This window comes from Lolium rigidum, chromosome 7 (genome assembly GCF_022539505.1).
Source record: "Lolium rigidum isolate FL_2022 chromosome 7, APGP_CSIRO_Lrig_0.1, whole genome shotgun sequence".
NCBI classification, from domain to species: Eukaryota; Viridiplantae; Streptophyta; class Magnoliopsida; order Poales; family Poaceae; genus Lolium; species Lolium rigidum.
The window spans coordinates 319,812,303-319,956,481 of record NC_061514.1 but is presented as its reverse complement, the minus strand read 5'-3'; the positions used below and the strand labels follow the sequence as shown (position 1 = coordinate 319,956,481).

At 45.9% G+C, this 144,179-nt stretch overlaps 1 protein-coding gene across 1 annotated transcript; it reads right to left on the bottom strand.

The window, feature by feature from the left end:
- Positions 1-16,182: 16,182 nt before the first annotated feature.
- On the bottom strand, positions 16,183-18,246 carry LOC124676591 (vegetative cell wall protein gp1-like). The gene has a single exon (XM_047212629.1). It carries the CDS (start codon positions 18,187-18,189, stop codon positions 16,495-16,497), a length of 1,695 nt encoding a protein of 564 aa, XP_047068585.1. The 5' UTR covers positions 18,190-18,246; the 3' UTR covers positions 16,183-16,494.
- Positions 18,247-144,179: the final 125,933 nt, after the last annotated feature.

Below are 144,179 nucleotides of genomic sequence, written 5' to 3'. Positions count from 1 at the left end.
ACTTGCAACTTGTAAGATATAACTTTCATAACTCATATGCTTTATTACTACCGTTGACAAAATTGTTTCATGTTTTCAAAATAAAAGCTCTAGCACAAATATAGCAATCGATGCTTTCCTCTTTGAAGGACCATTCTCTTTACTTTTATGTTGAGTCAGTTCACCTATTTCTCTTCACCTCAAGAAGCAAACACTTGTGTGAACCGTGCATTGATTCCTACATACTTGCATATTGTACTTGTTATATTACTCTATGTTGACTATTATCCATGAGATATACATGTTACAAGTTGAAAGCAACCGCTGAAACTTAATCTTCCTTTGTGTTGCTTCAATGCCTTTACTTTGATTTATTGCTTTATGAGTTAACTCTTATGCAAGACTTATTAATACTTGTCTTGAAGTACTATTCATGAAAAGTCTTTGCTTTATGATTCACCTGTTTACTCATGTCATCACCATTGTTTTGATCGCTGCATCCACTACATATGTTTACAAATAGTATGATCAAGGTTATGATGGCATATCACTTCGAAATTATCTTTGTTATCGTTTTACTCGCTCGGGACGAGCAGTAACTAAGCTTGGGGATGCTTGATACGTCTCCGACGTATCGATAATTTCTTATGTTCTATGCCATATTATTGATGATACCTACATGTTTTATGCACACTTTATGTCATATTCGTGCATTTTCCGGAACTAACCTATTAACAAGATGCCGAAGTGCCGCTTCTCGTTTCTCGCTGTTTTTGGTTTCGGAAATCCTAGTAACGAAATATTCTCGGAATTGGACGAAACGAAGACCCGGGGCCCTATTTTTCCACGGAGCTTCCGGAAGACCGAAGAACACACGAAGTGGGGCCACGAGGTGGCCAAGCTATAGGGCGGCGCGGCCCAAGCCCCGGTCGCGCCGACCTATAGCGTGGGCCCCTCGTGACGCCCTTGACCTGCCCTTCCGCCTACTTAAAGCCTCCGTCGCGAAACCCCCGATGCGAAAAACCACGATACGGAAAACCTTACCGAGACGCCGTCGCCGCCGATCCCATCTCGGGGATTCCGGAGATCTCCTCCGCACCCTCGCCGGAGAAGGGATTCATCTCCCGGAGGACTCTACACCGCCATGGTCGCCTCCGGAGTGATGAGTGAGTAGTTCACCCATGGACTATGGGTCCATAGCAGTAGCTAGATGGTTGTCTTCTCCTCATTGTGCTTCATTGTTGGATCTTGTGAGCTGCCTAACATGATCAAGATCATCTATCCGTAATACTCTATGTTGTGTTTGTCGGGATCCGATGGATAGAGAATACCATGTCATGTTAATTATCAAGTTATTATACATGTGTTGTTTATGATCTTGCATGCTCTCCGTTTCTAGTAGAGGCTCTGGCCAAGTTTTTACTTTTAACTCCAAGAGGGAGTACTTATGCTCGATAGTGGGTTCATGCCCGCATTGACACTCGGGGGAGTGACTGAAACCCCTAAGGTTGTGTTGTGTCGTTGCCACTAGGGATAAAACATTGGCGCTATGTCCGAGGATGTAGTTGTTGATTACATTACGCACCATACTTAATGCAATTGTCTCGTTGCTAGCAACTTAATACCGGAGGGGGTTCGGATGATAACCCGAAGGTGGACTTTTTAGGCATAGATGCGATTGGATGGCGGTCTATGTACTTTGTCGTAATGCCCAATTAAATCTCACTATACTTATCATGTCATGTATGTGCATTGTTATGCCCTCTCTATTTGTCAATTGCCCGACCGTAATTTGTTCACCCAACATGCTTTTATCTTATGGGAGAGACACCTCTAGTGAACCGTGGACCCCGGTCCATTCTTTAATACCGAAATACAAATCTGTCGCAATACTTGTTTTTACTATTTTCTCTCGCAAACAATCATCTTCCACACAATACGGTTAATCCTTTGTTACGAAGAAGTCGTGTGAGATTGACAACCTCACTGTTTCGTTGGGGCAAAGTACTTTGGTTGTGTTGTGCAGGTTCCACGTTGGCGCCGGAATCTCCGGTGTTGCGCCGCACTACATCCCGCCGCCATCAACCTTCAACGTGCTTCTTGGCTCCTCCCGGTTCGATAAACCTTGGTTTCTTTCTCGAGGGAAAACTTGTCGCTGTGCGCATCATACCTTCCTCTTGGGGTTGCCCAACGAACGTGTGAAATACACGCCATCGGTAGCCATCATAACTTCATCTTGCTCGGTCGTTGTTACAAAATTTATAGCCTCGCTACTATGTTGTTCATGCCAATTTTGTACTCCCCGAACATGTTGGTTTGCATGGGACTCGACAGTGAGTAAGTCTGTCGTTTCATTCTAACATGCTCGTTATATTGGTCTGTTGGTATGCGGCATGCACTCTTTGTTTGCTTATTGTGCGCATTACAATGATCTTGTTATAACGACGAAATGATGAGTTCCAAATTCTTTGGCAAACAATATTGTAGTGTCTTTGCCTTTCCATTGTTCGTTGTCTTAACTTGTAATGTCTTTGTTTCGGATATAGGTGCTGCATGGACAACTTAAAAGATTTCCGGATCCCTTCATTGTATTGCTAGGTTTAATTACCATTCAATTTCTCTGGGTTCTGTAATATTTTTTCAATGCCTTGTACTGATGTAATATTTAGTTAGTTTTTATAGTTCTTTCGCGCATTTTTTCTTTGGTGCTTGTGGTAAGTGAGGCTATCCGACGTAAATCAATGCTCGCGTAAATATTCTCGGTATCTAAATCACGAATTCCCATCCCTTAAACGGCCCAATTAAGCGAAATCACATATGTGCCGGCCCGCAAAATCCTAAAGCGCCTATTACACCGGCATATAAACAGCAACTAAACGGGCTGGCCCACTTACTTATTGGGCCAGCCCACTTGATTTACTGTGGACATTGGGCCGGCCCACTTGCTTTAAGGTGGACCCCACCCACAACTGGGCCGGCCCACTAACTAGTTGGGCCAGCCCAATTGCTTTTGTCGTGGACCCCACATAATAAATGGGCCGGCCCTTCAAGACGAAAGTGGGACCCACCTGTGTTTTTGGCCCGGCCCACTACCATGTTGGGCCGACCCACTTGCTCTATGGTGGACCCCACGTACAAAATGGGCCGGCCCTTTAACAGGAAAGTGGGACCCACCTGTGTTTTTGGCCCGGCCCACTAGCATGTTGGGCCGGCCCACTTGCTATATGGTGGACCCCACATACTAAATGGGCCGGCCCTTTAACAGGAAAGTGGGACCCACCATTGTTTTGGCCCGGCCCACTATCTTGTTGGGCCGGCCCACTTGCTATATGGTGGACCCCACATACTAAATGGGCCGGCCCTTTAACTGGAAAGTGGGACCCACCTGTGTTTTTGGCCCGGCCCACTATCTTGTTGGGCCGGCCCACTTGCTATATGGTGGACCCCACATACTAAATGGGCTGGCCTTTTAACAGGAAAGTGGGACCCACCGGTGCTTTAGGCCCGGCCCACTGGCTTGTTGGGCCAGCCCATTTGATCTAATGTGGACCCCACGTACTAAATGGGCCGGCCCGATAGCAGGAGAGTGGGACCCACATGCTAATTGGGCCGGCCCACTAACTTCTTGGGCCGGCCCAGTTGCTTTAATGTGGACCCCACTTTGTAAATGGGCCGGCCCGATAACAAGAAAGTGGGTCCCACATGTCTTGTGGGCCGGCCCTTTTGCCTGTTGACCGGTCAAACGAGTGCATTCGGCCCGCCCACATGCTTAGTGGGCCGGCCCATTAAAGTTTTGACCGACCAACCTTAGAGGTTAGGCCCGCCCACGTAACTAATGGACCAGCACGGCTATATAGTTGACCGGTCAAATTAAGTCGACTGGCCCGGCCCGCAAACTTAATGGGCCGGCCCGCTTAAGACGTGGCGGGCCTCGTGTGGGCCTACCATCTACCACGGGGTTTCGGCCGGTTAACGCCGTTAGCCGCGCTAACGGCGTCCGCCACGTGTCGGCTTGCATGACGTCGGCAGATCAACGGGCTCCCGGAAACACTTGCGCAACGGTCCGATTTTCCGTGGCGGAAGGGCGCCCAAGCGCGACGGACCGAAAAAACGTCGTTGGACTTTGCCTGACGCAGTTTCCACAACAGAACCCATATCGTCGGGTTAGGCCCATAGGCGACGAAAATACCCCTTAGCGGACGATTTTGAGACGTTGTCTATCAGAACTTTTCTTGTAGTGTAACTCAAGTGGGAACATTAGTGTCATTCCCACAACTCTGTTGTGATTCAATTCAAATTCACCATCTCAAGTTCAAATCACAAGTCACCCTTCACATGTCACATTTTTGAAAGTGGTCTGATGACGGAACAGTATGGCCTTTCCAACCGTCCATAACCGTGGACGCGGCTATTCGAATAGTTCTACACTCTGCAGAGGTCGTACACTTGTGCCACAACATTTGCAATAATCCGTCGGGGTTAAGCGGCCCCGATTTATCACACTCCGTGTGCGGACTACCAACCATAACGTTTCACTTACATACCCTAGTATAGGCACCTCTCCCCATGAGCTTGGCCTCCCAGTGAAGACAGACAGTCAGCCTGGGAACTGCACAGGGCTTGGGCCGGACATTCACCTCATTCACGTCATTTCACATCATTTCACATTTCAATTGGAGGCAGCCTCGGCATAACCCCGATGACGCTTGTTTAGAGGGAACCCATACTAAGATACATAAACTTCTAGTTAAGCCCTACCCATATCAGGTATTGTGGGGGTACTTGTAAAATTGGAATGGTATCGCATCCGAACCCAACCATAAGTTTTTGTAAAGTTCACCATGTCATTCACAAGTCACATTCACCTTCAAAATCTTTCAATAGAATGACTCATCATTCCAAGGTTTTCAAAGTTATTTCATTTCACAAGTTCCCATCTAGAGTAGTCAATTTTATTTGTTAGCACTAGCAACTAATCATGAGGGGTGCTATCTAGCTTTCATTGCTCTAGGCTAGATTTGATGATCTTGTTCTACTCTATACCAAGTGAATCATGAATCAAAAAGTAAACTTTGATAAACCAAAAGCAATAAAGCTTGTAAAGTAAAACTTGGGATGGGATCATTAAGCATAAAGTAAAATGTGGTGGTGCCTTGCTCTTGTAGAGCTTTGCACTTAGCAAGAATATTAGCTTGCCTTGGTTGGTGGTGTGATCAAAGTTCTCTTCTTCTTCTTCTTGGTAGAAAACCTCCTCCTCTTGATAGTCTCCGGTACTAGCGTCTATAAACGGATACGAGGATACAATCACCAAACGATACTTAAGGGCTAGACTAATCACACAAAAGGTTCACACAAGCTATTCTAGCATCACCATATTATTATCATGTTGGTTGACTTTATTTTCTTTTTAAAGAAAAATAATTTTCTCTCATTACAAATATTGATTAGGGTTTCTATTTAATTCTTTGGAGAAATAATTTCCTCTCATTGAATCTTGTTAAGATTTAATTTCCTCCAATAATAATGTATGGCCTAGGTTGACCAAGGTCAACCTCTTCATACTCATAATTTGGGAAAATGATTTAAATGAGGTGAAGCACCTCATACAATTTAATCCTAACATGGTAATGATCTAATATCATCAAACAAATAATATGAGAACCTAGGGACCAGGGTCTCTATCTCATTGTGAAATGTTCATGACAAGATTTAAAAGAGAGAAAAACTCCCATGTGATTTTTAAATAGTTTTGGACAATATCTTCGACTAGAAATAGCCATATAGTCCTTTAATTAATCTAGGCCATGATCATTCAAAGTAAGCATGCCATATTTTTGCAGAAACAATTAGTACAAGTGAAATTTGATTTATAGGAGTTGGAATCAACTCAAAAGCATTTCTGGTTAATTTTTAATAATTATTATAAGTCACAAAAATCCCTGTTTTGTTTATTTTACTACTTTAACTCTACAACAGATTTAGGCTTCAAACCATTGGCATTGTGTAGATAAAACTCTAAGCTTTCCAACAATATCAAGTTTGTAAAATGTGGCCAAGTGGATTTGTCCCTATTGATTTTTGAAGTTGTCATCAGATTGCAATATTTATCTATTCTGGAAATTTCAATTCAAATAGTTGGGCTGGCGGGAAACGAGGTGGGCTGCACAGCGGGAGAGAGAGATGGGCCGGCCCAGTATCGCTACGGGCTGCCTGACAGTGCCCCCGCTTGTCAGCGGGTGCTAACACGCGAAGCGGTACGCAAAGCGGTGGCCGTCGGATTAAAACGAGGATCTACGGCTGAGGGTCGTCCTCATCATCGACGAGGCTCGCCGGAGAACTAACCCTACCGGCGGCCTGACTAGGGGGTCGGGGAGCTACCTGGAGGCGGGCGAGCGTCGGCGAGGCGGGCAGAGGTCGTGGAAGAGGGCGGTGAGGCTCCTGGCACCAACAGCGGCTCCAATCGCCGACGAGGTCGCAGGTGTACTGGCGGAGCTCCGGCAAGCAATTTGTGGGCTACGACTTAAATTGGTGGGCGGCGCTGCTCGAGGAGAGGTTGTGAGATGAGGGAGGAAGATTGGCGTGCTCAGATCGATCGGAGGATGCCTCTATTTATAGGGCGAGGGGGTGGCCGTGGCGGAGCTGGCAGGTCGTCGATGGCGTCGTCGTTCCAGGGCGGCGAATGGGCAAGGGATGGGCTCGGAGTGTTGGCGACGTCTAGGCGAGGCTGACGAGCGTCGTGGCGAGGCCAGAGGAGGGACAGGCGCTTCGTCACCGTCCTCGCATCCTTGCAGTACGGTGGCGGACGGTCGCTGACGAGGGCGTCGTCTACAGCTGGTCCGCGACCAATGGGGCTTGTCTGGGAGATTTCAGGGTCCACGGCGAGGCGACGGGTGCTTGGAGAGAGCGTGGGGAGGCGTGAGGCGACGGGGCACGGCGGCGTCCTGTCGCGTCCAGGGACATGTCCTGGCGCGCTCTGGGCGTCGTGGGCGCGTCGGGGCGTGCGGGTTCCTGGCCAGTGCCAGCGTCTCCTGGGGTCAGCGCGTGTATGGTCGCGATCAGCAGGGTGAGGGCAAGCTCAGGGACATGATGGAGTGACTTGGATGGGAGAGGAGAGGAGGTGAGCATGGTGGTTGACATGGTGGCCGGCATGGTCTTGTTCTGGTCAAGTTGGTCCAAGGCAAGGGATGGCAGTGCTTGGCACTGATGCAGAGGGGTACAGGGATGCAGAGGGAGTGCAGGGTTGGACTTGGTCCAACTCAAAAATCCAGCATGGGCATCATTTTCAGTTCTGCCCACAAGGTGTTTGTAAGAATGGCCGCAAGAGAATTTTTGTAAAATGTTGGAAAGATTTTTGGTGGATTGCATTCATATATTATTTGAAGTAGAAAGGTGGTGGTGGTCAATTTGGTGAAGGTTTGCAAGATTTCAAATATGAGGTGATCTTCTCTTTGATTCAAATGTCTCCACTTGTCTCATCTATTCTGGTCAACCTGGTCAAAGTCAGCTCTGGTGGTCAACAGCAAAGTGGTCTACCTTGACATGGTCTTGGATGACATGGCAAGTGTTGACCAAGTTTGGTTTAAGAAAAGTAAAAACCAGGGGTGCAAAGTGGGTAAGATGTTATAAATGGGCAAGGTGACCATTATCACATGTTAGTTGAATTTGAATTCTTCTTTGATTTGAATTGGGTTTCTTTGATGCAAAAGGGTTTGTTTTTTATATATAAGGGTTTTACAAGCAATGGCACAAGCAATGGTGGCCTTGGTTGAAGATTTGAAAAGTGGGCCAAAGTGTATGTGAGTGAAAATGGAATTTTCTCACTATTTCATTTCTCTCCATTTGATTTGATTTTTCTTGACTTAAAAGTGATTCTTATTAGTTTAGGAACATTTCCAAACCATTGAAACCATTCCAAAAGGTCTAATTCAAAGAGTTGCAAAAATGACCATAACACATAAGAGGTGATATGTCAATTTTCCTTATTCTTGTAATTTGTTCCCCTTGATTTACTTGGGCAAGATTGAGGGTCAATTTAGTGTTAGATTAGGTTTAGAGATGGTGTCACACCATTTGGGTAAGGTATAAAGGCATAGGTCAAGGTTTGGGTAAAATGGCTATGTGTCACATGCTTCTATACATATGTTGCATTTGATTTTTAATTTGACTTGGCTTGCCCCAATTGATGTTGTTGAGTGTTGAAATGGTATAGAGGAGTGATCCAACCATTCACAACAAGTCCTAGGGTCAAGATCCTCAAATTCACAAATTTGCTATTTACTCTCATATGCCTCTATGGCATTTTTAGTTTCTTTTTATTTTCTTTTGTTTCAACTTGGATTGGGTTTGAGAAGTACTAGATAGGTTTTATGAAGGTTTTCCAATCCTCTAAATAAAGTGGATAGGCCTAGGGTAAAGTTTTACAAAAATAGCCATAGGCACATATGCCTTTTCTTATTTAAATTCTTTTTATTTTATTTTAACTTGGATGGTAAAAAGGAATGTGAGGTTTATGGTTTAAGAGTATTTCAAATACTAGTTAAACAAGCAATCATGGCAATAGCACAAGATTTAAACAAGATCTATATGTATCAATCTTATTTTAATAAAAGTTTTTGTTGGTTCCAAAATTTGGAACTAGGGAAATTCATTTTGTTTGTTTTGAAATTTTTGGGATGTTACAGAAGGGTAGGGTTGGAGGCGGCGCGGGGGCCCCACACCATAGGGCGGCGCGGGCCCCACCCAGGCTGCGCGGCCCTGTGGTGTCGGCGCCCCGTCGCCCCACTTCGTTTCCCTTTCGGTCTTCTGGAAGCTTCGTGGAAAAATAAGACCCTGGGCGTTGATTTCGTCCAATTCCGAGAATATTTCCTTTGTAGGATTTCTGAAACCAAAAACAGCAGAAAACAACAACTGGCCCTTCGGCATCTCGTCAATAGGTTAGTGCCGGAAAATGCATAATAATGACATAAAGTGTGTATAAAACATGTGAGTATCATCATAAAAGTAGCATGGAACATAAGAAATTATAGATACGTTTGGGACGTATCAAATAGCTCTCCGGACATTTACTTGTTTTTCATATATGAGAGTTGTTTGGTTTCATTTGGTTGGCATTGGAAGCATGAAAAATGTTTTATGTGTATGTGATGCAAATGGAAGCATTTTTAGACTGTGGCATAGTTATTTTTGCATATATTGCTAGATGTTCTTCTCATGATGAGCTTTTTAATTATGTTTTCATTATGATTAGTCTCAAATACTGAGAGTGTTTAGTGTGCCATTGAAGGTTTCATGCATTGTTTTTAGCATACAATAGAAAAGCATAATATTGTGGTATATATTCTCCTAAGAATGTTTTTATTTGGGTCGACTTGGCACATGTTTTGCAATATGTTATGACTACATTCCAGTCAATTCTTGCCTCTATGATCATTTTTGCAACTTGTGTATCACTTTATGCTTTGATTAATATATTTTGTCGCCGTGCATGATTATGGCCATTATGCTCTCTTAGTTGGTCGCACCCGGTCTTTTTCTAGCCTCCATTTGTGTGAGTATTTTATTCATGCATCCAACCACCAAAAACCAAATATGCCAAAGTGTCCACCATATCTACCTATATGTGGTATTTCATTGCCATTCCATAGTAGTTTGCTCGTGTGCTACCTTTAAAACATTCAAACAGTTCCTCGTTTTGTGAAATTGTTTTTAGCTCATGAGGAAGTAAATTAAAATTGTGGTTGTCGTCTTCCATACTAGTTAAATAACTCAAAGACTCGCGAGCTTCATCTTGCTTGTCACATAAAAAAGGTATATAAAAAAGAGCTGGTTTGACCACAACTTCCAATAGGGGAAGAAAATAGGAAAATTATAAGAAAAAAGCACTCCTCCATGGTTTGTGATTGCTTGGTCGGCACACGAGGATTAGGTTAGCCATGGTATGTGTAAGCAAAGGTTGGGAGGAGTGTCACAATTTTATAAGTAGTATAAATGAAAAGAGGCTTCGCCCAAATATTTCGGAACCGCTCTCAAACTTGCTTAGTATGGAAGATGATAATAGTTTTTTTTTACTACTCATTGACATGAACAACCACCTCTCAAAAGTGCATTTTATACTTGTTGTTTCAATAAAAAGCTCTAGCATATGAGTGATCTTACTTGCCTCTCAAAGAAAGACCTTCTTTTACTTTTATGTTGAGTCTCCACCTTCTAGTTTATGCACCACTTATGAGAGCATAGTTGTCATTGTTAGTTTTATGTGCATGGTCCCAAGATTTTATTGATTGATTCATAATTATGCTATTGTTTGTTCAAACTTTTTGTTTTTAGTCATCCTTATAATATTTTAAAGGTGTCCAAGCATTTATGTTTTGCTTCCACTTATGGGACAAGCTGAGTACCACTTTATTATGTATCTATGCTATGCTCTTGACAATCACTTTGCTTTCCATGCACGTTATACATTTTCTTTTGTTTGATTAATATTCATGTTTTAGCATGGTTATTAAGTTTCATTGTTTGATTATATCTATCATGCTTATGTTAGGATTCTATGATTCCAGCTATGCTTGCTTTTACACTTAGATTGATCAAAGTAGTGTGACAGCATGTCACCATAAAAAATTATTTGTTTGTTATCACTTACCTATTCGAGGATGAGCAGGAGTTAAGCTTGGGGATGTTGATACGTCCCAAACGTATCTATAATTTTTGATGCTCCATGCTTGTTTTGTTACAATTCTTATATGTTTTATGTGCACTTTTCCACACTTTTTAGCATTTTCTGAAACTAACCTATTAACGTAGTGCCGCAGTGCCAGTTCCTGTTTTCTGCTGTTTTTGTGTTTCAGAAAAGTTGTACATGAAAGTTTCTTGGAATTGGACGAAAGAAATGCCTAGAGTCTTATTTTTCCGAGACGGAGACGGAGCCATAAGGACACGCGCAGGAGAGCTGCCACGTGGCAGTACATAGGGCAGGCGCGTGCCCTTCCACTTATTTATTCCTCGTATCGGGAAAACCCTAGGGACCAGAGCCTCCATCCACGAAAAGTTCCCTAGTTCGGGAGGGTTCTGTAGTCCATCCCGGCACCCTGCCGGAGAGGAAAATCACCGCTGGAGGCCTCTACATCGCCATCTCTTCATCCGAGGTGATGCGTGAGTAGTCCTCCACGGGACTATGGATCCATAGCAGTAACTAGATGGTTAGATGGTTGTCCTCTCCTTATTGTGCTTCATGTATAGATCTTGTGAGCTGCCTAACATGATCAAAATCATATATTTGTAATTGCTACATGTTGGTTTGATGTGGATCCGATTTATAGAGAGATTGCTTTGGTTGAGATTATGTATTATGTTATTATGATCTTGCATGCTCTCTGTTTCTAGTAGATGCTCTGGCCAAGTAGATGCTAGCGACTCCAAGAGGGAGTATTTATGCTCGATAGTGAGTTCATGCCTCTATTTAACCATGGGAAGTGACCTTGTTCTCTACGGTTGAAGATATGATGTTGCTACTAGGGAGAAAACAGCGGTGTTCTATTCAAGGGTAGTTTCATCGTTTACTTTACACACATTTCTTAAAGCGATAGTCTGTTGCTTGCAACTTAATACTGGAGGGTGTCGCGGATGAAATCCTGAAGGTGGATTATTAGTCATAGATGCAGTTGGATTACGGTCTATGTATATTGTTGTAATGCCCGCATACTTTCATAGCATGTATTCTGCACCAACCATTAGCGTAGAATCTATGTTTGTCAATTGCCCATCTGTAATTTGTTTACCTAGTACATTTATTTTATTAGGGAGGCGCCTCTAGTGAACTGTGGACCCCGGTCCTTCTTCTTTTAATTGCAATCTTCTACAGTATTTTCCTGTTTTGTTCTGTGCAAACAATTCTTCTTCCACATGGTTCATTTAATCCTTTGTTTTCAGCAAAACCAGTGAGCTTGACAACCTCCCTGAAAGTTGGGGACAAAGTACTTGGTTGTTTGTGTGCAGGTCTCCACGTTGCTGCTGACGCCGGCAGTGCGCCCTGCCACGAGTTGGTTCGCAACACCTCGGGAGAGAACGTTTTTCTCCTACTGGTCGATAAACCTTGGTTTCTTACTGAGGGAAAACTTCCTGCTGTTCTCATCATACCTTCCTCTTGGGGTTCCACTCAACGTTGCGCATAAATTCTCCTTCATCAACTCTGTGCTCAGCAGCTATTTATAATATCATTAAAGGTTTACAAAAAGTTTTTTTTTATAAAACATAGGATAAAACTGGCTTTATACAATTTATCCCAAGACACCACAAGCCAAATATCATGTAGCTAATCTTTTCATAATTGCCACCAAATGAGTGTCATTTGCTAGTACATCATTGTACTGACCTCCATTCGTGGGGTGCATATTCAAACGTACATGTTTTTCTGAGGAATAAATGGTAGGAAATCGAGTCTACATTCCAAGATGAATGCATATGGCACATGAAGATGATGAAGGCTCGTTGATTATTTACTTTCCGCTTTGTTTGTTCTGAACAATTTATTTGAGCTAGTCCATGCGACTATGCAATTTGTAAGGTTTTATATTTATCCTTTGGATCAACATGTAGTAATTTGAAAATATTGCAATGATTACTATATTTTGTAATGTCTGTGCTATTAGTGATCCCGGGAATAGCACGTTACACATGTGCCTTACCTTTATTAAAAGTTAGGGCGCTACAAAGGGTTCTAGAAATCTACAACTCATGGAGGATCTGCCATGACCAAGTCAGTGTCTACTCCAACAACAGCTACAGAGGGTATGAAACATTGAAGGAGGCACAACAAGTGTACCAGAGCTTCTTGGATGATGAGGTCATGGTAGTTGAGGCCATCAACCAGCCAGTGCCCTTAGCACAGCTACCGCCGAAGGAAGTGCATGCTGTACAAGAAGCACCGAAGGTACGTGACAGAAGGGTCAAACATTACATCATCGTCTTCCTGCTCGTCGTGATCGTGAGAGGAAATATCATCTAACACCACATGTTGGTGAATTTTTTGCAAGGAACTACAACATGCGTTTATTTTTGCATAGAACACCATATTTTGTTGTGATCATTTGCATAAAACACATACCAACCACTAAAAGCTATAATAGCCAGTTAGCCAGTCTAGCCCGTTGTCACAAAGCGTAATGTGGTATTTTCTCTCCTTATTCAACTGAATTGGTATGTACATATCAACTCGTCATGATACCAGGAGGAGGCAGCCAGCCTCACCAAGTTCACGGCGACCTGAAGACCTTAGCCTTGCTCGCACATTGGTCAAGGCGAGAGAGCGCTCATGGATCGCCTGTCGCATTGTCCTTCGGCGAGCCTTGCCCGCACACATGTCGACCCAAACGCTGCCATGTTGGCCCATGGAGGCAGAGGGTGAATTGGCATGGTCCTTAGGCGCATCACCCGTGGCGGGAGCGAGCTTGTCATGCTCTACCGGCTTCATCCGTGTCGCGCCAAGGTGTGTCAGTTGTGCTGCGTTGTCCTCGACTCACCCATCCCTATCAAAGAGATCTCCATCTTGAGGTCATTGCTGCTATGTATTGTTAGCATGCAGACAAGCACGACAAGGCAGCTCCCCGCGCCTTGCCGCCTCGGCGGTACTACAGTCGATGCGGACATGTCGTGCTTTGACTGCTCGAGACGTCCTCTCATAGTCCTACTACGACCTAGACAGGAAGCATCCTGTTGACAACACGGCATGGTTTGGCGCGCTACATCGGCGCCTGACCGGACATGGTCTCTCGTTCATCGAGTTCGTTGCAGGGGTGAGCATCTACTCCACCATCGCGGACGAGCAACCGCTGCACATGACGGTGGCACGACAGTAGAGCAGCAGGACGCCGACCATGGATTCCCATGGTCCCGCTGTCGGTCTCATCCCCACCGCTAGCACAACACCTCTTGTGCTGTTGTTGCCGATCACACCGGGGACCATGGTGAAGGGTAGCCACCTTCACTTCATTGTTGGACGAACCGGTCCGAACATACCAGTTCAAACGTCAATGGAGATTAATTGTCCATTAAAAAAATTTAATAATGGATTATGTGTTTTGTGCAAGTGATTACAACAAAATGTGGTGTTCTTCTGTGCAAAAATGTCACCAACATGTGGTGCTATCTCCTATTTCCTCTTATCGTGAGGATTTTGTTCTTCTGAATGGTGTGTAACATGCTATGGCATGGAATTCTCACCCAATTGAATTGTGGTATGACTATGAAATTGTGATTTGTAAAACCAAACCAGTTTTTTTGCCGGTGTATCTAATTTGGATTGGAAGCAGGCAATCAAACAATGGAGGCTGGCTTCCCTATCAGGTGCACAAAATGGCTTCACGGGCTACCAAAAAACAGGCAGTTTCTGGCCCGTGGTCCGTCTAGAACGCGCAGGGAGTAGTCATGCAGAAAATCGGCCCGGGCTACCAAACTTGCTCTATGTGGTCCGTGCTCAGTTGGTCTGTTTGGATCTTTTTTTTAACTAGGTCTGTTTGGACTTTAAAAAAGCGGGAACACAAACAAATCATTGGCCGCTCTTCTCTCCTCGTTTCTATCTTGTTTTTAAGACAACCAACAAGCTTTTGATAACAAAGCCAGCTTACAACCATGATGAATATAAAGAGTTAGGAAATGTCGAATTCCATGTACACTCCAATTGTTGAGTTGAGGCTTTTAGTATACGTAGTAATATGAGTTGTCATGTTCACCTCTCTTAAAATAAACAAGCTTATAACAGAAAACAATGGAACATAGCACAATTATCTGTTTAAGGAATTGAGTAATGCCTGCTCTGCAACAACTCTTGAGTTCCACAATAACGTTAGGATTACGAATAAAAAATAATTTCAAAGATGACTTATTCAGGACTACATGGTGTGCCAGCTGAACCTTGTCTCTCCAAGCCGTCACCTCCATTTGATAGCATTTTGAGATACAATGTGCTCACGGGTAGATTTGTTCTCATCGACTCAAATGGTTCGAAAAGGAAAGAAAATTCTGAATTCTTGGTAAAGAAATGCAGAAGCTTGGCGATAAGATGGAAAAAAATTCAATGAAATCAAACTCAAGTCGCAATGAAAGAGTAAGGAAAAACATGGTGAAAACTACTACATCAAATATATATACAGAATAATTCGCAAAAAAAATAATATATATATACAGAATGCACAACACAGTGGCACCAGGCCTAAAACGAAACAAAAAAACAGAAACCTGAAGTGAAAAGAACAAGAAATAAGATGTCCCATGTCTAATCATATCCTTCAGATAACCACACAACTGCCATCCACAAAACAACAACTATGTTGTACAAACTTGGATTCAAACTCATCAACACTAAACATATACTATGAAAATGTAAGTTTTCTGAAAATTCTTACAGAAGTGTACAAATTCATTACAAAATCAGGGTAGCATCTGTGCTTATCAATTTTGAAAAGATAAAAAAATAGCGACAATGCTGCATGGTCTTAATTCTTGTCAAGATAAGAGGGGAGAAAAATTAAGGGGAATCAGTGTTGGGTTTTCCTGATGGGCTCAACATGTTAAGATACATGGAACTGACTATATTGTTATGTGCCACTATTGGTTGACCTGTCAGTTTTAACAGAAAACAAAGGATAGAAACGAGTCAGTCAAAATAATGTTAAGGAGGAGGCCCACGAACCAACGTTCGTGACCACCTCGTACGTATCTGACGCGCCCTGATCGGGGGCACCAAAACCAACTCGATGGTTTTGTCCCCTGTCGTCTACGCTATATAAAAGGGGAAGCCTAGCAGCGATTGTTTTTTCACCTGGTTTACGATCAGATCATATGTTTCCCCACAAATCCAGAAGCCCTACCGATCTAGGGGAGCGCAGCAGCGACGGGAAGACCGGCCTACACTCCGGCGGTACCAGGACAGTGCCGCTGGAAACCTGAGGGGATCAGGAGGATCCCCAGATCGTCCACAACATCTCTACTTCACGCCTGTAACAAGCAGGCGATGATGGCATCTCCAGGAATTCGTAATAACAATCTCTATCCTCTCTGTCATTGCACACTAGGTGTTCTAGATGTCTATCAAGTAGATCTTGTGTTGTTCTTGAATGTTTTAGACCTAACAACAACAACCTGCCACATTATTGTCTGTCTTACATAAATTTTGAATAAGCTGTGATTTTGAGCAAATCCAACCCCAATGTAGGTTCGTTTATTATGCAATTTACAGTTGACACCTATATGAAACTTCATTAGCAGCGTACAAGTTTAGTCCAGAAATACATACATGTACCAAGATCTTCATTCATGATCTAGCTAGCTACAAACTCGCGCATAGTCGCATATACCAACACACGTAAGACAATGCCTCCAGTCCTTGCATTGTACACGTTTGTACGACGCGCGCATATCCAGAAACTCTGGTAGTGTGTGGTACATACTACTTACTTAGCTATTACATTACTCAGCGTGCAAACATCTCTTCCGGACCCCTTCAACCCAGAAAGTCCACGGCTACGGCCGAACGGAACGACTTCCGGTGAATACACGGTCATTTCTACTCTTACCGCCGGCCAGCATCCCGCTGATCGCGCCGCTGACCAGCCCGGCGCCCAGCCCCCACCCAAACTCCATGTTGCTGGAATTATTTGCCGTCGCCGGCAAGTTGGCAGCTACGAGCCCGTTAGATTTCGGAGGCGGTGCCGGTGACACAGCCTCATGGAGAGCCGGTTTTGGAGAATGTGGCATGGATATGTGCCCGCTGTAGAGCACTGGAGATGGCGGGAATGACACATGTCCGGCGGCTGGCTCTGGAGACGGCGGCACAGATACATGCCCACCGGCTGGTTTTGGAGACGACGGCATTGCATGACCGGATGGGTGTGAAGTCAAAAATGGCACGGTGACATGTCCGGCGGGTTTTGCAGATGACGGCATGGAAACATGTTGCCCTGCTGGTTTTGGGGGAGGCATGGACACCCCACGCCCCACTGGATTTGTTGACGGCGGCATGGATACCACAGGTCTCGCTGGTGTCTGTGGCGGGGGCATGGAGACTGCCCGTTCGACTTGTTTTGGAGAAGGCGGCATGTACAGTGCCTGCCCTGCTGGTTGAGGGGATGGTGGCATGGAGACCACAGGCCTGGCGGGTGTCTGAGGCGGAGGCATGGACACCACCCGTTTGACATGTTTGGGAGAAGACGGCATGGACACCGCCTGCCCGGATGGTTTCGGAGACGGTGGCATGGACATAACATGCCTGGCTTGTGTGGCTGGTGTCTGAGGCGACGGCATGGACGCCACCCGTTCGACTTGTTTTGGAGAAGGCGGTATGGACACCGCCTGCCCGGATGGTTTCGGAGAAGGCGGCATGGACAGCGCCTGACCGGATTGCTTGGGAGACGGCGGCACGGCGGCATGTCCGACTGGCTTCGGAGACGGTGGCACGGCCGCGTAACCCGGATGTTTCGGAGACGGCACTCCCACATCAACATGCCCGGGTAGTTTTACACTCGAAGACAGGACATCCACATAGCCGGCAGGTTTTGTTGGCGGCGGTGAGAGCACATGCCCGGTCGGTTTTGCTGTCGACAGCGGCACAGCCACATAGCCCGCTGGTTTCGTAGGCGGATGCGCGGCTACCTGCCCGGGCCAGAAAGCCTGAGGGGCAGCCAGCGGCCGCATCAGTTTCTCCGGCACCGGGTACGCCACGACAGGCAGCTCGTCGCCCCTTACCCACATGGGTACCTGCTGCTGCGTCCCGACGACGGGGCCGAGACGGTACGTCAGGTAAAGCTCGCCGCACGTCTCAGTGCGGTGCACCTTGTGGATCTGGTACGAGGCGAACTGCGGCAGTGTAGGGCCGCTGAGGTCGTCGCCGCCGTGATCACCGACGCCGGCGAGGATGTCGGTCAGGGGCACGATGACCTCGCCGACGTCACGGTCGGTGCCAAACATGCGCTGGACACGGAGGAGGATGTGTAGGCAGCCGCCGCCCGTGGTTGCGTCCACGGTGGGCGGGACTGAGAACCGGAGCGTGGCGTTCCAGGTCGGGTTGCGGCCGCCGTGGGGGTCCGGCGGGGTGCACTGCCGCGTGATCGGGTCGCCGGAGATGGTGGCAACGGCGTACACCTCCATGCGCGTGATCAGGTTCACGTTCTTCAGGTCCTTGGCCGACAGGAGGGTGACCTCCAGCACTCTGTACGCCATGGTTGAGTAAGCAAGCTAGACTTTGCAGCGAAGGCTTCCAAGCCGGTGATCGCGGTGATGGTGGTTTCAAGTTGGGAGGTTTCGCTAGGAATGTGACATATGTATATGTATAGGAAGCGCTTGTGCGCAATAAGATTCCCATTTCAACGCAAAACCGGGTGATAGTTGAAATGTGTGGTCATCTTTATCGCCACCTATCTGATTCTGAAGCATATGGTTGCATTATTATCTTTCAGCTTTTGAGGGTTGTACTTGTGTGCACTAAGCGCCAAATAATTAAAAGTTACTACCGCAATTTTCATAAATCATGTAAAGGTCGCGCGGAAAAATTATAATACAAATGTACAATTATCATGCCGCAAACTTTTGAATTCAAATCCATCTACAAGACCACTTAGTGAACAATACCAAACTCGATAGTATAGATTGAAAAGTATCCGTCGGTTTTGTTTGTATTTTTGTTTTGTTTCATGAGGTGTGGGTTATGTTTGGATTTCAAATTTTGTCACATGTTGTACTTATGTTGCTATTTATTTATGATTACTTAGCAGTAACTTTTTGTTATCTGTGGCTTGGACCACTATATTATTATAGCACAAATAGGTGCATGTGCATAAGGAACAGCTAGCATGCTATAAAATTTAGTCTGATTCTCAGTATGATAAATCAACACACTATACTATCACACAAAAACAAATATGGAGTGGGTTATCACTATTTTAAAGGCAGGACAAGTTATGAACTAGTAAGAGAACTTCGAGAGAAAAACAATGCGATCTTAGCTAGGAAGCTAGGGTTTCCGTCCCCTCCACCGGCGCCACCGCTGGTCTATTCCACCTTCGATGGTCTTTAAGTACTTGAAAGTGTGGCGGACCTCGGTTTCCACCGGTACCAGGGTTCCCATTTTTGTTTTAGAATTTTTTTTAGTGTCTTCTCGGGATGGTGAGGCGGTGGCGAAATCCTGGAGTCATAATAAGGTCCTCCCGCCCCTATCGCTGCTCAAGTGGTGCACCTAGCATCAGCGGAGGGCACACTGAGTTGTTTTTCCAGCAGATCTCGTGGGTCATTTCTGGTGTTCGTTGGTGTCGTATCTAGTTAGGTTCTTCTGATCTATAGTTCTCATCATTGACGATGGTTACTACACCGATACGCTGGTCCGTTGGAACAGCTTATTATATTTAGATGGTAGGACAATACGAACTTAGTATCAGTTTTGAAACTCCCACTATAAATATTGGTATATTTTGAAATGTGTGGCCAGCTTATTATACCAAACGACAAGCCAAACAGGCCCCTAGTTTCCATAGAAGTGTAGGACAATACGTCACGTGTACCTCATAGCATAATAAGAAGGAGAAGAAGAGAAACATCACAAACACCTAGAAGAATCTGTGGCACCAGAATATATTTGTTGGCTGATCGAAGCCATTCGAATGGAGAGAAGACATCTTCACAAAGCATATAGTACACCAATCAGTCCCTGATTGGCAAGCAGCATCGACTATTAATCCAACTTTCTCCCGGTAGGCAGAAGATATGGTGGCATCTGATGCTCGCGACACCTCAAGGGATTCTGACAATTGCGTTTCAGCAGATTACTCAAACGATCGATACCACGATCTTGGTCTGCCATCGCTTCCAACTTTCTATCTGCGGTTTATTCGTTCGGCTTTCTTGCTGCCGAAAGATGCGAGGTTTGGATATCTCTACCATTTCTTTCAAGATCTTTATTGTTGTACCTTCGAATGTGCTGTTTGATGGAGTGCAAGGACAAACCTGCATTGTGGTGTCTATGCGTGTCTCGGTTTAATCCAGAGTTTTCTTCAGAAATATCTCTTGGGGCATACCGTGCTTTCTTGTAGTGCAGGTACTTAATTTGTTGTTAATCGCTTGAGTGATGGTTCTTGAGGAGCACATCCGGGATATTTTTAAATTGTTCTGATTCTCTCTTGCTAGTTATTCGTACCGACTCTCTACGACTGTAAAATTACTGATTAATTTACGGGACGCCTGCATGATCCAAAAGGTACACACATATTTAGATCGACCTGTAAATTTACTTGATAATCTACTTAGTTCACAATGACCAGTACTGTACCTAGCTAGTACTACCTCTATTCCAATGAATATATATTTTTGAAGTCAAAGTATGTATAGTTTAACCAAGTCTTGAGAAAAAAATCATTAACATGTATATTACAAAATCAATATCGTTAGGTATGTTATAAAATATATTTGCATATACACTACAGGAATGGAGCTATATGCCGAGGGCCGGGAACCCTCGGCGTAGCATGCTTTGGCCCTCGGCGTAGGCTATGCCGAGGGCCGCCCTCGGCATAGCTCCTCGGCGTGTAAGTCCCTCGGCAAAGGCACTATCGACGTCGGCGTAGCCCGGCCCTCGGCGTAGCACGCTACGCCGACGGCAAAACCCTCGGCATAGACTTTTAAAAAATTCAAATTTTCCGTTTCCAAAAAAATTCAAAAAAAAAATTCGAAAAAAAAATATTTTTTTCTATATGCCGACGGCAAAACCCTAGGCATAGACATTTTAAAATTTTAAAATTTTAATTTCTTTTACACAATTTTTTTTTCTTTTTTTTTACTTGTTTATCTTTCACCCAATACACTTTTAATTCTAACTACACTTAATCTTATGTCAAATTACAATCATGGTTAAACTTCCCAGTCGGTCACCCATCCTCACACTACTCTAGCCTCAGCACGCTTAACTTCTTGGTTCCATTCGGATGAGCTTCCATTATAGAATTGACACCTCTTGCTGATAATAATAGCATATCAATCCTATTAACCCTTGAACCGTGATGCACACTTCTTTATTTTTGAATCCCAAACAATTACTTAAGTAGACAACAATGAATATATATAAGTAATAATAATATTGAATTCAAATAAAAATAAAATGATTTTATTTTTTGGTCTTTTTTTCTATTTAATATTGAATAATTAATATCTTTAAATCGGAAAATCAAAATTCCACAAATAATATGTCTAAATCGATCAGAAAAATGAGAGGAATCGAAATATAATATACATATCATCATTTGAACCTAAAAATTAGAGGAATCCAAATATGACGCCCAATTTGCCATGTGGCCAAAACAGCCCCCTCGCGAGATGCGAAATGGCCGTATCGGGCGGGCTGGTGCACCGTTCGCCAACACGCTAAACGGACAAAAATTAGCACATAAAGTGATGTGTTATAGACATAAAACATTTTTTGCGGAATTTATTGAGTGACGGAAAGTGTACCCCTAGTTCAAATCCGGTCAGTTTCCAGCGGATTCGGCGGGACACCGCGAGAAGCTGCATGGATTCCCGAGATAGCTAGCGCGCACATATGGCATGTGATATGTGGTGCGAAGGCGGTGTCCTACCACTACGCGGAGGTCTCGCGTCATACTAAAATACGCCCCATGTAGCTGCTTCACAAAATAAACCCGTTTTGGCACCCTCGGATTGGAAATCCGCTCCCGAGGCCTTGCTTCCCATCCCAGGGACCACGCACATGCCAAATATGGCCTCGTTCCGACAAACTATGCGGTGTCACGGGCCGTTTCCTACTCATTTGCCCTAAAAGGCATAGAACTCCGGACGTGATAGCCCTGTTTGTGAAGGGTTTTCCAAAATAATTGCCGTATCCTAATTCCGACTTTTGGAGTGGTTACTAGGACACATAAAATGACGCCACGCGGCTCCGCGGGATTTTCTGACTTTGTTTAAATTGTCATTTGGCCAAAACGGGCCCCCACGGAGATGCGGTATGTCCGTACCGGGCGCGCTGGTGCACCCGTTTACCATCGCGCTAAACGGACAAAAATTGGCACATAAACTGATATGTCATAGACCTAAAAACATTTTTTGCGGAATTTATTGAGCGACGGAAAGTGTAGCCCTAGTTCAAATCCGGTCACTTTCCAGTGGATTCGGCGGGACACCGCAGGAAGCCGCATGGATTCCCGAATAGCTAGCGCGCACATATGGCATGTGATATGTGGTGCGAAGGCGGTGTCCTACCACTACGCAGAGGTCTCGCGCAATACTAAAATGCGCCTTATGTAGTTTCTTCACAAAATAAAACCCGTTTTGGCACCCCGAAAATGAAAAAACCATCGCCCATGGGTCGGATTGGAAATCCGCTCCCGGGGCCTTGCTTCCCATCCCAGGGACCACGCACGTGCCAAATATGGCCTCGTTCCGACAAACTATACGGTGTCACGGGCCGTTTCCTACTCATTTGCCCTAAAAGCCATAGAACTCCGGACGTGATAGCCCTGTTTATGAAGGGTTTTCCAAAATAATTGCCGTATCCTAATTCCGACTTTTGGAGTGGTTACTAGGACACATAAAATGACGCCATGCGGCTCCGCGGGATTTTCTGACTTTGTTTAAATTGTCATTTGGCCAAAAGGGGCCCCCACGGAGATGCGGTATGGCCGTACCGGGCGCGCTGGTGCACCCATTTACCATCGCGCTAAAAGGACAAAAATTAGCACATAAACTGATATGTCATAAACCTAAAAACAATTTTTGCGGAATTTATTGAGCGAAGGAAAGTGTAGTCCTAGTTCAAATCCAGTCACTTTCCAGCGGATTCGGCGGGACACCGCAGGAAGCCGCATGGGTTCCCAGATAGCTAGCGCGCACATATGGCATGTGATATGGGGTGCGAAGGCGGTGTCCTACCACTACGCAGAGGTCTCGCGCAATACTAAAATACGTCCCATGTAGTTCCTTCACAAAAAAAACCTGTTTTGGCACCCCGAAAATGAAAAAACCATCGCCCATGGGTCGGATTGGAAATTCGCTCCCGGGGCCTTGCTTCCCATCCCAGGGACCACGCACGTGCCAAATATGGTCTCGTTCCGACAAACTATGCGGTGTCACGGGCCGTTTCCTACTCATTGCCCTAAAAGCCATAGAAATCCGGACTTGATAGCCCTGTTCGTGAAGGGTTTTCCAAAATAATTGTCATATCCCAATTCCATCTTTTGGAGTGGTTACTAGGACACATAAAATGATGTCATGCGGCTCCGCGAGATATTCTGACTTCGTTTAAATTGCCATCTGGCTAAAACGGGAACCTGAGAACATATAAGAAAGTGATTGAATTGTTTCTATGTTAACATGTTATTCTACATGATTCAAATATGCATGATTTTGACATAAACGGATAGAGGATGTTTTTCTGAACATTTTGATACCTCATACGCATTTTTCTGACATCCTATGAATTAGTTATGATTTTTACAAAATTAGACAAATTTGAAAAATAGCCTACGCCGAGGGTGGCCGTCGGCGTAGCCCTGTCTACGCCTAGGGCCAAAGATATGCCGAGGGCTGCCCTCGGCGTAGAGGTCGCTACGCCGATGGCCACGTTTCGCCGAGTGTTGAAAGGGCAGGCTGGCCTGGCCGGGCCATACGCCGACGGCCCCGACTTTTGGCCGTCGGCGTATAGCCTGGCCCTCGGCATAGCCTCCCATTCCTGTAGTGATAGTATATCTATAATATTACACATGTAGATAGTTTTTTCTAAAAATTTGGTCAAACTTTACTTAGATTGATTTTTCAAAAAATATACGCTTGATTCATGGAAATGGAGGGAGTATATATACAACTATATTCAAATAATCTCTACTACTTAAAAAGACTAAAGTGGTTCCTTATTCTGCCCAATACGTCATCCCTTTGGTCGTCCGTTTGGTCGCCCTTCTATCTGATTCGCTCGCACCCGCACGGATGGGCCAAGCCCAGTCTCTTCCGTCTCTCGACTCCGCGGCATCTCCTCTCCCTTTCTCCTCCGCCTCCCACGCTCGTCCGACCGAAGAATGGGGGAGAGGTGTTCGGCGCCGCCTCCCACGTTGTACATCCCCGTCTCATGGCTGTGTCATGGTGTTGCGCCCTTTTGCCATTCGTCTGGTGGAGCACCTTGACGTTTTGGAGAAACGTGTGGGTCTGCATCTAGGTCCTGTTTCTCATCGCCGTCGTCGGTTTCGTCGACGATCGCGACGCGGCCGGATCTCGTCCTCCACTCCTAAATAATCTCCAGGTGACTAGATTGCGTCATGCTCTTCATTCCCCAACATAGGGTTGGTCTGGATATACTGCAGCATATAGTAGGAGATGATATACAGTGTTCCGTGATTGCTCACCATGGCCGCGTTCTTTTGATCCGTGTTGATTAGATTCATTCTTAGGGCGAGCAATCACGGAAAGGGCAGCTTGTCATCGGCTTGCCTTCTGCTGTTGTAAAGGTTAGGGCATTGCTCTGTAATTAATGTCTAGGATTATCACATTGTTCACTGCCATTTACTGGTTATACCAATTAAATTGAAAAGTTTGGTGCGTTAGTAGATATTTCAGTAAATAGCATTCCCTTTGAGCAGCCATATGTACCAGGGGCCTGCCGATTATGCCTAATTTACTTAACTTCTTTAGTGCAAGCTACAATCTCTTCTGATCTTTGTACTAAGTAAACTGAATTATTAAGCATGCATTTTTGAGTCTTAGATTTTCAGTTTCTGCCTTCCCACGGATTAATAACATTGATGTGGATAACGTGTGATAATTAAGTAAACATTTTGATTTTCCACAAGTTGAGCGGTAAATACATAGTTTGACTCAGTCTCTCATATATGTTGCTGGAACAAGCATCATATTATTGATTTATGCCTTGTTTGCTTCAGGCTTCAGCTTAGCCACATATAGCTTCAGGCTCAAGTTGGGACTGGACCAATACTCGTTTCAATACCATGGTGAACAGCCTGTGTTATTTTGTATTATCTACTAGGTTTACTCATGAAGTGTACATGTACAAATCTGAGCTGACCAATTTTGCTGAACTCCATCAGGTTGCCTACGGGGATTGGATTTTATGATTCAAACAAATATTTATGGTTAGCCGTTTAGAATTTTTTGTTGTTGGCTACCTGTAACATTCCAAAAATTCAAAACAAAATAAATGAATTTCCCTAGTTCTAAATTTTGGAACCAACAAAAACTTTTATTAAAATAAGTTTGAGGCATAGTGATCTTGCTTAATTCTTGTGCAATTGCCAGGATTGCTTGTTATAGTAGTTTGAAATAATCTTAAACCCTAAACCTCACCCATCTTTTCACCATCCTAGTTAAAATAAAATAAAAGGAAATTAAATAAGAAAAAGGCATATGTGCCTATGGCTATATTTATAAATCCTTACCCTAAGCTCTTCTACTTTGTTTAGAGATTTGGAAAACCATCATATACCCTACCTAGTGCTTATCAAACCTAATTCAAGTTGTTTCCAAAGAAAATAAAAAGAAACTAAAAATGTCATAGAGGCATATGTGAGTAAAATAGCAAATTTGTGGATTTGGGAATCTTGACCCTAAGACTTGTTGTGAATGGTCGGATCACTCCTATATACCATTTCAACACTCAAGAACACCAATTAGGTCAATCCAAGTCAAATTAAAATTCAAATGCAACATATGCATAGAGGCATATGTGACACATAGCCATTTCACCAAACCTTGACCTATGACTTTAAACCTTGACCAAATGGTGTGAAACCATCTCTAAACCTAATATAACACTAAATTGACCCTAAGCCATGCCTAAGTAAAGCAAGGGGGACAATTTACAAGAATAATAAAATTTGACACCTCACCTCTTATGTGTTATGGCCTTTTTTGCAAATCTTTGAACAAGACCATTTGAAATGGTTTCAATGGTTTGAAAATGTTTCTAAACTAATAAGAATCACATTGGAGTCAAGAAAAGTCAAATCAAATGGAGAGAAATCAAATAGTGAGAAAATCTCAATTTCACTCACATACACATAAGGCCAATTTTGCAAATCTTCACCAAAGGCCACCATTGCTTGATCTCTTGCTTGTAGAATGCTTATATATGATAAACAAACACAATTGCATCAAAGAAACAAGAATCAAACCAATGCAAATCTCAAAACCTTCACACATATGATAATGGTCATATGTGCACTTTTTAACATCTTCCTCACTTTACCCCTCTGGTTTAATCTTTTCTTAAACTAAACTTGGTCAACTCTTGCCATGTCATCCAAGACCTTGTCAAAGTGAACAACTTTCATGTTGACCACCATACCTAATGTTGACCAGGTTGACCAGAATGAATTTGACAAGTGAGGATGTTGAAACAAAGTGAAGATGAACCCAAATTTGAAACTTTGCAATTCAACTCCAAAATGAACACCACCACCACCAATCTTTCACTTTAATTATATGTTTGAGCTCCACCAAAAAGATTTCCAAAATTCCAACTTTTTCTTCATGCGGCCATTTACTCAAACACTTGGCAGGCATCATTTCAGATTTCACACACACCCATTTACACACTGGTTCTTAGCCTAAACCACTTTGATCCTTGATCATTGCTGCTCCTGTACCTCCCCTTCATCAAGCCATGTACTGGTTTGGTCGACTAAAGCAATGGCATGATCACAAAAACCCCATGTCGGCCATGAAGGACACACACATGCACTCAATCTCTCCACCCCTCTCTGGCCAGCCTCACCTTGTCAGCAAGCATTCCCACACTCTATCACGCACGCCAGTACCATCCCTGAGCAAAGGAGAGCACCACCCTGACCAGAACGCGCACGCCCAGTACCATGCCGTGGCATGCCAGGCACGCGGTGAGCGCGCCCTGGCACGACACTGGACGCCGCAGTACAACCACTCGCCAGCACGCTCTCGTCCTCCCCTATCCCTCTAGTTCTGCATCAAGCGTCACCGCACCCCCAGCTACGCCGTAGACATGCTCAATCGCCTGCGGAGGAACCATCACCGTCGCCATCATCAAAACCTTCCGCCACGGTACTGCGAGGACGCCACCATCGCTAGCACGCCACAGACCATCATTTGACGTGCCATCACGCGCGCTAGCTCCGCCTAGCCGTCGCCTACACGATGCGCCCCCTATATTGCCCCTTGGAGCACCGGAGACGCCACGCCGTCGACGACCTCCCACGGGCACCCGCAGCACCTCGACCCCCTATAAAAGGAAGCATTCCCTGGACGAATTCCTCACCCCATCCGCTTCCCCTCTTCCTTCTGAGCCTCCTCGATCCCTCGCTCATCCACATTGCGCAGTAGAAAGCTCCAATCGCGTCCACGATCGCCGGAGCCAGTAGCTGACGCCGTCGTCGATTTAGGCAACCCCCGGAGCTGCCGCGACTGCCATTCAACTCCTCGTCGTCGACAACCCCGTCTAGCGTCCGCGCCGCCCCTCGCCGGAGCTTCCTCACGCCGCCGACCCCCTACCGCCGCTGCTCCAGCAAGGTCTTCTCCCCGACGGAGACGACGCCTCCCCACCGGACGATCTACTTCTAATCGGACGGCGCACGTTGCCAGGTACCGATTCGGCTGAGTAGAGTCACTTACACCCGGACCCCACCATGTCAGCTGGCCCGCGGCTGTGAAACGCTGCTGGGCTGGGTTTTCTCTTTTCAAACCAAATCGGCCCAGTTACTTTCCCGCCTAGCCCACTTAGCCATTTCAAATTAATTCATTTCTGTTGAATTTCAATACTGGTCCCTTGCTATAAATTGAATAGTTTAAACTCTACAAACCCAAATTGAGTGATTCGAAATGTTTTGGAAAGCTTAGAGTTTTATCTAAACAATGCCACTGGACTCACTTTCAAATTATTTGTAGAATTTAAAAGATAAAAATAACAAGGCAAAGCCTTTTCCAACTTCAAATAAATATTAAAAATTATCTATAAGTGATTTTAAGTTGTTTCCAACTCTCATAAATCACATTTGATATACTCTAATTGTTTCTGTAAAAATACAACATAGTGTTTTGTATGATCATGGGCTAGAAGCAAAATACTGGCTATGTAGTCAATACTAGTCCATTTAAACTAGTTCAAATTTTAGGAATTTAAATCTATGAGGTGTAGTACCTCATTTAAATCATTTTTCTCAAGTATTATGAAGTAATATGATGCCCTATACTGCATAGGCTCAAACTTTCTCACTGGTAGAATTTAAATCAAAATAGTATTTAATTTGCAATGGTTATTTAAATCACATGAGATGATGAATCTCAATTAAATCACTTTTCTCAAATAATAAATGTGAAGTGTTGACCTTGGTCAACATGTGATCATCCCTGGTTATTTGAGAAGATTAAATCTTAAGAAGAATTCAATGAGAGGAAATTATTTCTCCCAAACCAAAGAGAAACCCTAATTCCAATTTTTAAAGAGAGGAAATTATTTTCCTAATATTAAATAAGGAAAACCTAGAATAATTTTTGGATAAATGTTAAGTAGTGATGCTAGATCAATTATGTGAGCCATTAAGGCTAATTAAGAATACTTAAGTGTTGTTTGGTGATTGTATCCTCGTATTCGTTTATAGACGCTAGTACGGAGACTATCAAGAGGAAGAGGTCTTCTACCAAGAGGAAGAGCAAGAGAACTTTGATCATATCACCAATCAAGGCAAGCTAGACTAATGCAAGCTATTTTTCTTTGCAAGCTAATATTCTTGCAAAGTGCAAAGCTCTACAAGAGCAAGGCATCCCCACCTTTTTATTTTATGCTTAATGCTCCTATCCCAAGTTTTTACTTTACAAGCTTTACTAAATTTTGTTTATCAAAGTATCTTTTTGATTCCTGATTCACTTAGTTTAGTTATGGAGTAGTGCAAGAGTATCAAACTTAGCCTAGAGCAATCCAAGTTACTTAGCACCCCTCATAACTAGTTGCTAGTGCTAAAGATTAAAATTGACTACTATAGATGGGAACTTGTGAAAACCAATGACTTTGTAAACCTTGGAATGATGAGTCATTCTATTGAAAGATTTTGAAGGTGAATATGACTTGTGAATGACTTGGTGAATTTTACAAAACTGATGGTTGGGTTCGGATACGATACCATTCCAATTTTACAAGTACCCCCACAATACCTGAATCTGGGTAAGGCTTAGGCTGGAAATTTATGTGTCTTAGTATGGGTTCCCTCTAAAACAAGCGTCATCGGGGTTATGCCGGAGGCTGCCTCTACAACAAAAGGAATGATGTGAAATGACGTGAAATGAGGTGAATGTCCGGCCCAAGCTCATGGGGAGAGGTGCCTATACTAGGGTATGTAAATGAAAGGTTAGGATTGATAGTTCGCGTACTGCATACGATAAATCAGGGCCAGTTACCCCTGACGAACTATTGCAATTATTGTGGCACAAGTGTACAACCTCTGCAGAGTTTAACCTATTCGAATAGCCGCGTCCGCGGTCATGGACGGTTGGAAAGGCCATACTGTTCCGTCATCAGAATTTTTCTAAAAAAATATGAATGGTGACTTGTGAATTGAATTGAAAGGTGACTTTGACTTTGAATCACAACTGAGTTGTGGGAATGACACTAATGTTCCCACTTGAGTTAAGATAGGCAAATGAGGAGTTTTTGTTTATAAATGCTTATGAAATAAAACTGGCTTTATGCAAATGAAACTAGAGCTTAGCACCCCCTTACTATAGTTGATAGTATTTACCTTAGTATTAGTTTGCGAGTACTTTAAAGTACTCATGGCTGTGTCCCTGGCTATTCAAATGGCCAGACTATGAAGAGGAGTATCGGAACCGGAAGAAGGACAGCGGGACGTCTACGACAACTAGGATCACTCTGACGTCAACAGTTGCCTGTGGAATAAATGGACTACTACTACGCTATTTCGCTTCCGCTATGTGTTATGTAATGGATTAATAGAACTTCTATTATTGTAATGAGACTGGATCATGTGATCCTTTATTTGTAAGACGGTTATGGGTTGTAATGAATGATGTGTTGTGATATCAATCTATTATGTCTCGCAAAAACAATATTCCTGGGATTGCGAGGAATGGCATAATAGGCATCTGGACTTAAAAATCCGGGTGTTGACAAGTTGGTATCGGAGCCATTGTTTGACCTTAGGAGACCCTAGTTAGAATGGACGTCCGAAAAACTTAGTTTCAAAACAAAGGAAGTAAAAATTTCTGAAAACTTATTTCCCCTCTTACCGTTGAGATCTTTTTCAAGTGAGAAATTCATGCTCTACTTATCCTTGAAATTTCTACATAAAAGTTTGCACACTTGATCACTTCTCTAACTTACTCATCCTCATTGCTCACAGATGAAGTACCAATGGGAGTTTTATCAGCTTGGTCCCGGAGGCGACCTAAGGTTCGAAAAGGATTTGAAGCAACTAGTGGAATATCTAGGACACCCGTATCCCGAGTTCTTCGGAATACCCCTCAACAACCACTCCGAAGAACCACCTCGGTGGGAAGTTTCCACTGATCTACGAAGAAAGCTTGGAGCCCCGGTATGGGAAACCATATGGTTTTCTGTAACGGGAAACACTTGGAAGGAAGGACTAGTCAAAGCTATGCAAGAAGCAATTTTCCGTCTGTGCGGACAAAATGAGAACAAGATCAAGAACACTCGCTTCATCTACTACCCAAGACAGGATTTCATGGGAAGACCGATGACCATGCCCCCGCACACGGAGATGAACCCCTATGTAGCACACCAGGACTTCAGGATGTACAAGACCCGCAGGGATTTGGACAACGCCCTCGCCTCTCGCCAAGCACATTACCCGTGAAGACGAAGAATCCCCCCCTGAAGAGTAGTATCACCCCAGCACTTAAGTAGGTGTGAGTTGTATCAGGATCCCCTTGTATCGTAGAGCGAATGAATGGTTCTTCAAACCAACGGTGTGTTAGCTTTGTAATATGTGATGTTTGGTATGAATGAAAAAGTGTTGTTGGTTTTTACCTCCGCAACACTACTCAAGTTTTCAATTTATGAACTTTTTAAACTTTAACAAAACAAACCCTAGAAATTTCCCTCTTATCTTATCATCTACCTCAATGTTCAAATGGACCCACCAACCCGCAACGCCACCCAGGATGCCATGATGCAACTGCTGCAGACGATGATGGCAGACCGAGAAGCCGAAAGAGCTGAACGCCAAGCAAACCTTGCCGCACTACAACAGATAGCTCAGAACAATCAAGGCCATGGAAACCACGATCACCCCGGATCGAAGCTGAAGAATTTTCAGATTACCAACCCTCCAATGTTCAACAAGACTGAAGAGCCACTGGACGCAGATGACTGGCTCCAAACAATGGAGAACAACCTCGAAGTTGCGGGAGTTGAAGCCGCAGAGAAAGTACTGTTCGCCACCCACTACCTTTCAGGACCTGCCAGAGCCTGGTGGACAAGTGCCCGCGCAATGAATGCAGGACAGATGATGACCTGGGAAGACTTCAAGCTGAAGTTTAGCAAGTACCATGTGCCCCAAGGACTGATTAAGAAGATGAGTGACGAGTTTCGGGAACTCAAGCAAGGAAGAATTTCCGTGGTGGAATACCGCGACAGGTTTCTCACTCTGTCAAGGTACGCCCCGAATGAGACCGACACCAATGAGAAAAGGAAGGAGAGATTTCTGAACGGACTGCACGACGAGATGCAAACTGTGTTAGTGAACATTCTGTTCGCTGACTTGGAAGCTCTCGTAGACTCCGCCATACAGATGGAAGGAAAGCTGCACCAGGCCAATGAGAACCGCAAGCGCAGGATGATGAACCAGAGTGGACCCCACCATACCCAGAAGTACCGCAACAACTCCTCTGGAGGATTCACCCCAAGATACAACAAGCCCCCTGCTCAGAGTTATCGCCCCAACAACAACAACAACAACGGAGGACCCCCGAAGCCCGGAGGTAACAACAACAACAACCCCAACAGCAACAACAACAATGGGAACAACAACAACACCAACACTGGCCCAAGGACTGGAAGCAATGCCATCCCCGTCACCCCGAAGGACAAGTCCACTGTGAACTGCTATGAATGTGGAGTCATGGGCCACTACTCCAATGAGTGCCCCAAGAAGCTTGCCAAGATTGCCGCCAACACCGCTGCACCTGCCCAGCAACAGCGCCGCTTCGCCGGTAGAAGGAACCAGAACAACAACAACGGCCGCCTCTACCAGATGAATGCCACTGAAGCTCAGGAAGCACCCCAGACCATGCCAAGTATGTCTCCATGTTAATAAAATGCTCAATCTCTCTTAGGAACCTAACTTTTCTTAAAATCTCGGGACGAGATTTGTTTAAGGGGGAAGGGTTTGTAACATCCCAAAAATTCAAAACAAAATAAATGAATTTCCCTAGTTCCAAATTTTGGAACCAACAAAAACTTTTATTAAAATAAGTTTGAGGCATAGTGATCTTGCTTAATTCTTGTGCAATTGCCATGATTGCTTGTTATAGTAGTTTGAAATAATCTTAAACCCTAAACCTCATCCCTCTTTTCACCATCCTAGTTAAAATAAAATAAAAGGAAATTAAATAAGAAAAAGGCATATGTGCCTATGGCTATATTTATAAATCCTTACCCTAAGCTCTTCTACTTTGTTTAGAGATTTGGAAAACCATCATATACCCTACCTAGTGCTTATCAAACCTAATTCAAGTTGTTTCCAAAGAAAATAAAAAGAAACTAAAAGTGCCATAGAGGCATATGTGAGTAAAATAGCAAATTTGTGGATTTGGGAATCTTGACCCTAAGACTTGTTGTGAATGGTGGGATCACTCCTATATACCATTTCAACACTCAACAACACCAATTGGGTCAATCCAAGTCAAATTAAAATTCAAATGCAACATATGCATAGAGGCATATGTGACACATAGCCATTTCACCAAACCTTGACCTATGACTTTAAACCTTGACCAAATGGTGTGAAACCATCTCTAAACCTAATATAACACCAAATTGACCCTAACCCATGCCTAAGTAAAGCAAGGGGGACAATTTACAAGAATAATAAAATTTGACACCTCACCTCTTATGTGTTATGGACATTTTTGCAAATCTTTGAACAAGACCATTTGAAATGGTTTCAATGGTTTGAAAATGTTTCTAAACTAATAAGAATCACATTGGAGTCAAGAAAAGTCAAATCAAATGGAGAGAAATCAAATAGTGAGAAAATCCCAATTTCACTCACATACACATAAGGCCAATTTTGCAAATCTTCACCAAAGGCCACCATTGCTTGATCTCTTGCTTGTAGAATGCTTATATATGATAAACAAACACAATTGTATCAAAGAAACAAGAATCAAACCAATGCAAATCTCAAAAACTTCACACATATGATAATGGTCATATGTGCACTTTTTAACATCTTCCTCACTTTACCCCTCTGGTTTAATCTTTTCTTAAACTAAACTTGGTCAACTCTTGCCATGTCATCCAAGACCTTGTCAAAGTGAACAACTTTCATGTTGACCACCATACCTAATGTTGACCAGGTTGACCAGAATGAATTTGACAAGTGAGGATGTTGAAACAAAGTGAAGATGAACCCAAATTTGAAACTTTGCAATTCAACTCCAAAATGAACACCACCACCACCAATCTTTCACTTTAATTATATGTTTGAGCTCCACCAAAAATATTTCCAAAATTCCAACTTTTTCTTCATGCGGCCATTTACTCAAACACTTGGCAGGCATCATTTCAGATTTCACACACACCCATTTACACACTGGTTCTTAGCCTAAACCACTTTGATCCTTGATCATTGCTACTCCTGTACCTCCCCTGCATCAAGCCATGTACTGGTTTGGTCGACTAAAGCAATGGCATGATCACAAAAACCCCATGCCGGCCATGAAGGACACACACATGCACTCAATCTCTCCACCCCTCTCTGGCCAGCCTCACCTTGTCAGCAAGCATTCCCACACTCTATCACGCACGCCAGTACCAGCCCTGAGCAAAGGAGAGCACCACCCTGACCAGAACGCGCACGCCCGGTACCATGCCGTGGCATGCCGGGCACGCGGTGAGCGCGCCACTGGCACGACACTCGGACGCCGCGAGTACAACCACTCGCCGGCACGCTCTCGTCCTCCCCTATCCCTCTAGTTACGCATCAAGCGTCACCGCACCCCAGCCTACGCCGTAGACATGCTCAATTGCCTGCGGAGGAACCATCACCGTCGCCATCATCAAAACCTTCCGCCACGGTACTGCGAGGACGCCACCATCGCTAGCACGCCACAGACCATCATTTGACGTGCCATCACGCGCGCTAGCTTGCCTAGCCGTCGCCTACACGATGCGCCCCTATATTGCCCCTTGGAGCACCGGAGACGCCACGCCGTCGACGACCTCCCACGGGCACCCGCAGCACCTCGACCCCCTATAAAAGGAAGCATTCCCTGGACGAATTCCTCACCCCATCCGCTTCCCCTCTTCCTTCCGAGCCTCCTCGATCCCTCGCTCATCCACATTGCGCGAGTAGAAAGCTCCAATCGCGTCCACGATCGCCGGAGCCGATGGCCGACGCCGTCGTCGATTTAGGCAACCCCCGGAGCTGCCGCGACTGCCATTCAACTCCTCGTCGTCGACAACCCCATCTAGCGTCCGCGCCGCCCCTCGCCGGAGCTTCCTCACGCTGCCGACCCCCTACCGCCGCCGCTCCAGCAAGGTCTTCTCCCCGACGGAGACGACGCCTCCCCATCGCACGATCTACTTCTAATCGGACGGCGCACGTTGCCAGGTACCGATTCGGCTGAGTAGAGTCACTTACACCCGGACCCCACCATGTCGGCTGGCCGCGCGGGCTGTGAAACGCTGCTGGGCTGGGTTTTCTCTTTTCAAACGAAATTGGCCCAGTTACTTTCCCGCCTAGCCCACTTAGCCTTTTCAAATTAATTCATTTCTGTTGAATTTCAATACTGGTCCCTTGCTATAAATTGAATAGTTTAAACTCTACAAACCCAAATTGAGTGATTCGAAATGTTTAGGAAAGCTTAGAGTTTTATCTAAACAATGCCACTGGACTCACTTGCAAATTATTTGTAGAATTTAAAAGATAAAAATAACAAGGCAAAGCCTTTTCCAACTTCAAATAAATATTAAAAATTATCTATAAGTGATTTTAAGTTGTTTCCAACTCTCATAAATCACATTTGATATACTCTAATTGTTTCTGTAAAAATATAACATAGTGTTTTGTATGATCATGGGCTAGAAGCAAAATACTGGCTATGTAGTCAATACTAGTCCATTTAAACTAGTTCAAATTTTAGGAATTTAAATCTATGAGGTGTAGTACCTCATTTAAATCATTTTTCTCAAGTATTATGAAGTAATATGATGCCCTATACTGCATAGGCTCAAACTTGCTCACTGGGTAGAATTTAAATCAAAATAGTATTTAATTTGCAATGGTTATTTAAATCACATGAGATGATGAATCTCAATTAAATCACTTTTCTCAAATAATAAATGTGAAGTGTTGACCTTGGTCAACATGTGATCATCCCTGGTTATTTGAGAAGATTAAATCTTAAGAAGAATTCAATGAGAGGAAATTATTTCTCCCAAACCAAAGAGAAACCCTAATTCCAATTTTTAAAGAGAGGAAATTATTTTCCTAATATTAAATAAGGAAACCCTAGAATAATTTTTGGATAAATGTTAAGTAGTGATGCTAGATCAATTATGTGATCCATTAAGGCTAATTAAGAATACTTAAGTGTTGTTTGGTGATTGTATCCTCGTATTCGTTTATAGACGCTAGTACCGGAGACTATCAAGAGGAAGAGGTCTTCTACCAAGAGGAAGAGCAAGAGAACTTTGATCATATCACCAATCAAGGCAAGCTAGACTAATGCAAGCTATTTTTGTTTGCAAGCTAATATTCTTGCAAAGTGCAAAGCTCTACAAGAGCAAGGCATCCCCACCTTTTTATTTTATGCTTAATGCTCCTATCCCAAGTTTTTACTTTACAAGCTTTACTAAATTTTGTTTATCAAAGTATCTTTTTGATTCTCGATTCACTTAGTTTAGTTATGGAGTAGTGCAAGAGTATCAAACTTAGCCTAGAGCAATCCAAGTTACTTAGCACCCCTCATAACTAGTTGCTAGTGCTAAAGATTAAAATTGACTACTATAGATGGGAACTTGTGAAAACCAATGACTTTGTAAACCTTGGAATGATGAGTCATTCTATTGAAAGATTTTGAAGGTGAATATGACTTGTGAATGACTTGGTGAATTTTACAAAACTGATGGTTGGGTTCGGATGCGATACCATTCCAATTTTACAAGTACCCCCACAATACCTGAATCCGGGTAAGGCTTAGTCTGGAAATTTATGTGTCTTAGTATGGGTTCCCTCTAAAACAAGCGTCATCGGGGTTATGCCGGAGGCTGCCTCTACAACAAAAGGAATGATGTGAAATGACGTGAAATGAGGTGAATGTCCGGCCCAAGCCATGTGCAGTTCCCAGGCTGACTGTCTGTCTTCACTGGGAGGCCAAGCTCATGGGGAGAGGTGGCTATACTAGGGTATGTAAATGAAAGGTTAGGATTGATAGTTCGCGTACTTGCGTACGATAAATCGGGGCCGATTACCCACGACGAACTATTGCAATTATTGTGGCACAAGTGTACAACCTCTGCAGAGTTTAACCTATTCGAATAGTCGCGTCCGCGGTCATGGACGGTTGGAAAGGCCATACTGTTCCGTCATCAGAATTTTTCTAAAAAAATATGAATGGTGACTTGTGAATTGAATTGAAAGGTGACTTTGACTTTGAATCACAAGCCGAGTTGTGGGAATGACACTAATGTTCCCACTTGAGTTAAGATAGGCAAATGAGGAGTTTTTGTTTATAAATGCTTATGAAATAAAGCGGCTTTATGCAAATGAAACTAGAGCTTAGCACCCCCTTACTATAGTTGATAGTATTTACCTTAGTATTAGTTTGCGAGTACTTTAAAGTACTCATGGCTGTGTCCCTGGCTATTCAAATGGCCAGACTATGAAGAGGAGTATCAGAACCCGAAAGAAGGACAGCAGGACGTCTACGACAACTAGGATCACTCCTGACGTCAACAGTTGCCTGTGGAATAAATGGACTACTGTTGACGTCAGAAACCCACTGGCGGGCAGAGACGGGCAACACCGTAGAGCCGGGAACAACTAGGGCTGCGGCTGGCCCTAGTCCCTCTGAGCGACGGCCCGCAAAGCCTCCTGGTCGCACGCACCGATGTTTATCACAAGGGCGTGCCACCTGACCTATACCTGGTCGGGAAGGTGTGGATGATGCCTCGCTTAGTTTCTGCGGGGCACACACGTAAACATTAAATACGAGCCTCGATCGGCTCTCAGGTTATCCTGTGAATCGGCTCAAGGAGCCGATCCACCCATGATTCGGACGAGGTGTCCGAATATATGGTGGTCCTGCTTGATCAAGGTAAAGCTAATGAGATCTACGACGATTTAGGGTTTTCACCGCATAACCGGATCATCCTACTCAGGTTCGGGCCTCGCGCTCGCGCACGGTGACCGTAAGCCGATCCTAGACAGGGCCTAAAAACCAACACGAGGTTGATCCCCGGAACATCCGTTCTAGGACTAGCAAACGCCACCCTACACGCCGCTGGATCCTCCGACCCCTTGTAAGGCCTAACTATTGCAGATATTAAACTAATCCTTGTAGAACAAGGAGCAATCGTAACGGATCAGATCTACTAAACTATGATCAAGCGGGGTGCCGCCCCTACGCCTAAGATAGGCGTCAGGGCGGCTAGACATGCAAGGGTTGCACCACGAAAGCATGCAGCATGAAGAACAATGCTAACCCTAACATGTCTAAGATAACTACGTTGCTCGCCATCAAAAAGGCTTCAGCACGAGCAACGCATGAACAACGTAGGCAGGCTTGTGCTGCCTAGATCGCAAGATGCGATCTAGGCAGCATGATGCTTACCGGTAGAAACCCTCGAGACGAAGGAGTTGGCGATGCGCCGAGATTTGTTTGTGGTTGAACGTTGGTTGTTGTTTATTCCATAAACCCTAGATACATATTTATAGTCCGGGGGACTTTCTAATGTGGGCGTGCACTAAACCGTGCACGGGTAAGATTCTATCTCTAAACTAAGATGCGATCTAATATGTTACAGATACACGGGCAATTAAGCCCAACTTGGTATAAAAGGCCGATCTACCTATTCCTTCTATATATATATTCTTCACGTCCATCTTGATCGCGGCCCACCTCTGACTTGGTCAAATTCTGGTGATAACACATGCCCCCCTGGTTTTGGAAATGACATTTCCAAAATCATTACGCTTTCTTTCGTCGGGTCATGTTGTGGCAGAGCAGAGCTGCCGCAGAATCCTCATCATGATGCCCTGCCCCTTCCACTTCTCCACGTGGCCGTAAAATTTTCCTGTTGGGCAACATCTCCTCGGAAACTGCTGTGGCATTGAATCTCTCTCATATCCCCTTTATTTAACCGTTCTAAACGGCTTGCGTCTCCTTCGTCCTCCTTGCATTAGCACCAAAAAACCCTCCGTGCCGCCATGTCTTCTTCCTCTTCCTCCGAGTTTTCCTACGGGTCCGACTCCTCCCGCGAGACGCCGCCGGAAGTTCGTGCCCGGAAGACCGGGACGAGGAGAGCCATGCCTCCTCCATTTGGTCCGAGGACGACAAGTCCTTGACCAGCGGGGATGAAGATCTTCGGTTCCTCGCCGATGGGGAAGCCGGAGCCAAAAGCGAGGACGACCAGTTCTCCTGGGACGGCTGCCCCACCTCTGAAGAAGAGGGAGAAGAAGACGACGACGACGACGACTCCCTCGAAGGCTACCCGCCGGCGAAGCGCCTCCGCATGTGGTGGGACGACGACAGCAGCGATGACGAAGACGGGGATGAAGCCCCCGTAGAGGGCTACGGGAGTAGCGACGAGGAGCCCATCGGCAGCAGTGCCGATGAGAGTTCCGGGGATGACGACGAGGGCAGTGATGGCCCGTAGATTAGGATCGACTAGTATAGGCCTAGCAGTAGTAGATTGGTCAATAGACCCTTCTTTTGTCCTTCCTTCTTTGAGTAATCGGTTCTTCCTTTGTAAGAAATCCTGTTTATTAATGAAGAAATTTCCCCAATTTTGGCATTGTCGATTCCTTTTGAACCGATTCTCGATGAGCCGATGGCAATGACACAGCCGATCTTGGTAAGCTGGCGACTTGATCTTTGAGCAAGCGACTTTAAAAGAGCCCTGGAACCGTCTTGGATGCTCAAACTGATGACCCTGTAACAGAACACCGCTCTCCAAACCAGTTGTGTCGCAAGGCTAGCCGATTCCAACCAAATCGGCTCCCTAGAGCAATGACCTTTAGGGCGAGCTGCCCCCCGAGCCTTAGTGAAGGCGAACCAGACACATGTGCCGACATTAGCCTTAACTCATGACGTAGCCCCAAGCAGAGAACCTTCCAGGTGAGCTGCCCCCCCGAGTTTCTTCCGTTGTTCCCCCAAGCAGAGAACCTTCCAGGTGAGCTGCCCCCCGAGTTTCTTCCGTTCTTCCTGCGCCTTGCCAGTTAGATCGGCTCCTTTCCTTTGATGTGCTCCATCCTTGACCTGATCTGCACGTCCAGGCTGCTCTTGGCCTTGTCCTTGAAGAGAAGATCCGAGCTCTTATTTCTCTTGAGTCGATGGCCCCGCACCGGCTTTTATATCCTTGAGTCGATGTCTGCTGCATCGGCTGTGCTCGAAAAATTTCGAATTCTAAGAAATTTGGCCGACTGGTGCATCGGCCCCCATACTCCAATACCCATCACCAAAAGATGAGATGCTTCCGTTGCATATCCTCGTATTTTATCCCCCTGGGTGCCCCCCCCGAGCCGATTCTGTCAAGAGAATTGATGGTATCGGCTCTGTTGGATAACATGTTGAACCCGAGGCGAACGGTGGGTGAGGATAATTTTGGCCGATTGCTGGAATCGGCCTCCACGTTGCTTGCTCGGTGAAGGTTTTGTAAGTTCCCTTCATAAAAGTTTTTGGGGCCGATCACAAGGATCAGCCTCGCCATGTTTGCTCATTGACATGCTCTTGTTACTCGTTCAGGCCGGTCGATAAGACCAGCCCAATCTCTGACTTTATCATGTTGGCACGCTTGTTGTCGCCCACCTTGAATGTATCGTGTGATCGTGGAGCGCTAAGCTTTGCCGGAAGAACGAGCACCATGTTTGTGCCAGCCGATGTTTCATCATCGGCTTTCCTTTGCTTGGGGCGCCACTCCATTTTCCGTGGACGACCCTCTTCATCCAGGGTTCGCTGAACCTTTGCCGCCAGATCAGGTCTTGCTTTCCTCAATGTATGCAAGTATAACCTCTCGGCTTCTTCCGGAGCCGCGCAATCGTTGAACCCTGCGTTTCCGGGAACGGCTGAGTCCGTCGGGGCACCACCTTGGCCGGTGGTACCTGTCTTCTTCTTCTCCCTCGTCTTCCGAATCTTCGAGATCTTCCAACCGAGGGGACTCAGCTCGTTTGCTCCGTGGCGGGAGAGGTCCTAAGCGCTCGAACACGGACACGTTGGCTGCCTCCTTCTTCTTCCGGTTGCATTACGGGCAATTGCCGATTGTTGGCAATCGGCTCATTCCTGAATCCCGGCGGTTGCTCGAAGAAAGGACAATCCCGGTGCCTGTCCTCGTCGTCTTGCTCCCTTGCCTTTCCCTTGGCACAACGCTCGTGCTCCTCCTCATCGCGATTCTGCCGACGATGTCTCCTGGCTTCTCTGGCCAGACGAACTCTTTTATCATCATCGCTGGACCGTCGGCGTTGGTCGTACTGACCCACATACTTGTTGAGGAGGTGATCAGAGAGAGGTCGCTGATATCTTATGTTCTTCACTTCTCCCTCTGTGACGTAGCGCTTGCCGTCTTGGCGGAGCCGATCGCGTGGAGCGGCTTCCTGCGAATCTTTGCTATGAGAGCAGCTGCCCTCATCTCCATCCTTGCCAGCGTGGTGTCCAAGATCTACCATGTTGATACTGCACGGGAAACCCGGCTGGCACCCTGCATGGCAAGCATACTCCACCATGTTTACGGCGGGGAAGGGCTGGGTATCGACCTTCATGGCGTACTGGTTGAAAATTAGACGCCCGTTCTCTATCGCCGCTTGGATGTGCTGCCGCCATACCCTGTAGTCGTTGGTGGTGTGGGAGAACGTGTTATGCCATTTGCAGTATGGCCTTCCGTTCAGTTCTTGCACCGTGGGGAACTTGTGGCCTTCGGGTACCTTTATATGCTTCTCTGTGAGTAAGAGATCAAAGATCTGCTCCGTTTTGGTCACGTCGAAGTCGAACCCTTTCGGAGGGCCTTGTGGCTTCACCCATTTGCAGGTCACGGGGCCTGTCGCTCGAGTCCATTCGGCCACTGCTACCTCCTGATCTCCCATGGCACCTTCATCTTCGTCTGCCTCAACCACAGTCACCACCCGCTTGAATTTGTCCTGGTAAACATCTGGGTGGCGCTGTTCATATGCGGTCAGCTTCTGCACCATGTGCGCTAACGAAGGGTAGTCTGCTTGGGAGGCCACGTCCTTGATTGATGATGAGAGACCCACCACCGCCAGCTCGACTGCTTCTTTTTCACTTATACGAGCCGAAAAGCATCGGTTCCTAATGGTCCTGAAGCGCTGGATGTATTCTGCCACTGTCTCCCCGCGCTTCTGTCGTACTTGCGCTAGATCGGCAAAACCAACATCGGAAGCCTCACGAGTGATATTGCTCATGGAATTGCTCTTCCAAGCTGCTTCCAAGTCTGGATGGAGTTCGGTGGTAGCGATGTGTACCACCCGAAAGCCGATCTGTGAGGGACTGTGCGAAGAACCTCACGCGCAACTCGTCGACGCTGAGATCGTGCCCGGCTGTGCCAAATATCGGCTCACATGCTCGATGGAGCTGGAACCATCTGATCCACTAAACTTCGTGAAGTCCGGGAGCCGATATTTGGGTGGCAGCGGGATCAGTTCGTAGCTGTTGGGGTACGGTTTGGTGTAGCCGAACGCCTTCCTTTTCGGCATCATACCGAACTGGTCTTTCAGAATTGCACAGATCTGATCCGCTGTGATGGCCGTAGGTGTCGAACCCTGAAGATTCGCCGGGGTGGCATACTTCACCAGCCATGCTTGCTTTTCCGGTTCTAAGCCAACTGCAGGAGCTGGGCCTTGGAGGTTCGTCGGGGTGGCGTACTTAGCCGGCCACGATTGCTTGTCGGGATCGGCTCTCGACGTTCCTCCTGCCGTCCCGAGAGGCCGCTGATATTGCAGCCTCGGTTCGAGAGTGCCCAGGCGTTGCAGTCCGGTATGTATGCGCACGTGTATCCGTGCGGGATCTCCTTAGGCGGCTCAGGTAGGAATTGGTAGTCCCTAGGATCACCACCATCCTTGTAGACGACGTATGCCGATGAGTTCGGCAGTTCCGGTGCTGCCCATGCGAACGGCTGGGGCTGGAGCGGCATCTCTCCCTTGAAAGTCCCCAGAGCTGGTCCTGATGGAGAGTACCGGTGGCTCATGATTTCCTGGACAACGCGCAGAGCGACATGCTCCAAAGTGTTCACCAGGCTCTCAGAGTGGCGGTGCAGCGAATGAGCCACCATGTAGTTGATCTCCTGCCGCAGCGACCTGGTGCGTTCTTCTGACGGGGCGGACAGGTCCACTCCATCGAGCGCGCCTTCGGGTGTGAAACCCTTCCACCTGACGCCATGGGTGCGGGTTCGGTGGAAGGAGCCGATGAGTTCGGCTTCGAGGGTTGCCTTGATCTCGTCATGTTTCTTCTTGAGCTCATCAGGCAGATCCGCGTACGTGACCGGAGTGTCTTCCGCCATCTCGGATGTAGATGGCGATGTCGTGGATGTCGTCGACCGTCCCACCGGGCGTGCCAGAATGTGTTGACGTCAGAAACCCACTGGCGGGCAGAGACGGGCAACACCGTAGAGCCGGGAACAACTAGGGCTGCGGCTGGCCCTAGTCCCTCTGAGCGACGGCCCGCAAAGCCTCCTGGTCGCACGCACCGATGTTTATCACAAGGGCGTGCCACCGACCTATACCTGGTCGGGAAGGTGTGGATGATGCCTCGCTTAGTTTCCTGCGGGGCACACACGTAAACGTTAAATACGAGCCTCGATCGGCTCTCGAGGTTATCTCGTGAATCGGCTCAAGGAGCCGATCCACCCATGATTCAGACGAGGTGTCCGAATATATGGTGGTCCTGCTTGATCAAGGTAAAGCTAATGAGATCTACGACGATTTAGGGTTTTCACCGCATAACCGGATCATCCTACTCAGGTTCGGGCCTCGCGCTCGCGCACGGTGACCGTAAGCCGATCCTAGACAGGGCCTAAAAACCAACACGAGGTTGATCCCCGGAACATCCGTTCTAGGACTAGCAAACGCCACCCTACACGCCGCTGGATCCTCCGACCCCTTGTAAGGCCTAACTATTGCAGATATTAAACTAATCCTTGTAGAACAAGGAGCAATCGTAACGGATCAGATCTACTAAACTATGATCAAGCGGGGTGCCGCCCCTACGCCTAAGATAGGCGTAAGGGCGGATAGACATGCAAGTGTTGCACCACGAAAGCATGCAGCATGAAGAACAATGCTAACCCTAACATGTCTAAGATAACTACGTTGCTCGCCATCAAAAAGGCTTCAGCACGAGCAACGCATGAACAACGTAGGCAGGCTTGTGCTGCCTAGATCGCAAGATGCGATCTAGGCAGCATGATGCTTACCGGTAGAAACCCTCGAGACGAAGGAGTTGGCGATGCGCCGAGATTTGTTTGTGGTTGAACGTTGGTTGTTGTTTATTCCATAAACCCTAGATACATATTTATAGTCCAGGGGACTTTCTAATGTGGGCGTGCACTAAACCGTGCACGGGTAAGATTCTATCTCTAAACTAAGATGCGATCTAATATGTTACAGATACACGGGCAATTAAGCCCAACTTGGTATAAAAGGCCGATCCACCTATTCCTTCTATATATATATTCTTCACGTCCATCTTGATCGCGGCCCACCTCTGACTTGGTCAAATTCTGGTGATAACAACTACTACTACGCTATTTCGCTTCCGCTATGTGTTATGTAATGGATTAATAGAACTTCTATTATTGTAATGAGACTGGATCATGTGATCCTTTATTTGTAAGACGGTTATGGGTTGTAATGAATGATGTGTTGTGATATCAATCTATTATGTCTCGCAAAAACAATATTCCTGGGATTGCGAGGAATAGCATAATAGGCATCTGGACTTAAAAATCCGGGTGTTGACACTACCCATTTCTATGATTGCTCTATGTTCAGTTTCTTATCTGTATATCTATTCTGCAGATTGCTTTAGTGGCCTTGTTTAAATAATGTAGTAGAAAGGGTCATTACCTTTGATTGATTGTTATTATTTCATACGTTCCAGTGAACCTGAAGAATTGATATTGTGTACAAGTCTATCCCTCTCCTGTTATTTTCAGCAAACAATCAAATTTTGATCGTAGTGTAGGTCATATGCTAAATAGTTTGTTGGTTGCATCTAATCTCGTGAAACATCTGTTGGCGATTCAAAATTTGGAGCGAGTTTCAAAGGATTCTTTCCAATAAAGTGTATACCAAAATTGAACTCTTTATGTTTGGCTCATCTAATGGACTTAAATTCAGCAAATAGAGTTGTCTTGATCTGACTTTACCCACACGATATGCTATATGCTCATGTTGGGAGCATGTCATCTCTTGATTTATGGTAGTAGATTTTAAATTTAATAAGTTTTAGACTTCTCTTAGAGTTTTCTAATGTCTACACCCTGGAACCTTTAGATTTCTTTAAGGACAAGGTTGGAACATGTGTATGATTATTTCGTCTGATTTATGAGCTATGGCGGCACTTATGTTGCAGGTACACATACTTCAGCTCTTCTCTTTTATTAAGCTTGATCTACACATGATATCATTATCTCTACTCATCACATTTCATAGGGTAGTGTTATTATTTTAAAAGTTCTATTTGATCCAGAATAGTAGATCCATATATATATTTTCTTTGATTCAATATTTTCTGAAAATCATTTTACTATTGTTTTGACAGCCCGTTTATATGAAATTGCAATGGTGTATAAATCTACATGCATAGTTTTTTTTGTTACTTACTGGTTGAAGTAATTGTAGATTTATGAGTTATTATTGTGCCCTTCACTTGCGCAACTTGTGTTAACTTGAAGTGATTTGGTTGTTCAATTGCTCGATTAAATGCACTTATCAGAAGGAATTGGAGTAGCCTCACGGGCTTCATGGCACAACAAATGTGAATCCCTTGTCCGCCTATCATGTTTGTTGTTCGCCTATATTTACAACACAATACGAAAATTATACTTATTTTTAGTAGTTTAGACTAATGATTGCTCTTCACCACCTCTCTCCATAGGTAACGCTGATTCTGCCACTGAGGTCCACCACCTACGTTGGACTGCCCTTTCCAATAGACTAGCCACCGCTCGACTGCCAATGTGCTTTTCAGGTATTACCCCTTCATTTCCCTTCATTCTTTCTGTCCATGACTCATTCAATAGATTGATGATGAATAGCATATTTTGATCTAATACAGTATATGGTATCAATATGACATCAAGCTGTTGTACTAACAACTAAGAACAATATCTGCATCTAATACAGTATATGGTATGGTCTTACAAGGTGCTTTGAGCACAAGTTGCATATTATTGTGAAAATGATTGTTTTGGTATGAAAAATCCTAATTCCTAATTCATTGGGTTTGTAATGATGATAAAGTGTCCTATAGGTTTTTAAAAAGGAGTATTGTTATCATATTTATTGCTTGAGCATGATATTAGTTTTACCTCAGTCAGACTATTAGAATGTTGTGATATATGTGGATAGAATCTTAATTTTTAGTAAATAATTCCTCTTCAGGAATCAGGAGGACCGCCACCGCCGCCACGCCATTTTCCTCATCTGTGTCTTGCGAGCCTAATATGCATGCCACATGCCGCAGTCCGCAAGCTGCAAGCCATCTCCACCCAGATGTTGCGCTGCCCTCCATGCATGTCTGCTGCTTCTTAGAAGCATCAAAACATTGAACATCCTTTAGGTAATGTTCCTTAGATTGCATTTTAAAGGGTAAGTAATGCCCACATTACTTGAGATATCTTTCAGACTGTGCACTGGATTTTCTGAACTGAATGATTACAGTGTAGGAAATGCTATGAAATTTGAATTATCTTCATCTGGTGTGAAGGCACTTTGAGCCCAATGTCACATTTAATGCCTTGTATGCAATCCTTAGTCAAAAAGATCATGCAAATTTTTACATGTCGATGGGTTCAGGGGAGCCTTATTTTCTACACCATAATACTATTATTGTACTTACCTGGATACTTTTTCTTCCACTTGATATTTTCGACAGGCTCACATTTTTTTGTGTAGTATGATACCCGTTCCTGGTGTATGCAAAAAAAAAAAATTTATGGTGAAAGGTTACATTAAGATAGATACAGGTCTAGAATGATTTGAGACGAGTGATTTTTTAATGAGATTTTTTTTTCCAGTGCTAGACAAGAGAAATAGGCAAATATGTAGCTTATTCTGAAAAGTGCAAGTATGGAACCACTGATTCATGCTTCCAGTAGTTTGTATTGATGCTTTCTAGAGATTTTATTTACAAACGTCAATCCTTTCATGACAAGGCTTAATTAAGCCTTTTTCATGTTGTCTCTGCTGAGACAAGTACCACTTATATTTCACAATATATTCTATAATAGGGCGTGAGATGGAAATAGAGCTAGCTCCCTGATACTCTCCTTGCCGATGTTTGTGCATGCAATTAGTTGCACAAATTTTTCCAGCAGAAAACATGTATACTTTTGCAATGAGAATATGTGGTGTTCTTCTCTCTTTTTTAAAAAAAAATGAGAACATGAGAACTATAGCAATACACTTATCAGCTCCTAGATTCATGATACAAAATCTGAGTGGTGACGAGCACATTCTGCACTAGAATACATCTTCACCCAAAAGGTCATTTATTTATTTATTTATTCAACTACTGCATTCATATTTTTTCCTCATTGTGTCCTTCATCACACAAAACTTGTCGGAGCCCTTCCTCCCCAGTTCATTTTAACTTTTGCCCAAAACCCCCTAATACATTCAGATTGTTTTAAATTTAGGCTTCAAATAAAATTTCACATTGGATTCTTCGCCGTCGATTGTCTGGTCCGTGTGGGCCTGCTTCTCTCGCGTGGACGCCAGCCTACCGCGCACACGCACGGCCGCATGCGCACGATGCACCAGACTCCATCTTCGAGGCCGGGAATGAGCTCGCGGAAGCCATCGTCGCGGATGGACGAACGCGTAGGAGCTCGGCAACGATGGACGGGGCGGATTGACCTGGCGGCTGGCCGGCCTGCCCGCGCTCTCTCCTTGGTGCCTCTCACGTCGTCATTCTCCCTCGCCTCCGCAGCTCCCTCGCCGTTGTCCACCGAGGAAGGAATTCGTCGACGAGTTTGGGCCTTGCCTCACCGCCGCTGCCAGAAGATCCTGCACCCTGCCTCGCCAGCGTGGCCAGAGATAGTAGGGACGGGAAGACCTGCCCCCCGGCTCACCGTCCTGACTCTCGCGGTCTCACCGTCTTACTGTGTAGACTACCGCGCTCTCACCATCTCGTCGGTAGCTCCAGCTCGTCAAACTATAGTGTCTTCTTCTCTCCGAAGAATAAGAAGGTACATTTATCAGTATTTGTGTTCAGCATTTGATAATTGCATCAAAAGAGCGATATAGTTGAGAATTGCATTTGATCAGCATTTGTGTTCAACATTAGCATTTGAGAATATCAAGGCACTATAATTTACTTGGATTACCTAAGCAATGAAGTTCACACATAGAACTAGCCCGGTTTGATAGGCAACAGGGGAGGATGCTTATATCCTCTGATGCGTTTTGTTGAATGGAAGTTTGGTTTTTAAGTCACGCTTTGCCTTGTTTATGCGATTATTACTTAATGAAGATCTACCAGTAAGCTTGGTTCACTAGGAAGCTTGATGCATTGTTATTAGTATTGTCTTTTGCGGTGTAATTCAATAATTAACATCAGTTATTGTCCTTTTGCTTGCTTTCATTGTTTGCCTAATCTTTATTTTATAGTACAAGAGATTTATGGTTTGCTAGGTTGTGCTGGTGCTGAAGCTAGGCACAAGTTGGTTTTGATGATTGCAAACAAACAAAAAGGAATCGTGTGTTTGCAGGCTACTGAAATATGAAGCACAAGTTTCATGTTGTTTTCCAGAATTATTGTACCGAAGAGATTTCTTCCAGTATTCGTAGGTATGCATAAAGCACTGGCATCGGCACAGATGATATAAAATGAGCACGTGGTCCAAACCACTTGATCGTTGATAGGGTGATTATCAGGTAGCATCATAATTCAGAAAGAAGCATAACTCACCGGAATCCGTGGTGGTGACCATGCCGGAGCCTTGGAAGTAGCAGGATGCTCCTGCCTTTCTTTGTGACTGACGGAAGATAGTACCCCTTCTCGGATTGTATTGCGATGTCTATGCTCTGTCTATGAAATGACATGGAAGATGGCTGAATGATCGCCGAGCCGCCTCACCATCATCTACTGCCACGTCGCAGCCTAACAAGGAGGACAGACGTGGAATCTTCGTCCTCCTTGTCGTAGCTAGCACCACATCACCAACTCTTCGCCTCCCTCCTCCCCGTGACCTCCATATTGAGCACCACCGATCACCTCAATCTATTGTTACTAAACCACAGGAGTACGCCAACCCATCCAAATCGTGGGAGAAATTCTTGATATTTAGCTACGGGGGAGTGCTTGAGTCGCGGGGAGTGGCATGGGAGGAGGGAGTGGGGGAACTGCGCGGGGAGTGAGTGGGAGGACCGCTAGCACGGGAAGCTGCGTGGGCATGGGGGTGGCTGGCGACGGAGCTGCGATGTTGGATGACTATTGACCTCTTGCATTATAGGAAAGAAATAGAAGATGTTGGGTGCAATGTTTTCTTGTATTGTGAAAAAACAATGGAGGAGAGGCGGTTGCAATGCATTTATATAAAATAATCTTTTATAACTTTTAGACTTCATAAACGTAAGGGCCAACTCATAGGCACTTAATTAAAACGTGTATGTGCCGCAGGGGCACGAAACCTACAAATGCACATCGTTTTTCATGGGTTATTAAATTGCATTTCTCAATGCATATATATAATTTACAGCCCAATATAAAAATTCAAAACGAATCAAGGATATTATAATCTACTACAACATAATAATACTGAACGCACAAACAAGATATTGTGTATCTGCGTTGTTATAAGATCTAGCTCTTCTTGTTACTCTTCCATGTGTTCTAGATTGTCATAACTTTCAACTAGATAACGCAGAAGAGTAACAAGAAAAAGTAGAACTTTAAATCACATGTATGCACAATAATGTTGTCTTATTATTGTATCGATATTATCATGATCTAAATATTATGAAATTCCAGACTTGTTTTAAATTTTTATAGTGAGTTGTCAATTATATATGTGCATTGAGAAATAAAATTTCAGAACCCGTGGCAACGCACGGGCATTTGTACTAGTGGATGTAATATTTCTGAACGAACAATGGTAGTCTAGTAAGATGTAAAATCTAGCTGAGAATCTTGCGATAAAATCTTGATGATATGCACGTGCCAATAGGAGAATGTATGGTGCTAATCTATGAAAGTGTCACCGAAGGCGTGGCCAACAATGGTCCCTCGCCCGTGGGAGGGTTCCCGTTTTTATTTAGGTTTTTTTAGTGTCTTATTCGAGATGGTGAAGCGGAGGGTACCATTTTGAAGTTAGAATAAGGTCCTCCATGACCTATCCTCGCTCTGTTTCTGCGTCTAGCATCGTCGCATGGCGAGTGCAAAGTTGTGTGTACCCTGGATCTCCCAGGATCTAGTCGGTTTTCATGTTCATTGGTGTGGTTTTCCAATCTATAATTTGCTATGGTTGCCGCTCTGATGGCTGGTCCTTCCAGAGCAGGCACCCGCTTCAGAATGAGAATCTTCGAAATAGATCTGCTTTTCCGTATTAAGCACGGGAGTGGTAAGGAAATACCTTCGTAGTTATCATAACAAATTAATGGACAAAATAAACGGATTCCGGTGAAACCAAGGCAGATTCACAAAACATGGACCGAGGCAGCGACCAACGAGGTTCTACTGCGAGAAGTTCTGCCCCGGTTCCGGTGATGAAGATACGAGGATGACGACGAGCCGACGCCCCTATAACACAATCAGCTTGTTTTGGCATATAACACCCACAGCTAGGAAAAAAGATAGTGGCTCTCCACTTCGGGACGAATAAATTCTCTTCTGTTTTCTACTCGCTTCACTGGATCGTTATCGTAACCTAGAGCTCGCGTTTCGTTCTCCTGGTGGATATACATCGCAAATTCGTAGCTGAGAACGTCAGCCGTACGTAGAGACCCGTGACGATTGTTGTGCACTCTGAATTTGATGAAACGGCCCTGATTGTCAGATATATATGCATCACGAACGTTGTCTCAAGTACATGCATGTCCTCGCCCAACTTTTACAACAGATAGTTATGATAAATACTTTTAGATAAAAAGCTCGAGAAGAGTCCGGCTTTATATTAGTAAAGCTAACACCACAATCATACAAAATTCGGATATTACAACAAAAGGATTCTTGTTCCAAAATAACAATAATGGAAGATAGTTCCCAATTCCGACACAAAACATGTCTGCACCCCAACACAGGACGACTACAAAACACAATTATCCTGAGGAATTAAGATGGTGATAATACATGGGAGGGACTAATAATTTTTAGTCAAGTTACGTTCATCAAATCTCGGTAACATATATTGCAACTCATAGTTAGCATAAATCACGAAAAAGATTAAACAATCATGTATATTTTGCAAGGTTTAAAATAGCGCGCTATTTCTCCGCTAATACCACGCAATAGCATATTTGGAGGGTCTACGCTAAATTTTAGTAATTTTGCTCGCTATAGCGCTATTTGTGAAATAGCATGATATATCGTGCTAAAACTTCATAGCGTTAGCGCGCTATTTTTTCAATCTAAGTTGCTTTCACTTTTTTGTGGTGATGAACTACAATATGTTGGTTCCTTTTCTAGATTAGAACCTAATATCGCTAATGGTGATGATTCTTAATAAAGAATTTATATTACGTTGTTGCCTTGCGGAATACTGATGTTAGCCTTCTGAAAAATTAGAGATCTATTTTTTGTATGTGGTTATGTATGTATGATTCAGTCATTTTTTGGACTAAATATCCAACATTTTTAGCGAAATCCTTTATTTTTAGACTATATTTAATATTTTTTTTAAAACGCTATTTGAAATATAGCACGATATTAGCACGATATAGCATCCATAGCGTTTGAAGGAAGCCGACGCTATTTCATTTAGCACGCTATTTTAAACCTTGATATTTTGTCAACTACAACTCATTGGCGAATAGTAAAATCTCAATTACAAGTTACAACTCAATGTATAAGTAGAAAAATCTAAAATGGCAACCTATGCTGTAACTTTTTTAGCATGAACCACAACATAATCCGACTAAGATCGAGTTAGCAAAACCGGTAATACATGTATGGACAAGCTAACTGGATTGGGACGTGTTTGTGTGTACGAATGCTAGCACGTATGTCCACCGGGTTATCTAAATCTGATGGTTTATTCAAGCTTGACGTACATATATATGTATGCTGATGAACAGTGATGTATATTGATCTAGACGGCAATCCCTCCGGCGGCGGCTGGCGCGGTCCCGTGGCCGGCATCATCATAAGCCGATTTGTCGGACGACGGCATGTCGACGACCCGCGTACCCCCGAAGCCTCCACCGAGCATCCCGGGTCCGAGACCCAGTGTGAAGCTGCTGTTCGTCCGCATCCCCGCCGGCGCAGCGGCCGCGCCATAGCCGGCTCCAGGCAGCATGCGAGGAAACGACGGAGGATAGACCACCGGATACTTGGGCGCGTAAGCATGTGGCGGCGGGTAGCACTGCCACGGCGGCAGATGGTAAGGGTTATCCGAGACCGGGAGAAGCGGCGCCATCACGGGGCCGAAACGGTACGACACCCGGAGCGTGCCGCGGCGGCGCTCCGCGCATTGCACCTTCCGGACGTGGAATGACGCGCACTGCAGCGCCGTGGCGCCGCCGGCGTCGCAGGCGCCGGCGAGCAGGTCGGCGAGAGGGATGAACACCTCGCCGACGTCTCCGTCGCAGAAGCTGAAGAGGCGCTCGGTGCGGAGGAGCACGTGGAGGCAGGCGCCGGACGCCGACGCCGCGGCCGCCGTGGGCGGGACGGCGAACCAGAGCGTATGGTCCGGGTCCCACGTCGGGTGCCTGGCGCCGTCGCGGTCGGTTTTGGTGCGCTGCCGCGTGCGAGGGTCGCCGTAGACGGACGCGATGCCGTACACCTCCATGCGGCTGAACACGTTCACGTCCTTCAGGTTGTGACCCGAGACGAGCGTTAGCGCTAGAATCCTGTGCGCCATTGTTGCTAATTAACAGCTTCAACTCAGTCGATCGAAGGAAGCTACCGTACGTGGCTGGCTGCGAGCTTATGACGGAATGTCGCGCAGGGGTATGTATAGGTCCTACAGAAGGCGTGTAGGACCCACTGTTACTTAGTGCAAGTTAGTTAAAACTTGGTCCAAGTTTGGCACGGCGGCTACACATCCATGGATGTGAACGCATCCGATGCTAAGGGGATTTGCAAATACTGCAGGTTGTTCTTAACATTTCATCCGCATGATGATTGTATCCTGTAAACCTTAAAGATCTTAGAGCATCTCCAGTCGCGTCCCCCAAACCGTCTCCCAAACCGCGCCGGATTGAGCGTTTGGGGGACGTGTTTTGTTCGTGCCGCGTTTGGGGGACGTCGCTCCCCAGCCGCGTCCCCCAAACGCCGCCCCCAAACATTTAAAATAATTTTTTTAACACATAAACCATTTATATCAAATGTAGCATATGAACAAAATGTTTTCGAGGATTGTTTTCAAATTAAATTACAATAAACAATAAAACAAGTAATCAAATATAATAAAAAGGGCTAGATGATACATCAAGGTGCCACGGTATTTCCTTTGATCCTCCACAAATGCTCAACGAGATCAGCTTGAAGTTGCTCATGCACATTGCTGTCACGGATCTCTGCGTGCATGGCGAGAAAATCAGCAAAATCTGCAGGCAACTCATGATCAACCTCTGCGAGAGGGCCTTGACACTCATAGGGACCAACATGTGACCTAACATGATTCTTGCGGTCATCCTCGATGATCATGCTGTGCATGATCACACAAGTCTGCATCACCTCCCACATTTGGTCGTGAGACCAGCTTAGAGCAGGGTACCGGACAATGGCAAATTGTGCTTGAAGCACACCAAATGCCCGCTCGACATCCTTCCTGCAAGCCTCCTGTCGTGTAGCAAAGTGAGAATTCTTCAGACCTGATGGATTCGAGATTGTTTTGACAAAAATGGCCCATTTTGGATATATACCATCGGCTAGATAATAGCCTTTGGTATATTGGTGGCCATTGATCTCATAGTTGCCTTTGGTATATTTGACGGCGCGTTCTGGGAGGCGCTGGCGACGCGGCGGCGGCGGCACGACCGGCGGGAGCCCCAGCCGCGAAAACGGTGCTGACTCGCAGCACAGATCAGACGCCCAAACGGCCGGGAAATCCAGCGGCGGCGGTGGGGTGGGAGGCGCGGGAAGGAAGGAGCGACGAGAAAAGAGGCGCGAACCAACGGTTTATGCAAATAGTCGCCGACATGTGGGAGCCCGCCTCGCTTTTCGTTGTGTCCGGCGTCCCCGGAGCGTCCCCTGTGGGACGGGGACGGGCTCCGGGCGCCGGACACCGTATCGGGGCGCGCCGGACAAAAATGGGCTTTGGGGGACGCGGCTGGAACGCTTTTTTCGTCCGGCGCGTCCCAAATCCCTTTGGGGGACGGTTTGGGGGACGCGACTGGAGATGCTCTTAACATCTAGAACATGCATGCATGTCTATGCCTATATGGTCGGATATGATTGTGAATTGTATAAGACGGTCAAGTTGCCTCTCATGGAAGAATGTGCTACTAGCTGGTCTGCTACTGGTGCAAGTTCATCTTTAACTAAACAGGAACGTGCTTAACCTTTTCCACCAAATGGAATACAATTCACAATCATAACTCTGGACCAGGTCATGCCCAACTGCCCGTGAAGAACTGACAGAAAGAAATGCATGCATACTGCATGCTTTGTTCCAGATACCCAAATTAAAACTTTTCGATTTGATAATTGTTGGATGGAGCATGAAGAATTTTTTTCCCTCTAAAAGTGGAGAAAGTTTGGATTCACTCTATTCATTATGGTGACAGTACCAAAAGGATGACCCCAAACTGAAGATCTTGAGGTAGTCGAACACCAACATTTCTAATTTAAGCTCCGCCATCCAGGAAATCTATTACTACTCTTTATGAAACATGTCTAAGATTTATTTAAATTTAGATGTACCTAGACAGTAAATAGCATTTTTCTCTAGATTTCAACTGACATGACGAGGACTCTTATGGTTAGGCATTGAAATTTAAGAAAGGCCCCAAAGAGCATTTCACAGGTCGCACAGACAAAGAATGTCTCGAAGCAAAGGGACATGATCGAGTGGCTAATCTTTGAAGTTTCTCTAGAGCCAGAAAGGAGCACTATGGCACCTTGTACCGTTACCCTAAAAAAATTATAAAGAGAAATACGGAGCATATTAATGCCAAGAGTAGACTCCTGCAACCTAGAATTTGTATCATGATTCATGCACTTGAGTTGCAAGTTGGGCTGCAATTGAGATTTTTTTTTAGTTTTAAGTTGCAAATGAGGTTGCATTTACGGAAAATGCCTCCAAACCGTTAGATTTGCTTCGTGATCCAAGCTAATAGTGAGTTGCAACATGGGTTGCAACTGAGATTCGATGACAATTTCTACTTAGTTCTCTACTGAGAACTAATCCCACCTTGAAAATCAGTCAAAACATCAATGATGCACCACATCAAACAATTTAAAAATAAAATACATGTCAAAACTGAAGCAGTTAACGTCCAGCAAAAAACAAGCCCCAACATTAACCACCGTGGGTGGAACACATGGACCACGAGAAAGGCTCTCCATGAAGCAATGACTCCAGAAAGGGTGCAACTGCCAGCGCCACCAGTACGATTTGGAGGCTAGATCATGGGTTTTCACAAGGAAACAAAGCAAGTCCGAGCAAGCAATTCCTTCAACAAGTTGTAATGTCCCAGGTTTAGAGACGATCGAGGGGTAGATTTTAGAAAGGGATGTGCATTGCATAGTAAATTCTGGGGAAATTTCGCGCTTTTAAACAAAAACTGCATCGAAGGGGGACAAGTTTCTCTCTCGACACCTTACAGGGTTAGGGTTTCGAGAGTGCGACAAACTTGTAACTCACCTAATTAAATTAGGGTTTTGAGAAGAGAGAAGAGTATTGCATTACAACTTAAGTTGCATGATTGAATTCAAACACAAGAACTTTTGAATTTCAAATTCAAACATCAAATAATTACCTCATAATTCAAACTTGAGATAATTCAATAAACAGTTATCAATAATCAAGAATTATAATAAATACAACAATTATGAAAAGCTCATTAAGAAAAATGTGAGCTTTATTGATAATCACACATAATACAATGTCAATTACAATCTTCAGAATTGAAATAAAGGAATTACTTACAACACATTACACAAATTGGGATAAATAGAAAAAGAAGATAAAATAAGAGTACAAGTATGAATCTATCCTAAATACTACAATGTGAATATCATCTAATCTTGAGCTTGAAGATCATCTTGGTCATCACTTTGTTCCTGCACACAAGCACAACAAAGAAAGAAATTATGCCAAGTGGCATTGCCACTTGGCAGGTTAGCAAATAATGGAAATGAAGAGGATATGATCAAGTTTCTGCCGATCCAATCCTCTCAAAGCCCAAGTGCAAAGTATCTGGTGTACACACACACACAGCCTGCTCACAAGGCTGTGTGCATGCAACACACACACACAACACAGTGAGGAGTCACCAACACATGCCAGGCCGTGCTGTCGACCATAGAAGCTAGGGCCAGCCATATAAAGACTTTTCCCAGCCAAAAACCCTAGTCATTAGCATCGACACAAGCTTCAGGGTAAGAACTAGCAAGAACAGCTCAAGAACACCAAGAACAGGTGAACAGCCGAGAGCTGTCTCACCTATTCCCCATCACCGAGAAATCAACCAAGCATCACCAGCAAGTCAGGAGGAGCAGGGCAGGCATAAGATCATCACAGAAGCAAACCCTCTACACCAACAACCTTTCTAGGAGCTGGAGTGAGGTATACACAGATAATCATGAGCAAGCCACGGTTTTGCTCATATCATAAGCACATGCATACATCACAGCAACGTAAAAGGGTAGAAACCCTGTTTGTATCATCATCCGGCTACCAAGCCATGTGGTGCAAGCAAAAAGAATGAAAAGCCGAAGGAAATCATCCGGGGAACACTGGATGTGTCAGACACGATGAGACAACCAGAGAAATCCAACAAGGATTTAATCCCTATCTAGCCACACAGATTCACTTAGCACCCTATAGCTAGCTACACCATCGAATATAGACATTTATATGTCTATCTTCATTTCAACATCAATTATACTGAAAGCCCATGATTGACTACCAGTAATATTGCTCAACAGCATACATAAGAGGTAGGAGCAACCTTTACTAGCACACCAAGCATTGCTAGGGTCACCACAACTACCTAGCCACGCAGAAAAGCCACAAGAGAGGCATATCATCACTCCAAGGGAGTTCATGCATCACAGGAGGTGCCAACACATGTTGGTTTCCATCCATATAGTGCATAGGATGCACCCAATCACTACTGCATCAGGTAGATCATGTCGGTTGTCAGGAAAAGGAAGCCAAGCTTCACTGACAAGCATAAATAAATAAAACAACACACACAGATGCATCCAGAGTATCAAATCCTTCAATCAACCACCAGTATTGCTTTCACAAGCAACAGCAACCACCAGTATATGGTGTGGAGCTAGATCCTCAAGCAACAGCAGCAATTGAAATGAATTCATATAAATTGATAAGCCAACAGTAAGTCCTGGTGATCACAGGATCATCCAAAGCCACAAATTAACCAACCATTGCATCACAGATAATCAAATATATGAAATATAAATTGTATGCGAAGCACACTAACAAGGGATGAAGTCTGTCTAGCCAACGATCATGCTCAATAGAACATTCCTATGAATCACAACTCGATAAGCATCACACGGTGGCACCGGCACTTGCATAATGCAAGGATCATGCATAATGATCAAGCCAAGGCCAAGATTTTTGCACACACAGAATACCCTAGTGGCGGTAGTCATATCCGGAGCAAGCCGGAAGGCCATGAACATCAATGGATGCTCATGAGCAATTACGGGAGGGCCACGAGCGGGGACACAGCATGAACAGAAGTAGTTAGGAAGCACAGAAGCATGCACTGATAATCAAGTAGAGCAGCACAAGCTAGAACACAGAGATAGCAGTAGCACATAGCAGCATACGCATGTAGGCAGTAGCAACTAGCACAACAAGGTAGAGGCCAAGGCAACCAGAGGAAGAAGAGGAGGTAGAGAAGACGAGGAGAGAAGGAGGCACACACACCGGAGCAGAGCACCGCGAGCGTGCCCATGGCGGCACGGCGGCACGGGCCTAACACGGCAGCGCCAGGCCGCAGCCAGGCCGGGCGTCGCCGGGCGCAAACGCCCCAGCACCACCACGGCGAGGCACACGGCCACGTCGCGGCGCGGCGTCTGGATCATCGGCGGACGACGAATCGCCTGGAATCGCCACGGCCGTGTCGCAGATGCGTTGGGGGCGAAGCGAGCAAGCAGCGCAGCACGAATCGCCGCGGTGGATCTGAATCGCCGTCGAGTGGCGGTTCAGATGCGCCACACCTCGCCGGCGGCAACGGCCGGAGATGGCCGGAACAAATCGAAGAAGACGGCGGCGACATGCGTCGCCAGAGGAGGTTAGGGTTAGGGATTCGGACACGCGCGAGAGAGAGAGTGAGCGGGTTGGGCCGGACCTGGTGGGTCGGCCAAACCTAACCCGATGGGCCACCTGACAGGTGGGACCCAAGGGGTATTTTAGGCATTTCACAATTCCTAAAAATGCAGAAACTTTGAAATTCAATAGAAAATTGATAAAAACTCCTAAAAATAAATTAAAAATATGAAAAAGGATCAGCATAAAATTCTCTATTTAAATAAAATATCAAACAGAGTTTTTGAAGACAATTAAGAAGAAGTCTTATTGTGATGATTTAAATAAGAATTTAAACCACATAAATTATTTTCTAAAATGAAAATAAGTCCATTAATGTAATTGGACTATAAAAACACCTTGACAATATTTCAAGGTTGTATTTACCCTAAATAGAGAATCTCCAAATTATTCTTAGTAACTACCTCTCACATAAAATAATAAAACATCGGAAAGGGGGGAACAAACCCTAAAAATGGAAAGCATGCATAATTGCTTCTTTAACCATTGCCCTTATCGGACAATGATGCTATTTTCCAGAAACAGAGGACAAGGGTCAGTCCACACCTTCCAACTGCAAAACTTTGCAGTGTTCAGGCAAGTTCATCACTTGCTCATGTCATTTGAGTATTTCTATCAAATTAATTGCAAAGTACTATGGTTATCACTATTGCATAAAAATCAAAACCACTACTTTCATAACTATGAATATGACTATGTGGTGGGCAATGGAACCATGGATTGTGTTGATATGGTGGAGGTTCCATTGCACGGGTTTATATCCATCTAGGATTAAACAACAAATGTCGCCAGTGATTCTTGTGCCGTAATACCCGTGTTAACCATAAGATCCGGAGTGGGACGGAGTAGTCAAAAGTGTTTCCACCTCTCGTTCATCAACGGATGCGCTTTACCGTAGACACTTGTATCCGTCGGCGGCAAGCGGTAGGCTGGGGAAGTCTTAAGTCCCCACGGCACGAGTCCGTAGACACTTGTCGTTCGAAGAACAAGCGGTAGGTTGGGGAAGCCTTAAGTCCCCACGGTATTGCGGTCTATGATGGGTTGCAGCCACCGGCGTAGGAGTGTATGGTAGAGCCCAGCACTGTTGTCGTGGTCGGGGTCCACCCTGAAATTACGGGAATAATGGGACCGACGTGGACCCAGGGTCGGCGCATGCAACAAAGGGTGGGTGTTCGAGGTAGCGGAGGAACATGATTGGCTAGACCTTATACCGGGCCTCACACCGAAGGAAGTGTGGACGGGAAAGCTGCCCGGTTGGCACCAAGGTTAAGATCTCTTATGGGTAAAGCAACACACCTCTGCGAGTGTAAAGAAGCTGTGACCTGTCACTCCCTGTTCCGGGATTGAGGAACTGCGAACGCGGCCGGAAAGGAGCTCCATGAAGTTCTAGTAAACCGGTGAAGGCTGACGGACATAGCTCTTTGAAATAAAAGCAATCTCTTGAAGAAATGTTTATCAAAACTTGCATTGGTATTAGACTTTCTGGTCTAATATCGTAGCTAGTGCATTAAACACCTCTTATCTATAATGAACTTGTTGAGTACGCTCGTACTCATACCACTCTTAAATCCCATGCTTAGATTGTCTGAATCGTCTGGAGGAGGACTACGACAACAATGAAGGAGCCGAGATCATCGGCTACGAGGAACCAGACCTCTCAGGAGGAGTTGAAGGCGTAGACTACATCATCGTCTACGGATCCGGAGAGGCTTCCGGAGGAGAACAAGCCTAGAGATATCCGAGAGTAGCAGTAACCGAGCAGCCCGAACTCTAGTATTTAGCTGCTCGATGAAATAAATGTTTAGTTTAATGAAACTCTGGTATTGTAAGTTAAGTTGGGTTCACCTCGAACCCAGGAGTATTCCTCTTAGGACCCAAGAGGAGCTCCAAGACGACATGTGTATGTTAATTGTAATAATATGTGAATGAGTTATGGACCCTGCTATGTTCGTTGTACTACTCGAGGGATGTAATATTTGCGGAATGGTACTTCGTGAATGTTATATCAACGACCGGCATACTACAACATGCAGTGGTATGCAGGGTCACCACAGTTGGTATCAGAGCAAAAGCTTTGACCTTAGGTTGGAACCTAGTAAATGGGACCAAACGTTAGGAGTCAAATAGGATCAGTAAAGAATTCTCTAAAAATATGGTGTATATTCAATTGAGAATACAACAACCATATCTTTTAGTGCGATAATTCTTTATTATCTCTATTATGATGTATTATTACTAATCTCATAATCTTTCTATTTCTACAGCCAACATGGCAAGTTCACGACCGGGAAGAAACGTGAAAGTTATGGATTCCACACTGAACGAGTACCAAGGAGGACTTGCAGATATCCTACGAGCCATGTTACTAGAATTTGGGTGCGATCCCCAGATTCCAGTAAAGAAATACATGTTCTATGATGGTCCGGTATTGGCCAAGTGCAGGGTAGGACTGCGACTTCCCGAATCTTTGGGAATGAGTGTAGTCATGCCAGCTGGGGAAGCGAGGACAACCAATACAGCTTATCATATAGCTGTTATGAGAGCCATAACCGATATTCGGGAGCATAAGACGAAAGAGCTTATGGGTTCCGAATTCACACACATTCCTCATATGGAGGAGGACAATGATCCCATGCTGAACCATTTCAAATATGCCAAAAGCAAACCAGCCGAAGCAGCCAAATACATGGACAATAGCCGTAACTTCATATCATTACTCTTTCGGTTGAATCATCATCCGATAGGAGCAATTGATACGATGCTTGAGGAATTCACGGAACCCAAGGAGGAGAGTAGGGGGAAAGAACCTATGGAGAATGTGGTGCACACACCGGTTTATTCAGCTGGTGACTACATCGGTATTGATCCACTTGCACGTGAACCTACACTGTTACACACGGGAACTATCCGGGTAGTTCCTATGGGGGATACGAAGGCGGAGAGGAATCCGGAAACAACCAGCGTTCCGAGACTCCTATCGAGAATTCTAGGGGTTGGCGTTGGGGATCGGATACCGGAACTCATAGTACCACAGCGTATTATGATGGGGAGATGAATGAAGATGCCACGTCCCAGCATCAGAGTTACCCGTGGTATGCGGAGGAAGTTGGAGGGTATCCGACACAGGTTGAGTCGGATACGAATGCAGGAAATACCTATGGTGTAGGTACAGGGGAGTACACCCGTTGGGTGGATTATGATGCACTCAATGATCAGTTTGTGAACACTGATTTCGCCCTAGGATCCTCATCGGATTCCGATTATCAGCCAACGGGGAGACCTTATGTTTCAGGGTCTATCAGGAGGACGACACGTTCGACCGGATGGAAGCCGGGAATGTATCGGGAGTGAAGATCGACTAGAGTCCACCAAGGGAGGCGAGGCTATAATACACAAGTACCACGTGTATTATAGTTTGTAATATTTGTATAAATTTGTACATATACTTTAATAAGTGAGTTTGCATACTCACATCGACTTGAGTATTGTAATAAGACCACTTATGTATGTATATACAGGGTATATGTTTTGTATGATTTGGATTTGCTTCTTGATTTCCATTGCGTGACTAGTTCGTGCACAATGTTGAGCTCAGAAAACTTGCGCATGGAGTAATTATGAGTATCATCTTGTGTTGCAGAACTAGGGGGTCATGTCGGGAACGTTAGGAGAGGAGACCGAAGCGCAGCGCATGGAGCGCGAAGCCAAACAAAAGGAGGAGGCTGAGGGAGCAGCCAGAGATCAGTTTCCACCACCACCACCACCCATGACGCAGCAAAACTTTATCCAGTACATGCAGCTGGTAGAGGAGCGACAGCGGGTAACACTGGAGCAGCAGAACAAATTCTTTCAGGATTTGTTGCAGCAAAACAGGGTGGAGAGACCTGAGAACCCGGGAGTCACATTAGCAGACTTCCAAAACACTAAGCCTATATCTTTTGCATACGCACCCGAGCCAATGGACGCGGAAGATTGGCTTATGGATACTGAGCGAAAGCTCAACACCGTTGGATGCAACGACCAGGAGAAGGTCCGTTATGCTACACACTTGTTGTGTGGACCCGCCGCATCATGGTGGGATAACATTGTAGCCGTTTACCCGGCGGGAAAGGTGTTCACATGGGAGGAGTTTACAAGGAAGTTCAGGGAATCCAATGTCCCTGAAAGCATAGTGGAGCTGAAGCGTCGAGAATTTGAAAATCTCGAGCAGAAGGACAAGGCAATCCTGACCTATGTCAGGGAGTTCTCTAAACTGTCCCGGTATGCTGTTGAAGAAGTCAACACCGAGGACAAGAAGAAAAAGAGATTTCTGAGGGGGTTAAGTCCCCAGTTCAAAGTACAGCTCCGTATGATGAGAGCGACGGAGTTTCAAGAGTTGGTGGATGCAGCCATAACTCTAGAAGATGATTTCAAACAGTTGCAAGAGGAGAAGAGGAAGAAGGCCAAGTTTGAGCCTAAGAGGTTTGTTAGTAACAAGCCCAATACCAGCTTGAGTTTCAAGCCCAGATACAGCAACAACAACAACAACAACAACAACAACAAAAGCAACTACTACGGTAGCAGGAAGAATCAGGCATTCCAGACTGCAAATCCAATAAATTGCAGAAGCTGTGGATTCACAGGGCATTTCGCCAAGGACTGCAAGAAACCAAGGATAATATGCTTTGGTTGTCGCCAGGAGGGGCACATGCTGAAGGACTGCCCCAAGAGAAACACTGGAGGAGGTCAATCGGAGGAGGAGGAAATCGAGGAGGGAACACCGGAGGGAGCTGGAAGAATAAGAAGCCCTTCGGCAAGCTGAGCTGTACAAGTCCGGAGGAGGTGGTCAACTCGACCGGGCGGTGATAGGTACGCTCCAGATACTCACTCATCCTGGCAAAGTACTTTTTGATACTGGTGCAACTACATCATTCATTTCTCAACAATTCATCATCAAACATGGAATTAGTTGCACTAAGTTAGATACACCCATAACCATACTTTCTGCGGGGGGAACGATAGTAGTAACCCATGCCAAACAAAAACAAGTCATTATGATCAATAAGTGCGCGTTTGACGCGGACTCGTTCATTTTACCGATGAAGGACATTGATGTCATTCTTGGTATGAACTGGTTGGAAGCTAATGGAGCATTGATCGACTGTGTGAGCAAGATGGTGTCTTTGAAAAGCCCCGATGGAAGTAGAATGATCTACCAAGGAGACAAACATACCCAGATCGAGGTTGAGCTACAGTTGAACAGCATGAAAGAGGTGAAGTTAGAGGATATACCTGTAGTAAATGAATTCCAGGATGTATTTCCTGCGGAATTACCTGGTATGCCACCAGATAGGGAGATAGAATTCACTATCGACCTAATTCCAGGAACAGCTCCGATTGCCAAAGCACCATATAAGATGGGGCCTAAGGAGTTGAAAGAGCTTAAGGAGCAATTGGATGACTTGGAACAAAAGGGATTCATTCAGGAGAGTGTTTCACCATGGGGATCACCTGTGATCTTCGTAGATAAAAGAGACGGAGGAAGAAGGATGTGCGGAGACTACAGGAATCTAAACAACGTCACAATCAAGAACAAGTATCCACTTCCAAGAATACAAGATCTATTTGATCAAGTTAGAGGCGCGGGAGTCTTTTCCAAGATTGATCTAAGATCCGGTTATCACCGAGATAAAGATCAAGAAGGAAGACGTTCCGAAAACAGCCTTTGTTTCGAGGTACGGACATCATGAGTATCTCGTAGTACCTTTTGGATTGACCAATGCCCCAGCAATATTCATGAATCTCATGAATAAGATATTCATGCCATATCTAGACAAGTTTGTCATCGTATTTATCGATGATATTCTGATATATTCCAAGAACAAGGCAGAACATGCCGAACATTTGAGGTTAGTGTTGCAAACACTAAGGGAACATCAACTTTATGCCAAACTTAGTAAATGTGAATTTTGGCTAGATCAAGTGGAATTTCTTGGTCATTTCATTAGCAAAGATGGAATCGCTGTCAACCCGAGTAAGGTAGCAGCAGTTCTAGAATGGGAAGCACCTAAGACTGTCAAGGAAATCCGAGGATTTCTCGGAATGGCAGGATATTACCGGAGGTTCATTGAAGGATTCTCCAAAATAGCAGGACCAATGACGAAGTTGTTAAGGAAGAATACACCATTTGTATGGTCTGATGAGTGTGAGAAGAGTTTTCAAACTCTAAAAGAGAAACTCACCACAGCACCGGTGTTAGCAGTTCCGAAGTTGGCAAGGATTACACCGTGTCTCGTGACGCATCCAAACATGGATTGGGTTGCGTACTCATGCAAGATCGAAAAGTGATATCTTATGGATCGAGGCAACTCGGACCTCATGAAGTGAATTATCCAACACATGACTTGGAATTAGCGACGGTCGTATTTGCACTCAAAACTTGGAGACATTTTCTTTATGGAGCTAAGTGTGAGCTCTATACGGACCATAAAAGCCTCAAATATTTCTTCACTCGAAGGAATTCAACATGAGGCAGAAAAGATGGCTAGAATTGATCAAGGATTATGATCTGACAATCAATTACACACCAGGGAAGGCTAATGTTGTAGCAGATGCCCTGAGTAGGAAGAGTACCGGAGGAGTTGAACAAGAAATATCACCGGAGTTGAGGAAGGAAATAAGTCAAGCCCAAATACAACTTTGGGAGAAGGAAGCCCATGAAGGATTATCGGCGTTGCAAGTAGCCGATGAGTTGAATGTCAACCTGAAGAATGAGATAATGATGGGTCAGTTGGACGATCCATTCATCGTGGAGGAGATGAGAAGAATAGATGAGGGAAGACCATCAGAATTTCACCGCGGAGAGTCTGGATCATTATGGTTCCAGAAAAGAATTTGCGTTCCGGATATTGCTGAAATTAAGGAAGTAATACTCCGAGAAGCTCATCAAACACCATATTCAATACATCCGGGAAGTACAAATATGTACATGGACTTAAAGGAACTATTCTGGTGGAATAATATGAAGAGGGAGATAGCACAATATGTGGCAGAATGCCATACACTGCCGAGAGTGAAGGCTGAACACCAGAGTCCGGCAGGGAAGTTACAACCTTTACCTATTCCAGAGTGGAAATGGGAAGAAATAGGGATGGATTTCATCACCGGACTACCCATGAATAATAAAAAGAAGGACATGATATGGGTAATAGTGGACCGGTTGACGAAGAGCGCCCACTTCTTAGCGGTAAATCAGCAGGATAAAGGAGAGAAACTCATCGATCTGTACATCAAAGAGATTGTGAGTAAGCATGGAGTGCCCAAGAAGATCGTGTCGGGTCGTGGATCCGTGTTCACATCAGCATTCTGGAAGCAACTTCACGAAGCTTTAGGATCCAAGTTAGACTATAGTACCGCTTATCATCCACAGACCGGTGGACAAACCGAGAGAACCAACCAGATCTTAGAGGATATGCTTAGGGCTTGTGCCCTAGACTTCGGAGGATCGTGGGAAGAGCACTTGCCACTAGCAGAGTTTTCATACAATAATAGCTATCAAAGTAGCATCAAGATGGCACCATTTGAAGCTCTCTATGGAAGAAAGTGTAGATCACCGATATGTTGGTATGAAGCCGGAGCAAGCAAGGAGTTCAATCCTGATTATGTCAAGGAAAAACAACACATCATTGATATTATAAGAGACAGGCTCAAGATAGCCCAAAGTCGTCAAAAGAGTTATGCTGATCAGAAGAGGAGAACATGGGAGCCACGAGTTGGAGACATGGTATATCTTAAGGTAAGCCCGATGAAAGGACTTCAGAGGTTTGGAGTAAAAGGAAAGCTCAGTCCTAGATATATAGGACCTTTCAAGATATTGAGTCAGAACCGAGGTTTAGCCTATGAATTGGATCTACCGGGAAGGCTAGCACAAGTTCACAATGTATTCCATGTGTCGCAACTCAGGAAATGCTTAAAGACCCCGGATGAGCCAATATCACATGCAGAGCTCGAGTTACAACCAGATTTGACTTACATCGAGAAGCCAGCAAAGATTCTCGAGGAGAGCTGGAAACAACTCAGAAATAAAGCTATCAAATACTGCAAGATACAATGGAAGCATCATCCCGAGAGGGAAGCCACCTGGGAAAAGGAAGAAGACCTGAGGAAAACATACCCCGAACTGTTCGGGTATTACAACCACAACTTCGGGACGAAGTTTTCTTTAAGGGGGAAAGGCTGTAATGTCCCAGGTTTAGAGACGATCGAGGGGTAGATTTTAGAAAGGGATGTGCATTGCATAGTAAATTCAGGGAAATTTCGCGCTTTTAAACAAAAGCTGCATCGAAGGGGGACAAGTTTCTCTCTCGACACCTTACGGGGTTAGGGTTTCGAGAGTGCGACAAACTTGTAACTCACCTAATTAAATTAGGGTTTTGAGAAGAGAGAAGAGTATTGCATTACAACTTAAGTTGCATGATTGAATTCAAACACAAGAACTTTTGAATTTCAAATTCAAACATCAATATGAATTACCTCATAATTCAAACTTGAGATAATTCAATAAACAATTATCAATAATCAAAGAATTATAATAAATACAACAATTATGTAGAAAGCTCATTAAGGAAAATGTGAGCTTTATTGATAATCACACATAATACAATGTCAATTACAATCTTCAGAATTGAAATAAAGGAATTACTTACAACACATTACACAAATTGGGATAAATAGAAAAAGAAGATAAAATAAGAGTACAAGTATGAATCTATCCTAAATACTACAATGTGAATATCATCTAATCTTGAGCTTGAAGATCATCTTGGTCATCACTTTGTTCCCGCACACAAGCACAACAAAGAAAGAAATTATGCCAAGTGGCATTGCCACTTAGCGGGTTAGCAAATAATGGAAATGAAGAGGATATGATCAAGTTTCGCCGATCCAATCCTCTCAAAGCCCAAGTGCAAAGTATCTGGTATACACGCACAGCCTGCTCACAAGGCTGTGTGCATGCAGCACACACACACAACACGGTGAGGAGTCACCAACACATGCCGAGCCGTGTCTGTCGACCATAGAAGCTAGGGCCAGCCATATAAAGACTTTTCCCAACCAAAAACCCTAGCCATTAGCATCGACACAAGCTTCAGGGTAAGAACTAGCAAGAACAGCTCAAGAACACCAAGAACAGGTGAACAGCCAGAGCTGTCTCACCTATTCCCCATCACCAGAAATCAACCAAGCATCACCGGCAAGTCGGGAGGAGCGGGGCGGGCATAAGATCATCACGAAGCAAACCCTCTACACCAACAACCTTTCTAGGAGCTGGAGTGAGGTATACACGAGATAATCATGAGCAAGCCACGGTTTTGCTCATATCATAAGCACATGCATACATCACGGCAACGAAAAGGGTAGAAACCCTGTTTGTATCATCATGCGGCTACCAAGCCATGTGGTGCAAGCAAAAAGAATGAAAAGCCGAAGGAAATCATCCGGGGAACACTTTGGATGTGTCAGACACGATGAGACAACCGAGAGAAATCCAACAAGGATTTAATCCCTATCTAGCCACACAGATTCACTTAGCACCCTATAGCTAGCTACACCATCAGAATATAGACATTTATATGTCTATCTTCATTTCAACATCAATTATACTGAAAGCCCATGATTGACTACCAGTAATATTGCTCAACAGCATACCTAAGAGGTGGGAGCAACCTTTACTAGCACACCAAGCATTGCTAGGGTCACCACAACTACCTAGCCACACAGAAAAGCCACAAGAGAGGCATATCATCACTCCAAGGGAGTTCATGCATCACAGGAGGTGCCAACACATGTTGGTTTCCATCCATATAGTGCATAGGATGCACCCAATCACTACTGCATCAGGTAGATCATGTCGGTTGTCAGGAAAAGGAAGCCAAGCTTCACTGACAAGCATAAATAAATAAAACAACACACACAGATGCATCCAGAGTATCAAATCCTTCAATCAACCACCAGTATTGCTTTCACAAGCAACAGCAACCACCAGTATATGGTGTGGAGCTAGATCCTCAAGCAACAGCAGCAATTGAAATGAATTCATATAAATTGATAAGCCAACAGTAAGTCCTGGTGATCACAGGATCATCCAAAGCCACAAATTAACCAACCATTGCATCACAGATAATCAAATATATGAAATATAAATTGTATGCGAAGCACACTAACAAGGGATGAAGCTGTCTAGCCAACGAGTCATGCTCAATAGAACATTCCTATGAATCACAACTCAGTAAGCATCACACAGTGGCACTGGCACTTGCATAATGCAAGGATCATGCATAATGATCAAGCCAAGGCCAAGATTTTTGCACACACAGAATACCCTTGTGGCAGTAGTCATATCTGGAGCAAGCCAGAAGGCCATGAACATCAATGGATGCTCATGAGCAATTACAGGAGGGCCACAGCAGGGACACAGCATGAACGAAGTAGTTAGGAAGCACAGAAGCATGCACCGATAATCAAGTAGAGCAGCACAAGCTAGAACACAGAGATAGCGAGTAGCACATAGCAGCATACGCATGTAGGCAGTAGCAACTAGCACAACAAGGTAGAGGCCAAGGCAACCAGAGGAAGAAGAGGAGGTAGAGAAGACAGGAGAGAAGGAGGCACACACACCTGGAGCAGAGCACCGCAGCGTGCCCACGGCGGCACGGCGGCACGGGCCTAACACGGCAGCGCCAGGCCGCAGCCAGGCCGGGCGTCGCCGGGCGCAACGCCCAGACACCACCACGGCGAGGCACACGGCCACGTCGCGGCGCGGCGTCTGGATCATCGGCGGACGACGAATCGCCTGGAATCGCCACGGCCGTGTCGCAGATGCGTTGGGGGCGAAGCGAGCAAGCAGCGCAGCACGAATCGCCGCGGTGGATCTGAATCGCCGTCGAGTGGCGGTTCAGATGCGCCACACCTCGCCGGCGGCAACGGCCGGAGATGGCCGGAACAAATCGAAGAAGACGGCGGCGACATGCGTCGCCAGAGGAGGTTAGGGTTAGGGATTCGGACACGCGCGAGAGAGAGAGAGTGAGCGGGTTGGGCCGGACCTGGTGGGTCGGCCAAACCTAACCCGATGGGCCACCTGACAGGTGGGACCCAAGGGGTATTTTAGGCATTTCACAATTCCTAAAAATGCAGAAACTTTGAAATTCAATAGAAAATTGATAAAAACTCCTAAAAATAAATTAAAAATATGAAAAAGGATCAGCATAAAATTCTCTATTTAAATAAAATATCAAACAGAGTTTTTGAAGACAATTAAGAAGAAGTCTTATTGTGATGATTTAAATAAGAATTTAAACCACATAAATTATTTTCTAAAATGAAAATAAGTCCATTAATGTAATTGGACTATAAAAACACCTTGACAATATTTCAAGGTTGTATTTACCCTAAATAGAGAATCTCCAAATTATTCTTAGTAACTACCTCTCACATAAAATAATAAAACATCGGAAAGGGGGGAACAAACCCTAAAAATGGAAAGCATGCATAATTGCTTCTTTAACCATTGCCCTTATCGGACAATGATGCTATTTTCCAGAAACGAGAGGACAAGGGTCAGTCCACACCTTCCAAGCTGCAAAACTTTGCGGTGTTCGGGCAAGTTCATCACTTGCTCATGTCATTTGAGTATTTCTATCAAATTAATTGCAAAGTACTATGGTTATCACTATTGCATAAAAATCAAAACCACTACTTTCATAACTATGAATATGACTATGTGGTGGGCAATGGAACCATGGATTGTGTTGATATGGTGGAGGTTCCATTGCACGGGTTTATATCCATCTAGGATTAAACAACAAATGTCGCCGATGATTCTTGTGCTTGTAATACCCGTGTTAACCATAAGATCCGGAGTGGGACGGAGTAGTCAAAAGTGTTTCCACCTCTCGTTCATCAACGGATGCGCTTTACCGTAGACACTTGTATCTGTCGGCGGCAAGCGGTAGGGTCGGGAAGTCTTAAGTCCCCACGGCACGGTCCGTAGACACTTGTCGTTCGAAGAACAAGCGGTAGGTTGGGGAAGCCTTAAGTCCCCACGGTATTGCGGTCTATGATGGGTTGCAGCCACCGGCGTAGGAGTGTATGGTAGAGCCCAGCACTGTTGTCGTGGTCGGGGTCCACCCCTGAAATTACGGGAATAATGGGACCGACGTGGACCCAGGGTCGGCGCATGCAACAAAGGGTGGGTGTTCGAGGTAGCGGAGGAACATGATTGGCTAGACCTTATACCGGGCCTCACACCGAAGGAAGTGTGGACGGGAAAGCTGCCCGGTTGGCACCAAGGTTAAGATCTCTTATGGGTAAAGCAACACACTGTGCGAGTGTAAAGAACTGTGACCTGTCACTCCCTGTTCCGGGATTGAGGAACTGCGAACGCGACCGGAAAGGAGCTCCATGAAGTTCTAGTAAACCGGTGAAGGCTGACGGACATAGCTCTTTGAAATAAAAGCAATCTCTTGAAGAAATGTTTATCAAAACTTGCATTGGTATTAGACTTTACTGGTCTAATATCGTAGCTAGTGCATTAAACACCTCTTATCTATAATGAACTTGTTGAGTACGCTCGTACTCATACCACTCTTAAATCCCATGCTTAGATTGTCTGAATCGTCTGGAGGAGGACTACGACAACCATGAAGGAGCCGAGATCATCGGCTACGAGGAACCAGACCTCTCAGGAGGAGTTGAAGGCGTAGACTACCTCATCGTCTACGGATCCGGAGAGGCTTCCGGAGGAGAACAAGCCTAGAGATATCCGAGAGTAGCAGTAACCGAGCAGCCCGAACTCTAGTATTTAGCTGCTCGATAAAATAAATGTTTAGTTTAATGAAACTCTGGTATTGTAAGTTAAGTTGGGTTCACCTCGAACCCAGGAGTATTCCTCTTAGGACCCAAGAGGAGCTCCAAGACGACATGTGTATGTTAATTGTAATAATATGTGAATGAGTTATGGACCCTGCTATGTTCTGTTGTACTACTCTGAGGGATGTAATATTTGCGGAATGGTACTTCGTGAATGTTATATCAACGACTGGCATACTACAACATGCAGTGGTATGCAGGGTCACCACACAAGGGTGCATACATACCATCATTTTTAGGTATTATTACAAATCAAGTTCATAAGTTGAGTTTTTCACCGGCCCTGGCACTCGCTATTTGGCACTCAAAGTGACCATTAAACTGAGTCAAATTTAGCGCTACCACCACCTGGAAACAAACCATTCCTCCTAGCCTTTGATATGAACATGACCACACTTATTTATAACCATATCCTCATAAAGACAAGGTCGACCTCGAGAATGTGTCTCACGTCACATGCCAAGCAACGTAAATCACATATCAGCCAATGTCTATGGACAACCAATATGCCGCATACGCTAGAAGGAAAAGGCCATCATTGAGTCCACACCGAATGTTGCCCCTTTCACTACTGCAGTGACTCGCTCCACAATGACCTAGTCAGGCTACCGGAAGTAAGAGTAGCTTCTTCACGAGGAGCCAACTGTATCGCCTCTGGTGGACGTTTGAGCTCCACCTTAATCCTTGCTTCAACGCCGAACTTGCTTTCCACTGCCGTTCCTTCTCGCTCTGCCATCAGTGTATGGCATGTTTCTGAGTAGATGATAGCATTGCCACCCAAAAACCCTGCTGAAAAGTCGACGATGCCTAGGGGACTAGGATAGGCAGAATCGGGGAGGACAGTAGTATGGAAAAAAAATCTGCCTGTATCGCCAGGAGAGTTAGCATGAGTAGTGGCTCATGCATGTACGAGCGATCACTCCACGCCAAAATCGAGCTGATGTTGCTTAATTTTGGGGATAACACTTTGTTAGCCTCCACACCAAGTAGAGATGAACGAAAAGTTTTGAGCATGAGAAACAAGATTTTTAATCCGGGTTAGACACCAAACCTAATCATTAATCATAAATTGTGTGGCTACCAGTAATGTTGTATTCTCAAGAATAAATTGGAATCTAAATTTAGCTATTTAAATATTTTAACTTAAATGCTGAGTTTGTACATCCACTCACATACCAAGTGAGATAAGTTCACTCCATTGATACATATCTTTGATGATATGCTGGGAGTTGTTATGGGTGTCTAGATCTCGCTCACGATTATTGACCGCACTTGTTCCATGCATGTCCACATATGTTCAAACTTGTAGGGTCCTATGATCAATGGTTAAGAGACGTATGGGACTGCTTCAATCTAATGGAGAATGGAAAAGAATGGTTCTGAAAGTTTTTACGATGATCTTGGAAATGTTTCAGGAGGCCGCAAATGATTTTTTTGATGTCCGGAAGTCTTCCGAAAGGTATTAACAGCTTCTACAGGTTTTCTGAAGTTTCTAGAAGTTCTAGAAGTTCCAGAATATAGGGAAAGATTCTTAAGAGACCCTGCGGGGTTGCAGCCCCTTGCTTGGGTCGTCAAGGTGCCTAGTGGGGGCTGGCGGAATTCCCTTGTTGAAGTTGGACTCCAACATGGAAACCCCGGTGTAGTACAATTCCTGGGGGTTGGCCGGCCACCCTTTTGCCAACAATATAAAGAGGGCAACTGGGAATGACTAGATGCATATCAAGAGACCTAGATCCACCTCTAGCAGCCACAACACCACCAAGGCTGGCACCCTGAACCGTAGAATCTACACCCTTCGGCCACATTCCTTTCTCTCCAATTGTACATTGGATCAAGAGTGTAGAGTCAAAGCAGCACTACTCTACCTCATCAGTTCCCACATTCTCCTGTGCTAGATCTCACATCGCGGCGATTTTGCTACTCTCGTACACATGGCATGTGTACTTTGTTGTTCACGAGGCTCTCGCATCTAGGAGGTATAACCTAACTTATCGAACAACCAAATACAAAATCGTTTTGCTAAGATCCTAAAGGACCAGCGGATCAGAGCATCAACCATCGCCAAACCTGACACATGCAGATTGGTAGAGCCAAACTTGAAACCGCACCAAAGACTAAGAAAACCGGCTAGATCCGGGGAGATCAGTGGGACAAACAATTTCACTCGCCCTCAGAAGGTGCTAGACACATCACCGGAGCGAAGATAGAATGGAGAAGAACTTATTCTGACTTCAAAATGTAGCTACCGCCTTACTATCTCGAATAAGACATCATAAAATAAGCTAAACAAAAAACTAGATCCCTCCCGCAGGCGAGGGGTCGTGGTCCGCCACGCCTCCAAGGTTTCAAGGAAACCGGAGGTGGAGCGGACCAACAATGTCGCCGTCAAGGGGGGGAGGGGTAGAACCTGAGATGGTTTTTTCATAGCGCCTCACAATCGCCTCTATTTTCCTTGCCTCGTGTACCGGTTTGGTGGTTCATTCCACTAGGACAGATCGGGCCTTTAAAGGCCCCCATGGTACACGGAAGGCCTTTTCCATGTGTGGTACGGAAAAATGGTACTACTCAATAATATCGACAGTTTGCCCGTGGTCCGGGCAGCTTTTCCGCGGGTATAACACACACAAGCTTTTTGGACAGTAACAAAATGTTCGCACACGAGCCAGGCGGGCAAAACCGTCAGTGTATATGCGAAGCATCGCACATGTTCCGCAAAGTTATCGGGTGTAAAATATTCGTAAGGCTATCTTTCTTCCGCACGTTTTTTTCTTCTACCCATCCCAAATGGCAATAAATCAAACTCGTTGGCCTTTTGACTCCCTTTCTACGATCGTCTAATACAATGTTGTTTGCGAGATTTTCCTGGTGACTTTATTCACATATGGTTGTGTATATATAGACCATAACATGAAGACGATCTCAAGATCCTAGCCATGGTTTGAACTATTCCATGGATAGGGTAGGTAATAGCTACAACCGAATATAAGCACAATATCTTCTCTAAAAATATTTTTTTACTTAGCACCAGTTTATACATCTCCCCTTAACGTCATCATAAAACAGAGATGCATGTCATGAGTAAACAAGACACATGGAGTATTTTCCCTCTTTCTTTGTAAATTTTGGTTGTTAACCACAAACTTATATAAGTTGGCTACACAACAGGGCAATAATACCAATTGCGTATTTCTTATTGTTGGAGAGGAGTGAGAACGGTGTTCATGTATGGCAAGCAATGCACACATTGCCTTTTTCTTTAGGTTATGCCCCTTTTTTGGCATCACAAGTCTAACTAACTAAGACCGTTTAAAAAAAGTAGTTCCTCCGTTCCAAAATAAACGTTGCTGATTTATCTAGATTCACACATGTCTAAACGTTTTTACTATATAGATATAAATAAATCTAGATAAATTGGTAATGTTTATTCTAGAATGGAGGATATTGCCTTAGTGCGTAAAAAGCTATAGTTGGCGCTAGGTAAGTAGAAATGGTACAAAACAACATGTTGTTTTCCATGGACAATGTATACAAGTGTATGACCAAGAAAATTGAAAACATTAGTATCTCTGTTTTAAATTACAACATATTTTGATAGACTATTTTAGCATACCAAAATGATTTATAATTTGGAACAGAGGTACTGCCATATTTGAAAGAATGAAAAAATATAGTACATCAAGAAACTGCATGATTCTGCAAAGCTGCTAATAGCCACACTAAAAATGGTATGGCAAACTGAAAATTAAAATTTTCAGATAAGGACATCCTTTCTGCTCTGGGTAGTAGAGTACTAGTACTGCTACTGCTGCGACTGAGAAGCACAATTCTATAAAATAAAATACAGATTGCTTTATTCTGCTTGTCGTATTTATATATATCCGGATGAATCGTGTCTGCCCAAAGTTAAAATATCCGATATTTGTAGAAGGCGACCTCCGCTGACGGTGGCCTCTCCTACCAAGATCTATGAGCCGCCGTGTGAGATGGCATATCGCCGAACAGCATTCGCTCGAAGCCTCCTGCAAGCAGCCCCGCGCTGAGCCCCAATGCGGAGCTGCTGTTTTTCATGATATTCTTTGTCCCCGCCGACGAAGCGGCCGCGCCACCGCTGGAAGACCTGACTGCCGGCGGCATGTGAACACCCGCCGGAGGATACCTCGGCACCGCCGCCTGCTGGCCTTCCTGCATGTAATATGTCGGTGGATAGAAGCCCCACGGCGGCAGCGGGTAAGGATCGTTCCAGCAGCCGGTGCTCTGGCGGTGCAGCGGCACCATAACGGGGCCGAGACGGTACGAAACGCTGAGCTTGCCGCGGCGTTTGCTGCATTGCACCTTTCGGACCGGGTACGACGCGCACCGCGGCGGGGTAGCTCCGCCGCAGGCACCGGCGAGCAGCTCGGCGAGAGGGACGAACACCTCGCCGACGTCGCGGTCGTCACCGAAGAAGCGCTCGGTGCAGAGGAGCACGTGGAGGTAGGCGCCCGTGGCGGAGGCCGCGGCAGCCGTGGGCGGGACGGCGAACCACACCGTCTCCTCCCACGTAGGGTCCGTTTCGCCCTCGCGATCGGTCAGGGTCTGCTGGCGGGTGCGAGGGTCGCCGTTGAGGGACGCGACGGCGTACACCTCCATGTCACTGATGAAGTTCACGTCCTTCAGCTTGCTCGCCGAGACCAGCGTTAGCTCCAGAATCCTCTGCGACATTACTATGTGGCTTGCAGCTAGCTGCGAGCTTAGCTGTACGGGCTTAACTCTTAAGGCGGCCATGAGCACAGGGGTATGTATAGTAGGAAGGCCGGGCCTACTGTCAGCAAATTAATACCGGCTCCAAGTTTGGCGCCGAGGGGCTACATGCCAGATGTGGACGCATCTGATGCAAAGGGACAAACCCTAAATATCTTAACATCTACTGTAGAACATCAATGGTAGAATTAGTGAATTGTATAAGACGGTCGAGGTGCTTCTAATGAAAGAAATGGAACGTGCCTGAACTTTTCCACTAGATGGAATAGAATTCACAATCATATCTGTTGGCCAGCTCCATGCCCAAGTGCCAATGAAGAAACGACAGAAAGAAATACAGCATGCCTATTGTATGCTTTGTGGGAATCTCATCACTTGATACCAGATACTTTTGTAATAGCCACACGAGCAACATAGAGTTCACACAAAGAACCAAATTGCGGTTGGATGATCAGCACGTTGACCTTCTCCAGGCAGGAGCATGGAAAAAAATAGCGCGCTATTTCGGCGCTAATAGCACACTATAGCGTTTTTAGACAGCCCACGCTACATCATTTCGGCGCTATAGCGTGCTATAGCGCGCTATTAGCACGCTATAGCATGCTAATAGCATATTTTTCGGCCGACGCTATTTTGTTATAGCGCGCTATTTTTTTCCTTGGGCAGGAGGTAAAACCGTAAAAGTGATTTTCTTTTAGACCAAAGTTAAAGAGGTACCAGGTCTAGATAGGATCCCTGAGCTATATCACTCTAGGCCATGGCTGCGAGCTCGGGTCGCCCGCAACCCAACCGCTCTTACAAGGGCGGCCTCCACCACCTCTTCTATGCCGACATGTACCCGTCGTCCTCTAGCAAACCGTGGTAATCCCCACTTCTCCATCTAGCCTCGGGACGAGTGCCCTGAGATAGGTGAGTCCATGCCAATGAGACCCTCCCCGTCGTTCTGTGACCTCAAAGCTACACCAGTGGCTCCCGCAACCTGTTTGAAGAAATGTTGGACCCGATGGAGCTGCCCACATTGCTGCCAGCCGTGATGTAGCCTCCCTGTCACGGTTTTCCCCAATGGAGCTGCCCCGGTGCAGTTTGCCCCGATGCAACCGGCCATGACACTGTCTGACCTGGCATACAGATGAGGAGGTAATCATCATGGAGGACATGATCAATGGAGGCCAAGGGGATGAACAAGATAAGCTTGAATGCCCGTGCGTTGCTACGGAGCATAAATATTTTAGTAGTGTTAAACATATGGGATTCTCGTCCATATCAATCATCATTGCCCATATTTTGAGCGAAGACCTATTCACCTAGATTGTAATCAGCATCAGCCTAACTCAACAACTTAACAAACCATTATTTGAGTGCCTGATCAAAATGTGCTCGTAGAAATTTAGGAAATAGGTGTAGCCAACGAAAGTCATATTGATGTAAACAAAATGGGCAAGCCACGAATGAGAGATGTCCAACAATCACAATGTAGCTTCTTCCCGAACAAGCGGACATTCAATTTCACGACTTGATACCATGCCACCAAAGATGATATGAGGAGGGTACGCTGTCCTAAGCCAATGTTGCTTTATCGCTGTAATAGTAACCACATCTGTTTACAGATTATTAAAGATGGACACACTAAGAAATTCAAATGTGATCACAGAATATTTATTTTATACCAGCCAACAATTCAAACAAAACAATTCAAACAAAGTACACGTTTTTCATATGATAATGGAGCAACTTAAGATCAATCAATTGACACCAGCAGTTTAGACCAACAGAAGAAGAATGTACAAGTCTATGTTCTGCCTACCCATACAACATCAATGTATCTCTAGCTCTCGACACCAAAACTCATAAATGCTTTCTTTCATATGCAAGAATCAAACTCAATTTCAACACAACATACTCTTATGTTCCGGATGTTCTCCATGGGATGCTTGTTGACATGAACTCTCAGCAGAAGGAACGCGTGGGCAGATGATGTTGTAGTGATCACCTTATTACCCGTTGAGCGACCGTTTTCGTCCACTGTGACCGAAAATGCATCTGGCACCACCTCCAGCGGGGCGATGCAAAGTGACCGGGCCGTCCACGAAGACGCAAACGTGGCCCAAATATGCGCCAGGTTTGCGTCTCCGCGGACGCTCGGCGGTCGCGGAAACTGTCCGCGTTGGGGCCCGGTCGGCAGTGAGTAGGTAAGCAAAAGATTTTTTCATTACTATTGATTGGCCAAAAGGACCATCTTTACAGAGATGGTTAGTCGAGTTAACCTAAAACTACAACAACGGCCGTACCTACTCACCGTCGCGCGGCCTACACCGACCTCGGTTACTCGCAGTCGCGCGGCCTACTACTGGCCACCGGAAGGGCTGGCGTCGTCGTTGAAGCGGGAGCGCTTCGCGCACGCGCGCCGCGCACGCCGGCGAACGGACATCTCGTCCTGCCGCCTGCGCCGTTCGTGGGCCTCGGCCAGGGAGCTGTCCCACAGGGCCTCCGCCTGGGCCAACGCCACATGGGTAGCCGCCGCCTCCGCCGCCGCATGGGCCTCCTCCTCCTCCGCCGCCGCCTGGACCGCTGCCGCTTCCTCGTTCTCTTGGGCCGCCGCCTGGATCGCCGCCACGTCGGCGATGAAGCGGGCCCTGTCCCTAGCCGCCTCCGCCACCGCTTCGTCCCTGGCGGCCTCCAGCTCCCGGTTCTCCTGCTCGACCCGCGCGGGAGAAGGGCCCCGACGCTGGAGCGAGTCCAGGTCGGAGCACAGTAACCCCCGAGCCATGGCCATCGCATAGCTGTGGGCTTCCTCCTCCGCCACCCAAGCCCGACGGCGGCCGGGCGTCCCCGGCCCGGGGACTCGAAGGACGCGAGCAGAACCCGCTGGTCGCCGGCGCACTCGAAGCGGCTAGGCATGGGGGGGGGGGGGGGTCGTCGTCCGCGATGTCGTAGATGACGGCGTCCGCCGGAGGGGCCACGATGGCCGCCCGTGCCTCCGCGAGCTCGGCCCTGGCGTCGGCGAGCTCGACCATGGCGTTGGCGATCTCCGCCCTGGTCGTCGTGAGGCGCCCTTCCGCGCGCTCTGCCGCCTCCGCCACCGCCTCCGCAACCTCCGCCTCCGCCGCCGCCGCCTCCAGGTCCAGCTGTCGGGCCTCAATGCCGGCGGCGGCTACCTCCTCCTCCTCCTCCGGGTGGAGCTTGCGGCACATGTGAACAACGTGCTCCCACTTAATGTGGTCGGCCATGGATGGATGGATTAGCTTGAGGTGTGCTCGTCACCCCCGCCGGTGTCCACCATATATTGCGCGCGAAACGCCGGTGAAACTTACCAATGTATTGGGCACACGCGGGAACGATCGTCGTCGCGCGGGAACAGTTAATCGCCGGCGGCAGTCCTCGATGGGACGTAAAACGCCATTAGCGAGCTTGACGCTGTCCCCGGTTAAAAAATGCGTCCGCGCCGCTGGAGGTACTCCAGACGCAAACGGTCGCCCTGGACCACATCGCGTCCGCGGGGCGACGCAAACGGACATTTCGGACGTCCGAAATGCGTCGGCCCGCTCGAGATGCCGTGAGGGCTGCGCACTGTATAACTTTCACAAACGGCAAGTTTTTACCATCGCTGCCTTTTTAAGCAGTGGCAGAGAGCACACGAGCACTCAAACTTGTTTGGCCCCCTTCCGCACCAGTGTTCCACACTGTACTCACACAAGAACGCACCAAGCTTCTGGGGTTCTCGCATGTGTCAAAGCTCCATAGCCATGCCACAGTCTTCGTCCACCTCGCGACGCAGTCGTCGTTCGATTTAACGATCACATCCGTCTGCCAAGAAGCGAAGCTGCGCGCAGAGATGCTTCTAGTGCTGGAACCCTGCCCTCTGATGAAGCCCGTTCATCCGGGACTGCAGGCCCCCTAGGCCTGGAGAAACAGAATCTGGAAAAAAAGCATCAGAACATAAGAACAGCCACAAGCTTCGAATGTGTATTCAAGCAGTTAAACTTCCCACTTAAGCAGATAACTAAAATCTATGGCAAACTAACTTTTTTTTTCACTGACAGATGCACTCTGCCAACACTAACTGAATGTGCTTTTCTCTGCAAGGTTGCGGACCTACTCAAAAGATCCACATCAGGACCAATTACTTGCTACACGAACCACACGAATTACTTGCTACATAGTCCCACACATACAAATTCTTCATAAGTAAAGTACAGGCATTCGGATTTTCCAAAACAAATTGGGAGGATTAAATGCAGGAAAAAGAATCACCTTTGTTTCCAGCTCGAGTGAGGACAACTATGCCAGCGACAGCCGAGCTTGCCACGCCATGGACATGGACTGAAGGTGCAGAAGAAAACAGGTGATTTCCAGTAGGTAGCCGTGCCCTTGGCACAGACTCCCACGTTTGGTCGCAGCCATGGCTGTCTGTCAAGCCGCTGGCCGCAGTACCTCCTGTACTGGACAACCCGACCTCTGCCCCGTGGTCATGGGTGGTGGTGGTGGTGGGGAGTTCCAAGTTTGAACCACGGATCGATTCGCCGGATCTCTCTCCGGTCGCCGGCGGTAGATCCTGAACAATCGCCTGCCTCAGACGTGTGATCTTTTGTCCTGCCATCTCTTCCTCCCGTCACAAATCGAAAGCAAGACGCCGCCCATTGTCCCAGCTGCGCTCGTCGTCAGGCGCCTCTGCCTCACGATGTTCGTGTACTCCATTATCTTCCTTTGTGTAGGGAAACGAAGGGAAGGGGAGGGGCAATAATTGGATCATTCGAGGATGCATGCAATCTACATCCGGGAATTGCGTCCCAAATCATTTCAGATCGGGTCTTATTGGAAGGTAGGGATTTTGTTCCAATTTTGTTTTGTCAACAGGGGGCTGGGTTGGATACCATAAATGCGATCGGACGGTTAGATGTTGAGGTGGGGTGATTGGACGGACAAGATGCTTCCAATGACGACCATCAAACGCGTTGAGTGTCGAACGACCAACTCCCATTTAATAGTAAAGAAAATACAGATTGTTTTATTCTGCTTGTCGTATTTATATATATCCGGATAAATCGTGTCTGCCCAAAGTTAAAATATCCGATATTTGTAGAAGGCGACCTCCGCTGACGGTGGCCTCTCCTACCAAGATTTATGAGCCGCCGTGTGAGATGGCATGTCGCCTAACAGCATTCGCTCGAAGCCTCCTGCAAGCAGCCCCGCGCTGAACCCCAGTGCGGAGCTGCTGTTCTTCATGATATTCTTTGTCCCCACCGACGTAGCGGCGGTGCCACCACCGGCAGGTCTGAGTTCCGGCGGCATGCGAACACCAGCTGGGGGATACCGCGGCACCGCCGCCTGCTGTCCTTCCTGCATGTAATATGTCGGTGGGTAGAAGCCCCATGGTGGCAGCGGGTAAGGATCGTTCCAGCAGCCGGTGTTCTGGTGCAGCGGCACCATAACGGGGCCGAGACGGTACGAAACGCTGAGCTTGCCGCGGCGCTTGCTGCATTGCACCTTTCGGACCTGGTACGATGCACACCGCGGCTGGGTAGCTCCGCCGCAGGCACCGGCGAGCAGGTCGGCGAGAGGGACGAACACCTCGCCGACGTCGCGATCGTCACCGAAGAAGCGCTCGGTGCAGAGGAGCACGTGGAGGTAGGCGCCCGTGGCGGAGGCCGCGGCAGCCGTGGGCGGGACGGCGAACCACACCGTCTCCTCCCACGTAGGGTCCGTTTCGCCCTCGCGATCGGTCTGGGTCTGCTGCCGGGTGCGAGGGTCGCCGTTGAGGGACGCGACGGCGTACACCTCCATGTCGCTGATCAAGTTCACGTCCTTCAGCTTGCTCGCCGAGACCAGCGTTAGCTCCAGAATCCTCTGCGCCATTACTAACCGTCTCAGCTCAGGAGAAGTAAGCGATGTGGCTAGCAGCTAGTAGCTGCGACCTTAGCTGTACGGGCTTAAGGCGGCCATGAGCACAGGGGTATGTATAGTAGGAAGGCCGGGCCTACTGTCAGCAAATTAATACCGGCTCCAAGTTTGGCGCCGAGGGGCTACATGGATGTGGACGCATCTGATGCAAAAGGGTAAACCCTAAATATCTTAACATCTACTAGAACATCAATGGTAGAATTAGTGAATTGTATAAGACGGTCGAGTTGCTTCTAATGAAAGAAATGGAACGTGCCTGAACTTTTCCACTAGATGGAATAGAATTCACAATCATAACTGTTGGCCAGCTCCATGCCCAAGTGCCAATGAAGAAATGACAGAAAGAAATGCAGCATGCCTACTCTATGCTTTGTGGGAATCTCATCACTTGAAACCAGATCCTTTTGTAATAGCTACAAGTGCAACATATATAGAGTTCACACAAAGAACCGAACTGCGGTTGGATGATCAGCACGTTGACCTTCTCCTGGCAGGAGCTAAAATTGTAAAAGTGATTTTCTTTTAGACCAAAGTTAAAGAGGTACCAGGTTTAGATAGGATCCCTGAGCTATATCACTCTAGGCCATGGCTGTGAGCTCGGGTCGCCCGCAACCCAACCGCTCTTACATTGCTGCCAGCCGTGATGCAGCCTCCCTGTCACAGTTTCCCCAATGGAGCTGCCCCGGCGCAGTTTGCCCCGATGCAAAATGTACATGGTGCGATCTCTCCGTGCGGCTATATTTATGGTAGCCATGACGCGCATGGGTATGTATATATACAAGACGAGTGGGGGTCTGCTGTCCATTGGCTCCAAGTTTGGCGGGCGGGTTACATGCCGGCCGGCCGGCCGGCCTGGATGTGGAGGCATCTGATGCCAAGGGAAATTACAAATGCAACAGCTTGTTCTTGACATTTGATCTTAATGATTCTAAGCTGTCGACCCTAAGATCTTAACATCTAGAACACCTATAATTGGTTCAACAATTGAATTGTATATGACGATGAAGTTGCTTCTGATGAAAGATTGTGCCACTACTCTACCACTGAGTGTTTATTTGTATCTACAAAACGGAACGTGCGTGAACTTTTGCCACTAGAATGGAATAGAATTCACAATCATAAATGTGGATCGGATGCATGCATGCATGCCCAATTGCAGAAAGAAATGTCTGCGTACTGTATACTTTGCCTTTGTTCCAATCAGATCACATGAAATCCAAACCTTTTCTAATAGGCACGAAAACACTACACGCAGTGATCCATATACATGTACTGTACCGCAACAATTTAGACGTCTAAACTTAGGTGCAGGTCTGCACGGTTCCAAATTTCTGGTAGCACCGAAATCACTAAAAAGGGATCCATTCAGCTACCCCAGTTGCCAATTTTGCAAAATGACCAAAGCTCTACTTGAGTTTGACTAAATCCCAACTGAAATTTGAAGAAAAGCTTGGCAAACTTTGAACTCTTATCTAAATTTAGCTCAATTTGTGTGTCCCAAATTTATCACTGTTTTGATACTCACTGAAATGAAAGATTTAGTTTTCATTTTTTGCGAAACTTCGTTAGGTCAAGAGGCGTTGCAATTGGCTAGTAAATTTGCAAGGGACTCTAGCAGGAGCGAATGTGTGCTCCTACCCTTATTATCGTGAATGTGTTTGTGTCTGCATTCCTGTATGCACAAACAATGATGTTTTCTCGTCAAGTTTGTTTTGCAAAATCACAACATCAAAACATGTCATCTCTCAAACCGTGAATCCAATTGATGTGTCTTTATGTCAGGTTTGTCTTGACGAGATCTTTGAAACCAATTTTTTTTGATCATTCACTACACTTATAATTTTAGGACGGAGTGAGTATTTATTTACTTCAGCAACTCAGACCAGTGGCATGAAATGAGCGATAGACTTATAATTTTACTGTTGTCATTGAAATTCTTGCAAAGCGTAACGGATGCAGCACTCACTGGTTATGGCCAGCTTCCAGTCATGGACGGGCCTACAGTGTCATATGAACACCCAAAATTTTGTGCAAAAATATTTATGTATATAATATATATAGTGTCCATATATTACTCCTGTTTTGGTATCTATCTTTAGCTCCTTTCAGTAAAGTATAAGATTGTGTGGTGGAAAAAAGAAAGAGTTTTAAGACCTCGAAGATTTGCTAGTATTTTTAGATTTTATTTATAATCGTTGAAGACAACTTGTGTATCTCTACCATGTACTATTTATTACTATAAATATATATATGGTATTGATTGTAAGAATATACTCCTTGTATCTTTTAGCATGGCTAACTTCCAAATTGAGACCAAACCTGGAAGTAGTGACTAGGCCATATGGTGGCCACATACGGCCCAACTAGAAGACCCTCCTAACTAGCCGAGAGCGACCACCCCAGACCAACCGATGAAAGCAGCAGTGACCAGCCTATGCTCGCAAAATGAGAAAAAAATAGTAGCGATCTATGACTAGTGCCCCCAAATCAAGGAGCGACTCAGCTAGGTGGTGCCCCTGTAATTGATGCCAACGGTCCCTGGCCAAGTAGAGGAGCAAAATAAAAAGATGGTAATGTAATTTTCTTCAAAGCTCTCATGTCTCCCTATCTCGCTTCAAAGTTGTGACGGATCGTATGGTCATATTGTAAAATCCTTTATTTTTGTTGCAAGTTTCTTAATCTTTTGGGTTATTGTTGCTACAATGGCCAATTTATAGAGGCCGTGAAGGCACGGTTCATCTTTTTCAATTTTATGTTTTGTGCTGGTTGAAATTTGAACACCAAAAGTTAAATTCCTTGATCAACTTTCAGAAGTATACAGATTCAGGTGCTGATTACCTCTTTTTTTTTCCAACATTTCTCGATGCTGATGATGGTATCAGTGACAATCTCAACCACTATTTTATTCTCAGTAGTTCTATCACATCAACTCATTTACTCCTCTTCCATTTATCTACCAGATGTACACTTTCTATTCGATGACGGCATTTAAGTTTAAATAAGCAATTAGTAGTCGAAAACTAACTCAAAGGCTTACCTCCCTCTATTTTGATTTAATCTACATTATAAGCTATCCTTTTGTTCCATATTAAACCACATTCTAGCTTTTAGTCAGCAAGAACATAATAAACGAAGCCGTCCCCCTCTTTTTATTTGATGTCATTACTTCAAGTGTAGCTTGTATTTGTTGTTTATCTATCTAAGTATTACTAATAAATACCACACCAATCTGTTTGGTTTTTTCTAGAATAAATAAGGCCTACGCATTTCTAATATGAATTTTCAATGAAAAAATTAAGCAATGTAATATTGATTATATAGTATGTAATTAGTATCGCTAGATTTTTATTGAAAAACACTTGCTAATTTTATTAATTCTATACCAATAATATTTTATATTTATAGTAATTCTTGGTCAAAGAGAAGCATGTAAAACGATGGTGCTTTATTCATTGAAATGGAGGGAGTACACAGTTTTCAAACCCAATAATATATGTATGTATACTTTGTCTTTGTTGGTTATCAATGGCAATGAAGATACACGGTAAATCATCATTCATAAATTGTTATCGACCAATAACCAGTCAATCATCGTAGCACTTAACCATACACAAGTTGCAGATAGAAAATTAGAACATACCTGGTACCTTTTCGCCAGTTCTTTGGAATAGCTCCGTCGCCGAGGCTGGTGTTTTCTGTACGGTATGGGAAGGGTGAGGGGCCTTCTCTTGGACGAAAAATCATGATTCAGCGACGGACTATGAGGAGGTGACGGATTGAGTGATTCAGAGAGGGAAAGAATGTCGAGGCAGCGGCTTTTCTCTCTACCGATCGGGAGGACAAGATACTATCGTCGTGGGCCAAAGGCCAATCTCCCCTCAGCGTCACGTGAGTCTGAGCTTAAATGCCTATACTACTAGTGGAGAAATACTTGGGATGGACCCCTATTTTCCCTGGCCCCGGGGCGGCCGCCCCACCCGTCCTGCCCCAGGGTCGGGCCTGATTGGGGAGCAAAAGATGATAAAAGGAGTGATGGTATGGGAGTTGATGGGATTTGCACACTAGGATTTTTACTTGGGGTGGATGGGGGGTTTACCATAGGCGGTGAGAAACTAAGCAAAACCACACAACTTAAATCATGTTGGTCAGGAGATTGGATGGCCGATAATCCAAATAACTTTTTAGGAGTATCCCAGTTGTATCACAACTATCCAACATAAGCTTAGACTAGCTCGGCCACGAAGAAACACTTATGTGGATCCACAAGGAAAATATTACATGGAACTTCATAGATGACCTACAAATCACAACAACACCCTTAGAGTGGTACGAGCTAAACTATGTTTTGTTTGTTGAACTATGCATCTTTATCATTATTTGTAACACTTCTTTCGTCCCAAAATGCAAGGAACATTTTACTTTGCATGGTCTTTGATAAAAACCTTTAACCATTAATATATAATAGCATGCCAATTTTTTACTGCATGTATTTCTACTCATTTTGTGCACATCCTGAATGTGCAAATTTGGTCAAAATTATGTGTTGTTGCTAAGAAAAATTTAGTGTGCGTAATATTTTTTGGGACGATTTGTAAACACAACGGCAAAATGAGAAAGGAAACCTTGTAACTACCATATTAAACAGACGGACTGCTGAACCAAGATGGTCAAAAGTGATCACTAATAGTCTGACACATGACGATTGAGTGAATGAAGTTATAGAAATGGCAAAGTGTATAAAGAAAGAAAGAACTCGCAGTGGTGTAGGGCATTGAACTTCTGGTGAAGAAGAGATGATTCATGACCCATAGGAATGGAATGGAACTGCATGATTTATTGGTGTCATATGTAGGACTAGCTTATGCCCTGAAGCACCACTCATATGGATCAGTACGTATGCAAAATATGACATCATCTACAACCCCGTCTCCAGAAAATGGGGGCCCTAGTGCAACTTATAAAATGAGGCTATTTTTTTCAGCACCGATTTGACACTTTGTTCTTCTCATGATTTGTCATGTTTAACAAATTAATGAATTACCAAAATAAGGCATCATGATTAATTGTTGACTAGTTGATAAGGTAAGTTGAGTTACAGGCAACAAATCCAGGATCTTACCTTGAGGCTTCAGAAGCTATTGAGAGTCTCAAGTTGAATACAGCGTGGCAGTTCTACAAATTAGGGGTTCCTCAAGTGAAAGAGCAACAAGTTCTTGAATTTCAGGTTGCGTACGCATTGAATTCATGGCCTGCCGGCCTGGTAGTGTTAGGTAAAACTCTCAAAAGAAAAAAAAAAAGAAAAAAAAAAGGTAAACAAACCTGATCGGTAGCCACTGCTAATCGGTAAAGTGAGGACTGAGGAGGGGGACACGCCGGCAAGGACCAGGAGTCAGCCTGAACGCCGGCAAGGATGGAGGATCGGAGGGGTCGGCTGGTCGGGCACTCGGGCACCCCCACGCCGGCGCGAGGCATAACACAGGCGAAGAAGAACCGTCGTCGAAAGGATCTCGATCGGGAACGCCAAAGGCGATCTGGTAGCGATTGGTTTTGGTTTTTTGGGGGCAATGAATCGATAGTGGCATGATGTGCTTGGGCCACACGAGAAAATAGCCGAAAAGAAGAGGAAAATTTTTTTTTTCGCGGGCACGCGAAAGTCGTGCCATATCTTTATAGAAGGAAGCAACAAGATTTACAAAGAGACCGAAAGGGGATGCGAACATCTACCCTTGGCTCACCCACCCACACCACCCACAAAACTCTAAGACCTACTCTCGCGACATGACTCTCCGCTCCATACTTCTCGCAGCGCTCCAAAGGCTGAACTCCTCAAGGATCATGCCGATAGTCTGTTCCGTGGATAGCTGCCTGTCTAAGTTCCCGAACACACGGGCGTTTCTTTGCTTCCAGAGAGTCCAGGTAACCAACAGGACGAACGTGTCAAAGCCTCTCCTATCCTCCCTCCTCAGCCTCTTCCTCGCCTCCGTCCACCACCTTTCCAAATTTGTATTCTCCTGCGACTCTTGTAGCAGCGACCCAACCCTTCTGAGGCAGCCAAACCAGACCATCTTGGCATACGGACACTGCACAAGAATGTGGTTTGCATTATCCTCTTCCTGCAAGCAAGTAGCGCAGGGATCAGGGTGGTCCTGCAGCCCATACCGGGCCCTCCGATCCGACGTCCAAAGTCTACGCCTAATGGCCAGCCAACCGAAAATCTTGCACTTCGGGGGTGCAAACGACCTCCAAATAGGTTTGGCCATACTCCACAAGACCCTCCCATGGCAGAGCATGTTATAGGTCGCACCGGTGGTATATCCCCCGCACGGTAAACCTTTCCAAAGGATCCGATCCGGTCCGCTGCTATCCCTAGGCACTCTCTCCAGCTTCTTCCCAAAGCCGGGTGCACCGCATCCACCCTCGATGGACAAGTCGCCGGATACATCCAGGAGCCGGGAATCATCCACTAAAGCCTCACTCACCTTCCTTATGTTTTTCCTTCTCGTTGGGACTAGAGCGAGCAACCTCCGGCGCTAACTCCTCCGCATTCCTGCCATTGATCCACCTGTCCTTCCAAAAGAGAATGCTCTCGCCATCCCCAACTCGAAACAGTGCCAAACTCTGAAACACTTCTTTGGCTTCATGGTCATTGAGAGCAGGCAACCCCTGCCAAGGTCTGGAGGGGTCTGTACGACGCAACCAGCACCAACGAACTCTAAGGGCCAACCCCTGCAGCCGTAGATCCTTAACTCCCAGACCTCCAAACCGTGTAGGCTTGCATATGGTGTCCCATGCCACCAGGCATTGCCCCCCATTGATCTCTTTCTTTCCCGCCCAAAAGAAGGCTCTCATCCACCTCTCCAGTTCCTCCAGAACCCATGCTGGCGCCTCCGCAACCAGCAGTTGATGTATAGGCCGCGCACTTATCACCGATTTGATTAAGACCAGTCTTCCAGATTTCTGGATCATCCCCCTCTGCCAGGCCGGGGCACAGTGCATGACCTGGTCAATCATCGGCTGCCACTCCGCCTTAGTTAGAGGCCTCAAAGCGAGTTGCATACCAAGATATTTGATGGGAAAACCCACGACCTCACATCCCAGGGTCGCCACCACGCTCTCCGTATCTCCCGCATGCTCTCTAATCAACGTGGCTGAGGTCTTCCTCGTAGTTCACACGTGAGCCCGGAAGCCTCGCCAAAGACCCTCAGAATGGCCTTCACCGCCTCCATCTCCGTAGCCAGCGGCTTACAGAAAAATACCACATCATCCGCATAAACCGAGATTCTCTGGAGCTCCGTGATCCCCGCAAGCCCAGCGAAAAGATGTCTCTCTGCGGCTTTCTTGACAGTCGCAGTCAGTACCTCCATAGCAGCCACAAACAGCATGGGTGACGTGGGGTCACCCTGCCTGAGACCTCTCACGTGCACTATCCTTCCTCCAAGAACACCATTCACCAGCACTCTGGTGTTTGCCGTGCTAAGCAGCAGGGACACCCACTTTAAGAACCTCTCTCCAAACCCCATGCGTCGAAGAACCTCAAACAGGAAGCTCCAAGATATTGAGTCAAAAGCTCTCGTGAGGTCTAGTTTTAGAAGCACACCGGACTGTCTCTATTGGTTGATCTTCCTCGCTACTTGCCTCACTAGTATGAAGTTATCATGTAGGGATCGTCCTCTCACAAACGCAGATTGGTTGGTACTCACAACATCTCCCAGCCTCCTCCGGAGCCTATTCGCCATAATTTTGGAGAAAAGCTTAGCAAAGCTATGCACCAAACTGATAGGGCGATAGTCCTTGACCTCTGTGGCATCCTGCTTCTTAGGGATCAAAGTGATAAGGGCTCGGTTTAGGCGCGCGAAGCCACGCCCATCTCCAGCGCTCAATTTGTACAACCCAGCAAGGATATCTCCTTTGATGGTTGGCCACGCCCTTTGGTAGAAAGCGCCTATAAATCCATCCGGGCCCGGAGCTCTATCCGGGTGCAGCTCCTTGACCACCCTCCAGATCTCGTCCTTAGTGAACATGGCATCCAGGTCCTGCAGCTGAGCTACTGGGATCTCAATCTCTTGCAGGTCAATCGTATATTCTCTAGGTTGTATCCTTCCCAGCAGCTGGAAATAGGCCTCCGTAAAAACCTCCACTTTCCTCTCTTGGTCCGTCACAATCTCCTCTCCAACCCTCGCAGAGGCAATGTGGTTTTTTGCACGTCTACCATTGGCAACAGCATGGAAGAGTGTTGTATTTGCATCCCCTTCTCTCAACCATCGGACCCTCGACCTCTGTCTCGCCATGGTGCGCTCAAGCGAGGCTAGCCCAAGCACAGATTGCTTAAGGGTTCTCCTCAGCCATACCTCCATGGGTGTCAGCCTCCGTCTCTCTTGGGCCACATCAAGGCGCAAGATCAGAGTGTTGGCTATCGCAATGTTTAGCTTGATGTTTCCAACTCGTTTTTGCCCCCACGATTGTAGGCGTTCCGCCGCATTCCTAAAAAGCGCATCTAGCCTCCGAAAGGGATCAACTATGCCGGGGTCACATACCCAAGCTTCCTTTACCGCCTCATCAAACCCCTCCAATTTGAGCCAGAAGCTCTCAAACTTGAACCTTCTCCTAGGCCGAAATGCCGCATTAAGGGCCAAATGGAGTGGTGCATGGTCCGAAACCGACGATGACAACCCTTGCAGCACAGAATCAAAATGCTGCAAGTCCCAGTCCACCGATACCAGCACCCTATCAATGCGCATAAGGGTAGCTCTCTCCCTCTCATTACTCCAGGTGTAAGTCCTCCCATGCATATATAGGTCCTTTAGCTCATGTGCGTGCACGAACGCTCGGAAGCGCTGCATCATGCTCCTATCGATATTGTCGTTATTCTTCTCGGAAGCATTCAGAATCATATTGAAATCTCCAGCCAACACCCACGGGCCCGGGCATAGGGATCTTCTCTCCGCTAGCTCCTCCAGAAACATGATTTTGTCCTCACCCCCTTGGGGTCCATACACAGTGGTAAGCCACCATTTCGACTCGTCTCTAGTCGTGACCTCACCTGTAATGGCATAGGTGTCATAGTTCACATTGGTGATTTGGACCACCGATGTATCCCAAGCCATGACCACTCCACCTCTCGTCTCCTCCGCCGGCAAGCATACAAAGCCATCAAAGGAAGGCCCCAAACATTGGGAAATGTAGAACTCATCCACCTCACCAACCTTAGTCTCCGAGATACACACAATGCTCACATGCAAGCTCCCCAAGAAATCACGAATGGCACTCCTTTTCGCTGGATCGTTCGTGCCTCGAACGTTCCAAAATAACATTTCAAGATTACAATCCATAAAGACTACAGATACAAACTCCACTCCCAAAAAACGCCTAGTGCGCCGCTAGCACTACTCTACAGCCCTCCTGCTGGCCAAAGCTCTGGGGCACCATCTTCCCAAAAATGGATGCCATGACCCTCACGTGTCGCTCCCCAAGGGGTGAATCGAAGATCTCCTTGAAGCTGGCAAGGTGTTCCTCATCCACCGACAACTCCTCAGGGCATATGCCCAGCGCCTTGAGTAACACTGTCTCGGCTGCTGAAGCCTTGGCCACCTTCTTCCCCTTGCCCTGCACCATCATAGCTGCACTCCTCGTCAGACGCCTGGGTGTGAACGGCTGCGCCTCCGCACGTAGCCTAGACGAACTCTCCACTTCCTGGAGAAGTGGTGGGGCCAGCTTCTTGATGATAGAGGAGCAAAACGCCTTGATGCGGCCCAACGCAAGCCTCTCCTGCTGTAGCTCCAAAACCGCGGTGTTGCCTCCAGATTCTTCTCCTGGCCGAACCTCCTCTAGGCTTGGGCCATCCCGATCGCGCCGCGGAACCAGCTGCATCTCACTGTTTGGTCCTGTATACGACGTGCATGGGGACCCCACAGGCTCGCTGTCCAAACCACCATCCGACTCTGCATGATCACAAACCGGCCACGCCCCCAGGTCTTTCTCATCCGCGCCCCCATCGTTCTCCACAGGGCTGCCCTTCACCGAGATGGACACTTTGAAATACTCCTCCTCCAAACACCTGGGTGCATCCGTATCAGCACAAGGTCCAAACGTGCGTATCAGCGGCGTGGTCTCATGCACAGACAAGGGCATGCAGCTCTCCCCCGAGAAACTCTCTACCTCCTCATCTACCGAGTTCAACGACACTCCACCTGCGGGCCCCACCACAACTCCAACAGAACCGGCCGACGCGGCAGCCATAGAAACCGCCACGCCCCCACTTCCGGGCAAAAGCTCCTTCTCCAGGCCCACACTGGCCCCAGCGCGCGCTTCTCCAGGAGGATCCGCAAGGGGCCCGACAGGAGCGTCCTCGGGATCCGCAGAAGCCTCCAACCGCGCTGTCGTTTCCTTCCGGGCGAGCGCCTGATCCGCATGATCCGTCTCCATCATTGGACCCACAGGGCGAGCCTCCAAAGCGCACCGAAACTCCGAGGCCACGTGGCTACTCCCCGCCCCGCGCGATGGCGCAGCAGTACTCGATCTAGCGGCCGGGATGCCTTCTTCCTCCACACATGCTTTTCCACTTTCCCTCTGACTCCCGACAAGCTTCACAGGGCTGACCGCAAGGTCACCAGCCGCCGCAAGAATAGACTCCGTCTCCGAGCTCGTTTGAACGACCCAGGGAGCAGGTCGCTCCAAGGAAGGTAGGCCCCACGACGGCCCAGCCCCCACTGGCAGGCTGCCACCTGTCCCGCTCCTCCACTGCGCAGCCAGCCCTCCAGGCCCACCACGGTTGTCAGGAACACCTTGTGTCCAGGACAGGTTTCTTCTCCAGCGACGGCCAGCCTCACCGCCGCCGCCGCCGCCCTGACCCTCCTGAGGCCCAGCACCACGACCTCTGGCAGCGCCTCCGCCTTGCTCTCCTGGCGATGGCACAGACTCGACCGAGATCGGCTCCTCCACCGCAACGGCATGGATAAGGACCTTATACTGCAAAGTTTGGATCTCCGCCTCCTGCGCCGCCTCTTGCGCCACCGCAGCAACCGGGAGCTCCCTCGCCGGCTGCAGCGATCCAGCATCACTCCTCCGCGGCTCAGGGATCACGAGCATGCGCGACACGAGGATTGCCCCTAGATCCGATGTCCACGCCGAAAGCTTGAACAAGCCGAGGTCTGCCCTAGAACGCGTCTCCGGCGCAACCTCCTCCACAGCACAAGTTTTCCCGAGCAGGTCCTCGACGATCCCCACATCCCGGGCGTGCGGCGGGATCCCCTCAAGCACCAGAAAAACCTTGGATTTCAACGGCACTTGCTTAGCTCTGCGCCTGCTGTTCCATGGCCGGAGAACAAGCGGCGCGCCCGCCACCGACGACCGAAGGCAAGGCAGCAACGTGGCGCCTGAGCTCCGCTGACTCCAACACGATCAGAAAATCCTCCGGCGCATGAGCATGCACCGAAAAAGCCGCCGCCGGCACGCCCCTCCACCTCAGAGCCGCCGCAACCTGCTCAGAAAAGACCGCCGGCCTCCGTCCTCCGACAGAGGCCACCATGGCGAAGCGGAGCCTCCGCTCCAAATCACCCATGGCCGCGGTCCTTCTCACAACACAGAGCGCAGGGGCCTCAAGCACCCTGCCGCTCCTCGGAGCGCACTCCGGCTCGACGCACAAAGGTGGCAAGGCTCCCATCGGAGGGAGGCTCAGGGGGAGAGGGGTGATGTGGGCTACCGGTGGTGGAGGCGGAGGAGGGAGTGGTGGTGTTGGCGTGGGCGCCGATGGCGGAGAGGGCGCCCGCGGAGGAGGCGCAGGTGCGGCCGCATGCCCAGGCACCCTGACCGGACCCCTCCGAGCTCCGGCCACCTCACCACGAACTGGCGAGCGGCGGCGCGCAAGCTTTGCCAGGGCAAGATTTCGGAGCTCCTCCTCCGACGAGGGGCTCCTGGGCCTCTTGCACTCCCTCGCCGGATGTCCCCTGAGCCAACATCTCACACAAACTTCATTGTTAGTACAAATCGCGCTTCCGATGCCCCGGCTCATAGCAGCGGAAGCAGAGGCCTTCCATCTCCGGCGCCACAGCACGGCCGGCCGCCGCGTCACTCCGCGCTTCCACCCTGCGCCTCCACATGGTCTTCTTCGAGGGCCTTGGCTGCTCCCACACGAGGCGATCTTGAACGCGGCCCCGCTCCGCCGCCGGAGCCTGCGGCGGCGCCACCGCGCGCAGCACGTCGACGCTGTTCCCAGACGAAACAGAGGAGATCCCCAGGCCGGACACATGGTCGTTCCCGCCCGAGGAAGCGGACTCCGAGCCGCCCGCCCCTTGCCACCGCTGCGAAAAGCCCGGCGGGTGCGACGCCGACGACTCCATGACAGCGCCGACGGAAAGAGGAAGGGAGGGAGGGAGGGAAGGGCCGGAGACCAGGCGGTCGCCGGCGACGAGGAGCGCCTCGACGGCGGAGGGACGCTCACCTACCTGGGACGCTCACCTACCTAACACGCTCATCGATGAAAAGAAGAGGAAATAACTACTGAGCTGCACAAATTCGAGGCCCTCTGAATTTGGGGGCCCTGATGGATCGTGGCCATCGACGGGCTGATCATCTACACCCTACCAACCACATCTTCCCAATAGAGTGGTAAGAGCAAAAGTACGTTATCTATGGTTGTTAGCTATAATATGAGGTTATCTTCTTTGAAAGCGTATGTCAACACATCAGTTTGGGTAGAAGTTCAAATGGAGCAGAATTTCACGTGGGGCATAATACACGCTAAGTTGTGGAAGGATTTGTCGAACAGAAGACCGATGTTATCTATCATCCTTGTTTTATTACTAACTATTCAGCTAATGCATGTTGTCATATCATGGGCGTATGACACTAACTTCTACTCGGAGTAAGGGGCTTTGCTGTAGAGTTGGACGATGGGCCGGTTGAGGATGGATCCACCTGGTTGAAGGAGGCGACAAAGAGGCCCAATAACGAACAGGGTAGGAGAGAATCGATGGTTGGGAGAGGCGCAGCCCAAAAAGGGAAGTGAAGGTTATTGGGAAACAGAACACAAGTAAAAGGTGTGGCGGCGGTGGTAGGTGAGTGGAGCGGATTGGCCCATTAGGGTTTCTACCGGGGTAGGTGGGGAGAGGTTACAATGCTCGGTAAGAAACCGAAGGGAACCGCACGGCTAAGATCGACTCCGCGAGGAAATCCGATGGTATGTAACCCGCTTGTCCATCTTCTAGCCTTCCATTTCCACTATATATAGAGGTACCCGATCCATTCTTAGGGTGCCAGCCGCCGCCACAGGTCTTCTGAGCAAACTGTACTATGATCAAACGAACCCGTCGTAATCTCGCCGATCGATGTCTAGTTTGTGGCGGCGACCAACCATCGTGCAAATGCAACCAGGAAGAAGATGAATGGTGAGTTTGATTGACTCCCCCACATGCCCTAGCTAATTCCCCCAACTTTTGGTATGATTGTGTTTCCAAATATGCTTGATATTTGACAGGAGAGATTGGTCTAACCTGTCATCTGTGCTCATCGATGACATCGCCGTCCGGGTGCTCCGCTACGACGTGACCAACTACATCCGCCTCCGCGTCTCGTGCAAGGAGTGGAGGAAGTGCACCGGTAACCCGCGCGACCTCGACATCCGCCCCCGCCTCTGGACCATGCTATCCAACAACACTGACGGTGTGCGGCGCCGCTTCCTCAACCTCTCCACGGGCGCATGCGTCCACGTCGACCTCCAGGAGCTCTCAACCCACCAAATCGAGGCCAACACGGAGGGCCTACTTCTCCTGCGCGACAAGGTGAGCCACGCCGTGCGCCTACTCAACCCGCTCACCGGGACCCTCACCGACCTCCCGCCCATCACCGCCGAACTAGGGCAATTGCACGCTGTCTGGACCGAGCAGTTGCTCTTTGTCCCCCGCATCTTCTACGCCGGCATCTCCGACGAAACCTCCCCAGCGACAGTCGTGCTCATGATGAGAGGCGTGTAGAGTTTCATCGCGTACGCCAAGCCCGGCGACCCGCAGTGGGCGCTCCTGAGCGACTGTTTGCTCGACGGTCGCATCCGGCACTCATCGGTATCGACGATGCAAGGGCGCGTCTACTTGGCGACGTACGAGGGGAACGTACTGCATGTGAGGGTCGGTCCCGAACCTCGGCTGCTGCCAGTGGTTATGGACCAACCCTTCAAAGAGTCAATCGACAACAAAGTGATCTCCTACCTCGTCCCAGCCGACGACCATCGGCACCAGGGCATGCTCCTGGTGCGCCACTACAGAAGCCTCGATCACCTCAGCTTGGCGGAGCAGAGGAAAATGAAGTGCGGGAAGAAGATGGACGTGATCAGGGTGGAGACTAACTACAGGAACAATCAGTGGCACCTCATCGAGGTCCTCCAGGTGGACCTGGCCGGGGAGAGGCTAGTCCCGGTGGAGGACATCGGCCGCCACCGCGCGTTGTTCGTGGGTGACTTGGCGTGCTTCTCCCTCTCCACCGAGAGGTTCCCATCCGTGGATGGGAACGCGGTGTACATTGGGCCGAACGGCTACTCCGTTGGAAAAATTGGTGTTCGCTGCCTCTGCGACAGGACCACCGATCCACAATTCCAGTTTGTCCGAGGGGAATCTGCATTTACGGGCAGCCAAGGACGAGTGCGGAGGTTAGTGCCTATGGCTCGCCCCTATACCTTGCAAGAGTACCTCGTCTGCTGCGCCGGCATCAAGGGTGGCATAAAGGACTAAGTAATCTTGAATTTGCTGGCATTATCTATGTATCGGGGTGCGTTGTTAGTTGCGATTTTCTATCAGAATGTCTTGCAATACTACAAAAAGAAAATCATTTTTATATAATCAAGGGGGCTTCCCCCTAGCTTCATTACCGAAACCACCCGGTTCTTTACAAAGCAGAAAGAAAAGAAAGCATGTACACGTTAAGGTTTTGAAACACCATGTCAGCACAGCCAAAGCCAATCTACCGAAAACAAGAGGCAGCACCAAACAAGGAAATTTTCCAGAGATATAGCTAAGTTTGCACATTGCAACTCTACTCCTCGCCACTAACTCTACCACGATTGCGACTCAATTTGCCATAGTTTCCATCTCTTAGCTAATGCACCGTCAAGATGACCTCACATTACAATCCTTCTTTTGAAAATTTGGAGAACTTCGTGAATCACCACCTTTAGCATGTCAATGATTTTTTGCATTCTTAGTTCCAGCCGTTAACACCAGTAATCCATGAGATGGCAAATTTGGAAAACCACCCCAGTGGGAACCTTGTTCTCAAAACAAAATTTATTTCTCAATTTCCAAATGGTCACAAAAATAGATGCTAAACATTTTTGGCAGCTATTAGAACCCAACCTAAACAAGGATACCGGTGAGGATTTTTTTTCCCATGAACATTCGGCAGCTCCCCAACATTAATCTCGCCAAAGGGCACTGGAAAAATAGGTGATATGTATTCTCATCAACAGTACGAACATCCGATGTTTATCCCTAGTCCAGCCTCTTTTTTGAAATATTCTCTTTAGTAAGAACTTTCCTAGATAATCAACCAAGCAAACAACTTGTTATCCAAGATGATGAAAGTTTGATGTATGAACTAGGAATTAGAACAATCTCAACAAAGATGATGGAACCATAACTTAAATAGGCAAGGAGGTGGAATCGAGCTTAACTTACTACTTATAGTTGGTGATCTGAAAAAACAGCAACAGAAGAAACTATGAAATTAACTCAAACTAACACACCAACTAATATAATGGCTCACACTAAGCAAGGCAAGATTATTCTGAGATATAAGTGTGGCAGGGATATGTGCATCTTGTTATGCAGAGGCCGGGTGTAATGCTTTTTCTTAAAAGTAATGAAAGCGCCCTTTATCGAAAAAGTGTGGCAGGGAGAGCATGGATCATTAAAGCTTGGAGGCCGCGTATTAAAATAGATTCATGATACTAGTTTGATACTCCTGCATAAATGAGAGTATATCATACTCTGGTGGTGCAGTAACGCCAGATGTGTTGCATCTATCTTCCTTCGATGCGCAGTGTGTAACCGAAGAGCAGATTAGACTGCACATGTTGTCACATGCCAATCCATCACAAAAGAAACATTACAGACCCTGATTCAGTTGATGCTAGAGCCTAGAAGATTGACTCACCTAGATTACTACCATACATTATCAGAAAATCCTTTGCAGGATGGCTTGAATATGACCACAACCATCATCCATGTCAGGACCAATCCAGTAGCCTGAGATGACGATGGGTGCACCTGAAACAATACCCACGGAGTCTCTCATGGATACATCATTGCCAGAACTTGAAGCATCTGGAGGTCTGCTTGAAGTAGCTGCTTCTACTGACAAACCTGAACTTGTGCAGCTGTCAACAAGGCTCCTGGACTTGTAGGACTCTACAGGTGCATTCACACATTGTTTGTTTTTAACATCTCAGATAGATGCATGAAATCGGAGATAGATTTATAAATTCCCTACTGCCATTGAAATTCTTGACAATTGTAAAAGATGCAGCACTAAATTCATTGGTACCAGTTGATGAACAAAATTTTGACCCGCGCGCTGTAAACAAATTGCGAGTTCAGCACCCGGCCTCGTACAGCTTATCTACTGCATCAAATCAGTTTATCTCAATAACCTTACGCCCATAACGTGTTGGACGAAATGCCTGCTCCATAGAACAGGTAGAAAAGAGGTGTAGCTGGCGAAGTACCTTCGAGCACTACATCACGGTATAAGATTTGGGACATTTTAAAGTGCCTCAAATTTGAACCAAAGTGCCACTAATTAGTTATAGGGGCACTTTTTCAAGTGCCACCTTTACTTGCGTCTCTAAAAGTATTTGGGGCACTACCTAGTGGCACTTTGCCAAGTGCCACTAAATCCAATTAGGGGCACTTTGCCAAGTGCCACTAAATCTAATTAGGGGCACTTCTAAAAGTGCCACTAAATCCAATTAGGGGCACTTTGAGATGTGCCACTAAATCCCAATTAGGGGCACTTTGCCAAGTGCCACTAAATCCCAATTAGGGGCACTTTGCCAAGTGCCACTAAATGCAATTAGGGGTACTTTGAGATGTGCCCCATAACCTGTGGCAATTTCCAAAATTCCGCAAATACCATTTCATGTGCTGCTCACTGTCATACAAGAATGAGCACACAATATGAACATTATTTCATACAAGAATGAGCACATACTGTCATACAAGAATAAGAACACACAGTACCAACATATATACTGTCGTACACACTGTCATACAAGAATCCAATACACTTTATCGCGTCCAACATAATATCTCACTATGTCTCACAGAGCAAAACGGAGACAGAAATTATGACTCTCAGTTTGTAGTAATTTGATTCAGCAAAACGGAGACGAAAATTGTGACACTCTCAGTTTGTATACTGTCAAATCATCACCATGTTTCGACTTTGAACATCATAACTGATCAGCATCACCTTCAGTTGAACCCAGACGACTGAGATGGTGCGGCATCAGTGATCACCATCACCTTGAGTATTCAGAATTGTACCTTGAGAGAAGCAGTAATATGTTTCAGCAAAACGGAGATGAAAAATAGAAGTGCAGTGTCCATGCTCAGATGCTGACAGTAAGTAGTAAACCAAGTAGTTTGGTCATGTGCACATGGTGGATGCTAAAAACTTGCCTTGTTGCATACATCAATGTGGCACAAAGGAGCATGAGTAAGTTGACGCTAGCATAGAGACCCCTATTTTGAGTGAAAGAGCTGAAAAATATGTCCTAATGAAACAAGAGAAGACAGTACTAAAGCATTTTTAACTGAAACTCAAATGCTCAATATGAACTGTCCTAAAGTCATTTGGATAACTCTGTAATAAAAGAGTTGTCTATCAATTCCAGTAACAAATATCAAAGATAGATACCCAATATCTCCATCTACAGTATGCATTTCTTCAGAAAGTCATGCAGCTGGTGTATCCACATGGCTTATTAAAAATATTAGCTAAATGTCAATACCGTAGAAAGTGAAAGAGGGGCTTGGATTAATGCAAGTAGCAGCCTGCCCATGTGAAGTACGTTTTCCTAGCATGCAAACTGAGTAGCTGTAGCAGTATATTACACTAGATGTCTTGTATTGTTTAATCTAGATGTCTTGTATTTTTTTCCGCCCGCTGTAATTTGCAAATATGCAGAGCAAGGGTAGTGATGCTGGACATGCTAAGGGCTTGTATGTTGGGTTACAGAGAAGTGAAGATGTTATTAAAATGGATGGATGAAGTACTTGATCCAATAAGTTCATGCAAAAGCAAAGCACTATAGGAACAATCTGTTGTTTGGACAAAAAGAAACTAGTCTGTCCAACTGAGCTTCAAGAAATGTACATACACGACAATTTTCGATTCTTCACTTAAATAATATAAATTCAGTTAAAAGTTCACGTGGATAATCTGTAAAAGGATGATGATGAGCAATTCACTTTTTCTCAGTAGCTTGATCAAAGTGTGTATAGTAAACATGGAAATCGCAATAATTCTACCTCAGGTATCAGGCTTGTGTTGGTATCGGCGTATCAATACCAGAGTGCCAGACCATTATACACTACAAGGCTATTTGGTTAAGGATGGCATTCATGTCTTTTACTGGGATATATGAATACATAATAAGTAATCCCATGTTTTTATGCCATGGCCCTATTCTTCATTGACATTGGCAGTTTGACACTGGTCATGTCCTGGGGAATGGCATGGTGAAGTACAAACCAATTCCACTCTATAAAGAATCAAGGATTATCCTGTTACAACTCTAGACCTAATGTCCCTGTTTAGCCTGGGAAATGAAATGTTTGGTCCATCACTAACCCTCTGTGGCGTCCAGCATAGTTAAAACACAATTGAAAACCATCATGAACAAGAAAACATCACTGGACAATCACATGAGGGGAAAAGCAACATAGTATTAATAAACGAGGTCAATCCAAAAATCAAGCAGGCTTATTTGTGATATTTCATGGCTGCTCAGGCAAGTGAAGAATTTATACGAGGCTTAAATAATATAAATTCAGTTAACAGTTCACGTGGATAAACTGTAAAAGGATGATGATGAGCAATTCACTTTTTCTCAGTAGCTTGATCAAAGTTGCGGAAACTATAGGCCTTGTGACCATGGAGATATTTAAGCATGGAATGTGCACAAATTTACTAATAGTTAAGTGACATTTGTACCTTGAGATTTACTTCTTCTCCTCTTCTTGCACTTCACATCTCGAGGGTCATTTTCCCAGAGCTCTTTCTCCACATTTCTCACAACTTCTCCATTTATGTTATCCAATTCTTGCTCTGTAAGCTGCAAGTCAATGTCAGAGACCTAAATAGTTTGTCAGCCTGTATTTTGTAAATTTGTCACGGCAGTATTTAGATGCAAAAGGAATATGGCAGTATTTAGATGCAAAAGGAATATTTTGATGCAGTCATTGTAACCTACATTTTTTTTGGGCCATGGTATGCAGTGCGCTTCAGCTTGTCCTACATTTTTTATCCTGCCTTTAGCTTTTGGCAGTCGTCTTCCTCGCTCACATAGTCGTCTCCATCATCAGTCATATACTCATCTAAATCACTGAAAAATGTTCAATCAAAGGAACATATGGCACATAAGTTGAATTGTTCCAAATTCGAATATATACAACCTCGGCAACTGGGACCCTAATTAATTCAATAATATGCTGCCAGGGCCAAACAATCAAGTACATCACCTGTTCTTATAAAAAAAATATAGTACAGCCCTTCACCGAAATCCATTGGCAGTAGAAGTATACTTAGGTTCCAGGAAATCACTCATAGGCAAACTAAGTAGAACCAGAAAAGCAAGCAAGGCCACAAGCCAGCCATCAAATAGAGTAACCATGTATAAGCAACATATAAATTGTGAACCACAACAACCATGTATAAGCAAGCAAGGCCACAAGCCAGCCATCAAAGTATTCACTTCACACCACAACAACGACATAAATTGTGAACTAACTGAATTTCTGCTGTACCAAAGTTGTGTTGTACTAAATTTCTCTAGAATCTGACAGAGAAATGACAACTAACTGAATTTGTGCTGTACCAAAATTGTGCTGTACCAAAATTAACACATGATCATTATAGGAGGAGAGAAGGGAGGCATACATCGTTGGCGGAGGACGCGCCGGTGGAGTAGGCCGCGCCGGTGGCTGAGGCCGCGCCGGTGGAGTAGGCCGCGCCGGTGGCTGAGGCTGCGCCGGTGGAGTAGGACGCGCCGGTGGAGTAGGACGCGCCGGTGGAGTAGGCCGCGCCGGTGGCAGAGGACGCGCCGGTGGAGTAGGATGCGCAGGTGGCTGAGGCTGCGCCGGTGGAGGAGGCTGCACGGGTGGCTGAGGACGCGTCGGTGGCGGATGCCGCGCCGGTTGAGGAGGCTGCGCCGGTGGAGGAGGCAGAGTGCACCTGTGAATGCATGGATGCAGCATTGTCAGCGAAAAATTAACTCAGTTCCCTTCACTAACTGAATTTCTGCAAGTGTAAGACGTTGCTTATGCCACTTATAGTATATTATGAATCTCTAAAATCTGACAATACAATGTAGCTACCCATATCCAGTTTTATGTTTTTATGCCACTTCTTGATCTGGGAAACCTTTGGGTGTTAACACAAACGAAGTTGATGGTCTGTACAATAGTAAAATGAGGTTCAGATGATACGTACATTCATGCGCCTCCTACTCTAATGAGATAAATATACAACATCTCTCCGAGCACTCATCAACTGAAAGCAGCATCTGTACTACTGCTGGACAAGTACTACTACAGCTACAACTACAAGTTCAGGTTAACACTCATACTTTGCACAAGTGTGTGACACTCCTACTACAGGTTGCACAAGTGTATGACAGCTACAGCTACAAATGTTACCAACTCGGAAAGTAAAACTATCACCTAAAGCTTAAGAGTTGCAGCAAGAGAAGTAAACGCGCCGGTGGAGGCTGCGCATGTGGCTGAGGAGGCGTAGGTTGCCGAGGCCGCGCCGGAGGATGCAGCGCAGGTGGCCGCGCTGGTGGCTCAGGCCGCCTCGGTGGCTGAAGCTGCGGCTGAGGGAGGCCCTGCGCCGGCGGCGACTTAAGGCGCGGAGGAATCCATGGAGCACGTAGGTACGGGTGGAACCGTCGCGGAGGTGGCGCCATGGATTCCGGTGGTCGCCGATGTCGCGGAGGTGCGGTCAGAAATTGGGAATTTCTGGTCGAAGTCTAATTTTGCAATGAAACCCACGTGTTGACGAATTTCTGGTGGAAGGTGAGAAGGTGGAAGGTGAGAAGGTGAGCGGCTCGGAGAGGCGGCAGAGGAAGCGCAGCGTGACGCCGCGGATGTACTCGTTGGGGTGCTGCAGGTTGTTGCGGAGGTTCTGGCAGATGAGGATCATCTCCGGGAGGCCGCGGCCGGCGGAGTCGCGCTTGTCGATGATCTCGAGGTAGAGGAGCAGCAGCTTCTGGATGGTGTGGTCGTCGGAGGGGAGCACGTAGCGGACGATGGTGATGAAGAGCGTGGGCAGGGTCTCGCCGATGAGGAGGAGCATGACGGCGCGCTTCATGGCCTCCACCTTGGCGGCGACGTCGCTGCCCTCGAGATCCGCCTTGATCTCGTTGGCCATGGCGGCGGAGCCCTTGTCGAAGTGGACCAGCAGCGTGCACGGCTTGTCCATGGCGCCGTGTCTTACGTGCACCCGCGCCGGAGGGCGGCGCCGGCGTGTGGGGTGGTGGTGGTTGGATCTGCGGCGGAGGTGGTGGATCGGGATCTGGGGGCGGGAGGAGGACGAAGTGGTTATTATTCGCGGAGGTGGCGCCATGGATGCCCATTTTTTAACAATTGTTTTTTCTATGGTTTAGCATGCATATGCATTAATATTGCACGATCCTTAAGTTCCCTTAACGCTTAGGAGCTATCTGCTCTGTTATTATTGTTGTGCATATGGTAGAGAAATACTTAGTTTACGACAGTGAAAGTACTTTTGAAAAATACTCCAATTGTTCTAGTGATCTAATCTAATGGAACAAATAATGAAATAAAATGCCGGTTGAAGTTTTTTGATTTTATTTCGAAGTGTACAGCTGTGCATAGACCCTCTGTTTTTTATTTTTCGATACAAAGGGAGTAGGACAACACAACTGCTCAATTTAATCTTGCATTTCCGACAGTATAATCTAAATAAATTGTTATTTATATCATAGCGTGTACTTGCTGGCCACATGGCAACCTTAATGTTCTCTGCCAGTATATCATTTCTTATTCCCCATTTCTGCCTATTCTCTGCCTGTATATCATTTCTTTTGGACTGTGCATCTTTAAAATTGGAGAGCTAATTTTTTTACAGCTTGCACAATATGTACAAAACAATGTATGTTAATCTATTATTAAAAATAAAGTCACCATTGTTTTATTTAACACCTTGCTATATTTCAGAGATGGAGGTGGGGAGCACGGAGTTAAATCCTATCGTGCTCTCTGATGGTGAAGAGGAGATGCCGATGGAAAGTGATCCGGACATGGACATCCCGGTGCAGCAGACTGTGTTGGTTCATAGGGGTATGTTTCTTCACATTCCTACAAATATGTCGTCCACGAGATAAACGGATATGTCTCTCAAATGTACAACTATTATCTGCAGGACCGCGTATAACTGGCAACAAGGAGTATGATAAGCACTGTGTTTGGGGAAACAATCTAGTACTCAATGAAGACCAATGCAAGGCCCTCACAAATTTGGTTCGTCAGTTCCCAGGAAAACCATTCAAGTACTATGTGTACAGGATGAGCAAATCTTCTGTCATTCAAAAAAACTGCAAAATGGTGTGTACTTATTTTAACTCCTTGCATAAATTTTGAAAAAATACTAGGTACTGCTAGTTTGCTACTTTGTGGTGCTTTGATCTGATTCATGCCCCCACTCTATATAAACCTTTTTGCTTTAAAAATGTTTATATTGGGCATGTAGTTGGAGATTTACTTTTCTTGTTGGAAGCAGACATTGGTACTGTTATTCCTGTGTTAGTATGTCATCTTGCTTAAATATAGAATTTACAAATCCAATATCGATTAATCTATATTTGCCTTGTGCATGTTTAATCATCACTTACTAATTACTAATTTACTACCAGTAGGTACTATTGCTCAAGAAAGAGAATTGCCTATGTATAAACAACACTTCCCAACTAGTTATAACTGCCATTTTACACTCAGCTTTTGTAGGGTTTGTTAGTGTTGTTGTTTTCTTAGGTGATCAGGTGCTACTTGTTGATCTGTTTTGTTTTCTTAGGTGATCATGTGTTTGTTGTTTCCTTAGGTGATCATGTGCCACTTGTTGATCTGTTGTTTTCTTAGGTGATCTTGTTCTAGTAGTTTATATATGACATGCACTCTGTATTTATATAATCTTGTTTTTTCTTCAAATTGTGTAATTTTAGTTGTGGCTCTTCTCCTGATGTAAAGAAGCAGACAAATATACTAGTACTTCAGGAAGAATACAAATATTCTATCCTAATGATTCTTAAATGTTTCTATTTTGCAAGGAATTTTCCGCAAAGTTCACACAGAGGTACCTCAAGAAGTACCTAGATGATGCAATTGAGCTACCAGTCCAATGTGCGGGATATCAAAAGTCTTACAATGTCAAGATGAGGCTGGGACTAGATCTAAAGAGTGCAATGCTGACAAGTGGTCGGGCGAAGGCTGTAAGGAGGTTCGGCTTAGAAGAAGGTTGCGTCTACATCTTACGCTTCTCCGTCGACAAGAATGGCCATAACCCTTGGCTTCTCATCGACCCCCTGGAAGCATGAAGACGGTGCCAACAGTACCTGAACCCATGAAGACGGTGGCAACGGTACCAGTGGTAGCATTTTGGTTTGGTGGTAGCATTTCTCATAGCACTGCTGAGCTAGTTTGAAATGTTGGACTTCAGTAATCTAGTTAAGTAATGGACCGTTAAGTAATGGACTGCTAAGTACGGACTGTTAAGTGACTGTTAAGTACTGCTAAGTATGGACTATTAGAAATGAACTGCTATGTTTCTATGCTACTGTTAAGTACTGCTACTATGCAATATGGGTAAGTCTGAATGAACTGCAGTGTTAGTATATATGTATGGAATGTTGCTTCCATGTGCAGCTTTTCCTCTTTCTATCAGATTATGAAAAGATTGCACTAAATTTTCTATCCCTGTTAACTATAGGATTGGCAATGCTACTAGCTGTTATGTTTGTATATGCTAGCTATAGGATTACCTATGCTACTGGTGGCTGCTATAGGATGTTTGTATATGCTACTGTTATGTTTCTATCCTTGTTAACTATATGCTAGCTATAGCATTGTTTACATTGTTTTATCCAAGTAATGATCAATTGTGGCACTTAAAAGTGCCCCAAAAGGTCAACATCTATTGGGGCACTTCAAAAAATACCCTAGTAGGTATACACATATTGGGGCATTTGAGAAGTCCGCTGATAGGTATACGATTAGGGGCACTTCGAAAAAGTGCCACTAATTGGCTACTATTAGGGGCACTTTGACAAGTGCCACTAGGACAAGTGCCCCTATATCTATACCGTGGTGTAGTGGAGGCGGCGGCGCTCCAACGAGGAGACGGAAGGGCAGCGGCAGGCAGCAGCGCGCACGCCATGGTCGAAGTCTTCTGACGAGAGAGGTAGGGGACTGGGGAGTACATGCCACACACGCACCTGTTCCACAGAATCCTCGCCCAGGAAGCCCACGCCTCCTGCTCACCCCCGTAGCGTCGCCGGGCTCACCGTGGCTGAATTCCGAGTGGTTTTTACCTATAGCGGGCCGGGGACGACATGAGTTAATAAGACAGCGCAGAGCACTCGATGCCGCTGCGGCGGCTACAGATCCCCTGCCGCATGCGCGCTCTCCTCGGTGGCCGCTCGCCACCAGCTCGTCGCCCAAGCAGCAGCAGCATGCCTCTCGCCCCCCTATTGGAGCCGTTGAAACCACCAGAAGACGTTTGGCAGGATTTTTTTTCCATCGTCAAGGTATGACTGCATTTTGGTGGTGGATGATAAATTCTCTCCCTATTCTCACCTTTTGCCCCCTCAGGGCATCTCCAGCGGCACGACGCATTTCGGACGTCCGAAATGTCCGCGGACGCGTTTTGGCCAGGGCGACCGTTTGCGTCGGGGGTAGCCCCAGCGGTGCGGACGCATATTTTATCCGGGGACAGCGTCAAGGTCACTAATGGCGTTTTACGTCCCGTCGAGGACTGCCGCCGGCGATTAACTGTTCCCGCGCGACGACGATCGTTCCCGCGCGCGCCCAATACATTCGTAAGTTTCGCCGGCGTTTCGCGCGCGCGGAAACGCCCGCGCGCCAACGCCGTTTCCCGCCCCGCCGTGGCTATATACGGTGGACACCGCCGGGTGCGACGGGCACACCTCACACTACCATCCATCCATGGCGGACCACATGAGTTGGGAGCAAGTTTTTGACATTTGCCGCCGGCTCCACCGGAGGAGGAGGAGGACGAGGTAGCTGCCGCCGGCGTTGAGGCCCGAGCAGCTGGACTCGGAGGTCGTGGAGGCGGAGGCGGAGGTCGCGGAGGTGGAGGCGGAGGCGGCGAGCGCGCGGAAGGGCGCCTCGCGGCGACCGAGGCGGAGATCGCCAACGCCATGGCCGAGCTCGCGGAGGCGCGGGCGGCCCTCGCGGCCCTCCGGCCGACGCCGTCATCCACGACATCGCGGACGACGACCCCCCGTGCCCGGGCGCTCGAGTGCGCCGGTGACCGGCGTGTTCCGCTCGCGTCCTTCGAGTCCCCGGCGGGGACGCCCGGCGCCGCCGGTGCTTTGGTGGCGGAGGACGAAGCCGCCAACTATGCGACGGCCATGGCTAGGGGGTTAATGTGCTCCGACCTGGACTCGCTCCAGCGTAGGGGCCGTTCTCCCGCGCGGGTCGAGCAGGAGAACCGGGAGCTGGAGGTCGCCATGGCCGCCAGGGACGAAGTTGTGGCGGCGGCGGCTAGGGACAGGGCCCGCTTCGTCGCCGACGTGGCGGCGATCCAGGCGGCGGTCCAGGCGGAGGAGGACGCGGCGGCGGCGGAGGAGGAGGCCCGGGCGGCGGCGGCGGTCCAGGCGGCGGCAGAGGAGGAGGCCCGGGCGGCGGTGGAGGCGGCGGCTAGGAAGGTTGCCTTTGCGACGGTGACGGCGCTGTGGCAGGACGAGATGTCTGTTCGCCGCCGTGCGAGGCGCGCGGAGTGCAAGAACCGCTCCCGCTTCGACGATGGCGCCGGCCCATCCGGCGGCCAGTAGTAGGGCGCGCGACTGCGAGTAACCGAGGCCGGTGTAGGCCGCGCGACGGCGAGTAGGTACGGTCGTTGTAGTTTTAGGTTAACTCGACTAACCATCTCGTAAAGATGGTCCTTTTGGCCAATCAATAGTAATGAAAAAATATTTTGCTTATCTAGTCACTGCTGACCGGGCCCGGATGTACCCAACGCGGACATTTTCCGCGACCGCCGAGCGTCCGCGGAGAGCGTCTCCGCGGTCGGGCCGGTCACTTTGCGTCCCCCCGCTGGAGCATGGCCCAAACGCATTTCCGGTCAGAAAACAGTCGCTCAGCGACCATTTGCGTCGCGCCGCTGGAGATGCCCTCAAGCATCCAATCACAGCTCTATCAGTGGCTATGCTATACTCACTCCTACCTAAAATATGTTGCATATAAGGTTTGATTAAAGTTATAACTTCGTAAAGTTTTATCATCTATATAGATAAAAATACAAACATATACAACAAAAGAATAATATTTTTAAAATTGTCATGAAATATATTTTCATAGTAGATCTTTGTATTATTATCTATATTCTTCTTGGTCAAAGTTTGTACAGATTGACTTGCACAGAAAATTATGCGCAACATAAAATACGCAGGAGGGAGTTTGTCAAAGAGATATATATACTAGTAAGATGTGAAAATATCTCTGTGCGGTACAACACCACTGTCCATTCCACTCTTGGCAAGACGCCGTTCGAGGTGCCATATGGGCACACACCCAAGACACCTCCGTTTCAAAGAATAAGACGTCCTCGTTTTACGTGCTTTTTGTTTGACCAAGAATAACTTCAAATAGATAAAAAAAGTTTGTATAAAATTAGTATCATTAAAAAGTATTTTTCAATACGAATCCAACGATACTAATTACATATAATATAATCAAGATTTTGTTGCTTAATTTTTATGGTCAAAGTTCGTCTTAAAATACGTGTGCGCCTTATTACTTGAAACGTAGGTACTAGTACTATCAGGTGCCAGACCTCTCCATCAATGGCTCAAGGACAGAGACACTATGCAACAATTAATGCATTAACATCTTGAGCGACAGCAGCAACGCATGAAAATGCAAGCAGGCAAAAAAACGCACAAAGAGGCATTGAGTAACAGTAAAATGGAACCACCATAACCCCTCCACAACGTTTCGACGTTCTAGGCCATTGGATCAGACGATCTAATGGTGTACATCAGTTTCGCGTTACCGAATCGATACTCCCGACCTCAGTTTGTATTACTGCTAACACATCTGGGGTTTTGGGCCACTTTACTGCAGCAGCCCACTGCTTTGGACGGCCCGACGTCTCAAGGGCTTCTACTCCGAAAATTTACCTAGGAGCCCTCTAGTAAATCAGGCTGAGAAGGCGTCCGAACACCGCCGCCCATCATGATTTGCCTGCCCAAAATAAAAGGGTTGTTGATGTGAAAAGGGCTTGGGCTTTCCGTCGTTTTGTCCTTCATCGGGTCGTGAAGTAGCGCAATTCTTGTTGTGCATGAGGCCAGTCCTCACTCGCCAAACTACGGCTCGGTCGGCCCAGTTCGCCTGGTAAATTCGTGTATGTAGCGTCATATAGGGTTCTATCTATTCGGCATGCGGAACGGCGGAAATTGATGACCATCATGGTGTCAATGCTGATTATTGGTGCGATTAATGGCTTATCATATACGCCTCCTTCCGTTTCCTATTGTGGTGGATGGCCGCCCGCCCACCTCCTCCTTGATTCCCTGCATAATCATCTTTCTTTTGTCTCTCAAGTCTCAACTCGCGCAGCACATGTGTGGAGCTTTGATGTCTACACACGCTTCTATTCCTGTAGACAGTGTTGAGCCTCCAAGAGCAAAGGTTTGTAGAACAGCAGCAAGTTTCCCTTAAGTGAATCACCCAAGGTTTATCGAACTCAGGGAGGTAGAGGTCAAAGATATCCCTCTCAAGCAACCCTGCAATTAAGATACAAGAAGTCTCTTGTGTTCCCAACACACCTAATACACTTGTCAGATGTATAGGTGCACTAGTTCGGTGAAGAGATAGTGAAATACAAGTAATATGGGTGATTGTAAGTAGCAATTGCAATCTGAAATAAAAATGGCAGCAAGCGAACATGTAGCAGAACTTGTTGGAAACGGTGTTTCAATGCTTAGAAACAAGGCCTAGGGATCATACTTTCACTAGTGGACACTCTCAACAATGATCACATAATTGAATAAATAAATGCTACTCTCAAACACTCTCTTGTTGGATAACAAACACCATTCATTGTGTAGGGCTGCAAAAGCACACCTCAAGCTGGAGTAAACAAGCTCCACAACATCATAAAGGAATCACGCACGATGCGCACACTGTCACCATCACACCGTGGAGAGTGACTCCGGAGTTCATATTAAAGTAACCTCTAGAGTGCATAATAGACAAGAGTAACATCTACATATTCAACTAGATTAAAAATCTCATGATCACATAAAGATCACACCATGGGAGAGAGAGATGAACCACATAGCTACCGGTAGAGCCCTCAGCCTCGGGGGAGAACTACTCCCTCCTCATCATGGGAGACAGCAACGGCGATGAAGATGGCGGTGGTGTCGATGGAGATGGATTCCGGGGGCACTTCCCCGTCCCGGCAACAACGGCGACATCAATGCAGTGATCCATATATGTACCATACCGCAACAATTTAGACGTCTAAACTTAGCTGCACGTCTAAATTTGCAAGGGACTCTAGCGGCGTGCCGGAACAGAGACTTCTGTCCCCCGAACTTGGCTTCGCGATGGCGGCGGCTACGTAACTTTTCGTGGAGGAAGACCGATGTCTTTAGGGTTTTCGCATCTGGGAGAATATATAGGCAGAAGGGCGGCCTCCGAGGGGCCCTAGGGTGCCCTCCCCACCTGGTGGCGCGGCGAGGGGTGGGCCGCGCCCCTATGGTGTGGGGCCCCTTGGCCCCCTCCGGCCCTTCTCTCGGCTCTCGGGTCCGCCTCGGCAAAATATTGACTTCGTCTTGGTGGGGTCCAATTTCGAGAATATTTCTGTGTAGAATTTCGAAACCAAAAACAGCAGAAAACAGGAACTGGCGCTTCGGCATCTTGTTAATAGGTTAGTCCCGGAAAATGCATAAAAATGATATAAAGTGTGAGCAAAACATGTAGGTATTGTCATAAAATTAGCATGGAACATAAGATTTTATAGATACGTTGGAGACGTATCAAGCATCCCCAAGCTTAGTTCCTACTCGCCCTCGAGTAGGTAAACGATAAAAAGAATAATTTCTGAAGTGACATGCTACCAACATAATCTTGATCATACTATTGTAAAGCTTATGAGATGAATGAAGTGACTCAAAGCAATGATCTATAGTTTGCTAACAAATAGATAATGACTAAACAACTGAATCATATAGCAAAAACTTTTCATGAATAGTACTTTCAAGACAAGCATCAAAAAGTCTTGCATAAGAGTTAACTCATAAAGCAATAGATTCTTAATACAAGGTTTGGAAGCAACACAAAGGAAGATTTAAGTTTCAGCAATTGCTTTCAACTTCAACATGCATATCTCATGGATAATTGTCAACACAAAGTAATATAATAAGTGCAATAAGTAAGCATGTAAGAATCAATGCACACAGTTGACACAAGTGTTTGCTTCTAAGATAGAAAGAAGTAGGTAAACTGACTCAACATAAAGTAAAAGAAATACCCTTCGCAGAGGGAAGCAGAGATTACTCATGTGCTAGAGCTTTTTATTTTGAAACCATGGAAACTATTGTGTCAACGGTAGTAATAATTCATATGGGTTATGTATAAAACTTCCTATAAGTTGCAAGCCTCATGCATCGAATACTAATAGTGCCCGCACCTTGTCCTAATTAGCTCGGATTTCCATGGATTATCATTGCATTACATATGTTTCAACAAAGTGTCACAAAGGGGTACCTCTATGCCACCTGTACAAAGGTCCAAGGAGATAAATCGCATTTGATTTCTCGATTTTGATAGATCTCAACTTGAGGACATCCATACCGGGACAACATAGAAAACAGATAACGGACTCCACTTTTATGCTTTAAGCATTCAACAACAGATAATATTCTTATAAGAGATTCGAGGATTAATGTCCAAGCTGAAACTTCCACCATGATACATGGTTTTGGTTGGCGGCCCAATGTTCTTCTCTAACAATATGCATACTCAAACCATTTCAACTCATGGAAAATCTCCCTTATTTCAGACAAGAACATGCATCGCAACTCACATGATATTCAACAAAGGTGTGACAGGTTGATGGCGTCCCCAGATAACATGGTTACCGCTCAACAAGCAACTTATAAAAACTAAGATACACAAGCGACATATTTCTTACCACAATAGTTTTTTAGGCTACTTTCCGATGAGCTATGTATTGCAAAAACAAGGAATAATAAAGTTTTGAATTGTTTAAAGGTAGCACATGAAGTATTTACTTGGAATGGAAGAAAAATACCACATAGTAGGTAGTTATGGTGGACACAAATGGCATAGGTTTGGCTCAAGGTTTTGGATGCACGAGAAGCATTCCCTCTCAGTACAAGGCTTTGGCTAGCAAGGTTGTTTGAAGCAAACACAAGTATAAACCGGTACAGCAAGACTTACATAAGAACATATTGCAAGCATTATAAGACTCTACACTGTCTTCCTTGTTGCTCAAACACTTTTACCAGAAAATATCTAGACCTTAGAGAGACCAATCATGCAAACTAAATTTCAACAAGCTCTACGGTAGTTCTCCACTAATAGGTTTAAACTACATGATGCAAGAGTTTAAACATGATCTACTTGAGAGATCAACACAATTGCCAAGTATCAAATTATTCAAGACAATATACCAACTACCACTTGAAGCATTTTCTATTTCCAACCAAATAACAATCAATGCTGAGGCTTTCAGCTTTCGCCATGAATATTAAAGTAAAACGAAGAACACAAGTGTTCAAATGAAAAAGCGGAGCGTGTCTCTCTCCCACACAAGGATTGCTAGGATCCGAATTTATTCAAACACAAACAAAAATAAAAGCACACAGACACTCCAAGTAAAGCACATAAGATGTGGAAGAATTAAAATATAGTTTCACTAGAGATGACCTGATAAGTTGCTGATGAAGAAGGGGATGCCTTGGGCATCCCCAAGCTTAGACGCTTGAGTCTTCTTGAAATATGCAGGGATGAACCACGGGGGCATCCCCAAGCTTAGGCTTTTAACTCTTCTTGATCATGTAATATCATCCTTCTCTCTTGATCCTTGAAAACTTCCTTCACACCAAACTCGAAGTAATCTTATTAGCGGGTTAGTGCATAATCAAAAATTCACATGTTCTGCATGGACACAATCATTACCAACACTTCTGGACATTACCCATAGCTACTGAAATTTAATGGAGCAAAGAAATCCACTCAAACACAGTAAAAGAGGCAATGCGAAATAAAAGGCAGAATCTGTCAAAACAGAACAGTCCGTAAAGACGATTTTTTTCGAAGCACTTAACTTGCTCAAATCAGAAAACTCAAAACTAATGAAAGTTGCGTACATATCTGAGGATCACGCGTGAATTTTTTCATAATTTTTAGATTCTTCTACAGAGAGAAAAAAGCAAATTCGTGACAGCTAAAAATCTGTTTCTGCGCAGAAATCCAAATCTAGTATCAACTTTCTATCAGAGACTTTACTTGGCACAACAATGCAAGAAAATAAAGATACAAAGGTATTGCTACAGAAGTAACAAGCATCTTGACTCAAAACAAAAAGAAAAGCAAAAATAACAGAAAATAAAAACGATGGGTTGTCTCCCATAAGCGCTTTTCTTTAACGCCTTTTAGCTAGGCATAATAATTTTTATGATGCTCACATAAAGATGAGAGTTGAAAAGAGAGCATCAAGAGGCATATATAAAACATGTTTAAATCTAACACTCTTTCTATGCATAGGAGCCTTGTAAGAAAACAAGTCAATGAAGAACAAAGTGAGTAGCATAGGAAGACAAAACAAGTGTAATTTCAAAAATTTCAACACAAGGAGAGGAGATTTAATATTATTGTGATATATGAAATCGTGTCTCCCTCTCTCATAAGGACCAGTAGGTCTTAAAGTACCCAGCAAATAAAAGCAAATCAAGAAAAAGCTCAAAACATTCATCATAAAGAGATGAAATTTAATAACATGAAGATTTCTATACCCATACTTTCCTCTCTCAAAATAATTTTCAGTGGTATCATGAATAAACTCAACAATATAACTATCATATAAAGCATTCTTATCATAATCCACATGCATAAAAGTATCATTACTCTCCACATAAGCATAATCAATTTTATTAGTAATAGTGGGAGTAAAACTATCACAACCATCATTGTAATCATCATAAATTGCAGGCATGGTATGATCATAATAAACTTTATCCTCCATAGTAGGTGGCACCAAAATACCACTATCATTATAATCATCATAAATGGGAGGCAAAATATCATCAAAGAAAATTTTCTCCTCAAAACTTGGGGGACTAAAAATATCACAACCAGCTTCCCCAAGCTTAGACTTTTCCATAGCATTAAAAATAATAGTGTTCAAAGAATTCATGCTAAAAACATTGCTATAACTATTTTGCAAACAAAGTTCCATGGGTTTTTTAATTCTCTCTTCAAACACATCATGTCCTAATTCAATATAAAGTTCATAAAGATCTCTAATTTTGTTGTTGTTTTCCATTAAGCCTAACTAGTGAAAATAAAAACAAGAGACAAAAAGATAAAATAGCAGAATCTAAAGGAGATACCTTCGAGCACTCACACAGCGGCAACAATGCTAGGAAATAGCTTAGTAGTCGGTGGATGTGAATACCTTTTACCTTACCTCCCGGGCAACGGCGCCAGAAAATAGCTTGATGTCTACACACGCTTCTATTCCTGTAGACAGTGTTGGGTCTCCGAGAGCAGAGGTTTGTAGAACAGCAGCAAGTTTCCCTTAAGTGAATCACCAAAGGTTTATCGAACTCAGGGAGGTAGAGGTCAAAGATATCCCTCTCAAGCAACCCTGCAATTAAGATACAAGAAGTCTCTTGTGTCCCCAACACACCTAATGCACTTGTCAGATGTATAGGTGCACTAGTTCGGCGAAGAGATAGTGAAATACAAGTAATATGGGTGATTGTAAGTAGCAATTGCAATCTGAAATAAAAATGGCAGCAAGCGAACATGTAGCAGAACTTGTTCGAAACGGTGTTTCAATGCTTAGAAACAAGGCCTAGGGATCATACTTTCACTAGTGGACACTCTCAACAATGATCACATAATTGAATAAATAAATGCTACTCTCAAACACTCTCTTGTTGGATAACAAACACCATTCATTGTGTAGGGCTGCAAAAGCACACCTCAAGCCGGAGTAAACAAGCTCCACAACGTCATAAAGGAATCAGACACGATGCGCACATTGTCACCATCACACCGTAGAGAGTGACTCCGGAGTTCATATTAAAGTAACCTCTAGAGTGCATAATAGACAAGAGTAACATCTACATATTCAACTAGATTACAAAGCTCATGATCACATAAAGATCACACCATGGGAGAGAGAGATGAACCACATAGCTACCGGTAGAGCCCTCAGCCTCGGGGGAGAACTACTCCCTCCTCATCATGGGAGACATCAACGGCGATGAAGATGGCGGTGGTGTCGATGGAGATGGATTCCGGGGGCTCTTCCCCGTCCCGGCGGCGTGCCGGAACAGAGACTTCTGTCCCCCGAACTTGGCTTCGCGATGGCGGCGGCTACGTAACTTTTCGTGGAGGAAGACCGATGTCTTTAGGGATTTCGCATCTGGGAGAATATATAGGCGGAAGGACGGCCTCCGAGGGGCCCTAGGGTGCCCTCCCCACCTGGTGGCACGGCCCCCCTTGGCCCCCCTTCGGCCCTTCTCTGGCTCTCTGGGTCCGCCTCGGCAAAATATTGACTTCTGTCTTCGTGGGGTCCAATTCTGAGAATATTTCCTGTGTAGAATTTCTGAAACCAAAAACAGCAGAAAACAAGAACTGGCGCTTCGGCATCTTGTTAATAGGTTATTCCCGGAAAATGCATAAAAATGATATAAAGTGTGAGCAAAACATGTAGGTATTGTCATAAAACTAGCTTGGAACATAAGAAATTATAGATACGTTGGAGACGTATCAAGCTCCTCTATCGGCAAGAAAAATAGGAGAACAATATGTCGCCTCCTGCTGAGTATGTTGCGACTACCGTGTCCCTGCATGGCTTGTTGGAAGAACAGGCGTACCTGAGTGGTTGTAATAAGATAGTGGCAGTAGGGAGCGCACATTCCAACGACGCGGTATGGCTCGAAACATATCTATCTCTTTCTTGTGATTAAATTGTATCAAGTTTTTCCTAATCATTTGGCAGCACCTACTAAGTATTGTTCTACTGATTCAGGATAAAGCACCATACACTACAGAAATGGACGCATACGCCGACGGCCAGCTGCCCTCGGCGTAGCCACGCCTGGCCCTCGGCGTAGGCTACGCCGACGGCAGCCCTCGGCGTATGGCGTCGGCGTTTAGGTCCCTCGGCATAGACAATATTGCCGTCGGCGTAGCCCGGCCCTCGGCGTAGCACGCTACGCCGACGGCAAAACCGTCGGCATACAAATTTTTAAAATTTGAATTTTCATTTTTCCAAAAAAAATTAAAAAAAAATTTAAACTTTGCCGTCGGCATAGAGTTTAAAATTTTTAAAATTTTAATTTTTTTTACACCATTTTTTTTCTTTTTTTTTACTTGTTTATCTTTCATCCATACACTTTTAACTCTAAGTACACTTAATCCTAGGTCAAATTACAATCATGGTTAAACTTCCCAGCCGGTCACCCATCCTCACACTACTCCAACATCAGCACGCTTAACTTCTTGGTTCCATTCGGATGAGCTTCCCTTAAAGAATTGACACCTTACTGATAATAATAGCCTATCAACCCTATTAACCTTTGGACAGTGATGTCATAACTCTTTATTTTTGAATTCCAAAAAATTACTTAAGTAAACAACAATGAATATATAAGTAACAATTAATAATAATATTGAATTCAAATAACAATAAAATGATTTTATTTTTTGGTTTTTTTCTATTTAATATGGAATAATTAATATCTTTAAATCGAAAAATCGAAATTCCACAAATAATATGTCTAAATCGATCAGAAAAATAAGAGGAATCTAAATATAACATCCATATCATCATTTGAACCTAAAAAATTAGAGTAATACAAATATGACGTCCAGCTTGCCATCTGGCCAAAATGGCCCCGTGGGGAGATGCGAAATGGCCGTACCGGACGCGCTGGTGCACCGTTCGTCAACATGCTAAACGGAAAAAAATTAGCACATAAAGTGATGTGTTATAGACCTAAAAACATTTTTCGCGGAATTTATTGAGCGACGGAAAGTGTACCCCTAGTTCAAATCCGGTCAGTTTCCAGCGGATTCGGCGGGACACCGCAGGAAGCCGCAGGGATTTCCAGATAGCTAGCACGCACATATGGCATGTGATATGTGGTGCGGAGGCGGTATACTACCACTACGCGGAGGTCTCGCGCAATACTAAAATATGCCTCATGTAGCTGCTTCACAAAAAAAACTCGTTTTGGCATCCCGAAAATGAAAAAACCATCGCCCATGGGTCGGATTGGAAATCCGCTCCCGGGGCCATGCCTTCCTTCCCAGGTACCACGCATGTGCCAAATATCGCCTCGTTCCGACAAACTATGCGGTGTCACAGGCCGTTTCCTACTCATTTGCCCTAAAAGTCATAGAACTCCGGACGTGATAGCTCTGTTTGTGAAGGGTTTTCCAAAATAATTGCCGTATACTAATTCCAATTTTTGGAATGGTTACTAGGACACATAAAATGATGCCATGCGGTTCCAAGGGATTTTCTAACTTAGTTTAAATTGTCATCCGGCCAAAACGGGCGCCCATGGAGATGCGGTATGGCCGTATCGGGCGCGCTGGTGCACCCGTTCACCATCGCGCTAAACGGAAAAAATTTAGCACATAAAATGATGTGTTGTAGACCTAAAAACATTTTTCCCGGAATTTATTGAGCGACGGAAAGTGTACCCCCAGTTCAAATCCGGTCACTTTCCAACGGATTCGGCGGGACACAGCAGGAAGCCGTAGGGATTCCCAGATAGCTAGCACGCACATATGGCATGTGATATGTGGTGCGGAGGCGGTGTCCTACTAGTACGCGGAGGTCTCGCGCAATACAAAAATACGCCCCATGTAGTCGCTTTCACAAAAAAAACCCGTTTTGGCACCCCGAAAATGAAAAAACCATCGCCCATGGGTCGGATTGGAAATCCGCTCCCGGGGCCATGCCTTCCTTCCCAGGGACCACGCATGTGCCAAATATGGCCTCGTTCCGACAAACTATGCGGTGTCACATGCCGTTTCCTACTCATTTGCCCTAAAAGCCATAGAACTCCGGACGTGATAGCTCTGTTTGTGAAGGGTTTTCCAAAATAATTGCCGTATCCCAATTCCGTCTTTTGGAGTGGTTAGTAGGACACATAAAATGACGCCATGCGGCTCCGCGGGATTTTCTGACTTCGTTTAAATCGCCATCTAGCCAAAACGGGAACCCGATGACATATAAGAAAGTGTTTGAATTGTTACTATATTAACATGATATACATGATTCAAATATGCATGATTTTGACATAAACGGATAGAGGATGTTTTTCTGAACATTTTGATACGTTATACGCATTTTTCTGACATCATATGAATTAGTTATGATTTTTACAACATTAGACAAATTTGACAAATAGTCTACGCCGAGGGTGGCCGTCGGCGTAGCCCTGTCTACGCCTAGGGCCAAACATATGCCGAGGGCTGCCCTCGGCGTAGACTTCGCTACGCCGACGGCAACGATACGCCGAGGGTGAGACTCGCTGGCTGGCCGTGCCGGGCCATACGCCGACGGCCCCGACATTTGGCCGTCGGCGTATGCCACGGCCCTCGGCGTACGTCGCCATTCCTGTAGTGATAGAGATGCATCCCCCAAATGCATCGCAGATGGGATGTGTGAGAAGCAAAACTGACGTCATATATTCTTGTTTGTATGATTACTATATTAACATATGGATGGTGTTGTACCGTTGTGTATACGATGTTACTCGTTTATACGAGTCACTTGCATCTCTATGGAGCTTTATTCCTGAATCAGTGGTTGACTTCTTGTTTATATCTATTGGCTATTGCCCTCTTTACTACAGGGTAATGTTGTGATCCGGGCCTTTTGTTCTTACATACTATGTTCCTTCGAGTCGAGGTTGCAATTTGTGAACTGGTGCATTCTCCTCCTCCTTTCCCTTCTGCTATGTACTACTTTATTGTTATTACTTGACCATGTGTACAAATGGTAAATGGTGCGAATAGATTTTTTGTGCCGCACAAATTGCAGATAGAAAGACTAATGATTTCCATGCACGTCATATGTATCGATTAGATCAAATATCCAGCCAGGTATTATAATGCAATTTTAATTTGTGTGTCTGTTTATCTGTGACATCTTCATATGCCATCGAATATGTGCCCTTCAATCATTGATGTGAATCTATCCATATCTGTAATTTGTGCCATGTTAATAGAACTGGTTAAAAGTGGTTGTTCAAGTTTAGTGGAATTCTTTTATATTTTGCCAAGGTTATGTAGTAAACAATGACATTCTGTTATGTAAAAACTTCCTTTAGTGAGAGTAGTTGGCGTTAATGAAGAGCTGGTATGTCTGATCTGCCTTTTGGACGTCAGTTATGCATTGCTCAGATTTTCTTATGTATTTGTACAATCTGCTTTGTTCATGTGTTCCTGAATATCCATGGTGTTTCGTCCTAAAATGCACCTTTTTCCACTTTCCTAATATTTTTTAAGAAAAACAGGGATGTAATCAGCGGTTCTATTGATTGCATCAACAAAACCTGACAAAGCATGTATGAGGTTATAAGTTCACGCACAAGTTTTGAAGCCAAAGGATGCTTACAAAAGCAATCAATTATAACCCACAATCCACCATATTTACAGCACGCCCATGGTGAGCACAACCAAACTTGTAGAGGAGTGGTCACCACCATCTTCACCACGACTTTCTGGTAGAGCCTCGGTAAGCCAATGCAGGGTCCAAGGTAGAGGTTGCCAGGTTGGAGTAGACCATGTTCCTTGCTGCGGCACCTTCCTAGCAGTAAGGCGCGGTCAGCACTATCTTCACCAGTCACCACAGCTGGTAGAACAGCACACATGAAAGCTTCAATGGATCCGAAGGTGGAATCAACCCATCTGCATGAGCATAGGTTCTCATAACAAAAATGATTTGATATCTACTACCTCCATTCCAATGAATAAGGTGTATATTATTTTTGAAAAGTCAAAACATATAAAATTTAATCAAGTTTTTATAAAAAATATCAAGCGTTCAAAATGCAAAATCAATATCAGTAGTTACATCATGAAATATATTTTCATATGATATCTATAGAATATCATGTTTAATAATATATTTTAAAAAAAATAAGTCAAACTTTAAGGGGGTTAGCTTTTTCAGAAAATATATAATTCTTGCTCATTAAAACGGAGGGAGTATTAACCGAAGAACATAACAGATTGTAACAGAATATCATAACTTGCATTATATTTCCACTAGCCTCTAGCGAGATAAAAAAACTAATGGAATTGGAATTCACCCATAATAAAATATGCATGTAAAAAATTGCACTCATTTAAGGTCCGTCCACGAAATAGTTGTATCTCATTTTTCAAAATAGTTCACAAAAGGTGATTTGTATGTTTATACCCCATATTTATCATTTCTTCCGATATGGACGGGCGCAGCAACGGGGCGCGCATCTATGGTCTAGTTTCACGGAGGGAGATTGGGTATATCTTAAGTTACAGCCGTACGTCCAAACATCGGTGGCAAAGCAAGGTACCCGCAAATTGGCATTTCGGTACTATGGCCCTTTCCAGGTGATCAAGAAGATGGGAAAGTAGCATACAAATTGGAGCTTCCTTCATCTAGCCAAGTACATCCGGTTATCCATGTATCACAACTCAAGAAGGAGGTAAGCGGTACCACGGAGATCCAAGCTCATCTCCAGGATGTAGCTCCAGACGACGTGGTACCTGACATGGTTCTGGGCACACACTAGAGGCAACATGGCTCCTCGTCAATTTGTCAAGGGTGGGTGAGATGGAAGGGTTTACCCGAGGCTTTGGCAACCTGGGAAAATAGGGAGGAGTTACAACAAAGGTTTCCAAATTGTCCAGCTTGGGGACAAGCTGGAACTCAAGGGGAGGGTAATTTCATGGATCTGGTGGATGATGTGGCTGTTAATGTTAATGCTTCAAGGAAGCAGCGTAGAAGGCTAAGAAGAGCAGGGAGAAGGCTGGCGTCTTGCTTGTGCAAGCTGGATCCTGGTCAGGTTAAGGTTCCTCGGTCTGGGTCATTGGAAATTGTCGATTGACCATTGCCTGAAACAATATTCGTGTATCCCCTTCCTCCCTTCCTCTCTATCGAACTACTTCCTCTTCTTCCCAGAATTCCTCTAAAACAATCTTGTATTGTGTGTGTGTGTGTGCGCGCGCTATTGAATCAAGGAGATAGTAGAGGACCATAACATACACGCAACTTGATTTGGATGTACCGGTCGGCAAAGAACTTTCAGAAGTATACAAATTCGGGTACTTGAAAAAAAAAGCTGCAGCGACCCTTCGTTTTGAGTTTAACTCGTTAAACATAAAGTATGATTCAAGGATAGATCTGTCGCGCATAAGAATACAAAATGAACACAATTAAGTACGATTTTGTATTTGTAAGGTAGCCAGTACAAATGTTAAAAGGGAAATATTTGGGAATCAGAGAGTAAAATGCCCAGTGTTTCTATCAGTTAATTTTGAAAAAGCGAGGAAGAAAAGAAGTGGTGCATAAAAGCGAAATCCAGGGGTATTGGGGAGCAAAAGATGACAAAAGGAGTGGCAGCGACAGTATGGAAGTTGATGGGATTTGCACATTAAGGTTTTTACTGTGGGTGGGAGAGTTACTATACGCGACGAGAAACTAAACTAAACCATATGACTTGGATCATGTCGGTCAGGAGATTGGATGGCTGATAATCAAAATGCATCCCAGTTGTATCACAAATATCCAACATAAGCTTAGACTAGTTTGACCATGAAGAAACACTTTTGTGGGTCCACAAGGAAAATATTACATGAAACTTCATAGATGACCTACAAATCACAACAAACCCCTTAGAGTGGTATGAGCTAAACTAGGTTATGTCTGTTGAACTAAGTATCTTAATCATTATTTGTAACACTTCCTTCGACACAAAATGCAAGAGGCACTTTATTTTGCATGGTCATTGGTAAAAAAAAAAACTTTTAAGCATAAATATATACCATGCAGATTTTTTTATTGTATGTATTTCTACACATTTTGTGCACATATGGAATGTGCAACTTTGGTCAAAATTATGTGTTGTCGCTAAGAAAATGTTCAGAGTGAACTATATTTTTTTGGGCAATTTGTAAACACAGCAGCAAAATGAGAAACAAAACCTTGCAACTACCATATTAAATAGATGGATTGATGAACCAACATGGTCAAAACTGATCACGAATAGTGTGACACATGATGATTAAGTGACTGAAGTTATAGAAATGGCAAAGTGTATAAAGAAATAAACAACTCGCAGTGCTGCGGGGCATTGCACTGCTGGTGAAAAAGAGATGATTCATGACTCATAGGAATGGATTGGAACTGCAAAAAACATTGGTGTCATAAGGTTGAACTAGCTTATTCCCTGAACCACCACTCACATGGATCAGTAGGGAAAATATGATATCATCAACGTCCTACCAACCACATATTTCCCTATAGAGTGGTAAGAGCAAAAGTAGGTTATCTATGGTTGTTAGCTCTTCATTTGTAATGTGTGGTTATCTCATTAGACAGGGTACGTCAGCACATCAGTTTGGGCAGAAGTTCAAATGGAGTAGAACTTCACATGGGGCATAGTACACACGATGTTGTGGAAGGATTTGTCGAATAGAAGACTGATGTTGTCTGTCATCCTCATTTTATTACTAACTATATTCAGCTGATGCATGTTTTTTTTGTTGAGAATTCAGTCACTTTATTAATCAAACATAATCAATACATAGTTTGTCACGGATGAACTCCGGGACATTATTGCAGAAGAAACATCTACCATATTGTTCAGCTCTACGAGCTAGAGAGTGCGCTGAATTATTACACGAGCGATAAACGTGATGGAAGGTCATCGACGAAAAAGAAGCAGCAAGGACCTTGACATCCTCCACCACAAATCCAATTAGGAATCTATCCTTCGCCGAAGAGTTGATCCGATGTACAGCAAAGAGACACTCAGAAAGCAAGATGAACCTTTCCAATCCTTCTTCCCAAGCGAGGTTGACTCGATCTTATGGAGTAACTGGCTGCAAGCAGTGATAAAATTTACCGTTGTGGTCCCTGATCACGACACCAACCCCCATTTGAGTTGAAGAAGAGAACAAAGTTGCGTCTACATTGATCATTGTCGTGCCATCCGGTAGCTAATGCATGTTGTTATAGGAAAATGACAATAACTTCTACTCGAAGGCACGAGAGGTGGTAAACAATATAAAATCTCAAAGGAAGGGGCTTGGCCGTAGAGTTGGATGGTGGGCCGGTTGACGTTGGATCTGCACGGTTGAAGGAGGAGACGAAGAGGCCCAATAACCAACAGAGTAGGAGAGAATCGATGGCTGGGAGAGGTGGAGCCCAAAATGGAAAATGAAGGTTTTTAGGAAGCAGAACACAAGTAAAGGAGGTGGCGGCGGTGGTGGGTGAGTGGAGGGGATTGGCCCATTAGGGTTTCTACCGGGGTAGGTGTAATGTCCCAGGTTTAGAGACGATCGAGGGGTAGATTTTAGAAAGGGATGGGCATTGCATAGTAAATTCTGGGGAAATTTCGCGCTTTTAAACAAAAACTGCATCGAAGGAGGACAAGTTTCTCTCTCGACACCTTACAGGGTTAGGGTTTTGAGAGTGCGACAAACTTGCATCTCACATCACTAGTTTAGGGTTTTGAGAAGAGAGGGGAGAGTTTTCTAAATGAAGTGACATGGTTGAATTCAAACCAAGGTTGAATTTGAATTTTAAATTCAAACATTAAATAAATACCCTAAATAATTCAATTGAGGAAAATTCATTAAGTTAATAATCAATAATAACCAAGATGAAAAATTATAATAAAGTAAAGCTCATTAGGGAAAATTTTGAGCTTTATTGATCATCACACAATTTACAAAGTCATTACAATATTCATAAGTGAATTAAATGAATAATACAACACATTACATAAATGGGCAAGTATAGAAGAAAGATAAATAAAGAAAAATTACAAGTTAATGATCCTAGTCTAAATTCTACAAGATCATCTTCACTTGATCTTGGATTTGATGAACTCCATGTTCATTTTGCTCAATGGATGATCCCTGCACAAATCAAAGCAAACAAACGAATTAAGCCAAGTGGCAAAGCCACTTGGCAGATTAGAAAAGAAGTTAAAATGGTGGATAATATCACAACTCGCCGAGCTGATCCTCTCCAAGCCAGGTGCACAGGACCTGGTACACACATACACACAAGCAGCACACACAGCATGTGTGCATGCTCAACACCCAGCCACTGAGTGTGCATGCGGCACAACACACACACACATCATAAGTTGAGTCACCAAAGTGACAAGCAGGAGCTGTCGACCAGGGATGCAAGAGAACACCATATATAAACTTTTCAGAAGCCAAACCCTAGCCATTTGCTTCATCCATCGACAGGCAGCAGTGGTAAGTCACCAAGAACACCAAGAACAGCCTTGAACAAGAAGAACAAACTAAGGTCGTTCAATCTATTCAACCTCACCACTGAACCAACACAAGATCACCAGGAGGAGAAGGACAAGTAAACCAACCACAAGTTCATCCATGAAGCAATCCTCTACACCAACAAACAATCTAGGAGCTGGAGTGAGGTATAAACCAAATCAACCTGAGCAAAACCAAGTTTTGCTCATAAATAAGCATACAATGCATCACAGAGCACGAAGGGTAGAAAACCCCGTTTGTGTCATCATCCGGCTACAAAGCCAATTGGTGCAAGCAAATATGGGTAAAGACTCTAGGAAATCAGCCTATGGGAACATCAGTCATGCAAAACAAAGGCATAACCGAAGAAATCCAACAAAAGATGAAGTCCTAGTCTAGCCTAGCCCACACACTTAGCACCTACAACCTAATTGACCATCGTACTTAGACAGATCATCGTCCGTTTGATTTCAACATCAAGAGTCACCGGCAATCCAATAAATGGATCACCCGTAAAATATTTGGTAAGCAACAAGCAAGCCAATCGAGATAGGGGAGCTATCCTAGGGCAAGACATGAATCCCGCCAGATCACCTCAACCACTTAACCAATTCCAACAAAGAAACCATGCACGGATATCATCACCCAAGAGGGTTCAAAAGGAGGGTTAGGGTACACAACCAGGTGTTGGCATCCATCTAACCCTACCAAACTCAATGAAATGATCATAACCGTAGAGCAGCTTCACATCAATTATCCATGTGATTAAGCCAAACTAGACAAGATAATTGAAATACACAAGCAACCAAGTAATACATACACTTGCTCATGATCTAGAAGATCATCGCAAGCCACAGCAGAGCTGGGTAAGCAAAAGCATGCACCAAGACATGCTTGAGTACCACACAGGTTAAGTAAAAGCATCAGTGAAGCACAAGCCATAGGACAACAGAAAACCATTAAGTACTGATGATTATATGATCATCAGGGCTTGCCTTAGCATACAAAAGCTTGACAAGGGCAAGCCTGGCAAGCAATCCATGAATCATGTAAATGAAATAGCCACAAGCTTAAGCAACAGCTTATATCACGGACAATTACATAAATCAATTATAATTGTATCCGAAGCACTCCATCAAGGGATGGAGTTAATAATGCAACAGTTAGGCTCAATCGAGCATGTCCAGGAACTAGAGCACAGTTAATAGCACATCTGGAGCACTGGCACTTGCCAAAGGCAAGGATCATCACAGTATGATCAAGCCAAGAGCAAATCATGGCATACACAGGAGAGAGATAGTATGCAGAGAATCAGCAGGCGCTACTAATTACACAGAACACCACAGCATGCTCATGAGCAATAATTCATGAATCGCAACAGTAAGCAATTGAGCAAGAACAGCACAGCACAGCAAGCTAGAACCATAGCAAATGCACAAGCAGCAAGACAAGTCACACAAGTATAGCAAAGCATACGCATCGCCTAGCAAGCGCAAGCAAGACATCGGCACGGCCAACATCCCCACGGGGAGAAGCGAGCCGGTGGCCAAGCTAGACGAGGGGAAGGAGAAGCAGTAGAACAAATAGCAGAGAAGGGCGGAGGAGATGACCACTTACTGGTGAGCGGAGAGGAGATCGACCATGGCGGCACGGCGGCACACGCCGGGCGAACGGCGGCGCCAGGCCAAGCCTAGCCAGGCACAACTCGCCGCAACGCCAGCAGCACCACGGCGAGGCACACGGCCTCGACACCAGGCGCGTCGGCGGCGACGAAACCGCCGCAGCACACCACGGTAGGCTAGCAGAGGCGAGGGGGGCGCGTCGAGGAAGCGGCGAAGCACGGATCGACGCGGTGGATCTGAATCGCCGTCGAGTGGCGGTTCAGATGCGCCATATCTCGCCGGCGGCGACGGCCGGAATCGGCCGGAATAATTCGGCGAAGGGGCGGCGACGCGTGCGTCGCCAGAACTCTAGGGTTAGGGTTCGGACACGAGAGCGCGGTGAGGGAGTGAGCGACCGACCGCTCGGGTCGGTTGGACCCGAGCTGGTCTAGCCAAACCACTGGGCTCCACTGACAGGTGGGCCCAGGGGCAAATTAGTCTTTTCCAAATTTCATAAAAAACGTAAATTTGGACATTTAATAGAAAATTGATAAAAGCTCTAAAAAATAATTAAAAATATGAAAATAGATCAGCATAAAATTCTCTAACTAAATAAAATATCAAAGAGAATTTTTGAAGACAATTAAGAATGAATCTTAATTTGATGATTTAAATAATGATTTAAATCACACATATTATTTTCAATAATGAAAATAAGTCCATTAATGCTTTTGGATTTTAAAAACACCTTGACAACATTTCAAGGTAGTATTTTTACTCTTAAACAAGTATCCCTAAATTATTCTTAGTATTAACCTCTTACATAAAATAATAACGACATCGGAAGGGGGGAACAAACCCTAAAAATGGAATCATGCATAATTGCTTCTTTAACCATTGCCCTTATCGGACAATGATGCTATTTTTCAGAACAAGAGGACAAGGGTCAGTCCATACCTTCCAACCTGCAGAACTTTGCGGTGTTCGAGCAAGTTCATCACTTGCTCATGTCATTTGAGTATTTCTATCAAATTACTTGCAAAGTATTATGGTTATCACTATTGCACAAAAATCAAAACCACTACTTTCATAACTATGAATATGACTAAGTGGTGGGCAATGGAACCATGGATTGTGTTGATATGGTGGAGGTTCCATTGCACGGGTTTATATCCATCTAGGATTAAACAACAAATGTCGCCAGTGATTCTTGTGCCGTAATACCCGTGTTAACCATAAGATCCGGAGTGGGACGGAGTAGTCAAAAGTGTTTCCACCTCTCGTTCATCAACGGATGCGCTTTACCGTAGTACACTTGTAATCCAAGGGGGCAAGCTGGTGAGGCCGGGGAGTCCTAAGTCCCCACGGCATAGTCCGTAGTACACTTGTCGCCCGAAGGAGCAAGATGGTGAGGTCGGGGAGTCCTAAGTCCCCACGGTATTGCGGTCTAGGATGGGTTGCAGCCACCGGCGTAGGAGTGTATGGTAGAGCCCAAGCATCGTTGTCGTGGTCGGGGTCCACCCCGAAATACGGGAATAATGGGACCGACGTGGACCCGTGGTCGGCGCATGCAACAAAGGGTGGGTGTTCGAGGTAGCGGAGGAACATGATTGGCTAGACCTTATACCGGGCCTCACACCAAAGGAAGTGTGGACGGGAAAGCTGCCCGGTTGGCACCAAGGTTAAGATCTCTTATGGGTAAAGCAACACACCTCTGCAGAGTGTAAAGAACTGTGACCTGTCACTCCCTGTTCCGGGATTAAGGAACTGCGAACGCGGCCGGAAAGGAGCTCCATGAAGTTCTAGTAAACCGGTGAAGGCTGACGGACATAGCTCTTTGAAATAAAAGCAATCTCTTGAAGAAATGTTTACCAAAACTTGCATTGGTATTAGACTTTCTGGTCTAATATCGTAGCTAGTGCATTAAACACCTCTTATCTTTAATGAACTTGTTGAGTACGCTCGTACTCATACCACTCTTAAATCCCATGCTTAGATTGTCTGAATCGTCTGGAGGAGGACTACGACAACAATGAAGGGGCCGAGATCATCGGCTATGAAGAACCTGACCTCTCAGGAGGTGTTGAAGGCGTAGACTATATCATAGTCTACGGATCCGGGAGGCTTCCGGAGGAGAACAAGCCTAGAGATATCTGTTGAGTAGTAGTAGTAACCGAGCAGCCCGAACTCTTAGTATTTAGCTGCTCGAGGAAATAAATGTATAGTTTAATGAGACTCCTATATTGTAAGTTGAGTTGGGTTCACCTCGAACCCAGGAGTATTCCTCTTAGGACCCAAGAGGAGCTCCAAGACAATATATGTTTAATGCTTGTAATAATAAGTGAATGAGTTATGGACCCTCGCTATGTTCCGTTGTACTACTCCGAGGGATGTAATATTTGCGGAATGGTACTTCGTGAATGTTATATCAACGACTAGCATACTACAACATGCGAGTGGTATGCGGGGTCACCACAGCTTGGTATCGAGCAAAAGCTTTGACCTTAGGTTGGAACCTAGTAAATGGGACTAAAACGTTAGGAGTCAAATAGGATTAGTAAAGAGTTCTCTAAAAATATGGTGTATATTCAATTGAGAATACAACAACCATATCTTTTAGTGCGATAATTCTTTATTATCTCTATTATGATGCATTATTACTAATCTCATAATCTTTCTATTTCTACAGCCAACATGGCAAGTTCACGACCAGGAAGAAACGTGAAAGTTATGGATTCCACACCGAATGAGTACCAAGGAGGACTGGCGGATATCCTACGAGCCATGTTACTAGAATTTGGGTGCGATCCCCAGATTCCAGTAAAGAAGTACATGTTCTATGATGGTCCGGTGTTGGCCAAGTGCAGAGTAGGATTGCGACTTCCCGAATCTTTGGGAATGAGCGTAGTCATGCCAGCTGGGGAAGCGAGGACAACCAATACAGCCTACCATATAGCTGTTATGAGAGCCATAACCGATATTCGGGAGCATAAGACGAAAGCGCTTATGGGTTCCGAATTCACACACATTCCTCATATGGAGGAGGACAATGATCCCATGTTGAACCATTTCAAATATGCCAAAAGTAAACCAGCCGAAGCAGCCAAATACATGGACAATAGTCGTAACTTCTTATCATTACTCTTTCAGTTGAATCATCATCTGATAGGAGCAATTGATACGATGCTTGAGGAGTTCACTGAACCCAAGGAGGAGAGTAGGGGAAAAGAACCTATGGAGAATGTGGTACACACACCAGTTTATTCAGCTGGTGACTACATCAGTTTTGATCCACTTGCACGTGAACCTACACCTGTTACACCTGGTAACTATCTGGGTAGTTCCTATGGGGGATACGAAGGCGGAGAGGAATCCGGAAACAACCAGCGTTCCGAGACTCCTATCGAGAATTCTAGGGGTTGGCGTTGGGGATCGGATACGGGAACTCATAGTACTACCGCGTATTATGATGGAGAGATGAATGATGACGCAACAACCCAGAACCAGAGCTATCCTAGTAATGAAGGAGTGGAAGGAGGATATCCGACACAAGTTGAGTCGGGTATGAGTTTTGGTAACCCGTATGGTGGGGCGACAGGAGAGTACACCCGATGGGTGGACTATGATGCACTGAATGATCAGTTTGTGAACACTGACTTCGCCCTAGGATCATCGTCGGATTCCGATTATCAGCCAACGGGGAGAACATATGTTTCAGGTTTTGTCAGGAGAACGACACGTTCGACCGGATGGAAGCCTGGAATGTATCGGGAGTGAAGATCGACTAGAAGTCTACCAAGAGAAGCCAAGCTACAATACACAAGTACCACGTGTATTGTAGAGTGTAATATTTTGTAGAATTTGTATATATACTTTAATAAGTGAGTTTTGCATACTCACATCGACTTGAGTATTGTAATAAGACCGCTTATGTATGTAAATATATGGTATATGTTTTGTATGATTTGGATTTGCTTCTTGATTTCCATTGCGTGACTAGTTCTGTGCACAATGTTGAGCTCAGAAAACTTGCGCATGGAGTAACTATGAGTATCATCTTGTGTTGCAGAACTAGGGGGTTATGTCGGGAACGCTAGGAGACGAGACTGAAGCGCAGCGCATGGAGCGCGAAGCCAAACAAAAGGAGGAGGCTGAGGGTGCAGCCAGAGATCAGTTTCCACCACCACCACCACCACCCATGACGCAGCAAAACTTTATCCAGTACATGCAGCTGGTAGAGGAGCGACAGAGAGTAACGTTGGAGCAGCAGAACAAATTTTTCCAGGATTTGTTGCAGCAAAATAGGGTGGAGAGACCCGAGAACCGGGGAGTCACACTAGCGGACTTCCAGAACACCAAGCCCATATCCTTTGCATACGCGCCCGAGCCAATGGACGCGGAAGACTGGCTCATGGACACTGAGCGAAAGCTCAACACTGTTGGATGCAATGACCAGGAGAAGGTCCGTTATGCTACACACTTGTTGTGTGGACCCGCCGCATCATGGTGGGATAACATTGTAGCCGTATATCCGGCTGGAAAGGTATTCACATGGGAGGAGTTCTTAAGGAAGTTCAGGGAATCCAATGTCCCTGAAAGTATTGTGGAGTTGAAGCGTCGAGAATTTGAAAGTCTCGAGCAGAAGGACAAAGCAATCCTGACCTACGTCAGGGAGTTCTCTAAACTGTCCCGGTATGCTGTTGAAGAAGTCAACACCGAGGACAAGAAGAAAAAGAGATTTCCGAGGGGTTAAGTCCCCGAGTTCAAGGTACAGCTCCGAATGATGAGAGCAACTGAGTTTCAAGAGTTGGTGGATGCAGCCATCACTCTAGAAGATGATTTCAAACAGTTACAAGAGGAGAAGAGGAAGAAGGCCAAGTTTGAGCCTAAGAGGTTTGTTAGTAACAAGCCCAATACCAGCTTGAGTTTCAAGCCCAGATACAACAACAACAACAACAACAACAACAACAACAGCAACTACTATGGTAGTAGGAAGAATCAGGCATTCCAGACTGCAAATCAAAGCGTTTGCAGGATTGCAAGAAACCAAGGATTATATGCTTTGGTTGTCGCCAGGAGGGGCACATACTGAAGGACTGCCCCAAGAGAAACACGGGAGGAGGTCAATCTGGAGGAGGAGGAAGTCGTGGAAACACCGGAGGGAGCTGGAAGAATAAGAAGCCCTTCGGCAAGCTGAATTGTACCAGTCTGGAGGAGGTGGTCAACTCTGACCAGGCGGTGATAGGTACGCTCCAGATACTCACTCATCCCGGCAAAGTACTTTTTGATACTGGTGCAACTACATCATTCATTTCTCAACAATTCATCATCAAACATGGGATTAGTTGCACTAAGTTAGATACACCCATAACCATACTTTCTGCGGGGGAACGATAGTAGTAACCCATGCCAAACAAAAACAAGTCATTATGATCAATAAGTGCGCGTTTGACGCGGACCTGTTCATTTTACCGATGAAGGACATTGATGTCATTCTTGGTATGAACTGGTTGGAAGCTAATGGAGTATTGATCGATCGTGTGAACAAGACGGTATCGTTGAAAAGCCCCGATGGAAGTAGAATGATCTACCAAGGCGACAAACATACACAGATTGAAGTTGAGCTACAACTGAATAGCATGAAGGAGATGAAGTTAGAGGATATACCCGTAGTAAATGAATTCCAGGATGTATTTCCTGCGGAATTACCTGGTATGCCACCAGATAGGGAGATAGAATTCACTATCGACCTAATTCCAGGAACAGCTCCGATTGCCAAAGCACCATACAAGATGGGGCCCAAGGAGCTGAAAGAACTTAAGGAGCAATTGGACGACTTGGAACAAAAGGGATTCATTCAAGAGAGTGTTTCACCATGGGGATCACCTGTGATCTTCGTAGATAAAAGAGATGGAGGAAGAAGGATGTGCGGAGACTACAGGAATCTGAACAACGTCACAATCAAGAACAAGTATCCACTTCCAAGAATACAAGATCTATTTGATCAAGTTAGAGGCGCGGGAGTCTTTTCCAAGATTGATCTAAGATCCGGTTATCACCGGATTAAGATCAAGAAGGAAGACGTTCGAAAACAGCCTTTGTTTCGAGGTACGGACATCATGAATACCTTGTAGTACCTTTTGGATTAACAAATGCCCCAGCAATATTCATGAACCTCATGAATAAGATATTCATGCCATATCTAGACAAGTTTGTCATCGTATTTATCGATGATATCCTGATATATTCCAAGAACAAGGCAGAACATGCCGAACATTTGAGATTAGTGTTGCAAACACTAAGGGAACATCAACTCTATGCCAAACTTAGTAAGTGTGAATTTTGGCTAGATCAAGTGGAATTTCTTGGTCATGTCATTGGCAAAGATGGAATCGCTGTCAACCCGAGTAAGGTAGCGACAGTTCTAGAATGGGAAGCACCCAAGACTGTCAAGGAAATCCGAGGATTCCTAGGAATGGCAGGATATTATCGAAGATTCATTGAAGGATTCTCCAAGATAGCAGGACCAATGACAAAGTTGTTAAGAAAGAACACACCATTTGTGTGGTCAGAGGAGTGTGAGAAGAGTTTTCAAACTCTAAAAGAGAAACTCACCACAGCACCGGTGTTAGCAGTTCCGGAAGTTGGCAAGGATTACACCGTGTACTGTGACGCATCCAAACATGGATTGGGTTGTGTACTCATGCAAGATCGGAAAGTGATATCTTATGGATCGAGGCAACTCAGACCTCATGAAGTAAACTATCCAACACATGACTTGGAATTAGCAGCCGTCGTATTTGCACTCAAAACTTGGAGACATTTTCTCTATGGAGCTAAGTGTGAACTCTATACAGATCATAAAAGCCTCAAATATTTCTTCACTCAGAAGGAACTCAACATGAGACAGAAAAGATGGCTAGAATTGATTAAGGATTATGACTCGACAATCAATTACACACCGAGGGAAGGCTAATGTTGTAGCGAGATGCCTCGAGTAGGAAGAGTACCGGAGGAGTGGAACAAGAAATATCACCGGAGTTGAGGAAGGAAATAAGCCAAGCCCAAATACAACTTTGGGAGAAGGAAGCCCATGAAGGATTATCGGCGTTGCAAGTAGCCGATGAGTTGAATGTCAACTCTGAAGAATGAGATAATGATGGGTCAGATTGGACGATCCATTCATCGTGGAGGAGATGAGAAGAATAGATGAGGGAAGACCATCAGAATTTCACCGCGGAGAATCTGGATCATTATGGTTCCAGAAAAGAATTTGCGTTCCGGATATTGCTGAAATTAAAGAAGTAATACTCCGGGAAGCTCATCAAACACCATATTCCATACATCCGGGTAGTACAAAGATGTACATGGACTTAAAGGAATTATTCTGGTGGAATAACATGAAGAGGGAGATAGCACAATATGTGGCAGAATGCCATACCTGCCAGAGAGTGAAGGCTGAACACCAGAGTCCGGCAGGGAAGTTACAACCTTTACCTATTCCAGAGTGGAAATGGGAAGAAATAGGGATGGATTTTATCACCGGACTACCCATGACCAATAAAAAGAAGGACATGATATGGGTAATCGTGGACCGGTTGACGAAAAGTGCACACTTTTTAGCGGTAAACCAGCAGGATAAAGGAGAGAAACTCATCGATCTTTACATCAAAGAGATCGTGAGTAAGCATGGAGTGCCTAAGAAGATAGTATCGGATCGAGGATCCGTATTCACATCAGCATTTTGGAAGCAACTTCACGAAGCTTTAGGATCCAAGTTGGACTATAGTACCGCTTATCATCCCCAGACCGGTGGACAAACCGAGAGAACCAACCAGATCTTAGAAGATATGCTTAGGGCTTGTGCCCTAGACTTCGGAGGATCATGGGAGGAGCACTTGCCATTAGCGAGTTTTCATACAATAATAGCTATCAAAGCGAGCATCAAGATGGCACCATTTGAAGCTCTCTATGGAAGGAAGTGTAGATCACCTATATGTTGGTATGAAGCCGGAGCAAGCAAAGAGTTCAACCCTGATTATGTCAAGGAAAAACAACAAATCATTGACATTATCAGAGATAGGCTCAAGATAGCCCAAAGTCGACAAAAGAGTTATGCCGATCAAAAGAGGAGAACTTGGGAGCCACAAGTTGGAGACATGGTATATCTTAAGGTAAGCCCGATGAAAGGACTTCAGAGATTCGGAGTAAAAGGAAAGTTGAGTCCTAGATTCATAGGACCCTTCAAGATACTGAGTCAGAATCGAGGTTTAGCCTTTGAATTGGATCTACCTGGAAGGTTAGCACAAGTTCATAATGTATTCCATGTGTCACAACTCAGAAAGTGTTTGAAGACCCCAGATGAACCAATATCACATGATGAGCTCGAGTTACAACCAGACTTGACATACATCGAGAAGCCAGCCAAGATTCTCGAGGAAAGCTGGAAACAACTCAGGAATAAGGCGATCAAGTATTGCAAGATACAATGGAAGCATCACCCCGAGAGGGAAGCCACCTGGGAAAAAGAGGAAGACCTGAGGAAAACATACCCCGAACTGTTCAGGTATTACAACCACAGCTAATGCATGTTGTTATAGGAAAATGACAATAACTTCTACTCGAAGGCACGAGAGGTGGTAAACAATATAAAATCTCAAAGGAAGGGGCTTGGCCGTAGAGTTGGATGGTGGGCCGGTTGACGTTGGATCTGCACGGTTGAAGGAGGAGACGAAGAGGCCCAATAACCAACGAGTAGGAGAGAATCGATGGCTGGGAGAGGTGGAGCCCAAAATGGAAAATGAAGGTTTTTAGGAAGCAGAACACAAGTAAAGGAGGTGGCGGCGGTGGTGGGTGAGTGGAGGGGATTGGCCCATTAGGGTTTCTACCGGGGTAGGTGTAATGTCCCAGGTTTAGAGACGATCGAGGGGTAGATTTTAGAAAGGGATGTGCATTGCATAGTAAATTCTGGGGAAATTTCGCGCTTTTAAACAAAAACTGCATCGAAGGGGGACAAGTTTCTCTCTCGACACCTTACAGGGTTAGGGTTTCGAGAGTGCGACAAACTTGCATCTCACATCACTAGTTTAGGGTTTTGAGAAGAGAGGGAGAGTTTTCTTAAATGAAGTTGACATGGTTGAATTCAAACCAAGGTTGAATTTGAATTTTAAATTCAAACATTAAATAAATACCCTAAATAATTCAACTTGAGGAAAATTCATTAAGTTAATAATCAATAATAACCAAGATGAAAAATTATAATAAAGTAAAGCTCATTAGGGAAAATTTTGAGCTTTATTGATCATCACACAATTTACAAAGTCATTACAATATTCATAAGTGAATTAAATGAATAATACAACACATTACATAAATGGGCAGTATAGAAGAAAGATAAATAAAGAAAAATTACAAGTTAATGATCCTAGTCTAAATTCTACAAGATCATCTTCACTTGATCTTGGATTTGATGAACTCCATGTTCATTTTGCTCAATGGATGATCCCTGCACAAATCAAAGCAAACAAACAGAATTAAGCCAAGTGGCAAAGCCACTTGGCAGATTAGAAAAGAAGTTAAAATGGTGGATAATATCACAGCTCTGCCGAGCTGATCCTCTCCAAGCCAGGTGCACAGGACCTGGTACACACATACACACAAGCAGCACACACAGCATGTGTGCATGCTCAACACCCAGCCACTGAGTGTGCATGCGGCACAACACACACACACATCATAAGTTGAGTCACCAAAGTGACAAGCAGGAGCTGTCGACCAGGGATGCAAGAGAACACCATATATAAACTTTTCAGAAGCCAAACCCTAGCCATTTGCTTCATCCATCGACGAGCGGCAGTGGTAAGTCACCAAGAACACCAAGAACAGCTAGAACAAGAAGAACAGCCAGTGCTGTTCAATCTGTTCAACCTCACCACTGAACCAACACAAGATCACCAGGAGGAGAAGGACAAGTAAACCAACCACAAGTTCATCCCTGAAGCAATCCTCTACACCAACAAACAATCTAGGAGCTGGAGTGAGGTATAAACCAAATCAACCTGAGCAAAACCAAGTTTTGCTCATAAATAAGCATACAATGCATCACAGGAGCACAGAAGGGTAGAAAACCCTGTTTGTGTCATCATCTGGCTACAAAGCCAATTGGTGCAAGCAAATATGGGTAAAGACTCTAGGAAATCAGCCTATGGGAACATCAGTCATGCAAAACGGTGCATAGCTGAAGAAATCCGACAAAAGATGAAGTCCTAGTCTAGCCTAGCCCACACACTTAGCACCTACGGCTAATTGACCATCGAGACTTAGACAGATTCATCGTCTGTTTGATTTCAACATCAAGAGTCACTGGCAATCCAATAAATGGATCACCCAGAAAATATTTGGTAAGCAACAGCAAGCCAACAGATAGGGGAGCTATCCTAGGGCAGCACATGAATCCTGCCAGGATCACCTCAACCACTTAACCAATTCCAACAAAGAAACCATGCACAGATATCATCACCCAGTAGGGTTCAAAAGGAGGGTTAGGGTACACAACCAGGTGTTGGCATCCATCTAACCCTACCAAACTCAATGAAATGATCATAGCTGTAGAGCAGTTCACATCAATTATCCATGTGATTAAGCCAAACTAGACAGATAATTGAAATACACAAGCAACCAGTAATACATACACTTGCTCATGATCTAGAAGATCACTGCAAGCCACAGCGAGTGCTTGGGGTAAGCAAAAGCATGCACCGGCACATGCTTGAGTACCACACGGAGTTAAGTAAAAGCATCGGTGAAGCACAAGCCATAGGACAGCGAGAAAACCATTAAGTACGATGATTATATGATCATCAGGGCTTGCCTTAGCATACAAAAGCTTGACAAGGGCAAGCCTGGCAGCAATCCATGAATCATGTAAATGAAATAGCCACAGTTAAGCAACAGTTATATCACAGACAATTACATAAATCAATTATAATTGTATCCAGAAGCACTCCATCAAGGGATGGAGTTAATAATGCAACAGTTAGGCTCAATCGAGCATGTCCAGGAACTAGAGCACGATTAATAGCACATCCGGAGCACCGGCACTTGCCAAAGGCAAGGATCATCACGAGTATGATCAAGCCAAGAGCAAATCATGGCATACACGGGAGAGAGATAGTATGCGAGAGAATCGGCGGGCGCTACTAATTACACAGAACACCACAGCATGCTCATGAGCAATAATTCATGAATCGCAACAGTAAGCAATTGAGCAAGAACAGCACAGCACAGCAAGCTAGAACCATAGCAAATGCACAGCAGCAGCACAGTCACACAGTATAGCAGCATACACATCAGCTAGCAAGCGCAGCAGCACATCGGCACGGCCAACATCCCCACAGGGAGAAGCAGGCCAGTGGCCAAGCTAGACGAGGGGAAGGAGAAGCAGTAGAACAAATAGCAGAGAAGGGCGGAGGAGATGACCACTTACTGGAGAGCGGAGAGGAGATCGACCATGGCGGCACGGCGGCACACGCCGGGCGAACGGCGGCGCCAGGCCAAGCCTAGCCAGGCACAACTCGCCGCAACGCCAGCAGCACCACGGCAAGGCACACGGCCTCGACACCAGGCGCGTCGGCGGCGACGAAACCGCCGCAGCACACCACGGTAGGCTAGCAGAGGCGAGGGGGGCGCGTCGAGGAAGCGGCGAAGCACGGATCGACGCGGTGGATCTGAATCGCCGTCGAGTGGCGGTTCAGATGCGCCATATCTCGCCGGCGGCGACGGCCGGAATCGGCCGGAATAATTCGGCGAAGGGGCGGCGACGCGTGCGTCGCCAGAGCTCTAGGGTTAGGGTTCGGACACGAGAGCGCGGTGAGGGAGTGAGCGACCGAGCCGCTCGGGTCGGTTGGACCCGAGCTGGTCTAGCCAAACCACTGGGCTCCACTGACAGGTGGGCCCAGGGGCAAATTAGTCTTTTCCAAATTTCATAAAAAACCAGAAATTTGGACATTTAATAGAAAATTGATAAAAGCTCTAAAAAAATAATTAAAAATATGAAAATAGATCAGCATAAAATTCTCTAACTAAATAAAATATCAAAGAGAATTTTTGAAGACAATTAAGAATGAATCTTAATTTGATGATTTAAATAATGATTTAAATCACACATATTATTTTCAATAATGAAAATAAGTCCATTAATGCTTTTGGATTTTAAAAACACCTTGACAACATTTCAAGGTAGTATTTTTACTCTTAAACAAGTATCCCTAAATTATTCTTAGTATTAACCTCTTACATAAAATAATAACGACATCGGAAGGGGGGAACAAACCCTAAAAATGGAATCATGCATAATTGCTTCTTTAACCATTGCCCTTATCGGACAATGATGCTATTTTTCAGAACAAGAGGACAAGGGTCAGTCCATACCTTCCAAGCTGCAGAACTTTGCGGTGTTCGGGCAAGTTCATCACTTGCTCATGTCATTTGAGTATTTCTATCAAATTACTTGCAAAGTATTATGGTTATCACTATTGCACAAAAATTAAAACCACTACTTTCATAACTATGAATATGACTAAGTGGTGGGCAATGGAACCATGGATTGTGTTGATATGGTGGAGGTTCCATTGCACGGGTTTATATCCATCTAGGATTAAACAACAAATGTCGCCGATGATTCTTGTGCCGTAATACCCGTGTTAACCATAAGATCCGGAGTGGGACGGAGTAGTCAAAAGTGTTTCCACCTCTCGTTCATCAACGGATGCGCTTTACCGTAGTACACTTGTAATCCAAGGGGGCAAGCTGGTGAGGCTGGGGAGTCCTAAGTCCCCACGGCATAGTCCGTAGTACACTTGTCGCCCGAAGGAGCAAGATCGTGAGGCTGGGGAGTCCTAAGTCCCCACGGTATTGCGGTCTAGGATGGGTTGCAGCCACCGGCGTAGGAGTGTATGGTAGAGCCCAGCACTGTTGTCGTGGTCGGGGTCCACCCTGAAATACGGGAATAATGGGACCGACGTGGACCCAGGGTCGGCGCATGCAACAAAGGGTGGGTGTTCGAGGTAGCGGAGGAACATGATTGGCTAGACCTTATACCGGGCCTCACACCAAAGGAAGTGTGGACGGGAAAGCTGCCCGGTTGGCACCAAGGTTAAGATCTCTTATGGGTAAAGCAACACACCTCTGCGAGTGTAAAGAACCGTGACCTGTCACTCCCTGTTCCGGGATTAAGGAACTGCGAACGCGGCCGGAAAGGAGCTCCATGAAGTTCTAGTAAACCGGTGAAGGCTGACGGACATAGCTCTTTGAAATAAAAGCAATCTCTTGAAGAAATATTTACCAAAACTTGCATTGGTATTATACTTTCTGGTCTAATATCGTAGCTAGTGCATTAAACACCTCTTATCTTTAATGAACTTGTTGAGTACGCTCGTACTCATACCACTCTTAAATCCCATGCTTAGATTGTCTGAATCGTCTGGAGGAGGACTACGACAACAATGAAGGGGCCGAGATCATCGGCTATGAAGAACCTGACCTCTCAGGAGGTGTTGAAGGCGTAGACTATATCATAGTCTACGGATCCGGGGAGGCTTCCGGAGGAGAACAAGCCTAGAGATATCTGTTGAGTAGTAGTAGTAACCGAGCAGCCCGAACTCTTAGTATTTAGCTGCTCGAGGAAATAAATGTATAGTTTAATGAGACTCCTATATTGTAAGTTGAGTTGGGTTCACCTCGAACCCAGGAGTATTCCTCTTAGGACCCAAGAGGAGCTCCAAGACAATATATGTTTAATGCTTGTAATAATAAGTGAATGAGTTATGGACCCTGCTATGTTCTGTTGTACTACTCTGAGGGATGTAATATTTGCGGAATGGTACTTCGTGAATGTTATATCAACGACTGGCATACTACAACATGCAGTGGTATGCAGGGTCACCACAGTAGGTGAGGGGAGGTTACCATGCCCGGTGAGCAACCGAAGGGAATCGCACGGCTAAGATCGTCTCCCCGAGGAAATCCGATGGCTGGTAGCCCGCTTGTCCATCTTCTAATCTTCCATTTCCACTATATATTGAGGTACCCGGTCCATTCTTAGGGTTTCAGCCGCCACCACAGATCTTCTGAGCAAAGTGTACTATGATCAAGCGAACCCGTCGTAATCTCGCTGATCGTTGTCTTGTTTGTAGCGGCAACCAACCATCGTGCAAATTCAACCAGGAAGAAGATGAATGGTGAGTTTGATTGACATCCCCACATGCCCTAGCTGATTCCCCTAACTTTTGGTATGATTGTGTTTCCAAATCTGCTTGACATTTGACAGGAGGGATTGGTCTAACCTGCCATCGGTGCTCGTGACGAAATCGCTGTCCGGGTGCTCCGCTATGATGTGACCGACTACATCCGCCTCCGCGTCGCGTGCAAAGAGTGGAGGAAGTGCACCGCTGACCTACGCAACCTCAATAACCGCGATGTCCGGCCCCGCCGTTGGACCATGCTCTCCAACAACACAAATGATGTGCATCGCCGCTTCCTCAACCTCTCCACGGGTGCATGCGCCCACGTCGACCTCCCAGAGCTCTCCACCCACCAAGTCGAGGCCAGCACAGAGGGCCTCCTGCTCCTGCGTGACAAGGCGAGCCACTCCGTGCGTCTGCTCAACCCGCTCATCGGGACCCTCACCGACCTCCCGCCCATCACCGCCGAACTAGGGGTCTTGCACACTGCCTGGACTGAGAAGTTGCTCTCCATCCCGCGAGTCATCCACGCCGGCATCTCCGACGAAACCTCCCCGGCGACGGTCGTGCTCACGATGAGTGGCATGGTGAGTTTCATGGTGTACGCTAAGCCCGGCGACACGCGGTGGACGCTCTTGGCCAACAATATGAATATGTACAATCCCATCCTATACACGTCGATGTCGACGCTGGAGGGGCGCGTCTACTTGGCGGCGTACGAGGGGAACATTGTGCATGTGAGGATTCATCCAGATCCTCAGTTGGTGCCCGTGGTCATGGGCCAGCCCTTCGATCCCTTCGGTGGCAACGTGGTCTCCTACCTCATCCCAGCCGACGAACACCAGCAGCACCGGGGCATGCTGGTGGTGCGCCACTACAGCAGCCTCGGGCACCTCAGCGTGGCGGAGCGGACGAAAATGAAGCGCGGGAAGAAGACCGATGCAATCAGGGTAGAGAGCGACTACGGTACGGGCACAAGAGGTGGCATCTCATCCAGGTGCTGGAGGTGGACCTGGCCGGAGAGAGGCTCGTCCTGGTGGGGGACATCGGCCCCCATCGTGCGTTGTTTGTCGGGCAGTTGGCGTGCCTCTCCCTCTCCACCAAGAGGTTCCCCTTTGTGGCCGGGAACGCAGTGTACATTGGGCCGGATGGCCACTCCTCCGGAAAAATTGGCGTGCGCTACCTCGGGGACAAGACCACTGATCCTCCATTCCAGTTCTCCCAGGAGGAATCTGCATGCAGATACAGCCATGGACGATCGCGGAGGCTAGTGCCCATTGCTCGCCCATATACCTTGCAAGAGTACCTCGTCTGCTGCGCCGGCATCAAGGGTGGCATCAAGGACTAAGTAATCTGAGTGAGTGAGCAATTTATCTTTGATCCAGTTAACTGTTAGTGTCTATGATTTCTGGTGGGTAAGATGTCAGATATTTTTGTACGCCAGTGTACCAGGAACACCGGTGAGCTAATTGTTGCTGTCGGTTGAGTTGTTCTTTTCGAATATCTTCCAATAGTACAAACATCATTCAGATTATTTTTTATATCATATCAAAGGGGCTTCCCGTAACGATACCACTATGTTATTTACAAAGCAGAAAGAAAGAAAAAGGCTAGATACTTACTGGGATGGTGTTTTGGCACCCGGGAGCATATGCTCCCGATTTTAAAATTTCATTTTAAACACATTTTCAGAATGTCGAAAAATTTGGACACAAAATTTAATCTATACATCTCGAAATTCTATACGCTCACAAAGTCGTTCCACAGAAAAACCAACATTATTTATGTCATGTGTAAAAAGGACGGATTTTGATGTAAAAAAAGGTTGTCCAGTGACGTTTTTTTTAATTGTTTACACAGGTCAGAAAAAAGTCGGTTTTCTGCGAAACTTGATGTCCGCACAAAGAATGTTGAGACGTAAGCGTGAAAATTTTTGTTCTTTTTTAAAAAAAATTGAAATGTTTTTTCGGTGGCAAAAGCATATGCTCCCATGTGCCAAATTAAATTTCGCATACTTTCAAGGATTTGAAACACAATATCAGCACAGCCAAAGCATATCTACCGAAAACTAAGAGCATCTCCACTCGTCTCCCCGACGAGGCCCCTGAGCGACGTTTTTTCCATCTGGATGGCGAAATTCGGCCCAGTCGCGCCCCCGGTTCCTCGTTTTCGTCCGGATTTGGCCCTTCATCCATCCGGCGAGCCCACGCCATCCCCGGTCCCCCGGGGCGCGCTCGGGGACTCCGGATGAAAGAATCTGGCGCGAAAAGTCGTGTGGACCCACGTAGTCGGCGACAGGAAAGCCAAATCCTGTCGATTTTTCCTCCAATTTGCTTGCATATCCCCAATCTCTCCCGCCGAATTTGTCCATTCTCCTCCTCGTCTTCCAGTTCCCGTCCTCGTCTTCTCGTCCACCTCCGTTCTCCTCATCGTCTTGTCGTCCGCCACCATGCCGCCGAAGCCGAGGAAGCCGCGGGCGAAGAAGGAGCGATCGCCGGGTATGTCGAACGCAGAGTGGGCGGCGGACGAGATGCGGCGCTAGGTCGAAACAAGCGGCAGGGTGGAGAGGTCGAAACAAGCCGCCTTGAAGAGGGCGGCGGCGTCCCAGGACGACCAAATGAGGAAGATCAGCATGGCCATGAGCATGGGCCATGCTCAGGGCGGCGGCGCCATGTTCCCCGGCCAATGGCCGACGCAAGGTACAAGCAGTTCCCCGTCGTCTTTCTCCCCTTCGATCTACTCGCCGACGTCGACTGCCATGTTCCAAGAGGGCACATACGTCCAACCGTCCAGGTTCACGCCATCGCCGCCTGAGTTCGCCGTCGGCAACAGGAACCAGTACGAGGGCACCTCGCCGGCCCTGCGACGAGGGCCGCTCCCGTTTGGTGCGACGGCGGTGCCGAACGACGAGGAGATCCACGAGATGATCACCTCCGGCTCCGCCGCCGCTGCGAGCCCGGGGTTCTTCACGCAAGAGGAGGCGAGGGCGACGGCAGCTGTCGCGGCGCGCAACGAGTATGTGGAGGATGTGGCCGACAGAAGCCAAGCCGTCGAAGAAGAAGCCGAAGAAGAAGAACAGGCAACTCAAGTCGAGGTCGCCGACGCCAACCTGTCGAAGGGGAAGAAGAAGAGGAAGAAGGACTCGCCGCCTGCCGAACCGCATATCAAATGGACGCCGAAGGAAGAGGAGTGCCTCGCCGAAGCTTGGATGACCGTGTCCATGAACGGCATAACCGGGGCCAATCAGTCGTTCGATACGTAT

Bases quoted from the DNA above. Each gene is read 5' to 3' on its own strand.
- LOC124676591 (XM_047212629.1), bottom strand. From the start codon at position 18,189: ATGGCGTACAGAGTGCTGGAGGTCACCCTCCTGTCGGCCAAGGACCTG.